General features: G+C 55.3%; 8 protein-coding genes across 12 annotated transcripts; 6 read left to right on the forward strand and 2 right to left on the reverse strand.

Moving 5' to 3' along the window:
* Positions 1–7,519: 7,519 nt before the first annotated feature.
* Positions 7,520–15,444, forward strand: LOC128829000 (glucose-6-phosphatase catalytic subunit 1-like). Its single transcript, XM_054014083.1, has 5 exons — positions 7,520–7,764; positions 10,091–10,200; positions 11,437–11,542; positions 12,145–12,260; positions 13,490–15,444. The coding sequence occupies exons 1-5, from the start codon at positions 7,535–7,537 to the stop codon at positions 13,999–14,001; spliced, it is 1,074 nt and encodes a 357-aa protein (XP_053870058.1). The 5' UTR covers positions 7,520–7,534; the 3' UTR covers positions 14,002–15,444.
* Positions 15,445–16,788: 1,344 nt separating this feature from the next.
* Positions 16,789–24,516, forward strand: LOC128829001 (glucose-6-phosphatase catalytic subunit 1-like). 2 transcript variants are annotated; one of them, XM_054014084.1, is made up of 5 exons: positions 16,790–17,053; positions 17,476–17,585; positions 17,680–17,785; positions 19,424–19,539; positions 20,331–24,516. In XM_054014084.1, the coding sequence occupies exons 1-5, from the start codon at positions 16,836–16,838 to the stop codon at positions 20,840–20,842; spliced, it is 1,062 nt and encodes a 353-aa protein (XP_053870059.1). In that variant the 5' UTR covers positions 16,790–16,835; the 3' UTR covers positions 20,843–24,516. The 2 variants fall into 2 exon arrangements, with proteins under 2 accessions (XP_053870060.1, XP_053870059.1); XM_054014085.1 differs by lacking the exons at positions 19,424–19,539; positions 20,331–24,516 and adding an exon at positions 18,244–19,415 and having other exon boundaries at positions 16,789–17,053.
* Positions 24,517–24,919: 403 nt separating this feature from the next.
* Positions 24,920–38,760, reverse strand: PTGES3L (prostaglandin E synthase 3 like). Of its 3 annotated transcripts, XM_054014078.1 has the most exons (17): positions 38,660–38,754; positions 36,553–36,666; positions 36,323–36,389; positions 35,563–35,661; positions 34,746–34,835; positions 33,213–33,266; positions 30,359–30,484; positions 30,105–30,264; positions 29,330–29,387; positions 28,755–28,911; positions 28,506–28,622; positions 27,731–27,861; positions 27,480–27,546; positions 27,145–27,236; positions 26,366–26,420; positions 25,730–25,824; positions 24,920–25,160 (listed from the first exon to the last, which is right to left on the reverse strand). In XM_054014078.1, exons 1-17 carry the CDS (start codon positions 38,665–38,667, stop codon positions 25,025–25,027), a joined length of 1,626 nt encoding a protein of 541 aa, XP_053870053.1. In that variant the 5' UTR covers positions 38,668–38,754; the 3' UTR covers positions 24,920–25,024. The 3 variants fall into 3 exon arrangements, with proteins under 3 accessions (XP_053870053.1, XP_053870051.1, XP_053870052.1); XM_054014076.1 differs by lacking the exons at positions 33,213–33,266; positions 34,746–34,835; positions 35,563–35,661; ... (1 more) ...; positions 36,553–36,666; positions 38,660–38,754 and adding an exon at positions 30,600–30,796; XM_054014077.1 differs by lacking the exons at positions 24,920–25,160; positions 25,730–25,824; positions 26,366–26,420; ... (6 more) ...; positions 30,105–30,264; positions 30,359–30,484 and adding exons at positions 31,436–31,993; positions 32,404–32,432 and having other exon boundaries at positions 38,660–38,760.
* Positions 38,761–42,739: 3,979 nt separating this feature from the next.
* RUNDC1 (RUN domain containing 1) lies at positions 42,740–51,453 on the forward strand. Its single transcript, XM_054014068.1, has 5 exons — positions 42,740–43,124; positions 46,069–46,227; positions 46,519–46,717; positions 47,060–47,173; positions 48,134–51,453. The coding sequence occupies exons 1-5, from the start codon at positions 42,795–42,797 to the stop codon at positions 48,997–48,999; spliced, it is 1,668 nt and encodes a 555-aa protein (XP_053870043.1). The 5' UTR covers positions 42,740–42,794; the 3' UTR covers positions 49,000–51,453.
* A 1,094-nt stretch (positions 51,454–52,547) lies between these two features.
* On the forward strand, positions 52,548–56,820 carry RPL27 (ribosomal protein L27). Its single transcript, XM_054014089.1, has 5 exons — positions 52,548–52,652; positions 52,807–52,889; positions 54,051–54,220; positions 55,037–55,147; positions 56,730–56,820. The coding sequence occupies exons 2-5, from the start codon at positions 52,809–52,811 to the stop codon at positions 56,776–56,778; spliced, it is 411 nt and encodes a 136-aa protein (XP_053870064.1). The 5' UTR covers positions 52,548–52,652; positions 52,807–52,808; the 3' UTR covers positions 56,779–56,820.
* Positions 56,821–58,261: 1,441 nt separating this feature from the next.
* Positions 58,262–66,147, forward strand: IFI35 (interferon induced protein 35). Of its 2 annotated transcripts, none has more exons than XM_054014081.1 (10): positions 58,262–58,302; positions 59,115–59,146; positions 59,729–59,824; positions 60,035–60,193; positions 62,534–62,647; positions 63,283–63,427; positions 63,818–63,939; positions 64,573–64,762; positions 65,083–65,189; positions 65,822–66,147. In XM_054014081.1, exons 2-10 carry the CDS (start codon positions 59,129–59,131, stop codon positions 66,011–66,013), a joined length of 1,143 nt encoding a protein of 380 aa, XP_053870056.1. In that variant the 5' UTR covers positions 58,262–58,302; positions 59,115–59,128; the 3' UTR covers positions 66,014–66,147. The 2 variants fall into 2 exon arrangements, with proteins under 2 accessions (XP_053870056.1, XP_053870054.1); XM_054014079.1 differs by having other exon boundaries at positions 58,269–58,302; positions 59,115–59,161.
* Positions 66,148–70,597: 4,450 nt separating this feature from the next.
* On the forward strand, positions 70,598–79,382 carry LOC128829355 (uncharacterized). Its single transcript, XM_054014739.1, has 5 exons — positions 70,598–70,775; positions 71,093–71,196; positions 72,439–75,357; positions 77,682–77,890; positions 78,547–79,382. The coding sequence occupies exons 1-5, from the start codon at positions 70,598–70,600 to the stop codon at positions 78,614–78,616; spliced, it is 3,480 nt and encodes a 1,159-aa protein (XP_053870714.1). The 3' UTR covers positions 78,617–79,382.
* A 1,430-nt stretch (positions 79,383–80,812) lies between these two features.
* Positions 80,813–106,616, reverse strand: VAT1 (vesicle amine transport 1). The gene is made up of 6 exons (XM_054014087.1): positions 106,036–106,616; positions 94,142–94,349; positions 93,466–93,636; positions 93,257–93,346; positions 91,895–92,136; positions 80,813–85,613 (listed from the first exon to the last, which is right to left on the reverse strand). The coding sequence occupies exons 1-6, from the start codon at positions 106,387–106,389 to the stop codon at positions 85,512–85,514; spliced, it is 1,167 nt and encodes a 388-aa protein (XP_053870062.1). The 5' UTR covers positions 106,390–106,616; the 3' UTR covers positions 80,813–85,511.
* Between the last annotated feature and the right edge of the window lie 16,296 nt (positions 106,617–122,912).

The raw sequence follows: 122,912 nt of genomic DNA on the forward strand, positions 1-122,912 counted from the left end.
GCTTGCTTCGGGCTGTGACTCCCCTTTGTGAAATGGAATCATATTAACCCTCTTTCTCCCTGCCTGTCTCTTTAGAGTGTAACTTCTTTGGGGCAGCGACTGTCTCTCACAGTGTGTCTGCACAGTACTTTGCAGCAGCGAGCTCGGTGCCTCTCAGTGCGCCTGTAATACAGATAACAGTAATTACTGACAGCCTTGCTCTTCAGCAGGGTCTTTGTGAGCCTGGGATAAAGGTGACCTTTGGAAAGGATTGTTAAGTAATGTCCCCTGTCTCTGTTAGAACACTGGACTTGGATCGATTGCTTAGTTCCTTATGAACTTTCCTGATCAGAAACAAGCAGCACGACTCTAGCTATCGCTTGAAGGTGACGTGCCAGCATCTGAAAATACCAGGCAGTTTGGATTAGCTCTCTGTTTTGCTTTATCCTTTCAGCTGTATTTTGTTTATTCTCGGGGCAGGGGTTCTGAAACATTCCCATCTTAACAGCATGTGTGTCCTGTGGAAAACCTCCCCTTCCACCCACAACCACATTGGCCACCTCCCCTTGCGTGCATGACATCTCTCTGACAGCCAGTGCGATTGTTTTCATGGGAAAGGGGTAGTAGGAAAGGCATGTATTTTCAACTTTTAATGGAATTTTGCAGCTGGAAACCTGTGCTGACCACAAACAGCTACTTGGATGTCTCTGCCTTGGGGTGCTTAAAGGGCTTTAGAGAGACAAGGTGAGGGAGGTAATCTCTTTTATTGGGCCAACTTCTGCTGGTGAGAGGCAAGCTTCAAGCTACCCCGAGCCCTTCTTCAGGTTTTGTTGGACAAATCAGGACTGGTTCATACAGGCCCTGATTCAGGCAAGCTCCCCAGTCCAGGACAACACTTAAGTACCTGTCTATCTTTAACCTGAATAGGTGTGGCACGAAGCACATGGTTATGGGCTTTGTGAACCGGAGCCATGGAACCTTTCTCATTTGTTTTCTCGTCTCTCCTCTTGTTGGTGTAAAAATAGCAAATTAAAACATCAACTATATTTAAAAACTTCAAAGCAGCAGCCAGGTCTCCCCGCCCGACCCCTGGTGCCGGGTGCCAAGGCAGAGGGCACCCATGTTATTGTTTATTGGTAGTGCAATAACAGCTAGGGACCCCACTCGTGGACCAGAACGCTGTTGTGCTAGGTACTGAACATGGGCAGAACGCGAAGCTGGTGCTCACAAGCTGATTAACAAATAACCTGTTACTGTAACGTAGCCAGGCCGATCCCTCACCAAACGGCAGGGCCAGGGACAGCGCACGGCGGTGTGGCTCTGCTCGGGCAGTGGCGCTACGCCAGTTTACACCAACCAGGATCTGGCTGTTTATTTTTAATCAGTCTGACGACCATTAGCCTCTGATTTTGTTTCCCAGTGTACAGCAACGTAGCCAGCACCGAGCGACGCTGTCTCTGCTCCTGGCCCAGCTCACAGCCTGAGCCCCAGCTCCTCCACTTGCCAAGAAAACGCTTCTTGTCAGCAGTAATCTGTCCTGGCAGCCGGCCGCTGCTTCCAGGAAACTCCGTCGACTCAGGGGTAGAGTGCCAGGTCAGCGCTGTGTGTGTGGGACTCCAGGCGTGAACCCTGCCCCGTGTACACTCTGGCTACGGGGGGGGGGGGCACTGGGTGCCAGAGCAGGGGCTTTGTATCTTGGGCATACCCTAGGTGGGGGCAGGTTCCCCCCCTCCGCTCTCAGCCCCATTCCTGCAGAGGCACCCGCGGCAAGGGAGCTGCAGGGCCGGCCCAGCCTCCGGCCGGCGGGAGAGTTCTCCCCACACTCAGCCCCCTGTTCCCCGTGCAGTCACAAACCACCCCATGGAATCGGAGGGGCGGGTTGCCATGGAGACGTCAGCGGGTTTGAATTAAAAATCCTGAGGTAAAATTCCCAGGAGCCGGTGCCCGGCCCCCCAGACCCATGGACCAGGCAGAGGCTCCTGCCCTCCAGGCTGGCCAGGCTCCGGCTCGGGCTGTGGGGGCTCGGCCCGTCAACCTCGCAAGGCTGCAGCGCTGGCACCCGGGAAGGTTGGAGATCCTGGGCCAATAAGGCCTGGCAGCTGTGAGAGGAGGGGTGGCCCAGGGGTCAGGGCACCGGCCTAGGGCTTGGGTTCATTTCCCCGCCCTGCCACGGACTCCTTCTGTGAGCTTGGCCAGTCACTCAGCTGTTCTGTACCTCGGGCTGTTCCCAGCAATGCAATGGGGACAAGAGCCCAGCCTGCCCCGTGGGCCTTGGGCAGTCAGGGATTTGCCAACCCTTGGGTGCAGCCAGGCGTTACGTGAGGGCAGCTGGCAACAGGCTACCCCAGGCCCGTGTAACCTGCAGCGAGGGTGAAGCAGCAGCAGCGCGGCCTGGCAACCCCCGAGTTAGCTCCTGTGCATCTTGGGTGATAAACCGGAGCCAGGTCAGCGAAGAGCCCCGAGAATGATGAAAGGATCAGAAAACTGGCCTTCGAGCGAGAGATTCCAGGAGCTCAATCTCGTCAGCCTGACAACGAGAAGGTTGGAGGTGACGTGATCAGAGTCTGTCAGTACCTAGGTGAGAAATGAATATTTGACAATGGGCCCTTCAGTCTGGCAGACAAAAGTCTAACTCGATCCTGTGGCTTGAAGTTGAAATTCAGACGGGAAAGAAGGCGTGTGTTTTTGCACGCAAGAGTAATTAACCATTGGAACAATTTACCGAGGGTCGTGGTGGATTCTCCAGCACTGGCCATTTTTAAATCAAGATTGGATTTTTGTGTGTGTGTGCAAGATCTGCTCTAGTTCAAAAGGAATTATTTGGGAGAAATTCTGTGGCCGGGTTACACAAGTGGCCAGACTAGATGATCACAATGGTCCCTTCCGGCCTTGGAATCTAGGAATCCCCCAGCCACTGGTGGCTGGTGAAAGCTTAACAAATGCAGGTTCCCGCTTGGCTTGGGTATTGCCCGGCAGAAGGGCGGACAGAGCCCCTGGAGCCGGAGCTCGACTGCCCTTTCTGGGCTGCCTGGGTCAGTTAACAGTTAACGCCGAAGGCTTGGCGAGGCATTCAGCTGCCAGAGCTTGTCCCCAGAGCAGAACAGCTGCAAAGCAAACTCACTAGAGAAGCCCAGTGTGGAAAATTGAGCCATCCTTGGGGCATTGATCTGCTCAGTGCCAGGGTCCCCTCCTGACTGCTCAGATCTCAGCCTGTGAGGAGCTGGGAGAGGCTGGCCCAGCTCTACAGAAGGATTTAGGAGTATTGGCTATTTTCACGGGCTTCGCCATAATGCTGGTTCACATGCGACACGGTTATTTTGGATATAGCTATTGGGTGTGTGTGTGGGGAGGGGGGGATGGCAGTTTTGGGGTCAGAATAAAAGACACAGCACCACGGTGCCTTAGGCCATGTGCAAAACACAGGCCCAGTAATGACAAGTGTATTAAGCAATTCCAAAGTGCAGTGGGGTTGCACAGGTGTGCCGGTGATAGGCAGGCTTGGGACCTTGGGGTGTGAATGCCCTTCTCTTGTACAGGTTTCAGAGTAGCAGCCGTGTTAGTCTGTATCCGCATCTGAAGAAGTGGGCTGTAGTCCACGAAAGCTTATGCTCTAATAAATTTGTTAGTCTCTAAGGTGCCACAAGTACTTCTCTTGTACGTTTGCTCCAGTGCAAATGTCCCACTTGGAACAAGGAAAAGGGCTAAGTTAAATATTCCTTTAAGGCCGGGCAGATTCAATAACCATAGGGCCATGGGGCTAAAGAGGTGAGCTGAAGAACGCTTTCCATGGGACAGATCGTCCTGGGCTCTGCATCCCATTCTAAGACAGCCTTGGAGTCCTCCCACTATACTGCATTGCAGGAAATCCTCCATCCAACCCCCGGACAGTGGGAGAGGTTCTCTCCTCCCTCCTTGCAGGGGAAAGAGTTCCAGAGTTCAGCTCCCCATAGGCAGCTGCTCTACCATAAAGAACAACTCAGTGCAGCTCCTAGCTCAGGGGTGGGCAAACTTTTTGGCCCGAGGGCCACACTGGGGTTGCACAACTGTATGGAGGGCCAGGTAGGGAAGGCTGTGCCCCCCAGACAGCCTGGCCACCACCCCCTATCCACCCTCTCCCACTTCCCACCCCCTGACTGCCCCCCTCAGAGCCCCCAACCATCCAACCCCCCCTGCTCCTTGTCCCCTGACCGCCCCCTCCCAGGACCCCTGCCCCCTATCCAACCCCTCTGCTCCCTGTCCCCTGACTGCCCCAACCCCTATCCACACCACCCAGCCCCCCGGGACTCCCACTCCCAACCCTCCCTGTTCCCCATCCCCTGACTGCCCCCCCAGAACCTCCGCCCCATCCAACCGCCCCCTCTTCCCTGACTGCCACCCAGGACCTCCTGCTCCCCTCCCCAACCCCTCCCCGCTCCCCACCCTCTTACCAGCAGCAGGAGCCCAGTGGGAGCAGTGGGCCAGAGCACGGCCTGCGTGGCAGCGTGGCTGTGAGGAAGGGGGGACAGCGGGGGAGGGGCCGGGGACTAGGCTCCCCAGCCGGGAGCTTAGGGGCCGGGCAGGACGGTCCCGTGGGCCAGATGTGGCCTGTGGGCCGTAGTTTGCCCACGTCTGCCCTAGCTGCTCAATCAGCTGGAGGCTCACTTGGCAGATATGCTGCCCCTGGAGTCCTGGACATGATTGGCTTGTGGCTGCATTTTATTATTATTAATAATCAAGTGGAAGAGACATACAGTGAGTCCAGTGATGGTATGGGAGGGCTCCTCGGGGCAGCCCAGTCCCCTGCGTGGGAGGGAGAGACACAGCTGCTGTCCCCTCTCTGGTCACTGGCATCTCCTGAATGAGCCCAGTGTTGAAATCAAGGACCAACACGGGGGAGATGCGTTTGCGCCTTGTGCTCTGCCCACTTGCTTTGAAGTTTCACTGTTATTTGTGAAGTGTCAGGGTTAGGGTTAAAGTCACAACAAGATTGGCTCAGACACACGTTTTCCTCACAGCAATTAGTATGGGTTTAGCAAACCTGGCTCGCATGTGGCTTCACTGTTTGTGATGGCTGGAGGTTTCCTGACTCTTTAGGGTCTGGAAAGCCCCCGTGGGCTCAGGGAGCACTCAGCGCTGACACACATAAATGCCAGCGTGGAACAATCAACATCATTCATATGCCAATGTCAGCCCTGTTGGTAGCTGCATTTGCAGAGGACGTGCGTGATTGCTTTGTGCTGTTCTTTGAGCTGACTTCCTGGAGCAGAGGAAGGGAGATAGCGCACACGGAAACACATGGTCCTACAGGATGTAGGCAGGAAGCTCAATGGGAAGCCCTATGGGGTTTGCTCTCCGCCTGGAGCTGATATGGGGATGGCCGAAGAATGATTCTGTAGCTGTTGTTTGAACAGAGTTCATCCCCTTGTACTATTTAAGAACCTCACACTGTCTACCTCCTTGGTCACTGTCACGGACTCACAGATCGTGCCCGCTCTCGTCACAGTCACCCTTTCTAGTGCCTCCGCTGTGCAGCGATCCTTCCCACCCCCATACGCTCCACTGCGCACACCCAGCCTCCACCTGCCCCACACTCCACCTCCACACACGCTGTCGTGCCATAAAAGGTTCTTTGTCTCTTTTCTTGATTCAAGCCTCATAAAACTGTCCCATCACTCCTTTTGGGGGGGTTCAGGAAGCACAAGGGTGTGTGGGGTGTGTGCAGGGGTGGCTCCAGGCACCAGCGCAGCAAGCATGTGCCTGGGGCGGCAAGCCGCAGGGGGTGGCCTGCCGGTTGCTGTGAGGGCGGCAGTCAGGCTGCCTTCGGCGGCATGCCTGCGGGAGGTCTGCCGGTCCCGCGGATTCGGTGGCAATTCGGCGGCGGGGACACCGAAGGCGTGGCACTGGCGGATCTCCCGCAGGCATGCTGCCGAAAGCCGCCTGACTGCCGTGCTTGGGGCGGCAAAAACCATAGAGCCGCCCCTGGGTGTGTGCACGCACGGGGCCAGCGGTGTAGCCAGAAGAGAATGGGTTCAGTGGTACAGTCAAAGCAGTTTTGGAGACCTGGGTTTAAATCCTGTTTCAGGTCCCAGAAAAGCGAGTGAGTTGAATGAGTCTCACTCTAAGCCCTGGTGGACACATGTCCACATCATAACACCACCTGCTAGTCTGGCATGGTGGCCAGTCTCTGCTCAGGAGAGGTTAAGGCTGCAATAGGGGGAGGGGGTCATGTCAGGTTTGCGGTGCACTGGCAGAGCAGAATTGGGCAGCCAAGGACTGGCCTAGCAAGGGGCTACAGGGCTGGACACACTGACAGTGGACAGACAGAGCTATCTGTGGGTGAAGTATGGAACACAGACACGCTCCCTTTTCTTATCCTCCTGTCCTTCAAATCTTCCTTTAAAATCCACCTCTTCCCAGAATGCCTCCTGCCTTCTGCCCACCAGAAATTCCTGTAACCTGCCTTTCAGAAACTATTGTTCCGGGGCTTGCCTTTGTTTGCCTTGTTTATCTTCAATTGTAAACTCTCCAGCGCAGGGAATGGCTCCAACATTTATCGGGTACTGTGGCCATTGGTCACATAAGTCCATTTTAAAATAATAACACCGTCACTAATCCTAAGGAAGCCTGCACAGTCCGAGCCCACTCCTCCTGGCTCAACCCAAAGATAACAGCTCCTCATTTTACCAAACAATGAAATTCCTGATACCATGTGACAAAGTACAAAACCATGATGTAGGAATATTCTGAATACTGCAACGTGCCAGAGGGCGTGAGGTATCTGCCCCTTCTCACCCACCCCACCCTCCTGCCCAGGTCGCCATAGTCATTTTGAGTAACTGGCTGGGTTTCTGTGAGGGGTCCAACAACTGACGATAAATACTGACTTGTCCCTGCTGCTTCTCGGCAAGGCAGCTGACTCGTATTCTACAATAAAAGGTATAAATTGTAACCTCCTGGGGCAGGGACCGTCTCTGTGGTCTGTGTTCATACAGAGCCTAGCATAATGGAGCCAGATGCACAAATAGGGTTCCCGAGTGCTCTGATAATACAAATAATTAATAAAGCCTATAATCATTTTTCTGAGAAAACGAAGAGCGTAGTCATCGTCTTTCAGAGCGACCCATTCCGCACAGACTCAGGGGACTTTGCGTCCCACAGGAGAGATGGGTCCACGTCATAGCACACCGCCCAATTTAGTACTGGATTAAACACAAGTAAGATCCCTTTCCTGACCCTCAGTCCCCTTCCTGGGAGCCTTTCAGCGGCTGGAAAAACAGCAAAAGCTGCAAAAAAGAAAGTCTCGTTTTTCCCACCAGTGCTAGTGGGTTAATGATTGATTTGCGCAGATCACTGTGAATTGCTGAGACAGACGCCTGGAGAAGGTAATTGTGTCAAACTCCTGTGAAGTAATGTTTGCTGAGGAGCTTTGGTGCTAACATGTCTTGATTGGGGGGACATCTTTGAAAAGCAAATGTAATCTGCGTCCCAAGCAGTATATAACCAGCCAGCCCAAAAAGTGAGGCGTCGCATTCCCTCCCAAAGCCCCAGCAATCTCCCCGTAGCCTGAGCTACGGCCATGGGGACAGGAATGGATTTTGTACACAGCTCTGGAGTCCAAATGACTCGCTACCTGCAGGAGCATTACCAGGGCTCCCAGGACTGGTTCCTCTTCATCTCCTTCGCTGCTGACCTCAGAAACACCTTCTTCATCCTCTTCCCCATCTGGTTCCACCTCTGCGAGGCCGTGGGCGTCAAGCTGATCTGGGTGGCCGTGATCGGGGACTGGCTCAACCTGGTCTTTAAGTGGTGAGTGTGTGGGCCTCACTGCCAAGGCAAGGCCCAGGGTTATGTGTCTATAAGAGAGCCAGGGAGGGGCACACTCACGTTAATACACACATGTGCACTCATACACACTCACCCTCATGCACAAGTTCGCATGAGATACGTTACTATCGTATACTAAACGGCTCCTGTGTTACGAATGAAGTGCATTAAAGGGGCTGTCTGTGTATTTTTAAAATTAAGCCATGTAAAAATGCATTTTCTTGAGCGCTTGAGTTAAACTGATGTAATTTAATACTAGAAAGAGAAACTGCCCAGATGGGCCAGCAGGGTGCTGTTGCCTGATTTCCTCTCCATACCATGTTTGATTTATTGTAGCTCTGGGCACATCAATATTACTGTAATTTATTAAATGAGTGATAGAGGCACTGGCAGTCAGCGAGACAAGGTGCGGGAGGTAATAACTTTTATTGGTCCAGCTTCTGTCAGTGAGAGAGGCAAGCTCACGTGCTCCACAGACTCTCAGAATCATAGAATAATATCAGGGTTGGAAGGGACCTCAGGAGGTATTTAGTCCAACCCCCTGCTCAAAGCAGGACCAATTCCCAACTAAATCATCCCAGCCAGGGCTTTGTCAAGCCTGACCTTAAAAACCTCTAAGGAAGGAGATTCCACCACCTCCCTAGGGAACCCATTCCAGTGCTTCACCATCCTCCGTGAGTGAAAAAGTTTTTCCTAATATCCAACCTAAACCTCCCCCACTGCAACTTGAGACCATTACTCCTTGTTCTGTCATCTGGTACCACTGAGAACAGTCTAGATCCATCCTCTTTGGAACCCCCTTTCAGGTAGTTGAAAGCTGCTACCAATCCCCCTCATTCTTCTCTTCTGCAGACTAAACAATCCCAGTTCCCTCAGCCTCTCCTCATAACTCGTGTGCTCCAGCCCCCTAATCATTTTTGTTGCCCTCCGCTGGACTCTTTCCAGTTTTTCCACATCCTTCTTGTAGTGTGGGGCCCCAAACTGGACACAGTACTCCAGATGAGGCCTCACCAATGCTGAATACAGGGGAATGATCACATCCCTCAATCTGCTGGCAATGCTCCTATTTATACAGCCCAAAATGCCGTTAGTCTTCTTGGCAACAAGGGCACACTGTTGACTCTTCCTCAGGCAGGGGGTCGGGCTGCAGGGTGTGGTGATTCTGCAATGTTTGTCTTGTGGTATCAGTTAACCCCAGCTCTTGAAAGACACCACGACCATTGGCACTGTAAAGAGGTCGAGGCTTGAGGCCATAGCAGGGGCCTTAGCGATGCCTGCATGACCCCATAGTGTAGACACAGGCTGCACTGACGGAAGGGGTGTTTCTGTTGCTGTAGAAACGCCATCTCCCCAAGCAGTGGTAGCTAGGACAATGGGCGCAGCCTTCCTTTGACCTAGTTGTGCCTACACAGGAGTTTAAGTTGGTGTCACTATGTCACCCGGGGCTGTGGATTTTTCACTCCCCTGAGCGACGTAGCTATGTCAACCTAAATGTTAAGTAGGCCTCAGTAGGCCCTGGCGACTGTTCTCACCTCTCAGCCCCTAACGCAGGTCTCTCCAGGTCAGGGTGGAGGCACAGTTGCAGGGCACTGTGGGGGAGACTTGCACTATCAGCAAATAGCAGCCTGTCAGCGATCAGAGCTGTCAATCGAGCACCTTTTAGCGGCAGGAAATTCACTTTAAACCTGTTAAAAACACCTGGTTCAAGCTCCTGTTCCTTTCCTGTCATGGTCATGGCAAGGGCCAGGCTGTGCAGGGCTTGGGTGGGCAGTACATGCCATCATACAGCAGCCCAATAGTGTATTTCTGGGCAACTAGCGCTCATCTCAGGGGGCTTACACCAGACACTGCCCATCTGGCCTCATGTCCTCCAGTATAGCCAAGATGTGCTATATTTGTCCCCCAAAATGCCATCGTCTTGCTTAAAGAAACCCCTGCCTGACCTTGACCCAGCGTCAGAGATTGCTGACTAAAATAAACACGCTGTTCAGGGGGGATAAAAGGCTGGTTAGAGGTCTCGGGACTTCTAGAGCATTTCTTGTTGACCACAGTGAGATAATGGTCAGAAGGCAAAGGGTGGTTCCAGGAAAAGACAAGAACCGTGAGCAGAGTTCACTTCCCCTGGGAACAGACACTTTCTGATTAACCTGAAAACATCTGCTTGGTCTTACGCTCTTCCCTGGCTAATGAGCCCAGGCCTGACTTTGGCACCACCTGGCGTCCTCTATGAATGAACCGGTTGTGCTGGCCAAGGGGGGGGGTGGATGATGCCTGATTTGACCATGTGACCCATTGCATTTCACTACAGGATTCTCTTTGGGCAGCGACCCTACTGGTGGGTCCGTGAGACCGGCTACTACGGCAACGCCTCCACCCCTGTGATCCAGCAGTTCCCCCTCACCTGTGAGACCGGCCCAGGTGAGCCACCCCCCTCCACAGTGCACATGCGGCACGCAGGAGAAGCCTGACAAATGCGCACCAGTCACTGCACTCACAGCAACCGTTAGTCTTTGGTTGTTAATGAGTGTAACACCCCAAAGGGGCTAGGGACTCTGCCCCCACGAGAGGAGGCAGGTTTCTGCCCCAAAGAACAGAGAATCAAAGGTCCGTCTGAGGACACCTGCACGTCCTGAGTAGCACTTTACCCCCAGGAGTCATCCTACTGCGTGACCACTGATTTCTCCTGGGACTAAGGTGCTCAGAACTCAGACCCTGAATTCATGCCCATTTGGAGGCCTGAGTCGGTTCCCGCACCGCACAGGCTCCAGGCAGTGCTGGGAGACAGGGCAGCTGGTGCGCCTCATTGACCTAGGCGTCTGAGTCTCAGTTCGAAGGGTGAGACCTCCCCGAGGGCAGAGCATGCTCCCAAGGGAGGTGGCGGGAGCTGCCCAGTAACAACGCTGCACTGGCCCCCGGGTGGGAAATGGGCCGGACGAGCGCTACGCCAGCTAACCTCCTGGCAGAGAAGTCTGGGTCGTCTGCACACGAGCAACCTCCACAGCCTCCTTTGCTTAAAACTCCTCTCTCAAGCTGTACCTGGCAGCTTCGGGGCGGACTCTGGACTGTCCTGGGCTGCAGCCGCCTCTCTCTGCATTGAGCCTCCAGGCCTTTCCTGCATCCTTAGAGGCCAGACTGGATTCCAATCCCCAGCTTGGGATTTTGGGGGCCAGCGTGACATGCAGATCAAAACCAAGCTGGGTTTTTTTGTGAGAAGAGCCCCCTTCTGGCTGCCTTCCCCCCACGTGGTCTGGTTCCCACCTAACCTTTCACCAGGGGTGGGCTGGAACAGGGGTTCTCGCTCCCGGCAGCTGTCTGTCTGTCCTACCTGTGATCCGATTTATAAGACAGTCAAGCGCTCTGGCTCTCTGGCCTGTCCTGGAATGGACAAAAGACAGTTAAAGGAGCAGCAGCCAACACCCAAGGTATCAGGGGGCTGAGACTGTGAAAGGGAACGATGTCTAAATAGTTAAAGTCCTCGGGAAAGGCCCCATCAAACATCAGCCCAGGAAGCCTGTAGCAGGTGGCCTGGGCTAGAACAGACTGTGAGATGATTCCCTTCTGTGCGTTCAAACTCTCCAGCAGCCAGAAGCCAAAGTGGGAGGGGTTTTCTCTTCACTGAGCTCACTGCAGGCTTCTCCCAATTCTCCTCCACAGGCAGCCCCTCTGGCCATGCCATGGGCTCAGCTGGAGTGTACTACGTGATGGTGACGGCTCTGCTTAGCACCCTGCGTCGGCGCCGGAGATCCCCCTTCCAGCAGCTGTAAGGATCCCGCTCTGCCCTCGCGCTGGGTGCAGGGCCCAGGGGTGTAATTAGCTCTGGGCAGAATGAGCTCCAGCTAATCCCAGACGCGTGCGGCTCCTCTTGGCTTGGCCGTGGCAGCCGACCGTACTCTGATGCTAGGCCAGCTCGGCTCCCCGGTTGGGCTCGTGCCTGTCAGCCCCTGGCTGTGTCAATGTGCACATGGCATGTGCAGTCTGGAGCTGCATGGGGAGCGCCGCTGGTGGGTTCAGACCCCAGTTTGGGATTGAGTTTTCCCCCCGCAGCAAGGCACTGGGACGGCCTGGTTCAGAGCTGGCAGCCGGGGTCTGGGGTCTCCGTCCCAGACGCTGCTGCTGTGTCTGTCCTCCTGAAATGTCCCACAAATCTTACTTATTGAGTAAACGGTTCATCACGTTCCCCCCACCTAGGGTGACCTGACAGCAAATGTGAAAAATCAGGACAGGGGGTGGGGGGTAATAGGAGCCTATATAAGAAAAAGACCCCAAAATCGGGACTGTCCCTATAAAATCGGGACATCTGGTCACCCTACCCCCACCAATCCCACAGCCCACTGACTGCTGTGTTCTCGCTGCTCGTTGCAGGTGCCTGCGGGGGGCGCTGTGGATGGCCTTCTGGGGGGTTCAGGTGTCTGTCAGTCTGTCCAGGATCTTCCTAGCAGCTCACTTCCCGCACCAAGTCATCACGGGCGTCGTTGCAGGTGAGGTGCTGCTGCCCGGGCGGTTCCCTGGCTTGCTCCCCACACCGCGGGGTGCGGGGACAGGGTGGGTGGGCTGGATGCAGCTCTGGGAAGTTTCCATGTTATTCCCTTGTAAGAAACCAAGCGCTTCTGTTGTCAGAGGTGGGAAAACAGGCTTGCGGTCTGGCTCAGCAGGCGCGGGGTTAAAGCCCACAGAGTGCCTGCTGGTGGTTCTTTGCCATGGAAGGGCAGCGCTCTCTGGCGTCGCTGGGCAGCCCTGTCCCCGCCTGCGTTCACTCACTGCCAGGCTGGGCGGGAGAGGGGCAGGGAGCGACAGAGAGAGGAGCCGGGTGGGGAGAGTCTGATTGGAACTGGGCAAGCGCAGCAGAGCCACGAGGGGGCTGATGCAGGGAAAGGGAGCAGGGGACCCTCTGAACCCCCCTTCTCCCTTGCCCAGTGCTGGGGCTGGGGGGAAGGGGTGTTGGCTTCTAATTAACTGGCTTCAGATAAACAGCTGAAAATGTGCCCGGCCCCAGGCCTCTGCCAGGCTTTTTGGTGGAATTTGGCCGAGCAGCTAACGACCCCAAAGCCTAACAGAGACGGGGCAGCCAGGAGTCCTTGGTCCATCTCCCTCTGCTTCGTGCTGTTGTTATTATCGATGTGCATTGCGGTGGTACCCCCCAGCTGAGACACAGCCCTGCTGCGCTGCGCAAACAGCAGAGCCAGTCCCCGCCCCATAGAGCTCACGGCCTGTGGGCCCCACTGGGAGCCCTGTGGTGACCCCTGGGCCGCCACTTGGGTTGAGGGGCTCGGAGTCCGGCCCTGCAGAAATAGGCCAAAGGGAAGGAGAAGGGCAGGATGGTTATGGCTCGGGGCATTGTCATGGGAACAGGAGCTTCCTTCCTTATGGCCTTCTGCTGCTCCCGCCTCGACGCCAGACCTGTCACCACCGCAATGACATCGCCCCCATCGTGCCCAGCGGCTCCGCAGCCGGTCTGGGGGAAATGGGAACCTGGGCATTGCTGAGTCAGCTGAATTCTTCCTCCAGCGATTGTGTCCCAGGTGCCTTGGAAGGCCTTTAACCGCCGCTTCTCCCCACACGTTGCAAACAGGCCGGAGCCTTGCTGTCAGCGGGTAACGGCAGCCCAGGCAGGGAAAGCGGGAAGAGTGTCTGTTGTGTGAAGGACAGGGTTGGGCTTTGGTACCTTGACTCCTTCCTGCATCGCGGACATGTCTGTCTCCCTTATCAGGCATGGCAGTTGCTGAAGCTTTCCGGCACATCCCCTCCATCTACAGCGCCAGTCTCCGGCGGTACCTGGGCACCACCCTCGTCCTGTTCAGCTTCGCCCTGGGGTTCTACCTGCTGCTGAAGGCTCTCGGCGTTGACCTGCTGTGGACCCTGGAGAAAGCCAAGAGGTGGTGTGACCGGCCAGAGTGGGTCCACATTGACACCACCCCCTTTGCCGGCCTCCTCAGGAACCTGGGCATCCTGTTTGGGCTGGGGCTGGCCCTCAACTCCCAGATGTACCTGGAGAGCTGCAAAGGGAAGAGGGGCCAGCAGCTGCCCTTCCGCCTCAGCTGTATCGCGGCCTCGCTCCTCGTCCTGCACCTCTTCGACTCCTTCAAGCCTCCCACCAAGGTGGAGTTGCTGTTTTACGTCCTGTCCTTCTGCAAGAGCGCGGCCGTGCCCGTGGCTGCTGCCGGCCTCATCCCCTACTGCGTCGCCCGGCTCATCAGGAGGCAGGAGGAAAAGCTTTTATGAGAGCGAGCAGAGCTGCATGGGACTGGCTGTCTCTAGTTCCCAGCCCTGACCGCCAGGCCTGTGACTGCTCTGTGGTGCTGTGTCACAGAGCCAATGCAACCTGAACGTGGCACGGGCTGGCTCTTCTGTGCCAGTTGCACAAACTACATGGCCTTGAAAGACACAGAGAATTGTCTGAGAGACGCGGGTGGGTGAGGCGAGAGTCCTGTGAACCTGGCGCGGAGGGGGTTTTGGAGGTGAGGGTTTGCTTTACACTGGGCGTTTGAGAAAAGAAGCGTGGTTTGGTTTTTACCCTTGGTCCCGTTCATGCAGTAGAAGGTGGTCCTGACCCCGGCATGGTCCTTGCACCCCCATGCACACAGCTGTGCACACATGCCTCTCTGCCATATGCTAAGCAGAAAGAAAAGGGAATTGTAGGAACTGTACAACCTGGGGCTCTCACTGAGGTGCTGAGACATGTGACACAGACCTATGCAAAGCCTTAACTCCGTGTGCAGTGAGTGAAGGGCGATTGGCTTTCGCAGTCACCATGGTGTCCCAGTATTGTGGCTTTGTTCTCAAGGCTTTTACACCAGCATAAATCTGGAGTAGCACCATGATGAAGCTGACCCTTACAACCTGTGCAAATAACGTGTGTGTCACCTTTCTGAAACTAGTACCCCCTCTCTGTATCCCAGCATGCACTGGGCTTGTGCTGTAACCCTGGAGTGAGATATTTACATTTGGATTTTGCCTGAGATACAAGCTGTAGCTTGCTTCCTAGGAGCGCTCAGCGGGTGTTGGCAGTTGTTTCATGCAGCCCTTGATACCAGGTTTTATGAGTGTCTCCCTGTCCTCACCAGCAGACACACGAGATCCCAGACCTGCTGGGAAATAACCAACCCTGAGGGTCATATCACAAAACTCCTGCCCACTTGGGCACAGGTCTGCCCTGATCACTTGTGGGATGAAAGTTCCTACCAGAGCAGGGAACTTACCAATGTATGGTTTCTTTTCAATCTGTTACTGGCTTGAGGTTTCTTTGCCTGAGTTACTCAGACCTAAGAGTTTGAAAAGAGACACTAAGTGGTAAGATCCCTGCACAACTGGAACAGTGAGATGTGAATGGGAGGGGAGGGAACATGTTTATTTTCTCTGTTATCTCCTGTTACTTCTCCAGCAAAGTGTCACGAGTCGATGGCATGCACAGCCCTGACCCCCACTCTGATCCTGCTGCGTCACAAACTGCCCCTCACCGCCACCTATTGAGTTGTTTTCCTGTTTGCTGGTAACCACTGCAGGGACCGGTGTGGAAATCCTGAGTGTGCCATGGGCCGTTGCTGTCTTGCTTGTTTACATCGGCTCCTTCTTTTCCCCTGGATGGGTTGGGGGTTCTCTTCCCGGGTTGTTAGTTTCTGTATTTCCCACATGGTTTGGGGGATTAAATATATCTCAAGAATCACATTGTTTGGGAGATTCCTTTTTCCTCGGCTTTTTTACCATCAAACATGTACTCTTTTGCCTCGTGCCTTTACACAGATCCTTCCACAAATCACCTACTGAGGCCTAATGTTTCCGCAGCTGGGATCACAAGCATCTGGCCTGCCCTAGTAGAAAAAGTGCAGCTGGAGAAGACATTTCTGTGTTTTTGGTGCATGTTGTGTTCCCTCATCTCAATGGAGCACACATCTGTACAACCAGGAATACTCTGGGTGCTCAACAAAGATCAGTATCAGCTGCCTCCCAACTAGGGACAAGCAAAGAAGGGAGACAGGGACGGAGTTACACTTGGATCATTCACTTCTTTCTCAGTGGACACTGGGCTGCACACGTGTGCACACATGTCCTGCACTGGGAATCCTAGCACTACATGACACACTTCCCAGAGCAACCCTGGATGTAAACTTTCAGCCAGCTGGTGATCTCAGTTACACTCCAGGCAAATCCAGAGCAAACACATAGCTTCAGTGGAGTCATAACTGAGATCAGAAGTTGGCCCAGTATGCATCTTCTGCCTCATGTAGACACCTTCTGTGGGAGGCACATTTTCTGTGCAAACTGGGACTGTAAGAGACCAGGGTTTGGTCTCACCTTTGCAGCAACAATAAACTGGACTTGAACTCAGCCACCTCCCTCAGCCCAGAGGTGCGAGTGCTACCAGCTGACGCATCTTGACCTGGAGAAGGTCTAAGGGGTAAAGCAGGGTACAGCTGCATTTCTAACCATGGGAAATCTGCATTTGACCTGTCAAACAAATGAATAAATACAAGTAAAACAACCTGCTTTACCCAAAGCCCAACCTACAGCTTTAGGGTGGTCAGCATAACTCCATTGCAGTTGACGGAGCTATGCCCAGTTATTCCAGTTGAGGATTTGACCCTTAAAATGCATTTAGTCTGAACAATCAGTAACAGATTTCAGAGAAATGGGACAGATTCATGCCCTACTGGTGTCTGTTTTCTAGCCCATCATTCTCCTGGAGAGGCAGGTTAACATCCAACCAAACCTGTCTTTGTTTTTAAAACAGTGACACCAAATTAGCTCGTTGTAGCCTTTGTGCAATTCTCTGCCTTAATTCCCAACTTTCAGCCCTTTCCCCTAGTGACACCCACACGCCCAGGAGTAACCAGAGGGAAACTCTGAAATGAGGGATATTGATTCCTGGGGATGAGGGTACAGGCAGTTTGCTCCAGATTTCTGGCTCTGTGAATAGTTTTTGGCTGGGGTGGCTCAGGATCAAAGGTCATTGCATATGTCATAAAAGAGTTCAGGCTGGCAGGGTATAAGAAGCAGCAGACTTCACAAAGCTGTCAGTGCAAACAACGGGGTCCAAAGAGACACAACCAGGAGCCATAATGGACCTGCTGCACAGTGCTGGGGTGCAGGTGGTGCAGTACCTGCAGGAGAACTACCAGGGCTTCCAGGACTGGTTCCTCTTCATCTCCTTCGCTGCCGACCTTAAAACCACATTCTTCATCTTCTTCCCCATCTGGTTCCACCTCTGCGAGGCCGTGGGCGTCAAGCTGATCTGGGTGGCCGTGATCGGGGACTGGCTCAACCTGGTCTTTAAGTGGTGAGTGCGGATTCTGAGAAGCAGCTGTGGAGTGCTGCAGTTTGGGGTTGTTTCCAACCCCTCCCAGGGTCTGAAGTAGCCTTTCTGAGAAGAAGGCTGGGTTTGGGATTGAGGAACAGGGTTGGGAGTCAAGAAACTTAGGCTCTGTCCCTGAGTCTGCCACTGACTAGCTCTGTGACTTTGAGCAAGTCACTTTACCGCTGGTAAAGCAGAGGCCGGTGCTGAATTAATAAGTGAGCTGAAAAGGCAAGAAGAGTAAATCATGATAGTTATGGAGCCAGCACTTTGCCCCCACAGAGTCCTCCCGACAGCCCTCAGCATAGGGCAGCCAGGGCTCCGCCGCCCCCGGGAATCCGCGCTGCAGGGTACGTGACATGCCCCAGGCCTCGCACTGCCATTGTCACTTTCTCCTTTCACTACAGGATCCTCTTTGGGCAGAGACCCTACTGGTGGGTCCATGAGACCGGTTACTATGGCAACGCCTCCACCCCTGTGATCCAGCAGTTCCCCCTCACCTGTGAGACCGGCCCAGGTGAGGTTCCCGCTATTGCACCCCTCAGATTCACTGCAACTTCCTCCCTGGCTTCTCTCCCTTCTAACTGATCGGGACTGGGTCTTCTCCACAGGAAGCCCCTCAGGCCATGCCATGGGTTCTGCTGGAGTCTACTACGTCATGGTGACGGCCCTGCTGCCCTGCGTCCAGGGCACCCAGCACAGATCCCGTGCAGCCAGGTGAGCAGGGCCTTGTGGCCTGAGGGCCTGCGCGTGGCCCGTGGCTTGGGCCTGGCTCTGTGTTAGTCAGAACGGGACAGGTTTTTACTGCCCATGACTTGATACCTATAACAGGGTGACTGTCCCCTTAAGGGGAATAGGGGTCAGTCTGCTCCATAGTGTGTCCCTTTGGGGTTCCTGGGACTTTGGGAGCAGAGGAGGACAAAGGGAAGGGCATCAGCAGGTGTTGGGACTTGGGAGAAAGGGAGATGGTTCGTCCTGGAGGAACAGTCAGTGCTTGGGGGAAACCCAGGCTACTGTTTCTTTATGAGCCCAGGACCAGAGCCTGGTAGTGAGGATGGGACGGGTCCCTTCTCCCAGCCAGCTGGGAGGAGCCCTGGGAAGGAGGGTGCTGCCTCCTCCCTCATCACAGGGGAGACACCAGCAAGGTGAGGAGCCTGCCTGCTGCTGTCTCCCAGCCCAGGGGTGAAAGGACTAAGTGCAGAGGGGCCAGCTGGGGGAAGCAGCTTGAAGGCGGTAACTAGCCCGGATCAGCCCAGCTCTGAAGAGGAGGCGGTGGGAGGCCTGAGGGGGCAGGAGGGCTGGACTCGCAGGCCTAAAGAAAAGCTTAGCACTTTCGGAGAGAGGTAAGAAATCAGGCTGCACAACGGGGGCTCTTGCTCTCACTCCTGGGGTCTGGGTGTCAGTACGGAGAACCCAGAGGGAGCCGAGCTGGCGGGGCCATCCCAGGCCACACGGGGGGTGCTCTGCAGGGGCCCCCACCCACAATCCGTTTGGGTGAGTGGGCTGAGTGAACCGGTTCCACCTGCTGCTGCCGCCCTGGGGAGGGGATCGTTTCACCCTGTGAGGAGGGTCCCACGGGTGATCAGGCAAAATGGAGGATGACTAATGGAATTGTGGGTAAATGTCCCCCCTTCCCGGTCAGCATGAATTCCTGCCCCGTGTTATGTCTGAGCCCGGGAGATACATGAGAAGTGGGACGTGCGAAGCCCCCAAGAGCTGGAGCGAAAGGAAATATCCTGGGGCTTTTTGCACCCGGATCAGCGGCGCCCATTGCTGCATCACACCTAGTTACTGCCCAGCAACTGGCATCAGCATCTGTGGGATGTGAGTCAAGCCCAGCACAGGGGAGGGGACTCTCAGCTGGCAGCAGATCTGCGTGGGTCCAATCAGCCAGCCCCGGGGAAAGCCCCTTTCGCTTGAGCGCTGCAGCAGGCAGGAGGCACCAGGCATGGGAAAGGCCTTCGCTCGCTGGTTCGGTTGCCCTAACATCTGGCCCAGGGGTGCTGGAACAGTTTGTATAGTAGGGGGGCTGAGAGCCATTTTCCCAAACTACTTACCCTGGATATAATGGAAGGAAACCCTTTCAAGCCAGGGGGTGCTGCCACACCCCAGTACCCCTAGTCCCAGCTCCTATGTCTGGGCCTCGTGGCAGGCACATGTAGGCCATAGACTTGGTCTCATTGTCTAGCTAGTGAGACGGGCACTTGTGCTGGCACGGTTGCTCCTGCGTGCTAGCTAGAGAGGAGCCAGTCAGCCAGCGCGCAGGCTCCCGTCATTCACAGGCCGCTTGTGGCTTTATTAAAGTGCTTTTGCCCTGTGCGCCCACGACCTTCCTGGCTGGCTGTCTCTTTGCAGGTGCCTCCGCGGCCTCCTGTGGCTTGCGTTCTGGGCCGTGCAAGTCTGCGTCTGCTTGTCCCGAGTCTTCCTAGCTGCTCACTTCCCCCATCAGGTGATCGCAGGGGTCATCTCAGGTGAGTGTCAAGGCTGCCTCCCCCGTCACAGCACCCGCCAGCTCTCCAGGGCCCAGTGACCAGAGAGACGATCTGAGCCCTAGATAGCCTTGCTCCTGCTTGGAGGAGATGTACCTCCTCAGCTCTGGGAGCACCATGTACTCAAAATACGATGGCAAAGTGATCGTCTTTCCCCAGGTACCCACGTCGGCAGCGTGGAGAAGCAAACCCATGGCCTAGTGGTCTCGGTCTCCCCTTGCACGGCTAATGCCATCAGTCAGTGCTGACATGATGTCACTGCTTTGCATGGTGCTTTAGAGAGTGAGCGAGCGCACGCCAGGGTCACATGCTAACCAGCAGGCGCCTGCTGCCCAGTGCACTGGGGGGGAGCGTCCCAGTTCTCTGCACACCCCATTGTTAGTAGTCACTTTGGGTGACCTGAGGCTGTCACTACATGTGCCTAGCACCTGGTACCGGGAGCTGGTTCCTGCTCCTTCCCCAAGGCCTCTCTACACCGAGCCCACCCAGTACATTTTGCAGCTAGGCCTGTTTGCTGCTCAGTGAGGGTACGTCCACACTACAGTGAGACACCTGTGGCTGGCCCGGGACAGCTGACTCTGGTTCGTGGGGCTCGGGCTAAGGGGCTGTTTAATTGCAGTGTAGACGTTTGGGCTCCAGCTGCAGTCTGAGCTCTGGGACCCTCGCACCACGCAGGACCCTAGAACGTGGGCACCAGCCCCGGCCCAAACGTCTATACACTACACTGCACTAACTGCAGTGTAGACGTACCTACAGAGACTGTTCTGCCCTAGGGATGGTAGTAGCAGAGGCGTTTGACCACATCCACTCCATCTACAACGCCAGTCTCCGGCGGTACCTGGGCACCACCCTCTTCCTGTTCAGCTTCGCCCTGGGGTTCTACCTGCTGCTGAAGGCTCTCGGTGTTGACCTGCTGTGGACCATGGAGAAAGCCAAGAGGTGGTGTGACCGGCCGGAGTGGGTCCACATTGAAACCACCCCCTTCGCCGGCCTCCTCAGAAACCTGGGCATCCTGTTTGGGCTGGGGCTGGCCCTCAACTCCCAGATGTACCTGGAGAGCTGCAAAGGGAAGATGGGCCAGCAGCTGCCCTTCCGCCTGAGCTGTATCGCGGCCTCGCTTCTCGTCCTGCACCTCTTCGACTCCTTCGACCTCCCCACAGACAGAGAGCTACTGTTCTATGTCCTGTCCTTCTGCAAGAGCGCCGCTGCCCACCTATGTGCGGTGGCACTCATCCCCTACTGCATTGCCCAGGTGCTCAGGAGGGGTGACAAGAAGATCCTTTAGCTGACCTGCAAACTTGCGTCATAGCTGCCAAGCCAGGCTGCTCTTCGGGGCAGGGGAATGTGCTCTGCAGGGCTCCCCCTTCCCTTTCCCACTGCAGTAACAGGTCTCCACGGACCTCACAGCTCTGGGTTACGTGATCGGCTCAGTGCCGTGAAGTGGAAGGGGAAGTTCACTGTCTCCTGTGTGGGAAAGGAAGTGAGTGACTATCACACACCTCAGTGCTGCACAGGGTGAAATGTAATGGGGTCCTCGTTCGGCCACAGCCCCTGGCCCAGCCCACGGTAACCTCTGCTCTAGGCAGTGTGAGTAGATAACGGGGCGGTCAGGAACGCTGTCCCAGCCGAGGGCATAGCCACAGCTGAGGGGGAGGTGTCCCACACAGAATTCGGCTCTCGGCCACCTTGTCAGCCTCTTACACTACAACGTACCAAACGCTCTCCAGAGCGGGGAACAGTCGGCACCTACCCATCTTATGGCTCAGTCCCCTCTGGGCTAATGCGTTTGGCTATGGACACACTGAACAGCGGTGCTGTCAATCAACTCGGCCCCAGCAGAGCAGGGATGGCGTGTCCATGGGCTCCCAGCCCGGGAAAGCTGTGCTGAGGTTGCAAGGAGTGCCATAGGCGTGGGTGTGTCTGTGCGTTACCAGGCTGTTACAGCTGGGCGGCACCCATGGGCCCCAGGCCGAGGGACAGGCGCTAGCTGTGAAATGCCTTTGGCAATAAAATTAGTAAATTCCACTCAGCCTTTCCCACCCTCAGGCCATCTTACTGATGGGGCAACCTCTGCTCATTGCCCCCGTGGGCCCTCCAGAGATACAGGGACCCAGAGCTCTCCAAGAGAGCGTCACACAAAGGGCCAGACCGATGGTCCATCTAGCCCCGTGTCCTGTCTCTGACTGGGCCGGGGCCGGATGCTGCGGTGGAATGAACAGACCAGGGCAGTTATCCAGTCCCTGGCTGGCTGAGGGGAGCATTCTAGAACAGTGGTTCTCAACCAGGGGCACACATATCCTGGGGGTACACAGAGCTCTTCCGGGGGAACATCAACTCATCTAGAGATCTGCCTAATTTTACAACAGGCTATATAACAAGCACTAGCAAATTCAGTACACACTAAAATTTCCTACAATGACTTATTTATACTGCTCTATAGACTATACACTGACATGTACGTACACTCTTCATATTCCACTTGATTTATTATATAATTATATGGTAAACATGAGGAAGTCAGCCATTGTTCAGTACTCGTGTGCTGGGACACTTTTGTATTTTGATGTCTGATTTTGTAAGCAAGTCGTTTTTAAATGAGGTGGAACTTTGGGGTACACCAGACAAATCAGACTCCTGGAAGGGGTACAGGGCTCTGGAAAGGTTGAGAACCACTGGTCTAGAAGGCAGGAAGTGAGGGGCAGCAGCAGGGCCATGGCTGTGGGAGGAGCAGCCTCAGGCCCCTACTCTGCACTCGGGAGTTCTGTCTGTTGGCGTAGCTGCACCAACACAGAGCCCTGCTGTAGGGGGTTGTCGCAGTGTGTGCCCCGGCCCGGCTTTCCCCGTTCCAGGCATCCTCCTAGTGACTGACACCAAGCATGAACAAGGCCAAAGTTCAGCTTCTCCGCTTGCAGAGCTCAGGTTTCCATTTCAGGCCCAGAGCAATGGTGATCTGTCTCCCGCTTCCTACCATGGGCCCAATACAGCGCACCTGGTGTCCTACCGATCGCTCTGTGCAGGGGCAGGGCCTTGACCGGGGAGAGCGAGAAACCACTCCATTCTGGCCACGCTCCCTGGCACGGGGAAGATCTCTGCGCCCGTGGCTCAGATCAGGAGTCAGGGCCGATGCCTGGAATTAGCTATGTGTTCAGTGGCAGGGGAAGTTCCAGCAGCAAGATATGTATGGGGTGGGGAGGCTGACTTAAGGGCATTTGGGTTTGAAAGCTGAATGTCCATTCCAGGAGTTGCTCGCCTGCATGCAGTGTGGCCAAATAGCCTGGGTATTTGACCACGCTGACAGATCCCATAGATCTTGGTTCTCATTAGCTTTATGCTCACACAAGGCTTCAGGCTTCCATCACCTCCCTCTCTCCAGCCCCATCACCACAGACCAAGCATAGGACAAAAACCCCATACTGGGGGGGACAGGGACACAAATCCGTGCAGGAAATCGGAATTGGCGCAGGATTCAGCCTCATGCATGAACAGCCTCAGAGTGGCTCCTGACCTGTTATCAGTAACTTTCACTAATCAGAGCGAGGTGCGTAGAGCGTGCACAGAACAGCAAGAACAGGAGGGAGCACCGCTCATTTCCTGCCCACAAGCGAGGGATGCTGGAGAGCTGTGAGCCCCCACCACTCCCCTAGGAGGAGTTGGGTATCTCAGACATGAGATTCCAGCTGCAATTTTCCTAAGTGTGTTAGAAACCCAGATCCCACTCACTGCCAGGCCCAGCCCTAATTCTTGCTACCTCTGCTGTGCAATGCAGTGAGTAATCCCAGCCTTCAGAATTGTAACAAACCCACCTGGCTGGTTTGCTAGCAGCGCCGATGTCACACAACAGGCTGAAATTTGGTCTCTGCTGAGACGTTACCTGCATTGCTGTGACCAGGAATTAGAAATGTAGGCTGCTGTTGGAGAGACAGCGTCACTGCAGGCGCATAAATAAAGATGAAACTCACGGCCAGCAGGAGGGATGCAGACTCCTTCTGTGCAGAGATGTCCCCAAGACCTAGCTGCCAGATTAACACTCCAAATGCCGGTATTCTCCAATCTGCCTGCCAGCTGAACAGATCCTTAGACTACATGTATCTGAAGTGAGCAAAGGGTTACATGTCCTTTGTGAATCCAAGGGATCACCGAGCGGCTAGTGACCACCCTGGCAGAAGCACGAGCGCCTGCAATCCCTGTTTGTCTGTATGGTGCAAGATGTTGCTTCATCGTTTCAAGGTAATGCCAGGCCACATTTTGACAAACACTTGCGTCAGGTTTGTAACTGGGTCAGCGCCAGATTGGCAGAGGTGGCTGCTGAGTTCAGAGGTCAGTGATAGCATGTGCAGCCAGGCCGGACCCCACGCTGTGCGTTAACCAGCACAGTCCAGCAGCACCAGCATAAAAGGTTAAACCCTCCAGCACCTGCAGTGGCTTCAGAGCATCAGCAAAGAATGGAGGCCGGTATGAATGTCCTGCACGAGGCAGGGATCCAGGCGATCGCTTCCTCCAGAACTCCCAGGACTGGTTCCTCTTGACTGCCAATATCAGCCTTCTTCACCCACTTCCCCATCTGGTCCCAGCTCTGCGAGGCAGGGTGACAGAGACCAGCGTGAGCCAGTCTCACCTTTGATTCCTGCCATAACATTGCATCCCCCTCACCCTCAGAGGTTTCCTGTTGCCCTGGTTAAAGTGAAAACTGCTTGGCCAACATGAATGATGATGCAACATCCTACATCTATCACTCGGGCTCCTGCAGGCGTGTCCCTCCTCTGGAGGGCAGCGCACACAGGATCCTGACTAGGGACTCCTGTGAGCTACCTCGGCGTTTTTCTCTGTAATGGTTAGCAATTGTCAGAGCCCAGGCCCCTACTGGGATTAACCTCCCTCTTCCCATATTCTGCCCCAAGTACAGGTAAAGGGGTGTTTGTACTGGTCACAGTAACCCGGAATAAACCCGCTCACGCTGCAGTCACCGCCTGTTGCTTTTCAAGGGTGGTACTGGCCACCAATGGCAAAGGAGGCAAAAGCCAAAGATCATGGCTTACAGCACAATGTTCCCTGGGTTTGCTGGAGGCTGGACCATGAGGGATGGCAAAGGAGCTCTGCCTGGCAGTGTGGTCCCCAGCCCTGGCCCAAGAATGTCAGCGCCAGGAAGCGTCCAGTTAACGAAGCTAGTTGTACCGTTTATCTGGGGAAAGTTTGCAACATCATGGCCAGGCCAGTGAGAAACAGAGGGCGTCAGCCCCCTGCCCAAATACACCTGACACTCCCTGCTCCTCTCCCCACCCAACCTCCCTGGCATATCCCGGAGCCACAGGACCTGGTTTGAGGTCAGAGCTTGGTCGTCAGGGCTCTGCGCGTGCACACATCATTCTCGTAACACAACTTTTATTCGTCTAGAGGGAGTCAGCAAGTGACCCTGTCGTCCCAGGTCACTGAGCAGCAGATGGGGGAATCCTCTGGCGAGGGCTGGTCCTTACTCCTCCAGGGTCTGGTGGCCAATGAAGTCCTGGAGCAGGGCCTGCACCTCTGCTCGCCTGCTCATCCTGGTCGCCTTGCCTTGGAAGCGGTCCCGTTTCCCGGCTCCTTTGCCTTCCAGCAGTTCCGCCACTCTAAAGGGACAGATCCACATGCTGAAACCAGGAGGGCTGGGTGTGCTCTCTCTCACAGCCCCAAACTGGGTGTGCCTGGGGGGCAGAGGAGGGAAATGGCCCATCTGCCCTGCCTCAGATATTGAGCCAGATGCCAGTGAAATCAATTATCTGATTAAAGCAGCCAGAACTTCATTTCCCTTCATTAATAATAATTGTAGCATAGCAGGTGTGTATCAGGGCAGCCTGCTCCTTTAAGGACCAAAGGCCTGGTGCCAGGCAGCCCAGCTGGCTAATCAGACCCAGCAGAGAAAGGGAGGACAGGTGTTGGCTATAAAGAGCTGCAAGAGGCGGGCCGGGGGGGGGAGAGCTGACAGACTGCAGAAGCAGCAGGATGTCACTGGAGAAGGAATGCTCCAGGTGTGACGCCCCAGCTGGGTAGAAATCTCCAGCTAGAAGTTTTATTTTCCTTTTGTGAGTTTGCTGGGTGTTTGGACAATAACTAGGCTGGAGGCTGACTTGACAGCGCTGATAGTCCCCACGCTGGTCAGGAAGGTTGCTGGACTACAGGGGGTCACAGAACAGTTTACCTGGGGCCTAATTTTTCAACCACTTCACTGGGCCCAGCCAGGAGGAAGAGCCCAGCTGCCTTCTCGTCTCCCACGGTCAGGAAGAGCAGGGTGTCCTGTGAAGAGAGATGGATCCTACTGCAGAACATCTCTGCATCCCCCCCTTCGATCAGTGAGACTTGGGAGTCCCAGATGTGAGTAAGAACACCCCTCCTCTTTGCTGTGAACAGGTTGCTGGAGGGGAGACTGTTTGGAGCACTACCTACCTTGGCGGGGGGTCGGAAATGGGCTACTGTCCAGGTCACAAGCCCCACACGGTCCTGGGAGGCAGTGACTGGTGTCTGGTGACCCCTGTGTTAAATGAGCTGGGGGGAGACCCGTGTCTGGAGCACAAGGACCTTCCCCACGTTTGGCTCTAACTGGCCCATTGATCAACAGGAAGGGCACACCTCCCTGGGACAGGCGGGGCCCCTCCAGATCACAGCTGGGGGGCACCGATGTGGTAACAGTTTGGGCTGCAACATTCTGGGGAGAACGAGGCCTTTGTTTTCTGGCCAGTGTATTGTGAGGGCTGGTCAAGGGTGGGGAGAGGCTACATAGGCCTTAGAGGAGGCCAAAGGGCCAACAAGGGGCGAGGACAAGCCAGAGAGCGCTCACCTCTGTCCCGATCTCATTGGCGATGATATTCATGAACTCAGAGTCACCGTCTTTCCTGTAAAGGGTAAAAGGTATTTCAGAGATGCCCCGGCCTAGAGAATCCAGACATACCTCTGGTGGTGAAGGCCTTCTGGCCTAAACTCTATGACGGAGCCGGAAACCAAACACCCCCACAGACCAGACATTGTCCTGGCTTGGCTTTTGGTTGATTTTTAGAGTCAAATTTCCCACCAGCTTCTTATCAATCACTGTCAGGGAACTGGAAGCCAGACCCGAGGTGAGCGTGCTTTGTGCCGAGGGTCAGGGCTGTGGCCTCTCATCATTAGGACAGCGATTAGCAATTTATACAGAAAAATCCTTTCTATGTTTCCCACCCACAAATGATGAATTATTAGTGTTTACTCTGTAACCAATGGAGTGCTTCCATTTTTTTGACAATACCACCAGCAGGGAGGGATAAGCAAACAAATGTACTGCTCGGCTCTAAAACCAGCAGAGTTCAACAGCCAAAATACAAACATGTTAGACTTTAATTACGAGCCTTTCCAGCAGGCCCAGGCAGTTGGTTTAATATTCCGTTTCCTTAGTTTATGTTCCCCCTTAAAGAATGGACGTCTGTTATAAACAGCCCTGAATGCACGGCAGAGGGATGCAGCTGCCATGGGACATTGTCAGCTTGTGTTATACAGGAATTCAGACTACAGTGCTCCCTTCTGGTCTTAGAATCTGCCAGTAAGACGCTGCAGCACCCGAGCCCCTTCCCCGGATCTGGGCCTTACCTGTGTAACACAAACACTCGGCCTCGGACCGGATTGCTTTTGAAGTTCTGTGCTGTCAAAACGGCAAGGTCTCTAAGCAAGTTCAAGTTGTTCTGCAAGGAAAGCAAACCCCATGTTGCAGACCCTGGAGTCAGCGCGAGAACACAGGGATGGGGTGGAGTGGAGTCGGGGATGGAGTTTCCTGAGACAGGTGGAGTCACAATTTTCACCGCTTCCAGGGTCAACACAAGGGAGATTCTAAAATTTAATTCTCATGAAATAAGATTATTCAGAACACTGTTGCTGTTACCAAAGCTCAGACCCTCGATGGAGTGACCTCTGGGCCACAGCCGTACCTTCTGAAGCAGCTTCACAGAATTCTGCAGCCTCTTCACAGCCTCCACGTGCTCCTCTGCTCCATTTCTGGAAAAAAACAAGGCAGAGTTTGGGCTGTCAAGGCGCTGGACAGAGAGGGCTCCACCAATGAAGCTGCAGCAGACAACATAACACCAGAGCCAGGGGCTAGAAATGCCCTCTTTAGGGTCACATGCTGTTCCTCTCTGGACGAGGAGAAGCAAGGAAAGGGGAAACTGGGAAAGGACATTACTTAAGCAGCAAGGTTAGTGCCTTCTCGGTGCCGTGACTTCGCTCGACAGACTTCAGTACTCGATTTCCTGCCAGGAAGACCAAGTTGGTTTTGTTTTTTTTTCCCTTTTCTGTGCCAAGGAGCTTAATAACCTTAAACAAGAAACAAACACCCTGATCAGAGAGGTACAATGGTGTGTTACACACAGCTAAAGGTCCATTAGACCATGTGTCATTGTGAATGTCGACTTTCTATCATCAGAATTAAACCCACTGAAATCAGCCTTCAAATATAGCCAAAAAATAGATGAGACACTTTCATTAGCCATGTGCCATTATGCATTAGCCATGTGCCATGCTGTCTAACGGGCCTGGACCTGGTGTGTCAACAAGCCTTCTATACCCTAATATCCCACCCCACAGCGCACCAGGCATGCCAACAGGCAGGGAAGGGTCATTTGTCTTATCAAGCTGACTGTAAGGACATTGAAACCCAGAGGCAGCTCTGGAATTAAATTTTCATCTAATTCTGCATGAAGAACACCGGGGATTGTTCACTGGTGGCAAACCCTCACTAATGCAGTGGTGTGGGGGGGATGTGAGTGGACAACGGTAACCACAGGGTGCAGGGCTGTGTCCCACCACTCTCACTCTGGCTTGTGATTGGGGTTCTCTGTCCAACAGGGACAATCTGCAGAGGGACTGCAAGTCCTGCGGATCCAGGGACTCCTACTGTACCAGCTGATCTACAGGACGGTGCCTGAGTACTGAAGGCGCTGAAGCAGTGCGGTCTTTACCTGCAGGTCACTTAAGTTGGAGACATGAGTCCCGCAGCACATGTTGTCGTCTATGCCCTCGATGCTTATGATGCGCACTGGCCCTGTGTGGTTATCTGGCAAACCACGGCTTCTCACCTAGCAAGAGATCCAGAAAGATGAGCATTGCAACTCACGTCCCTGGGACTAAAAGGAGACTGGGTGGCATATTCCCCTCTACCCCACATGGCTCTGGAATGAATTTTGCCAGCGTCCTCCATTGCTACTCACCGTCTCGATCTCTGGGTCGTCCTCAGAGTGCTCCCTCACCACCACAGGAATACGGGCCCGGATTTTCTCATTCACGTTCTCCTCTAGGGCCACCACCTGTTCTGCTGTCACAGAGGGCGTGTCCAGCTCGATGACAGTGCGCTGATGGCCTAGCTCCCTGCAAGGACCACAAACATCAGACACACCTGCCAATACAACAGAGGACACAGGCTCAAAAGACGCTCTGTGCAACACTGGGCATAGTGCAGGAGGAAGCACCTTGGAATTCTGTTACTGGAGCAAAGCACGTGTGTGCACGCTCGCGCTCTCTCTCTCTCTCTCCCTGTGTATATTGTTTACATCGCACCAGATGTGTGCTTGTGTTTCGGAGAGAAGGGAACAGAGAGGCACAGCAATGCTCCACACAGCTTCTCTCCAGTGCAGTCACTTCTCCCATGCCTTCTGCAGCTGAGTGGAATGTCTCTGCATGCCACGCTCCATGCATTTATCTACATTCATCCCTCAGGACCCAGCATTGTGGCACAAGCCAAACAAGGTTTAAGGACAGAGTTAAAAGGAACACTTTTCCTGCTCACCAGGAAGTTGTTTTGAATCCAAACATCAGATCTGCAAGGGCCGTGATGAGATGCTGCCCTGGAAGAGAAGTGCAAGCAACGGCTGTGAGGTTTTAGTTTATTTTTACGAGTGCTAGGCACGCACACATGCACACACACAGAACGACTCCCCCAGCCATCCCTGGGAACTAAAGTATGTGACTGCCGGTTGAGAGGAGTTCAAATCAGACAGCATCTCTCTGCTCCAAGTCTTCTAAAATTATTTGTTTATAACCCACGACAGCACCTGCAAGGATAGCACCTACCTTCTCAAGAGTTCCAGAAACGCCCCAGAGAACCCAGCAACTCAGCCCCTCCTAATAGAAAAAACTAAGTGGTCCCTAGCCACATCACCTACGGAAGGAGTCACTGATATCCCTGATCCCCCTCCAAACTCCTCAATCCAGGTGTGGAGCCCCCTCCTGCACCCCAAACCCTTCAGCCCCACCTGAGAGCCCACACCCCCAGCCAGAGCGCTCACCTTCCCTCCCCGTGTGCCCTGAGCCCTCTCCCGCCCTCTGAACCCTTCGGTCCCACCCTGAGCCCTCTCCTGCACCCCAAACCCCTCATCTCCAGCCCCACCCCAGAGCTCTCACCCCCTCCCGCACCCCAACCCCCTGGGCCAGCCAAGTGAGTGAGGAGGGGGACAGAAGTAGGGGGGATGGAGGCGTGGGGGCGGGGCAGGGGTGTTTGGCTTGGGGGGAGTACAAAGTTGGCACCCCAGGAGCCATATTCTCTGGGGGCCAAAGCGGGTCACCTGAGTGCTGCTGCATGTGGTCAAACCGCCTGTCCCAGTCCACCGTCAGCAGCACCTCGCGGCCCGGCTCCAGCGGCGTCGGCACGAAGTGGACAGCGGCCGGGCCCTGCCGGGTCACGCGGAGCACGGGGATGTCCTCGATCAGTCCCCGGTCGTCGGGCTGCAGGAGGAGCGTCCGGTCAGCGTCCGGTCAGCAGCTGCCCCCCCCCGGGACCGGACCGGACCGGACCGGCCCCGCCCCCACGAGCCCGTACCTGGCCCCCGCCCTCGGGGAAGAGAATCGTGTCCTCCAGCACCACGTGGAAGCCCCGCAGCGGCTCCTTCGCGCCGCCCTCGGCCGGCAGCTCCGCGGGGCGGCACGACGCGACCCTGGTGGTGAACTGCAAAACGGGGGGCGTCACGCGGGGCCCGGCACGCGCCTGTCACGCGTGGGAGCCCCGCGCGCCCCCGTCCCGCCCCGCCCCCGCCCCCGCCCCCGCCCCGCGGCTCCCGCACCTGCCGGGCCCAGCTGTCCCGCTGGCACTGGAACACCATCACGGCAGCCGGCGCCGCGAGGGGACAGACAGCTGGCGGAAGGGGACGGCGAGAGGGAGAGGACACACGACCGGCGAACGCGGACGGAGACGGCGAGCGGGAGGGGACACACGACCGGCGAACGCGAGCTGCGGGCGGAGACGGTGAGCGGGAGGGGACACACGACCGGCGAACGCGAGCTGCGGGCGGAGACGGTGAGCGGGAGGGGACACACGACCGGCGAACGCGGACGGAGACGGCGAGCGGGAGGGGACACACGACCGGCGAACGCGGACCTAGACGGCGAGCGGGAGGGGACACACGACCGGCGAACGCGGACCGAGACGGCGAGCGGGAGAGGACACACGACCGGCGAACGCGGACGGGGACAGAGGGGGCGGGGGGATGACGCCATGGGCCTGTCTACACCCCTCCCCCCCCCCCCCCCCCAGGGTCCATGGGGCTTTCCCCTGGAGCTCACCCCCCCGGGACCCACGTGTCCCCCTGTGACCCACGTGTCCCCCGGGACCCACGGCCCGTCCTATGGGTCTGGTTGGTAGGGGTCGGCGAGCCCCCCCACACCTGGGCGGGATGAACCTGCCCCACCCCGGGCAGCAGCCTGGCCTGGGGAGCTGCCCTGTGGGTGGGGGTGTCTCAGCGTCTCCCCTGGACCCTGCAAGCGCCAGGCCCGTAGCCGCCCCCAGAGGCGAGTGCCCCGGCTGCCCTGTGTCCTGGGCGCGGTAACATCTCGGGCACCAGTGGCCCTTGGAAAACCGGGCCCCGGTGTGGCAGGAAAACCCAAGCACAGGAACAGCGGCCAGCGTGGCAGGTTTATCCTTTATTAACAGGCTTTCTCCCCACTTTGCTCCCCCCAGGGCCTGGGAGAGACGGACGAGTGGAGAAGGGTGTCGGCAGCAAGAGGAGCAAGCGGCAGGTGCCGAGCAGGGAAGACGGCTAAATCTGGGCGGCGTGGCTGAGTACCATCCGCACAGACCCAGAGGCGGTGCCCGGGGAGGAGAGAAGTGACTCGGGCTGGTTCGTGGCAGTATAAATGGCAATAACTGGATGAAATGAGACACAGGAACCCGGTGTCTGGCTGTGGAATAGTCTCCTAATGGAAGTGGCGGCAGTTCCAGGGCTTGGCATGTTTGAAACTAGACTGCCCGATGCAACAGGAAACAGACCCACGCTGGGTCTGACTTCAAGGGCGGGCAAAACGGGCCCAGCAGGGCTTTTCCAGCTCCCGGGTCCGTGATTGTGGAATTCGGAGCCAAAGTCTGAAGCAGGCGAATCCCTGGCACATTTGAACCACAGTGGCACTTACACTGCTACCTCCCTCCCCAACTCGCTTCATCTCAGCAGCTGCTGTCATGTCTCTGTGGGGAAAAACAGGGCAGTCAGAAAATGCGCCCCTGGGTGGGGGCAGAGCAGGGAGTCCGGCCTCGAGGGGAGAGAAGGGGACAGGATGAGAGCAGGGGGAGGGTCAGGCCCCCAGGAGAGAATAGGTACCCCAGGGAATAGTGGGAAGGCGGGCAGCTATGTCACTCTCAGGTGATCCAGTGAATGCCAGAGCTGCACCCAGCTCTCCTGGGCCAGGAAGACAATTGGAAGGGCAGAGAATAAGGGCTGCATGCAGCGCTCTCATCCCCGCCAGCCTCCCCTTAAGTCCTTTCAGATCCCAGAGGGTGCTAATCCTGGTCACTGTCAGCAGGTCGGGATGCACATCTCCCATCAGGTAACAGGGAGGCTCAGTTGCAGCCAGATAGTGCTTCAGGGGAGTTCTTACCACCAGGGTCTGTGCTTTCAAATGTCATCCTGGAAAAGAGACGGAAAGTCGGACAGTGAGGCTAGAAAGGACACGGAGTGTTTCCCTTAATGCTACATGTGACCATAGAATGGAGTGAAACAAGGACAGTCCATGGTACCAGACACCCTGGGACCCAGGCAGGTTAGAAATGCTCAAGACTTCCAGTTTTTCCAGGACCCTGAAATGTGTGTTGGGCCTAGAGTGTGGAAGGAAACCCTGAAAAACCAGCCTCGACCACATGCTGCTGGGCATAAGCTAATGGCCAAAGGGTCTGGAAGGAACCCTGCCTTGGTGAGCATAATGAGGGTTTTCAGCTTCAGGGATTGGCTACTGGCACAGGCCGGAGACCACATTAGACAGGCCAGTCATCTGTTCTAGTTGTGCAGGAGGTTTGATACTGAATTAGATGCACTCTTTGTTCCTCTGCACCCCAGGGTAGCAGCAGGCAGGATTCCTTGCTGGTTCCCTTCCTGCCCCTCCTGTGTTCTTAGATGTATTTTTCAGTGAACAGGGCAATGACCGTTATGCTGGGAGGTGTTCCCACAATTGCACAGTGAGTCTCCACACTCAGAACACAGGCCGCTTAGCACAGTGGAAGTTCAGAGAACCGTTGGCCTGGAAGAAGTTTGGCTTTAGTCCATGCTGAGACGAGGTTCCCCATTGGCTGGCAGAGATGGAGCAGCTGGGAGCCAGGCTTGGGAACTGGGAGGGCCAGAGGCAAAGAGCCTGGCTATGTAAAAAACCCCAGAACTTACTGTCTCAGCAAGGCAGTGACCAACTGTACTTACATCAAGGTCGTCCATTGCAGGGGGTGTGCCTTTAACAGTGATCTTCTGCAGGAGCTGGACGGGAAACAGACAGTCATGGGAATAAAGAAAGGAACCCACAACAAAAGTGGCGGGGCTGGAGTGTCCTCTCCTCCCAGGCAGCGCCTTCCACCCCCCGAGATCCCAGCTCCCCTTGTGACACAGACCCACAGTGGGGAGAGGGAGAAGCACGTGTGCTGTGCATGCTTGGCTCAGCTGGTTCATCCAAACCTTGCTCAGGTGGAAGTGACTTTGGCTGCAGGTTGTACCCCAAGGTTTCCACTGGATTTTAGCCCAGTGCCAGTGGCCATCTTGGGACCTCCTCACTCCTGTTGAAGGCAGCTCCCACAATGGGGCTCTATGTAAGACAGACCCCCTGATATCATGGGGTAGGATCATTGATCAGGTGGATGGGGCATTAGAGTGGGATGCAAAAGACCAAGGCTCAGACCCTGGCTCAGTCAGACTCCCTGTGTGACCTTGGACAAGGCCCTTCCCTCAGGGCCTGTTCCCCCTCTGTACCATGGGGTTGATGCTTCCCTGTCTCTGAGGTACTGTGAAGCTAAATGCATTGACTAGGAGGTGCTCAGATACTCATGGGGGCCAGATAAGTACCTAATGAGACCAAAATAGCAGGGTTTCTTCTCAATAGTTCTCCCAATATGGCTCTTACTCCTCCCTGGCTGTCCTTTAAGATCCATGTCCTGCTATTATCCGTATCTCACCTCTCCAGTTTGGCCGAAGCCATGGTGCATTTCTGCTCCTAGCCAGTTGGTGGCGATACTGAGCCACACGCCAACAGCCACAGCTGGAATTTCTCTTCCCCAGCGGGTCTCAACCTATTTATCATTTTGGGCTGCATATGTGGCCCACAGTGTGTTACCTGGGCCGCAGGTTGAGAACCACAGTGTGCCCCCACAGACCATTATGCCCAATTCCTCCCACCCAGAGACCCCTCCACAGAGTGGGGCCAGGGGTGGAGCCCTGGGCAGAGGGCCAGCCAGCAGCCCTGGACCCCCACCATGATGTGCAGCCCGGCCCCCACAGGGTGGGCCGGCGGCCTTTAGCACACAGCTGGGCCACAGCAGTGTGCTAATTGGGACGTGGGTTGAGAACCGCTGCTCTAGCCATCCAGTCTGGAGTCAACAGTGAGTTTTTAAGGCAAGCTGGGACATCACCAGGCAGTGCCTGGTGGAGATCAGTTGGTTTTGGGGACAGTCATTTCATCATAGTAAGTAGGTCTCACAATAGGGTTTACAAAGTGCAGCAGCACTTGCCTGTACTGGATAATTGACACTTTACTGAGCTAATGCTCGGACTTTCCTCCTGACCCAAGAACTTTGCACTGAGTAACACGAAACAGGGATAACTGAGAAAGGCCCCTACAGCACCTTCGCCCCGAAGGTCTCGGCCCCAGTGGGCTCTGCATGGGGCCTCAAGTCACTGCTTGGGATCTTGTGATGCAGCTATCTCACTGCTCAGACCCAAATAGCCATGCAGTAACCTAAGACTTACCTCTGCATACTGCTCAGTCATGGCCATTTCTGCCTCCTCATCCCCTTCCCAGTCTCGCCAGTTATCGAAGTCCACAAACAGCCAGACGGGCTATGAGCAAGCAGGAGAAACAGCATCGCAACAGATGGCAGCGCAGCGCTGCATGCAGCAAGTCTGATGCCTTTGGGGGACGGGGGGACTGGCTGGGGGTGGGAGATGGACAACACCAGCAGGGGCGGGGGTTATGAGGCCTTCCACCTTTAGAGTACTGGTGCCACCCCAGCCTGAGTTCGAGGCTCTGTGGCCTTTCACTGCAAGGCACTTATGGAGATTTGGCCCAGATCAGTAATGCCCAGCGGTCATTACCAGCGATACCAGCATTATTCAGAAGCCCCTTGTTAGCCGTCCAGCACGGGGCTCTGTTGTCATGACCTGGATTGTGGTGGTGCTCATGGTTCAGAGCTCCACTGTGCAGGGCGCTGCACACAGAACAGAGAGAAGGTCCCTGTCCTGAGGCACTTAGGAGTCCAAGCTGCACCCCCCGCAGGGGTCTCGCCCATCGGAGCTGAGCCAGGAGCAGTGAGTGGTGCTGGGCTGGTGTCCGTGGTACCTGCTCTATAGCCAGAGGATTTCGGTCTCTGGGAGCTGCTTACCTGGCACCTGGCACCAGCACTAACCAGGGCAATGCCAGAGTGAGCAGCAGACAGCGGTGTGCCAGCCCCTGGCAGTGCCCACACTGCATAGCATGGCACCCACAGGTGGGAGAAACTCTGAGCTTTTCACTGGGGAAAGACAACTCCAAAGAAAGGGGCCTTGGCTGCTCAGGCCCTGTGTTTACCTTGATGTTCTCCTTGGTGAGGCGCGGCCATGCCACCTTCTCCTTCCACTTCCTTATGAAGCAGGTGATGGAGCGGTCAGAGCGCTTCTGCTGCGAGTCCTGCCAAGGGACAGAACAAAGACACCTTGCCTGACATGGCTTCTGGGCACCTCTCTCCCTCTCAATAAGCCAAGATGCCCAGAATTAAAATGAACCCCTTCCCAAGCTCTGAGACACATGGGAAAGTCCCTGGAAACCAAGACTCAGCCTGCAGGAATCAAGGTGCAAATCTGGGCATGGGAGAGCTGGCTGTAAGAGAAGAATGCAGGAGAAGAGGGGGCTTTCCTGGGGATACCTGTGATGGCCTTGAACCATCTTCTCCATGCAGCCAGGCCTGCTGGGCGTCTCTGATTCATTTAGCTGGGCAAAGTCCCCTGGGTGCAGGCAGTGATGGTCACAACCCAAAACAAAGCACCGTTGGGGGCTGATGGGAAGGGCTGAGTAGGGCTGATGGCATAGCAGCACCAAGAGATGCCACCTAATTGCATCCCTTGAGTGCCCAGCCAGGTCTCCCAACCTCTGGGGACGGTGGGTGTCTCCTGGTGAGCAATGAGATCACATGACGTGACAAGACAGGATGGCCTTGGCCAGTGTGGAGGCAAATCACTCCCCCTCCCCACAAGCCCTTCCACAGGCTGTCATAAGCTCACGGTCCCTTTGGAGACATCGAGGCCTGTAGGAGTTGGGCTCTCATGCCTCACCGCACGGGGCGGCTGCTCACTTTGGCGTTCACCCTGGCGTACAGATTGATCTCGTTGTACATCTCCACGCCGTCTGCATTTTTACAGCTGCCAAAACACAAACTCAGTTAGCTCAGAACTGGGCTTGGATCTCCTCCGTGACAATCTCTAAGAGGATCCTTCCTGCTGGCCCTGCCCTGTACAGCTCCCGGTTCAGGGCCATGCCACTGAGTGCCGGTTACCAGGGCCTGTAGTGGGGCTGGAAGCTCACCTGAACACCACCAGGTGGTCTTCAATGTCGACTTTAACGTCTGTGCTGTCCTCCACGCAGAACTCCAGGAAGACATACCAGGGGCGGTCGTACCACAGCGTTTTTGCAGGTTGCCTTGGCAAACAAGAGACCGTTCAGAAGGGATGAATTCCAGGGAGCAGAGTGAGAGTGGCGTTCCTGTGCCACCTTTCGTCTCCTGGCTCCCCACAGCAGCAGGTTGTGTGTAAGGCATTGTGTGGAGTTATCAGAGCAGCGTTAAGCTACCCTTGTTACACCTGTCTGGGCCAGACGATTGGCATGTAGGAACAGGGAGAGGGCGAGACCCAGGGAAAGGGGGCAGGCGCCAGGCAGACAAGAAGCTGGCTGCAGATTGAGCAGACTTGTTGCTACACTTCCAAAAAGCATCATTTTATCTGGGCAGCGTCCCTGGAACTGGCCTCTCTCAGCACCTCAGTGACAGAGAATCCTGCAGCAGCATGTGCTCAGAGCGGGACCTCCCAGAGACACAAGGCTTTTGGGAGTGAAGCCTGCATGTGCAAGGCAAGGGACGGCCCTCACTAAGCACAATCGCTCACTGGAGCGCAGTCACAACCCCCAAGACTGCTGCCCTCGCCTCGGAAAGTGCCCAGGCAGGCCTAGATCTGAAAAGTCATCGCTGCCTGCCAGACAGATCCCCAGAGAGCCCCTTCCACTGCACCATGGGATCTGGGCAGTGGGGAAAGCGGAGCTGCGGGATCTGGGGAGCAGGATTTGTTTAATACTTAGTGAGCGGCGCCTGAAATAAATCAGAGCACGCTGACTGCACCACTGAGCATCCCTCCACGTTTCACTGGGCCCGGCTGGCTGGCACCAGGTAACAGAGATTCGCACCGACTCAGAACACATTCCTCCAGCGTCTCTAACTGCCAGGGAAGTCCAGCCCCTAGGGAGACTTTGCTATTCTGGGGACAGATTCCGGGGGTTGCCCCACTGCCACGTGGTCTCATTCACCTGAGCAGACCCCTGCTTCATAGCCACCTCTCTTCTTTGCCCCACAGGCAGTTGCCGTCTGCAAGAGCCAAAGGCTGCAGGGCCTGTAAACAGCCTGGGCTGAGGCTTGGGTGAGCAAATTCCCATTTTCCCATGGCATTTGCCTCAGCCTCTCAGCAGGGCAAGGGCAGGAGGCAAGACAGGCCGAGCAGGGCCCAGAATTCACCGTGGAGCCAGGTTACAGGAGCCCGGTACATCCCGCTGGCCCGGGGCCACCCAGGGTCTGACCGCACGGCAGACGTGGGTGAGCAGGTTGGCTAGTGCTCTCAAAATGGCTGAATAGACAGGCTTTGGGGTTGCACTTGGGTTCTGACGCTCACCCCCCTCCGGAGGCTTCAGAGCCTGAGCACAGCTATTTGGAGCGCGCTAGCCCAAGCCTGTCCCCCAGGGCAGAGTGACAGAGAGCCGCCTTTCCCCCTGTGTGGTGAGGCATGGAGGGGCCCCGGACCAGCTGGGGTGTCTCCTAGCGAGTTCCTAGGGCTGGAATAGGTGGGTCTGTTTCCAGGTTCCAGTCACACAGGAAAAGTCCCAGCTGAGGGTGCAAGTGTCCCAGTGACCCGAGTGGGGGCTGGTGGGTGCGGGGGGTGACCCAAGTGGGTAGTCCAGGGGTTGTGTCCCAGTGGGGGGGGGGGGAAGAGGGGAGGCAATGACCCAAATGGGAGATTGTGTGTGTGTGTGTGTGTGTGTGTCCCGAGTGGGGGCTGCTGGCCGGGGGGGCAGTGACCCGAGTGGGGTCCCGGGGGTTGCGTCCCAGCCGGGGGGCAGTGACCCAAGTGGGGGCGGGTGGTGACCAAGTGGGAGCTCCAGGGGTCGTATCCCAGCCGGGGTGTGTGTGACCCGAGTGGGGGTTGCCGGCCGGGGGGGAGCAGTGACCCGAGTGGGGTCCCGGGGGTCGCGTCCCAGCCGGGGTGTGTGTGATCCGAGTGGGGGCTGCCGGCCGTGGGGGGCAGTGACCCGAGTGGGGTCCCGGGGGCCGTGTCCCAGCCGGGGTGTGTGTGACCCGAGGGGGGGCTGCCGGCCGTGGGGGGCAGTGACCCGAGTGGGGTCCCGGGGGCCGCGTTCCGCCCGCCCCACTCACCTCGCCATGGCCGGGCTCGCTCTGGAGGCGGCGCCGCCCGCCGCTATTTCGGGCTGCGGGCGGAGCTCGGGCGGCTTCAGCTGTCAGCGCCCGTCAGGGACACGCTGCGCCCGGCCCGAGCCCCGCGGGGACCCGGCTCCTTCCCAGCCCGGCGCCACCGAGCCCCCCAGCGACACCCTGCGCCGTGACAGGCTGAGATGGGGCTCAGGACTCCTGGGTTCTAGTCCCGCTGGGGGAGGGGGTATCTGGGGACTAGGGGCTAGGACTCCTGGGTTCATTTCATGACGGTGCCACGGGCTTGCTCTGACCTTGGCCAAATCACTTTCCCCATGCCGTGCCTCAGTTTCCCCCTTCTGTCGTGGGGATAACGGCCTCTATCCCGAAGGGTTGTGGATGACAGGGGCTGTAGAAGGGCAAGTTCCAGAAGTGACTCCCGTGGGGCAGCTTGGGGGTGTGTAGGAACCATTGGTGCTGGAGCTGCCACCACAGCCGGTCCACAGCCCCTCCTGCCTCCTCCCCACCAAGCCAAGGGAGCATGGTACCTCCACCCTGATTCATACAGCATTGGGGATGATTACGCCCAGTCTGCATGTGCCAAGGGGGCTCTGAGCCCAGCACCACCCGGTCAGGGGTGCAAGAACCTCTCTTGGGCAGAGGTGAGAGCAGCCGTGTGGCCACAGGCAAGGTGGAATGCTCCTCTCTCTTGACTATAGCTAACCCCTGCCCTGTGTACAGGGTACTGGGACAGGAGGAGCCCCGAAGGGCCTGGGAGCCCCCGCTTTGCTCTCTGTTGCCCACTGCTGCAGCTGGATTAAGCACAGTTGGCAGTGGGAAAACAAACAGCAGAGATGCAGATCACTGGTATGGCCCCAGCACTTTATGCCAGCCCCTCTCCCCCTTGGCTGAGACTGGAATATGTGGGTCCTGGCTCGCTTACTGAGGGCGTAAGGGACTGACTAGTTGTGATACACGAGCCTGCACCTGAACAGGCATGATCCAGATAAACAAGAGTGCAAGTAACAGGAGGAAAGAATCCAGCTCCAGACCAGTCTCCTCCTGGAGAGCAGGGGAATGACAGTTCTGGGGCTTTGTGAGTAGTGGCTTCCTCTGAAAGCTCAGACGCAGGATGCTCTCGGGCAGTAGTGACTTTGTTCCCCCAATCCTGAGCCCTAATGCCAAGGATGGGGGCCAGAGGTGGCACTAGGGCTTGTGCTGCCCTTGATGGACTAGCCAGCGTCCATCCCCTACCAGCCCAGTGGCGTCACCCAGATAAACGGTCACTGATGGTTTGCTGCCCCCAATATTATGTTGTCCCAAACCACCTTACCTGTTGCATCCTATACGGGGAATCTGGGCCCTGATAGGACCCACAGGATTGGTAATGCTCTTTAGGTAAATAAGATGTGTGGTGTCAGTACCAAGAGCCACGGAGAAAACACCCACTCCCCTCCCATGCCTTGCATACGGTCCCTCTGCTAACTTGGCTTTGTCCATGTCGATATTCAGAGCAGCAGCCAGGCCTGGGCTGTCAGTCTGTGTGCTCCTTAGCGGAGTGGCTCTGACCCAGCCCTCCTAAAGCGGGAGTCAAGGGGAGCTAGGGTGTTCAGCACCTCTGAAAATCAGACCTCTTATTCGGGTCCCTCCATACGGATTTAGGCCCTACATTTTAGGCAGCTAAATTTGAGAAAATTGCCCAGAGGTTCAATTTCTGGCTGTTCCACTGTCTCGCTATGTAACCTTCACCTCTCTGTGCCTGTCTGAGCGACTGTGAGGGGGAATAGGGTTGTGTCGGTAAGTTGTGGTGGAGATTAAAAGCCCCGTAGAAATGCCTGATACAATCTAATGTGTCTATTGTTCATAAGCAGAACATGCACCACTCAGCTTCCTTCTGGCTAGAACATTTATCCTCTCATTGTGTTTCTACAATCACAAGTCTGAGAACAATATGCAAAGGGGCAAACTTGCAGACCTAAATGATGGTTTTCTCCTTCATCATCTGGGACATGGACTCCCACTGGGACAGCCCCATCCATTACCATATAAATTAAAATTACCAGGGGGAGCAGGATTGCTGCTTCCATAAAGTTTTACTCAAGAAAAACTCTTGCAGCAAAATCTCCCATTGCCATTTCCAAAAAGACAGCTGGCTGCGATCTGTGTCTTAATGAGGCTGAACTTTAAAGTGAAAATTCTCTGCTTGAGTCCTTTAATGTGGAGTTCTCATTAATTCCACCTGTAATGAAGGCACAGTGTCACATGGGCAGCAGGAATTGTATTTGTCTCACACAGTCCTGTCACCCTCCTGCTTTCAACTGCAGAAGTAAATAAAAGATGATTTACCACTGATACATGCGAGCCTATTACAGAAAACAAAATGATTATCTGGAAGTTTCCTTTAATGAATCTCCAATGACTGAAAGGCTCTGTGCTCCACTCTCCAGCTGGGGTATTTTTCATTGCGGATGGCTTGATTCTGTAGGTTCCATTTTTTACCCGTTAGTTACTGATTGTTAAGTGTGATGTGAGCGCTAAGGATTATTTTGATTGTTCTCCATAACAACACCGGTTACAATAGCAAATTTATTCCCTGCAAACCGGACAATTGTCATTTCATGGTGTCCCCAACCTAACCTCTGTGGAGTGACTCCATTTGTGGGGGAAAGTATGTGGCTCCCTGTTCCTTATAGGAACCCCCTGTTTCCCTAAACTTGAACTCCACCAGCTTGGAAACCAGTTACCTTTGTTACCCTCTGCAATGTGATTAGATGTGCACATAGTGGAGTGTGTTATGTGTCCTCTAGAGGCAGCTACAATTATATTTCTTAGCACAGGAAATCCCAACAGGACTACAGCAGCCACAATCCATGCAAGAAGTTAGGTGAGTCTGTGGTTTGAAGAGTGAAAATTAGAGCATGGGGCACTGTTAGTTACAAGTCTCAAATGTTCTGTCTTTCCTTATTAGTCGTGAACTCCACATGTCTACATTATGTCACGTCAACCGTCCACACTAGTCAGCCAGCCACACTGTGATCAGTCTCTGGCCTCCTTAATGAGTCTGAAAGGATGCTACAGAGTGACCTAAATGTCTCACGCTTAGAAGCTAAGCACGCTGCTTTTGCAGTGCTCCCCAGGCCCTTCTAAGGGAGGACAGGGGAGCAGGAGGGGGCCAACAAAGCCCCTGGCCTGAGGGGAGGGGTACAAGGGAGAGAACACAACCCCCCTGGTAGGGGTAGAATGGGGAAACTAGGTGAGGGGTGAAGAGGGGCAGAGGGCAGAATCAAGGGCACAAAGAGCCCCTGGCATGGGGGGGCAGAATGGGGGATGGTGGTGTAGGGTAGGGGGTCATGGGGGACACACAGCGCTCCTGGCATATGACAGAGGGGGGAACGGAGGGACACAGAGACCCCGGCAAGGGGAGATAATATGGTGGGGGTTGCAAGGAGTCCCTGCAATGGGGGGGCTGGGACCAAGACACACATGGAGCTCTGGAGCGGAATGAATGGTGCCCCTGATACGTGCATTGGGCTCAGCCCGTGTGTGATAATAATAAACATCTTTCATCTCAAACCAAAGCACAAAAACCCACTTCCGTGGCACAGAACTGCAGCTCCCTCTGGGGTGAAACTCATCGGGCCGCAGGATCGGAATAGCACCCACCCTCCCCGCCCCATTGTTACCCATCAGTCCAGTCGCAGGCCCCAGATGCTGTCTGACCTTCCCCCCAGAAACCCGAGGTCAGGCCCCAGCGGCCACCCGGGCTGGATGGGGGAGGGGCAGGGCCAACCGGGCCAGGGGGGGTGGGGGTGGGCTCTGGGGGGAGGGGAAAGGGGGGCTCGGAGGGGGGGAGGGCGCACAGGGGATTGGCCCAGGGGTAGGGGGCGGGGCCAGGGGCACATTTGCCCTATAGGGTTTTCCCAGCAGTAACTTGAGGGAAGCCCCGCCCACACCACGAGCCCCGCCCACACCACGAGCCCCGCCCAGATACGCATAAACCCCGCCCACATTCAAATGTGCCACGCCCCGCCCCGTTTCCCGGAAGCGGCGCCGCTTAGCCCCGCCCCCTGGAGGGACCGGCGGCGCTCCCGGGAAGATGGCGGCGGGCGAGGCGCGGCCCCGCTAGCGGCGGCGCCGGGCCATGGAGGCGGAGGGCGGGGCGCTGGGCCCCGGGGAGCGCTGGGCCCCGGTGGGGGCGGTGGCGGAGGCGGAGGCGGAGGCCGGGGGGCCGGGCTCGGGGCCGGGCTCGCCGGGGGGCTCGCCCCGCTCGCTGCCGCGGCTCCGCGCCGAGCGCCGCCGCCTGCACGGGGCCCTGCTGGCGCTGGTCTCGCACTTCGCCCAGGTGCAGTTCCGGCTCCGCCAGGTGGCGCGGGCCGGGCCCGCCGAGCAGCAGCGGCTCCTGCGCGACCTGGAGGACTTCGCCTTCCGCGGCTGCCCGGCCGCGCTGGGGGACGGGCTCGGGGAGGCCCCGGTGAGTGCGGCCGGGCGGGCCCAGGGGCTCGCTGCGCCCTGGGGTGGCAGCTGGGCAGGGACCGAGCAGGGGTTCAGCCCCGTCCCCCCCCCGGTCAGTGTACAGCCAGGCTTTGGTGTCTCCCTCCCCAGCTGGTGTGTGACACCCCCACAGACTGCGGGGGGGGGTGTGTGTGTGTGTGTCTGACTGGCTACACACACACACACACACACACACACACACACACACACACACACACACACACACACACACACACACACACACACACACACACACACCCCCCCCCCCCCACAGGCGTAAAGTCACCCGAAATGGCTCTTCCCTCTAACCTCCCTCAGTTAGGCCTTGGCGATTTCGCTCTGAACAGCTGTTCAGACAGACGTGTCCCTCCAGGTGACTGGAGTTCTTTAGATCAGAACAGGGGGTGGGTTTACTCCAGTGACACACACTTCTTCCGTCCGCTACAGGGGCATAGCCGTAACTGTGCCGTTGTAGCACAGATCCCCGCGGAAGGAGTGATCCCCATGGCCCTTCTCAGAGGAGAAAGATACAGGGGAGAATTCAGTGACATTCAGAATCACTGTTTTCTGTCACGCTGCCTAGTGCTTCTAGCTTTCACGCTCTGCTTTATTGAGCGTGTTGTTCTCGTGAGTCATGGCTGCTAGGTACACCATTGTCACACCCCACAGAAGTGGAATGACACTGCTTGCAGTACATGACTTTCTGAACAGGGAACGGATTCAAGGTCAAAAGACCCAACATCCAGAACTGACTTTATAAAATGGTTTAATCCAACCTATGTGCATGGGGCTAGACTGTTAATGCCCATGCTCTGGACTAGTCTGTCCTTGGTCTATAAAGTATTGTTTAACTTAGGTGCAACCATAGTTAGACTCAGCTGCAGAGTTTTCTTAAACTTGGTTGTTTCACAGTGTGCACAGCTGCTTAATATGAAAGTTCACTTTTGAACCTCAGCCATGAAATGCCCAGTTAAAATGAGAAGGTACAAGTGTGTCCAGCAATAGCCATGGGAAGGAAGCTGAAGTGATACTGCACTTCTTTGTAGGATATATGATTCTGCCTGGCCTGCTAGCATTTCCCAGGAGCAGTACAAGACAGTCAGGGTACAGCATCCTTGTGAATTTCTCCAGTGTGATTCATTAGCTTAGATCACTGATAATGTTTGGTTTCTACACCGTATTAATACCTTACTGTAACCTGCATGTTAGCCTCCTGCATTACAGTTCCCTTTCCACTAACATCAGAACAGGGGAAGTTGACCTTCCTCATTTGATCTTGCATCTGTACAGATAAATTGTACTTACAGTTCCACACCCCTCTCCACCTTTTCCTCAAGCACAAAGAACAAGGAGTGTCATAGCAAATTATGCCTGGGGCTGCGTCAGGGTGCTGGGCCTAGCCAGTGCCCTTACGACCAGCTCATGGGGAAGCCCTGTGCAAGGGGCCAGCTCATGCTGGAGAAGAGGGTGAGAGGGACAGGGAGGTTAATTGGGAATGTTGCTGCCTTTTTGCACATGGGAAATCTGGATGATTGCCATTTCCTTTTTTTTAATGTTACGAAAACCTGCTTAGCAGCTATTACATCACCAAAACCAGCAGGGCAGGGACTTCGAGCTACTCACAGAAACAAGGAAGCTTCAGCTGTACTCTCATTGGACATTCTGCGACTTTGCAATTAATCCGTTTTAAATAAGATACTGTTACAAGGCTTTCAGTCCCACTCCAGTCTCATACACCAAACCTATGTCCAGTGGCAATTTCCTTCCCATCTGCAGTTTTCAAATGCTCCAGTTTAACCTTGCTTGTTTACTGCCCTGTGCCAGCAGTGGTGAGGACAATGAGCAGAATGAATTCTGGCTCTTGGCTGAACTCTCTTGCTCTCTCTCATTCTGCCTGTAGGCATTAGTACTGCTTGCAAAGTCTAGATTGAAGTCAGGGCAGTTCTAACACTTGCTTGGGACATTTATTACCCTTGATTTTCATGCAGGAGCAGGGATGGGGTTTGTGGTCTTGGTACTTAATTGGCTTTGTGTGTAATTCAGAAGGATCCCAAATGTCTGAGATAATGAGGTTTTATTTAAATAAATAAAATTTCAGCTACTTTATTTGGGGGGAAAAAACCCAAACCCAAATCTAACTTAGAATGTAATTGAATATTTCTGCTTTTTATTCCCATGCTTAATACCTGGAGGCCTTGGTAAGTGCCACTTTCAATATAAATCTACCTTTTGATTGAGGAAATAATGGGTTGCATTTGTTTCACTTATGTACAGTTTGAGTGCATTATCCCGAAAACCTATTCTTGAAATCCCCTTCAGGTTATACCAAGATAAAGTGCCATGCAGTTTGTGATTGTAATATGTTCTAGGAAAGATCTGGGGGCTGAAACTGGGGTAGCCTTCTGTGGTTGGCAAAGCACATGCACACCTAATGCAGCTGTATCCAAAAGCAATGCCCAGACCTCTTGTCTTTTTGGAGCCCAGCACTTACCATGAGAGAGCTAAATAAGGATTTTGTACAATGTTAATGTATACATTAGCCGTGACTCTTCTCTGTTATTTAGGGCATGGTGTCAGGTTGCCGCTTCACTCTGAGATGTGTAAGAACTCCAGAAGTTGCTATGAGACATGATCATCATCTGGCTGCTTACAACAAAATTCTCTACTTGCTGAGGTTTCTAACTAGTGAGACTAGAGTAGGGGGTGCAAGATGCCTGCAGAAATGCTTCTTTTGTATAGTGGTGACTGGGCTGCAATTTCTTCTCATTGAAAGCCTGCAGCCTTTGTCAGTGAGGGTGCCCAGAACTCGCTAGTGGCATAGGCTGTAAGGTTAACTTCCAGACATCCCTGGCGTAACAATCCTATCTCCAGGGCCTTGGCTACAAGTGGGGTGTTCAATTTCTTTTCCAATAAACTCATTTCAGGGTGAGCGGGAGAATCAGGAGCGACTCGAGGCCCGGAAGGAGAAGCAGCGAGAGCTAATCATGCAGCTCAAAACGCAGCTAGACGACTTGGAGACCTTCGCTTACCAAGAGGGCAGCTATGATTCCTTGCCCCAGTCCATGGTCATGGAAAGACAGCGGGTAAGGCCTACGGCTCCTCTGCCAGTGCCCTTTCTTAACACCAGCTAGTGCCTCTCTCAGAACACTAGCGTGTGGCCAGTGCTGATTCAGGCAGCCGTAATCCAACATCATAAGTCTGCATCCATGAATATAATCCATAGGGACTGCTTCAATTTACTGTTAGTGGATATAATAAAGTCCGGACTGGCTTCACCCCAAAATAATTAGTGGGTAAGTGAAAGCAGCATTCTGGCTCCGCAGGTGGGAGGGCCACGTGAGGTCATGCCACTCATTATGGGTAACGTTCTGCAGGTGATTATAGAGGAGTTAATAAAGAAGCTGGATATGAACCTGAATGAGGACATTGCATCGCTGTCCCCAGAGGAGCTGCGGCAGCAGGTGGATGTGGCTGTTGCCCAGATTGTCAATCCTGCAAGGGTGAAGGAGCAGCTGGTGGAACAGCTGAAGACGCAAATACGGGACCTGGAGATGTTCATCAACTTCATTCAGGGTCAGTGCTGGGTTTTGCTTAGACAATCAGGAGAGCGGCTCATTGGTGCAGCAGGGGCATCTAGGGTATAGCATGGCTTGAATTAGTGAGAGGAAGGATGCAGACCTCAATGGGGCGGAATCTGGGCACAGAGTAGCACAGACCTCTCCGTGGCGAGGTGATAGTGTGTGGAGAACCTGGGACACACTGATGGGTGTGATGCTGAGAGGCAGGATGGTCACCCATGTGTAGAGGAATATGAGGCAATACTGACCTACAGTCTGCAATGTGTAGCCTCAATCTTCCAGCTGATGTAGGGATGCAAAATAACAAACTGTTGTCATTGTGGATTTCTCATTCTAGATGAAGTTGGAAGTCCCGGCCAGGTGGAGGATGGACATTGTGAATGTTCAGGCAGAAAGCATGGAAGTGGCCCCTACAAACCAAATGCCAGGCTGCCTCCTGGGAATAACAGAGGTGGGCAATTTACATGTGTTTGGCTCTTGCTGCTTCTCCTTTTGTTGGCCAGCTGGCTTCCCGCCTGCAGGAACTAGTGTCCCATCACTTCCTAAATTCAGTGTTGCTTTTCCCCTGCTAGTGGTGGTTTCCCTTACCCTTTCATTGATCCAGACAATAAGCCAGAAACCTCGTGTTTGAACTCTTACCTTTCCCTGTTGGCCCAGTGTGATTGTACAGTGAATGTGCACCAACACATCACTGAGGGATAGGATCGCACTTTAACTTGGAGCTCACAGAAATGAGGGGCTTCTGATAATTCTCTAGCAGCAGACAAGGTCCTGTGCAGTCTTTCCTGACATGGTGTAGCTTTACCAAACCAGTTCAGTCTTGGCCTGCACCACTCCAGCTGTTCTTGTCCTGGACTCTTCCTCAGCAGAAATCGTGGCTGGGGGATCTATTGTTCCTTATAGATGACAATGAGACCACCCACTTCAGAGCTTGATTTGGTCCCAGGTTCTGGAGTGAGCAGGTCAGTTTATTCCCTGAGACAACTAGTTCCTTGCACATCAGCAACTTCCTTCCACAAAAGCTTCTGGCACCCTGTAATTATCCTTCTGATACTGGGAGATCCACAAATCTGTGTCTGAAACACCCTCTCCCCTCACTAGAAATCTTGAAATTCTGCTTTGGTCACTTGTGCCTGCTCAAATAGCATCCGTCGTAGGCTTCATTCTCTGCCACGTGATTTAAGGTGGATAAGGCAGTTTGAGAATGGGACACATGAATATCTGATGTCCCATTTTCCAGTTTGCATCAGCCACTCTCTCTTGAGCAAAGCAGCATGAATCACCCAGCCAGCAGCACCAGAGCAAAAGCATCCCCTAGTAGAGTGGCTGATGAGCTCCCTGTATCTAGGAACAAGCAGAGATAAATCTGATTCTCTAATGACAGCATTTCTCCTTTTCCCTAACCAACCAGTGAACCCAGAGGATGCCAGAAAGATGCGAGAAACAGGCCTGCACCTTATGCGCCGCATGCTTGCTGTGCTGCAGATATTCGCTGTCAGTCAGTTTGGCTGTGCGACTGGTCAGATCCCCCGCACCCTCTGGCAGAAGGACCAGGCCAATAAGGACTATTCTCCCTTAATTAAGAAACTGGAACTGTCTGTAGACCAAGTGAGGCAGCTGGCCCTGAAGCACCAGCACCAGGATCACGTGCTCAGCTACTCCAGCATGCAGGATGTCTCCTTAGGAGCGAGAGATGAGCTGACTTTGGCGGTGCGGAAGGAGCTGACCGTTGCTATACGAGACCTGATGGCTCATGGGCTCTATGCCTCGTCTCAAGGGATGAGCTTGGTGCTGGCACCCATTGCATGCCTGATTCCTGCATTTACCTCGTCGCCACAGACCATGCACCCCTGGGAACTCTTTGTGAAGTATTACAACACCAAGAACGGCCGTGCCTTCGTGGAGTCCCCAGCGCGTAAGCTCTCCCAGTCTTTTGCCCTTCCCGTGACGGGGGGCATCACTGTTACCCCCAAGCAGAGCCTGTTGACGGCTATTCACACTGTCCTCACAGAGCATGATCCATTCAAGCGCAGTGCAGACTCTGAACTGAAAGCCCTGGTGTGCATGGCATTAAATGAACAGCGTCTGGTCTCCTGGGTGAATCTGATCTGCAAATCTGGGGCTCTGATACAGTCTCACTATCAGCCCTGGAGCTACATGGCCAACACAGGCTTTGAGAGTGCCCTCAACATTCTCAGCCACCTGAGCAACTTAAAGTTCAACCTGCCTGTTGACCTGGCTGTCCGGCAGCTGAAAAACATCCGAGATGCTTTTTGATGTGTCCTTTCCAGATCCGCCCCCTTTCCCCAGAAGGAAGGTATTAACGTCCTAGCTTAGAGCAGGAGCATTGTTTATGACCAAACTTGTCCCCTTTGAAGCTGATTGTGGCTATTAGGGTAGCAGGTTAGTGTCTTGACACTGGAAGCCTCCCTTCCAAGACTGCCTGTGAGGAAATGCTGCCGATGTTTGGGCTGTGCGCTACCTCACCCAGGCCTATGCTAATGCAGCTATCAACAGAGCTGCAGCACCCCATCGGTTGGTGCCTTGCCTCTGTCACATGCATTAGGAGTGAACCACTGTCTGAAATGCAATAAAAAGGGCCTGGTTTTACAGCCAGTGCATCGGAGCAGCTCCTGTGGAGTTCAGTGGAAGCGGTTCCTATGCTGTGGCTGCATGGTCAGCCCCCAGAATTTTTAGTCTAAAAGATGTCACTTGTGGCATTTTGCTGTTTCACACAGAGCTGTGTGAGGCTTTTTGACAGATATATCTTCTGCTGCTTAGGCTTGATGTAACATGCCCAGTGGCGGAGTCCGACATCCCCTCTCCCACGTTTATGTAGATTTTGAATGTACAGGAGGCTGGGAACAGTTTCTGCTCTGAGCTATAGGTGCCTATTGGTTTGCATCTTGAAGGATTAGTGGCTGCAGAGATCCAGACCGATTCTTTGGACTGTGTGGTGACAGGTGACTGGATTGAGCATTCAGGTGCATTGTGTAAGACTCTCAGCTCCCTCGTGGAGTTTTGGTCAAAGCCCTGAACACTGTCAGGCCAGGGTTTTATTGCATTGGTTTAACATCTGTAAACAAATATCCCTTTTCCAGTTACTGTGTTTAACTTGAGTTAATTATTAGCCCCTGTGCTGCAAGAACAGTTGGTCATATGGCTCCTTGTAGAAAATACAGATGTCTAATATTCTCATGTAATTCCTAAAAGCACTTCTGTGGTCAGTATCTCTTGGCCAGCAACTTTCTACATCGAGTGTATTTGATTATTGTGTAACTGAGCATTTTCTGCTGGTCTGAGGGCAAAGCTTCCTGCACTGGTTACAGGTAGGTCTGCAGTCAAATCAGTCAGCGCTGTTGAAGTAGTAATCAATCCACATGGCATTTAGGCTGCATGAGAAAAATCACTTCTGGCATCAAAAGAGAACTTAGGGTTTGACTGGAATAGAGCTGAGGAGAGTGGTCTCCTTTGTACGTGCATCAGTGATGCCCTGAGTGGCAGGTAATGGATTTATATTGGAAACAGTAGTGCCTCAGTCCGGCATCCTGTTCCCTTCAGCTTCCTGGCAAAACAGCAACATCCTAGTCTCAGGCACATGGGGGATGGGTTGGGAGTGTCCACTCTAATTGTACATTTAGTAGCTAGAAATGGGGCTGTCATGGTAGTTTTTTTTTGTTCCCAGTTTCCCCACTGTTCATAGTAGCTCCCTTTTGAAGCTTGAAAAGGAATGTTCCCTTACTGCCAGTTCCTCTCAGTTGCACGCACAGTTTGGTGCAGTAGGGTTGTTGGTTTCATCTTATTTCTGTCTAAAAGGCATTGAAGCTATTCTTTGGGAAAACATCTAGAATTTCATAGACTGACACCACAGATTTTGGACATTGAGCACTGGGGCCCATCTGCTCTCACTGAAGTCAGTGACAAAGCTGCCACTAATTTCAGAGAGACCAGAATCTGTGTCGCCCCCACCGACCCCCCCATCCCTTAACTGTATTCCTAAAATTATTTGTGTGTTTGGAGCAGAGTGAAATTTATAGAACACTGTAAGGAGGGTTAGTTTTTTGATGAAGAATTAGTGGTTAGTAACACATTCCTCCACATGTTTTTAATGCAGAAATAGTTTACTGAAATATAATGAAAACCAGCAGCAGTGACTCTTACATATGTGGAAACTGTTTTCATGTTGTACCCTTCAGATAGGAAACTGTTTATGTATTTTCAGAGGCTTGTCTAAGGGTGAAAAATTCCAAGCTGATTTATCCAGATAAACTTCTTGTCTTCCTGGACAGCAAATTATAGAATTACCAATGACCAACCACATTAAGATTAGCTGGAGAGGCAAGATTTAATTCAAGAATCATTTCCATGGAACATTCCCCATTCTGGTTTGGCTATTTTTTGTCTGAAATCTGCATGTTTTTGTCAAATCTGTGGCAGTTACAAATAAGTTGACGTGTCTGATTGCTGGAAAGGCTTTTCTGGGGCCCCAAATGGTTCCATAAAGCATCTTGTCTTCAGGTTTTTCTAATTCTCAACTCCCTTTTGTGTTTACAGTGCTATGCTGGAGCAGTTTATGTTGTACCCTAGTTGTTCAGATATCTGCTTTATTTTATTTCTGATGTTGATTTTGTTCTGTTTCTAGGTCTGTGCATATGTGCAATAGGATGAATGTATTTGTGTTGTGGAGAGTACAATATCTACTGCTGATAATAAAAGTCATGGTGGTTTGTCTATGTTGTATTACCTACTTGTACATTAATAGATAAACTGTTAACGCACCCTCTCCTTCTTCTAGACTTCGAATCTTCATCCCTACAGCCGTTACCTTTATAGCTTGTATACTGCACCATTAGTTAGCAACAGAACAGAATAGTTAGATCAGGGGTCGGCAATGTTTGGCACGTGGCTCGCCGGGGTAAGCACCCTGGTGGGCTGGGCCAGTTTATTTACTTGCTGATGCGGCAGGTTCGGCTGATGGCGGCCCCCACTGGCCAATGGGGGCAGTGGGCGAGCGATGTGCTGGCTACTCCCCCATTGGCCCGGGACGGCAAACCGCGGCCAGTGGGGGCTGCGTCCAGCCGAACCTGCCGTGTCAGCAGGTAAATAAACTGGCCCGGCCCGCCAGGGTGCTTACCCTGGGTTAGATCATTACGCATGCCAAAACGTTGCCGACCCCTGGGTTAGATCGTTGGTAACTAAAAACTGGAGTCAGCAAGGACACAAATGGGCACCAACAGGGTCAGATGATGTCTTAATAGGAAAAACCAAAACTTCTGGAAGCTCAAGTGCACCCATTTCATATATGGGCTGTGGGTGGCGAGGAAGAGGCTACCTTGGCCTTGAGGGCTGGATGTGAGAGGATTGTCAATTTTAAAAAACGTGCTGACAAACGGAAAAAACGTGGCGTGGGGAAAATACTCCTTTTCCATTTTGTGTAGGTGAGGGGCAGGGAGCTGCATGTGAAATGTTGGTCTGTCAGGCTCCCTGGTTTGGTTCCCGGTGGTGGTGGTGGTGGGGGTTACACGACTGCAGGGGGGAGATAAACGCCTTCAAAAAGGAGATTTTGAGTGGCAGGCTCCGCCCAGTGGCCAAGGGGCTGGGGGCAGCTGTAGCGCCGCGCCCCGCTTTCAGCGCCCCGCAATGTGCACGGGGGGGTTGCGGTGCTGCCCCCTCCAGCCAGGCCGCGCCGTGCTCGGCGCTGTACCCTCTGCACCGCGCACGCTCCCCGCCGCTCTGGGGAGGAGCGCTGAGCTCGCGCGGCCCGGCCAAGGGAGGGGGCGTTGGGCCGCTTCCGCCCCCATCCCGCGCGTGCGCCGTCGCCCTGTGCGGGAGGAAGCGGAAGTCAGGTGACCGGCATGGCGGGGTGAAAGGTCGGCGAAGCGGTCGCTCCTTCCTTTTCCGGTTTGGGCGCCATCGCAGCCGGAGCCTCGGTGAGTCCCGGGGGGGGGGGATTGTATCGGCCGCCATCCGCGGGGCGGCGGGGCCGGGCGGGGGGCGCTGGGCGCGGGGGGGGGCGCGGGGCCGGGGGCTGTTCCTGCCGGGACCCGCGGGGCCGGGCTGGTAACGCGTCTTGTCTCCTGGCAGCGATGGGGAAGTTCATGAAGCCCGGGAAGGTGGTGCTGGTCCTGGCGGGGCGCTACTCGGGGCGCAAGGCGGTCATCGTGAAGGTGAGTCCCGTCTCCGAGCTCCGCGTACGGCCTGCAAGAGCCGGGCAGTTGCCGTGGGCAGTGGCGGCCCTGCCCCAGCCCGCCCGCGTGGTGGGCTCCCTCTGGGGTAGGCGAGGGAAGGCGCCGCCTACGGATCGGGGGGTTCGCGACTGATTCGCTCCCCTCCCTTGGGTGCCATGTAAACATGGGTCACGCTTGGAGCCGTAGGAGTCTCCCCTGTCTGTGCTATCGCGGTCTAGCCAGAGGCCTGCTCTGAGCGTGAGGTTGGGGATTTATGGTGTGGGGTGCTTAATTCTCGTGTGGGTTAAATCCACCGTAGTTCCTGTGTGTGTTCAGTGAGGGTCGGTTCAGGTTTGCTGAGTGGGTCACAGAGAGGCCAGTGCACAGACATTCTTGTCTAGTGGTTAGGCACTAATCTAGGATTTGGGAGACCCAGGCCCGATTTGCTGCTGTGGTGCAGATTTGCTTTTGGACCTTGGACGAGTCACTGAATCCCTCTGGGTGCAGCTGGCGGTGTGATTCCCGGCAGGGATAAACCTGTGCTGGGAATCCAACCCACCTGGAGCCGTGCAGGGATAACCTCCGTGCCTCAGTTTCTCACCTGTAAATGGGTATAATAGCACTGCTACCTCACAGGGGGATTGTGAGGATAAATACATAAAAGACTGTGAGGCGCTCAGATCTTACAGTGACAAGGGCTGGATAAGCACGTAAGGTACTTAGACATCTGCTTTCTCTGTGTTACCTAGGAGCATCTGGAAACCTGTCATCCATATGCCGCTTGTCGGGCTGAGAACGGAGGTGTCTAGAAACGTTAGCTCGTAGAGCTAGATAGTTTGAGGTTGTTGTGTATATCCTGTGGTTATTCATGGGAGTTGCACCCCTGCAGAAGAGACACCTCTAAAAATTCCATGGAATACAGCCTGAGCATTCTGGGGGCTTCCCTTAGTGCTGCTTTTTGTGGCATGCGGGCTTTAGATCTGCTCACGTAGCAGAGGATTTTCTTTTGGGTTCTGTGCACCCTGCCATTTGGCTATCTCTCCAATGCCTTAAATTCATTAGGCTTTAGCAGTTTTTCTGTTCAAAAGGTAGAAGAATCTGTGGTGACCTCCCAGAATCCAGGTTTCTGTGCATTGCTAATAGGTCTCCTGTGTGTTTCAGAACATTGATGATGGCACCTCGGACCGACCGTATAGCCACGCCCTGGTGGCTGGTATCGATCGGTACCCACGGAAGGTAACTGCTGCAATGGGCAAAAAGAAGATAGCGAAGAGGTCCAAGATCAAATCTTTTGTGAAGGTTTATAACTACAACCATTTAATGCCCACCAGGTGAGCAGGCTCGGGGCTCACTGTGAAGTGCTGCTAGTAGAACTAGTAAACTACTTTAGTTTCCTTCAACATGGCAAAAGCAGATTTTCTCTTTGGTAAAGCCTAGAAACCTGCTTCTCTGAGATTTCCTCAGTTATGTCCTTATGCAGCTCAATGAATAGATTTGCAGGATGCTGACTTGGGTGGCCAGTGATAATTATCTTGGAGGAGTCAAAAGTTGAGGTGGGACATTCATGATCTTCCCCATCCCTTTATCATGGGGATTCAGGCTGACACTCTCGCTGTGGGAGAGGTCGGTGGACAAATTCAATTGTCCACAAATGCATCTCTTGTGGCATTGGCCATTATTTAGGCCTTTCATTTTTTTTTTTTCCTTTGGCTGGAGAGACAGCCTTCCTCCTGTGAGCTCTGAAGAGGATTTGTAATAATGATCTGGATCTCCTTGGTAAGGGGCTTGGAGATCTACTGATGGACAGTGCAAGAGAAGGAGCTGAGTATTGGGAATTGTAGCCGAACCAGCATTTCATGATACTGTCACTGGCCTTCCCTTCCCCACTTCTAGTGTTGTGTGCTGCTGAGTGCACGCTGAGGGCAAAGCAAGGCTGCTTGGCACCTCTCATGCCATCTGCTGGCTCAGAGTGCTTGAGGACTCCCGGGTCACTAGGGATGCTGGCCTGAGTCTGTCTTTTAGGTATGTTTTAACGGTCACCATTCTGTGGGTTGGCAGGAGACGTGCACTGTCTAGCCAGACTTAGGCTAGCTATCTAGCATCCTGGCGTGTGGGTGTTTCAAAGCCTGCTGTTTCCCCTCTCTCAGGTATTCCGTTGATATTCCTCTGGACAAAACCGTTGTCAATAAAGATGTGTTCAGGGACCCTGCACTGAAACGCAAGGCAAGGCGCGAAGCCAAGGTGAAATTTGAGGAAAGGTGAGTTGGAAACTTTTCTCCCTCCTCCAGCTGCTTGTTACATTTTTCACTCCTTTATTGAACTGTAGGAATCTGTTTATACTTTAGTTTCTGAGTCATTGAAACCTGCAACCCAGCCCCCAGCTTGTTCTCGCCCTCCAGTGAAGTGTGTCCAGCCTGACAGCTGTTGGCTGGGAGACCCCAAGAAACAGCGGGTTCCTATAGCACTGATGTCCTAGCATGCTCCTGAATGGGGTTGTGCTGGCCCTGCAGTGACAGTAACTGGGGGTCTGGCTGCCGGAGGCTGTTAAGATCCTTTGCATTAACTGTAAATTAACACCAGGCCTCATCCTAAATTAATATTTACATACTTCCCTCCTTCATGTAAAGTGCTCCTACCTTTTCAGCTGGATACGTATAGTTTTTCACTTCCTGTCCTTCAGTGTGCACTCTTCCACCCCCAAGGAGGTTGCATGCTAGTGGTGGGGGCAGGATTCTTGCAAAGCAATGTGTTATGGTAACAAGATTTAATCCTGCACTTGCACAAGCAGCTGTGAACATACTGCAGGGAGCAACCTTGGGGGGGGAGGGGGGCAGAAGAAAGGGGAGGAGTAGGAGCAGCTAGGACCTTAAAGGGGCTGTTTCCTAATTTTGGTCTCCTGACATCCTGTTCCTTAGTTACCTGTTAGGTGCATGTCACTGGATTCCCTTCCCTATGTGCATGACTCCAGCTTAGCAATCAGTGCTTGAGGCTGATTGATTTGCCTTCTCAGTGGCCTGTTTCAGAGCCTCCCCTTCAAAGGAAGGAATTCCGACTAGCATCCCCCTCAGCAAGAGGCAAACATCTTTTCTTGGGCCTGCCTGCAGAGGGACTATTGGCTTCTACAGCCATCCTCACCACCTTGGCTCCTGTGTTAGCAGCAGGCTTATGCGGCTGTATCTGTTCTGGCTTGGGGCTGTGCAGATGGCATTGTTGACTTTGAAGTTGTGAAATACTTAGTGGGAACTGTCAGTCCTGCAACTGCCAAGAGTTGCTGCCCCTGTTGTCTTGCTGACTATAAAGGTTAAAGAGGAAATTGTAGGCCTCATTTAACTTGGTGTGGGGCACAAATCTCCATGCTGCACTTAACCAAACAGCCAGAGAAGCTAGTTCTGTCCAGGCAGATGCTGTTTTACGTTCTGGGTTATTCCCCTCCAAGTGAGGCACTGGCCCAGGATTTGGTGCAGGGGGTGGCATTTTTCCTTTGCTTTCCCCTCTCTCCAAAGGCCTGTCATGCCTACTAGCAGGCTCGCTCCAGCTTCCTGTAGCACTTCTGATGTGGCCAAAGGAGTCACTGCATAGCAATGAGGTCGCTCCCTCTTCACAAGGAGCTGAACTCACTGCTTCCATGGTGCTCTCCGGCCAAGAGTCCCACGCAAGTTCTCCCCCCCCCCCCCCTCCCCCCCCCCCCCCAAGGATTGGGGAAGGGAGGTAGTGGCTGCTCCAGAGCCCAACTCCGGCCGGGCAGATGTGAGCGTCAGTGGGCCTGAAGCTTGGGCTGAGGCTCGTTCGGGACACTGGTGCCAAGCGTTCCCTAACGTGTGGATTGTGCCTTTCTTTCAGATACAAGACTGGCAAGAATAAGTGGTTCTTCCAGAAGCTGCGATTCTAAACTTGTAACATGGCTGCATCAATAAATGTGTATTCAAAACCATTTTGTTGCCCTGTAAAATGTTCCCTGGTGCGAAGCATCTGGCTTTGCAGTGTAAACATCACTTGCTCTGTGCTTCGATGAGATGACTTGCAGGGGTAATTACAGTCCAAGCCAGCCAGGAAGGGATTCATGGAGTGTTAAATGGAATTAAATACTAACCGAGCTGGCTTTGGAGAACTGCCCTACGAGTCGGCTCTGTATCTGATGCCTTCCCCACACAGTGTTGAGAGCAGATGACAAAGCTGCTCCACCTTTCCAGCAATGGAGGCAGGGTAGTCGAAAGTGCTCTGAATGTGAATTCAGGTCACTCATGGGGAGGGAAATGATTCGGGGTCCTGCTATTCCAGCTGGCTTTGGTTCTTTGGCTAAGAAATGGGAGTGATGTGTTCGTGGGGGGCGGGGAGGGTCATTGTTTTCCAGTTGCCTTTGCCAAGTATTGGTCTTTCTGGCAAGTGGCAACTTTGTCTGATTCAAAGAGTCTCCAACTGCATCACTGGCCTTTGGGAGCAGAAGCGAAATGAAGGTGGGCTGAGCTCAGCAGCCGGGAGAGGTAATTTAGAGGGTTTATTGTGCAAAAATTGTGACATTGCTTCATCAAAAAGGTTTCATGAGCACCTAGCTGATGACTTATTAGAGGGGCCTTCGGGGAAAGTCAAGATCAGGAACTGAAGAGTTGGAGACAAATAAGCTTCTGGTCTCCCCCACAGCGATTCAGGGTCCCTACGCACGGCATGAGGTTAGTTGGGGAGATTCGGCCCTTGCCAGGATCCCACTCCTGGGAAGGGAGGATCATTTCGCTGAGAGATTCTCTTCGCTCCCTGAATCACAAAGCTTTGCCTTGTCCTAGTTTCTTTAAATGCCCTCTTTCGTCTCTCTCTTTCTCTCCCCCCAACCCCCCAAAGTGTCAGTGTGACTGTACGGGCCTGCACACCGCTGCTGGCTAAATGACACCATCCATCAGAGTTCGCTGCTGCCGTTACCCTGTTCCTTGCCAAGGGCAGCATCTGGCCCCAAGACCGAAATGAACGTCCAGGGGTGTCTGTTACTCTTGGGCCTTGTTTGCACGGGGGGGGGGGCAGCACTGATTAAATCAGCTTTACCCCTGTGTGGACGCATTCGCAGCCGATAGGGTGACCAGAGAGCAAGTATGAAAAATTGGGACAGAGGGTGGGGGTAAGAGGCACCTATATAAGAAAAATCCCCAAATATGGGGACTGTCCCTATAAAATCGGGACAATGGTCTCCCTAGCTGCGGTGTCAGTGCCTTGGTCCCGTGCAGACCGGCACTGGGGCGGTCCCTGGTGGGGCCGCGGGTCTCCTCGCCCTGGGGCACCGGGCTCTGCCTCTGGCCGGGGCTGCGGGGCTGGGCTGCTCGCAGGCGGCTCGGCGGGGCGGGGCGGGGCATGGGCCGGCCGGGAAACGAAAGTGAAAGGGGCCGGAGTCGGGCAGGAAGCGCCGACACCGCTGCAGGAGGCTGGGGCGGTGAGAGGGGCTGCAAATTCCGCATGGGGGGGCGCCCTGCTCTGAGCCCCCGGGGTGCTGGGGGGGCGGTCCCTGCCCCGGGGTGCGTGGGGCCCATTGCATGCCCTGGGTCCGCTAGGGTGTTAGGGGCTTGTACAGTCCACCCCCTTTTTACAGGGTCTCCCAGTGTTCTCCCCACTGGGGGGGGAGGGCTCTGTGCCCCCTCCCTGGGGTCTGGCAGAGCCCCACCCTCATTGTTTCCAGCCCAGGTGCCCCAGGAGCGCTGCCTCCCCAAGTCCCTGTGTGGGGTGACCAGGGAAGCCCCTTTGTGCTCCGTTCCAGGGATTCCCTCCCACCCTGGGGTGTTGCAGTCCTGAGGACCGGGCACCAGCCCCATGGGAACAGGGCCCATTTGCCCCCCATCTGGGAACTGGTCCCAGCCTGACATTTGGGAGCCACCCCTCCCTTTAGACTGTGTCTCCTGTCGCTCCCTGGGGTTTCTGGGCACCTGCAGGTGAAGGGCAGGGCCAGTCCTGAAGGGGGGAGGGGGCGCAATCAGATCAGAGTGACCTGCGGTGAACATGGGGTGAGCGCTCACCTGTCACCCCAAGCCTCCTCACCCCCCTGAGTCTGGAGAAATGCTCCACGCTCCAGTGATGGGCGAGTCAGGAAGGCCCAGGTCCAGGAGACCGGGGTATGCTTGGGTCTCCCCTGCGTGGCGCGCCCCTATCACTGGAGAGCCATTGCTCAGCATGGTGCTGCTGGGGGAGATTCGGGGAGGGGGGGTTGATTTTGGTGCCAGATTCTGACACTTTGGTGCTTTCTCTCCCCAGGTGTGAGTGACACAATGACAGATTCAGAAGAGGTAACTGGGCACCAGGCGAGTCAGTCCCTGTCCTGGGCTTTTGAAAGGCAAAGTGGAAATTAACGTTTCCTGGGAGGGCACCAGGAGGTTATTTGTTTGAGGCCTGGTCTTCACTAGGAAATTAGGGTTGTATAACTCCGTCGCTCAGGGGTGTGAAAAATCCAACCCCCCCGAGAGACGCAGCTCACCCGACCTAACCCTGGTGTAGACAGCGCTCTCCCATCGACTGGCCGCCTCTCCGAGGTGCATTACCGCTCCCGTCCACGTGGGCAGCGTCTTCACTGAAGTGCTAGAGCAGCCCAGCTGCAGCGCTTTGAGTCTAGATGAGCCCTGAGCGCGGGAGCTGGAGATCACACCGGGCAAAGGAACAGCCTGAGTCCAGCAGGAAAGTTTCTTCCCCACCCCCATGTGGATTCTGGCTCCACCCCCACCCCTCTGGCTCCACCCACATTGAATGCTGACCCCTGTGCTGGTGGAGCTAGAGAGCTCATGTGCAGATGGTGACTGGCATAGCCCATGGCACGGGCTGCCCCGTGATACAGCGTGTGGGCTCTGGGGTCACTCACCTCTCTTGGCTTTTAGGAGTCTTTTGTCCGTCTGCCTGATGAGCTCACACTGGAGAACAGCTCCCCCGAGATGACACCCGAACGCCTGCAGCAGGAGATTGAGAAATACAAGGTGGGTCCCTGCCCAGGTACTGCAGTTTGGGCACGTGAGCCGATGGCGGGATGGGGCAGGGGCTGCGAATGCGCCTACCAGCTGCAGTTCCCTCCGCAGTGTGCGGTTAATAGAGGCCCAGCCCGAGACGATTCTGGGCTGATAGTGCCTGGGTGTAGCCTTGCAGAGCAGCCCCGGGGAGCCTGACGTTCCCTTCGGTGTCTCTCCCAGGAACGCTGTCAGGCGCTGGAACAAGACTGGCTAGAGCTGGGGATGGCGAAGGAAGCCGCTGAGCAGAGGACACAAGGATTCCAGAGAGAAGCCGAACTCCTCCGTGGGAAACTGGAGAGAGAGAAGTGTCTGAGCAGGGAGCTGGAGCCCTCCTACCAGGCTGGTTTCTAGGAATAGGCCCCTTGCACCCCACCCTCCCCTGATGCATTTAGTCTGAGTCTAGTGAACATATCACAGAACCACAGCACAGTCTGGCACAACTGGCCACCTCTGCTCAGCGAAGTCCTAGGGCTGGAGTAGCAGGGGCTGCGGGTGGGTGTGAGGGACGCGCAGGGCTGGGGTGGCAGGGGCTGCGGGTGGGTGTGAGGGACGCGCAGGGCTGGAGTAGCAGGGGCTGCGGGTGGGTGTGAGGGACGCGCAGGGCTGGGTGGCAGGGGCTGCAGGAGGGTGTGAGGGATGCGCAGGGCTGGAGTAGCAGGGGCTGCGGGTGGGTGTGAGGGAATAGCAGGGCTGGAGTAGCAGGGGCTGCGGGTGGGTGTGAGGGACGCGCAGGGCTGGGGTAACGGGGCTGTGGGTGGGTGTGAGGGATGCGCAGGGCTGGGGTAACGGGGCTGCGGGTGGGTGTGAGGGACGCGCAGGGCTGGGGTAACGGGGCTGCGGGTGGGTGTGAGGGACGCGCAGGGCTGGGTGGCAGGGGCTGCAGGAGGGTGTGAGGGACGCGCAGGGCTGGGGTGGCAAGGGCTGCGGGTGGGTGTGAGGGACGCGCAGGGCTGGGGTAACGGGGCTGCGGGTGGGTGTGAGGGACGCGCAGGGCTGGGGTGGCAAGGGCTGCGGGTGGGTGTGAGGGACGCGCAGGGCTGGGGTAACGGGGCTGCGGGTGGGTGTGAGGGACGCGCAGGGCTGGGGTAGCAGGGGCTGCGGGTGGGTGTGAGGGACGCGCAGGGCTGGGGTAACGGGGCTGCGGGTGGGTGTGAGGGACGCGCAGGGCTGGGTGGCAGGGGCTGCAGGAGGGTGTGAGGGACGCGCAGGGCTGGGGTGGCAAGGGCTGCGGGTGGGTGTGAGGGACGCGCAGGGCTGGGGTAACGGGGCTGCGGGTGGGTGTGAGGGACGCGCAGGGCTGGGGTGGCAAGGGCTGCGGGTGGGTGTGAGGGACGCGCAGGGCTGGGGTAACGGGGCTGCGGGTGGGTGTGAGGGACGCGCAGGGCTGGGGTAGCAGGGGCTGCGGGTGGGTGTGAGGGACGCGCAGGGCTGGGGTAACGGGGCTGCGGGTGGGTGTGAGGGACGCGCAGGGCTGGGGTAGCAGGGGCTGCGGGTGGGTGTGAGGGACGCGCAGGGCTGGGGTAACGGGGCTGCGGGTGGGTGTGAGGGACGCGCAGGGCTGGGGTAACGGGGCTGCGGGTGGGTGTGAGGGACGCGCAGGGCTGGGGTAGCAGGGGCTGCGGGTGGGTGTGAGGGACGCGCAGGGCTGGGGTAACGGGGCTGCGGGTGGGTGTGAGGGACGCGCAGGGCTGGGGTAGCAGGGGCTGCGGGTGGGTGTGAGGGACGCGCAGGGCTGGGGTAACGGGGCTGCGGGTGGGTGTGAGGGACGCGCAGGGCTGGGGTGGCAGGGGCTGCGGGTGGGTGTGAGGGACGCGCTGGGCGGGGGTAGCAGGGGCTGCGGGTGGGTGTGAGGGACGCGCAGGGCTGGGGTAACGGGGCTGCGGGTGGGTGTGAGGGACGCGCAGGGCTGGGGTAGCAGGGGCTGCGGGTGGGTGTGAGGGACGCGCAGGGCTGGGGTAGCAGGGGCTGCGGGTGGGTGTGAGGGACGCGCAGGGCTGGGGTAACGGGGCTGCGGGTGGGTGTGAGGGACGCGCAGGGCTGGGGTAACGGGGCTGCGGGTGGGTGTGAGGGACGCGCAGGGCTGGGGTAACGGGGCTGCGGGTGGGTGTGAGGGACGCGCAGGGCTGGGGTGGCAGGGGCTGCGGGTGGGTGTGAGGGACGCGCTGGGCGGGGGTAGCAGGGGCTGCGGGTGGGTGTGAGGGACGCGCAGGGCTGGGGTGGCAGGGGCTGCGGGTGGGTGTGAGGGACGCGCAGGGCTGGGGTAACGGGGCTGCGGGTGGGTGTGAGGGACGCGCAGGGCTGGGGTAACGGGGCTGCGGGTGGGTGTGAGGGACGCGCAGGGCTGGGGTAACGGGGCTGCGGGTGGGTGTGAGGGACGCGCTGGGCTGGGGTAGCAGGGGCTGCGGGTGGGTGTGAGGGACGCGCAGGGCTGGGGTAGCAGGGGCTGCGGGTGGGTGTGAGGGACGCGCAGGGCTGGGGTGGCAGGGGCTGCGGGTGGGTGTGAGGGACGCGCAGGGCTGGGGTAGCAGGGGCTGCGGGTGGGTGTGAGGGACGCGCTGGGCGGGGGTGGCAGGGGCTGCGGGTGGGTGTGAGGGACGCACAGGGCTGGAATCATGGGGGGTCCAGTGGCAGAGCTTCCCTGCCCCCCCACTCTGATTAGCTTTTCCTTCCTTCCTGAAGGAGCTTTGTCTGGCCAAGGAGGAAAGGGGCAAGTTGCTTCAGGAAAAGCAGGAGCTGGAAAAGGAGCTGGAGGAGCTGGAGGAGAGGAGAGTGGCCTGGGAGGCGCAAGCGAAGGTAAGGAAGTTCTCAGCAGGGCCTCCAGCCCGCCCCACACATCTGGGGATTGTCACTGAGGGGCCCGTGGGTCCACCTGGGGCTGATCAGTTCAGATGGCAGGTTGCAGTGAGTGAGCTCGACTCCCGTTCTGCTGCTCGGAGGTAGGGTGACCAGAGGCCCTGATTTTATAGGGACAATCCCGATATTTGGGGCTTTTTCTTATATAGGTGCTTATTACCCCCGTCCCGATTTTTCACACTTGCTATCTGGTCACCCTACTCGGAGGGGAGGGGAGGGTACAACAGCCTGCTAGGGGCTCTGCTGAGCCCGGAGTCTGGCTCTTGTGAGAAGAGACGAACACATGGGCTCAGGGCCTTGCTTTTACATCTCAGCCCAGAAGATGCCTCCAGCAGCACAGCGCCCCCCGGCACTGGGGTCGGCGCTGCCTTGGTGGGAGAGCACCCAATACTGACCCTGCTTAGCCTGGGAGATCTGACGGGGCCCTGGCCCGGGGTGCCCTGGTGGCAGGAGTGATACTGTGTGGGGAGCTGCAGGCTCTCGGGTGGGGGCTGGCGGGGATGGGCCCCAGCCATCTCCTCCCTCCCCTCCCTGGGCACAGCACTCCCTCACGCTGCCCGGCGGGCTTTCCCCAGGCGCCGCCCTCCCTGCCGGACAGAAAGATGTTGTTTAAGGGACATGTGACGGAGGCCGAGGACGTGAACGCACTGGTGGTCGCCCCTCGGATCCAGCGTGCACTACCTGGGGGCTCTGCCCTCCTCACCTTCGAGGAGCCGGAGGGTAGGTCTGTTGCTGCAGGCCAGCCTGCCTCTGGTCAGTGCCTAGCCTGGGGAGCATGTCCAGCTCCACACGCACTGGCTAAGACGTGCAGCCTGGCACCCGCCTGGGGTCCCTCCCTCAGAGGTGACTGGCCGGGGCGTGAGGCCCCAGCATTGCCCTTGCCAAGCGCCCTTTAGGCTGCTGTGGCTTGGACCCCTGCTGCCCTTTGCTTTGCCAGACTCCGTCTCCCACCGCCACGCTGCAGAGCCATCCTGTGCGGAGGCCGTGCCCCACGGCCCAGCCCTCCGGTGGGGGGATTCCCTGCCTGGCTTGGCCCTGGCCCTGGCCCATCCCGCCCCAGAGCCCCTGCTTGGCGCTCCCCAGGCCTGAGTGGTTTCTCCCTGTTTGCAGTTGCCCAGAGGATCCTAGAGATGAAGTGGCACGAGGTGAAGCTGGATGAGAGTGCCGCGTGCGAGGGCCGGGTGCGAGTGCAGGCGGAGCCGGTGGAGCTGCTGCTGCCCTCAGCCCTGGAGGTGAGGCCCAGCTGCCAGGGAGTCTGTGCCACATTCCTTGCAGGGGCCTCTCAGCATCCTTGGCCCACTGTCAGCGCCAGGGGATTTTGCTTTCCCCGAGGAACTTCAGCAGCCTCTCGCACGCTGGGGGGCTGGGCTGTGCCCGGCAGGGGCAGGGAGCCTCTCGCACACTGGGGGGCTGGGCTGTGCCCACAGGCAGCCTCTCGCACGCTGGGGGGCTGGGCTGTGCCCAGCAGGAGCAGGGAGCCTCTTGCACGTTGGGGGGCTGGGCTGTGCCCGGCAGGGGCGGGGAGCTTCTCGCACGCTGGGGGGCTGGGCTGTGGCCGGCAGGGGCGGGGGGCCTCTCGCACGCTGGGGGGCGGGGCTGTGGCCGGCAGGGGCGGGGGGCCTCTCGCACGCTGGGGGGCGGGGCTGTGCCCGGCAGGGGCGGGCAGCCTCCCCACATCCTGCAGGGCCGTGTGCCGCTACCTGTTCTCAAGGTCGCCGGGGCTGTGCTCGGTTCCAGCACAAAGCTCCCCCCATTGGAGGCCGGGGGCATGAAGCTCCCGGGTTCCTGCCTCCTGCCATGTCCCAGGCAGCCCTGGCCCCCCCCGCCCCAGGCTGGAGCCGTGACGCCTGGTACCTGCCCCGCAGATCGAGCTGAAGCTGAGTGACAGGTGCATCCTGCTGTCCAGCCTCCCGCGCCTGGATCTCTCTGAGGAGCAGCTGCTGGACAAGCTGGAGCTGTTCTTCAGCAAGGAGAAGAATGGGGGCGGCGAGGTGGAGCAGCGGGAGCTCCTGAGTGATTCTGGGCACGTGGTGCTGACCTTTGTGCACGATGGAGGTACGTGGGGGAGACGCCGAGAGCCGAGGGGGGGCCTGGAGCTCTCATTCCGGGGGGGCACAGCTCCCTGCAGCAGACTGAGCGGTGAGGGGGGCTGGAGTGGGAGGAGACGGATGGCTCCCGTCTCCCAGAGGCTGCACTGGGCTGGGTGCGCTTGGCACAGGATTCCTGGTGTGTGCTTGGGCAGATGCTGCAGGCGCCAATGCTGGTGCCTGAGCGGCCACTTTCGCCCCCCCTGGCGCTGGTGGAAAGGCTCAGCCTGCGGGGTCCAAGCTCCCACCAAGGGAGCAGGAGGTCAGGGCCTCTCTCTTACTCGGCAGTGGCGGAGCAGCTCATGAAGAAAGGACACATCCAAGTCCCCATTGGGAAGCAGACGTACGAGCTCAAAGTGACGCCCTACATGAGTGGACAGATCACAGACCTTCAGGTAGGGGTTGCAAGCCCCAACGCGCTCCCAGTGTGCGCTGGTGCCACCCCCGGCCAGGTGCACCCTACGTGCACTTTGCACAAGCCTATGTGCCCCACCCTCTGCATGCTCCAGCGCTCTCTCGCCCTGGAGGCTGAAGGCACAAGGCCAGCTCAAAGGGTTGATGGTGAAGAGCGTGGGAGGGACAGAGGCAGACAGCTCTGTGGGGCAGGGGCTGTCTCTTGTTCTGTGTCTGCACAGTGCAGAGCACAGTGCGGCCTGGCCCATGACTGGGCTCCGAGGCCCTGTGGAAATACAGATAAGAACAACACTGGGGAGCGGGAATCCCTGCTCTGCATTCCCAGCACTCCCTGCTGCGGGGTCAGACTAGCCGCTCTGCAGGGACCCTGCGCCTAGGGAAGCAGGCAGGTGCTGCAGGAGGCTCTGTGCAGAGCTAAGCAAGGCGCTGGAGCTTGCCCGGCGTGGTCAGGACGTGTGTCACACCCTGCCCTGACTCCTGGGGGGGAGAGGGGGGTCTCTGTGGTGTTTAATTCCATCCGTTGAGATCCCCTGACTGCTCTCCCCGTAGCTCAGCCAACACCTGGCTGTGCCAGCGCGCTCTGCAGGGTCACACCTCTGCTTTCTCCCCCTAGGTCCGTCCATCCGTCTGTGCCAAGACCGTGCTCCTGTCGGGGATCCCGGACATTTTGGACGAGGAGTCCATGAGGGACGCCCTGGAGATTCACTTCCAGAAGCCCAGCCGAGGCGGCGGCGAGGTGGATGCCCTGGGATACGTGCCAGTGGGGAGGCAGGCACTTGCTGTTTTTGAGGAGGACGCGGACTGAAGCTCCTCCATGGACATTAACCCGAACACGAGACAGTCGGCGCCCAGGGACTGGGCCTGAGCCCATGGGTGCTCCGTGTAGTACTGTATAGTTTAATCAGACTCTGATTGGAATTAAAGTATTGTCAAGGCTGAGTGTGGACCTACGGTGTTGTGGAGCTGGGCACGAGCAGGGAGAGAAGGATCGTGTGAGAGCCATGGGGCAAGAGAACCCCGTTTCGGAGCGTCCTGTTTTCGCTCAGCGCAGCGAGCAGGCCCTGGGTGCTCTCCACGAAGCCCTGGCTGGCGACAACACCCAGAATGGGCGACGCGGGCATGGAATGGAGTGAAACGAGCCGTGGGTCTCTGCCCACCACACCCAATAGTGTTTAGGCTCCGCTCGGACCCCTCTTTCCAGCAGGGTGCAGGGTTAACAAATGAGTTTGGAGCCTGGGGGGGTCGGCGTTTAGCCGAACTCTGATGTTTACATGGTGATGTGGTCTCAAAGGAGCGTTATTCAGGGATTCCCCACCCCGAATTTCTGCCCCCGCTGGTGTGGCAGGGGCGTGTGATGTCCAGCCGTGCTGTCACTGTGCGTCAGCCCCACGGCACTGCTGGGAGCAGGGCTGCATTAGCTGGCTGGGCAGGGGGCCCTGGCGGGTGTGGGGTCAGGTCCTTGTCCGTGGGGTGGGCCATGGAGGCAGAGGTTCCTGGGGGTTGCGGGGGGAGGGGGTTGCACACCCAGCAGGACAGACAGACCCCAGCATGACTAGTGTCATGGGGCTGAGCAAACCCTTCTCGAGTGTGTGGGGGAGGGGGGGAGGGGTCCCCTGCTGGGCTCCTCATGCCCACATGCTAGGGAGCAGGCTGCAGACTGAGCCCGAAGTGCTGCCCCGTGCTGGGTTGTGTTGGGGTGGGGGGGCTCCCTAGGGTGCTGTGCTCAGAGCGGGGCAGGGACAGGGTTTGCTGTGGGGCACTAGCTCAGAGGTTTGGGGGGGGGGGCAGAGATGTTGCACTGCCAGCGTAAGCTATGCGGCCGTCCCGCGGGGGAGGGGGGAGTTGTAGGGGCGGGGCGGGTCCCGCGGGGGGGGGGCTGTAGGGGCGGCGGGGCTGTAGGGGCGGGGCGGGTCCCGCGGAGGGGGGGGGCTGTAGGGGCGGGTACCGCGGGGGGGGGGCTGTAGGGGCGGGGCGGGTCCCGCGGAGGGGGGGGCTGTAGGGGCGGGTCCCGCGGGGGGGGGCTGTAGGGGCGGGTCCCGCGGGGGGGGGGGCTGTAGGGGCGGGGCGGGTCCCGGGGGGGGGCTGTAGGGGCGGGGCGGCTCCCGCGGAGTGGGGGGCTGTAGGGGCGGGTCCCGCGGGGGGGGGGCTGTAGGGGCGGGGCGGGTCCCGGGGGGGGGGGGGCTGTAGGGGCGGGGCGGGTCCCGCGGGGGGGGGGGGCTGTAGGGGCGGGGCGGGTCCCGGGGGGGGGGCTGTAGGGGCGGCTCCCGCGGGGGGGGGGGGCTGTAGGGGCGGGGCGGCTCCCGCGGGGCGGAGGGGGGGGCGGCTCCTCGCGGACTTTCACTTTCGTTTCCCGCCGCGGCTGGGCCGGGGCCGGAGCCGGGAGCGGAGCCCGCAGGTACCGGGCGCGGGGGGGGCGGGAAGGAGCCGCGCGCCCCCCCCCATGGGCAGCCCCCCCCCCAGGGGCACACACAGCCCCGCCCCCCCCGGGCCCTCGTGCGCAATGGGGGGCGGGAGTTACTGCCCCGGCCCTGCCCCCCACGCTGGGGGCACCGTCCCGGGGGGGGGGGGGGGCTGGAACTTGGGGTGCGGCCCCCGCCCCCGGCATCACCCGGGGCGGGGCTGGGCGCTTGGGGGGGCGCGGATCTGGCCTGGGGGGTCCGGGGGCCTCAGCCCTCGCTGGCCCCAGTCCCACGTGCTCACTCGGTGCCCTCCGCCAGCCCCCCTCGCTGCCAGGGCCGGGGGGGTCAGCCAAGGGGGCCTGCCCTGGAGCAGAGCCTGGCACCCCCCTGCACCCACCTTGTGCCCACCCTGCACCCGCCCGGCTCCCACCCTGCACCCTGCCCAGCTCCTGCCCGGCACCCGCCCGGCTCCCACCCTGCTCCTGCCCAGCTCCTGCCCGGCACCCGCCCGGCTCCCACCCTGCACCCTGCCCAGCTCCTGCCCGGCACCCGCCCGGCTCCCACCCTGCACCCTGCCCAGCTCCTGCCCGGCACCCGCCCGGCTCCCACCCTGCACCCTGCCCAGCTCCTGCCCGGCACCCGCCCGGCTTCCACCCTGCTCCTGCCCAGCTCCTGCCCGGCACCCGCCCGGCTTCCACCCTGCTCCTGCCCGGCTCCCGCCGTGCACCCCACTGGCTCCCAGGCAGCACCAGGGGACCAAGTTACTGGGGCTGGGATCTGGTCCTCGCCGCCCTGTGGCTGGGCCCTGGTGCCTGTGTGGAGTCCCTGGGGTCCCTGGCTCCAATTGCACAACCAGGGGCCAGAGTCGGCCACTCGCTGGACACTGCCCGGGGGCGGGGGCAGCTGATGCCCAAGCTGGTGCCATTTCTATACACTCCTCTTTCAGGGCAGCACTTTCAGTCCATGCCGCTCCCAGAACGCGAGAGCCAAACGAGGCCCCCCTGCTCGCCCAGGGCTGCATTGTTAACACAGTGTCCGGCCCCCCGCACCCTTTGGGGCGTCCCTGCAGGGACAGGGGCCGTGGAGGCCAAGGCCAGAGTTGCAGTTTGCTGCTGCCATCGCCTCCTGCAGCGCCATCGCTTCTCTCTTATTTCGGGAGCTGCTGTTCTGTGGAGAGCCTCAGCAGCCCCGAGAGCCAGCCGTTAGCAACACCGCGCAGCTCCCGGGGGGCCTGCTGCTGCTACCTTCCGTGCTGGAAAATTCAACAGCTTGTTTAAATATTAAACCTTCCCGGTCTTGTGATTGATCGACTGACGCGCCCCGTGGAGCCGCGTGCTCACGCTGAGCCCGTGACACAGGACCCAGGTGGGGATGTGGACACCTGAACGGCTGGGGGCAGGTGGGGGCCCCTACGCCCATTTCCCACTGGGGACTGCAGGGACAGCTGCTGTATAAGAACCATATAGAGATCCTGGGTCTAACGCAGCTGGTATGGTAACAGCTCAGTCACCCACAGCTCCGCGGCAAACCACTGAGCGGGGCGCCGTCCGTCGGGGCCTGGCCCAGCCTACAGGGGCAGGGGCGAACGGGGCTTTTCCTCAGGCCTCAGATCGCTCCTGGCTTCAGCAGTAGAGGGGGAGGGCAGCAGAAACGCGGGCTGATCCCTTTACCAGCTGGTGCATGGGCTGTTGGGCTAGGGGAGGCGTGTGGGTGTGGGCCTGCCCTGCACCCTGAAGAGTGTTGTGGGTGCTATCTTTCCCCCCAGCAGAGACTGTCTGAGCCTCTTGGCTCTGGCTCCCACTAGGACACCTCTCCGTCTGCTCCTCCCGGCTTAATGAGAATTTGCAACAGAGGGGCCCCGTCTTGGAGGCCTAATAAATATTTATGGAGTGTTCAGCTGCATCTTTGCATGTTAAGTGGAAGCTCATGAATAATGCAAGAGTTCAGCCCCTCTGCTTGCCGATGAGCAGAGAAGAGATACCTGGCCACAGCCCCTGGAGCCCTTAGCAGAGACTGAGCATTGTGTCCCGTCCCCCCCGTCCCCCCGTCGCCTTTCCAAAGAGTGACACTGATGTGTATCCATGGGGGCAGGGCACCGAGGCTCCCTTATTCATTTGGCCGCAGAAAGCTGGGCCCTGATGCCAGATGCCAACCTCATGCAGCTGGGGAATTAGAGGGCACCGTTTGGGGCCCGCAGCGGTTGGCCATTCTGTTGGTCGCTGCAAGAGAGTGTCAGTGACACCCCGTTGCAAGGGGGTGGTGGAGGTTTGGCCACCTTGGCAGGAGCTTCGAAGCCAGAAAAAATAGGCTGGAACATGCGGGCTCCCTGGAGAAAAGAGCTGCTGAGATACAAATCCAACGGAGACCTCAGTTTCCCTTGGGGCAAATGGGGCCTTGGGTGAGGACAGGGGCTGGGGAGGAACATCTTTCTCCGGGCATGAGAGCTCCCCTCTCTGACCCCCTGCCTGCAGCAAGTGCCTGGGGCAGAGGCTGTTGTCTGGCACAGGCTAGGGGGAGATACAAGGCCACGCGCAGCTGTGCTCCAGTGACGGGGGATGGTGGTTTCCTCCTGATTCTCAGTGGGGTCTGCTCCCAGTAAGTGCCATGCGGTGAAGGGACGGGCTTCGCTCTAGCTGTGCTAGGGCTGCCCAGGTTTCCCCTGGATAACAACAGGCTTTAGCTGTAGATCCAAACGTGCTTTGCAAATGCTCCTGAATTCAGCTGCACAAGCCCTCGTGCGGCAATTCCTTGTACAGGTGAAGAAACTGAGTCACAGCGAGGGAAGGTGACCTACCCACAGTGAGGAGTGTGGCTTTAAATATTTGCTAGGCAGGGCCCATGCACCAGAACAGAACCCATGTGTCCTGCCCGCGAGCCCAGAGCCCAGGCTCCAGCGCGGAGGGGGCAGCCCGCGAGCCCTGGCCGGTGGTCTGGGACCTTTGCTCGTTGGCTCACGTCTGCGCTCCTTCCCTGCAGGAGGGTCCGGCAGCATGGCTGGGCGTACGGTGCGCGTAGGGGGGATCCCAACCGACATCCCCCCAGAGAGAGTCGCCGACAAGCTCACCATCCACTTCCTGCGCGCCCGCAACGGCGGCGGAGAGATCGCAGACATCACGCTCGTCGCTGGCTCCCCTGCCTGTGCCCTCGTCACCTTTGAGGAAGTGGGAGGTAATGCAGGGGGCTTGTGCCAGGCAGCACTTGGCGGGCTAAGTTGTGACCTGGGGCCAGGGGGGAAGCCCAAGAAGCTCCGCACAGGGCCAGGGCACCTCCTGCGGCATTGGGCCCCCCATGCTGGAGGGTAACTGGTGGAATTCCCGGTGTCCTGTCCTTCCGCAGCCTCCAACAAAGGGCTGCCCCAAGAAAGTGGTGGGAGAGAGGGAGGAATAAGGATCCCGCTCTGGGCATGTCTGGCTGGGGAGCCCAGCGGCACAGCCCAGGGCAGGGTGCCGCCGGCTGACTGGTGTCTATTGCTTTGCTCGGTTTAGTGGCTCGGAGGGTCCTGGAGGTGGAGAACCACGTTTTGTTGGTCGGTGGAAAGACGTACCCGCTGACAGTGACAGCGCACGCGGCCGAGCTGAGCGCTGACGAGGTAACGAGCGGGATCAGGTGGGCAGGGCCCCCACCAGCTGTGTATGCTCCTCCCAGAGCCCCCGCCGGCGCCTGGAACAGGCTTTGCACCTGCTGTAGATACGGAGGAAGGGGACTCCGCTAATCCTATTAATCTTAATTAGAGTTAAAGCAAACTCGTTTTATTTGTATTCAAATGAGGATTTAAAAGGGTCTTTGCTGATAACGCGCTGGAGGCAGGGCTCAATTTTACACTTGGTCAGTCTGCATTTGTACCTGGCCAAGTGCAGAGGGAATAGCACTGGGGGGAGGGGATTCGTGTGTGTGTTTGTGTGTGTGAGAGAGAGATTAAAGCCCAGCTCTCTGCTCACACATGGCCAAGCAGGGACATCTGTTCATTTCTCTGCCACTGCATGAGCCAGGAAAGCAGGCGAGTTTCCTCGGGGGCATTTAGGGGAAGCGCTGGTGGCAGAGACCGTGAGGTAGTTCCGCCCTTCCTCGGCTTTCAGTGGCCAGCTGCAGGCTCTGGGCTTTGGTGTTGTATTCTGTGAAAACAACAGTCAGAGCCTGCTGTCTGTGACATCACAATAATCTCCATGGCAACTCCGTATGATGTCAGAGACAGGCAGCCTACGGCCTGCTAGGGACACTGCAGCCCGAGCAGAGGAGAGCCTGGCTCCATGCGCAGGGCCCTTAGAGTAATAGAAACGGGATGTGGGGATCCCTGGGCCGGGGCTGGTTGCAGAGTGCTCTGCGCACATGGGAGATGCTGTAGCCGTATTAAAGTTGCACTCGGCTCCACTCCCTGCTCCCAGCAGGCAACACTCCGTGCACCAAGCCCTTTGGGCCACGTGTGGAGGGGAAAGTTCTGCTCCAGGCTGCTGGCTCTGTCAGGCCTGGCCGCCCGGCCCTCCCACATTAATCGCTGCCCGACCCTAGAGCCTGCATCTGCCTGTGTCCATGCCCTCCCGCCTGGGCACGCCCTCTCCGTCTCCATGGGCAGCGATTGCAGCACGAAGCTCCAGCGGGTTTGTTTGCCTGCCCTTGGGGAGAGCAAACACAGGGTGGAAGGGAAGGTGGGGGCGCTTGGCACTTGGCCTTGAAGTGACCCTGGGAGCCGCGGTGAGATAGTGTGTGCAGCTGCCGTTGTCCTGATGATGCCGGGGTGGTGGAGCGGGGCCTGCCGGGGGGTCATCTCCCTCCTGCAGCGGGGCTGTTTGCCGTCAGTCGCTGCCCTCTGACTCCTCTGGTCCTGTCCCTCCAGATCTTCGTGCGCGTTTGTATGATCATCGACTACGGAAGGCTCTTGGATGGCAAAACCCTCCTGAGAAGCCTGCACAAACGTTACGGCGCCGTGCAGTTCAGCTTCGACCCGAAGGAGACGCTGTGCACGGTCAAGGGGCCGTTCACGGAGCTGCAGGCCTTCAGCAAGGACCTGCTGCGGAGTCAGCAAGCTGGAGAGGCCCCCCCGGAGGGAGTCAGCCACCCAGCCACAGTCACAGGGATGTTGGCTTCCCAGCAGAGGCCCCACTCCCCCTTGCCAGAGCAGAAGCAGCCGAGTCCAGGCCAGGTGCACGAGGAGGCGTCTGAGCCCCCGTTGCACAGGGACCCTGTGGACGGAGAAGCTGTGGAGCAGCTGGAGGACTTCTCCCTGGTGATGGACGCGGATATCTACCTGTACATGCAGAAGTTCTGCAGCGACAAGTACCAGCGGGTGCTACAGCAGCACCAGGTCGACGTGGTGGACGTCAGCAGCGACGGCATCGCCATTCTCTACCTCCAGGCCTCCTCCAAGAACACGGGAAACATCAGCTCCGTGGTGCAAGCCCGCCTGGCGCTGCTGGGCCTCTATCAGCGGCTGGAAGCCAGTCTGCGCAAGGAGAAGATCAGCAAGGGGGAGCTGAGCAGTGACATGAGGTCTCAGAGGGCCTTGCTAGGGGACCTGCAGAAGCTGTGCCCCCTCCTCCTTTGTCACGAAGATGAGCGGCATCTCTATCTCATCGGGAATCTGGTCGATGTCTCCCAGGCCAAACAATACATCCAAGATCGAAGCACCGGGAGAACAGTCACAGCCGGCCTCAGGATGTCCGACGCCTCCCTGGCCACCTACACAGGCGCCCTTCATGGAGGGGATGCCAGACTGGGCAAGCCTGAACCCACGGTGGATCCTTCACCCCCAAGACCGAGTCCTGGCAAGTTTGAGTTTAAAGGTGAACACAAGCTAGCCGCCAACTTCAGCTTCCTAAAGCAGGACGCGTCTCTTTCCAGTGCATGGCCCTCGCTGCATCGCAACTCCCTGTTCATGGAGCAGATGCAGCTTTCTGACAGCTGGTTAAAGGAAGCTGGCGCCCCGGGCCAGAGGGATCCAGCACCACCGAGCGGTCAGCACCACCTGCCCGTCTCTGCGGCCATCACTGGGCCAGCGGCAGAGGTTCAGCAGAGGGAGCTGAAGGATTGGGACCGAAGGAAGGGGGCCTCCCTGCTCTTGAGACCCAAGACGTTGTCTCTGTTTGCTGGAGGCAAAGAAAGCAGCACTTTGCAGAGTCTCGGGGGCTGGAAAAGCCCCGGTCCCGTAAAGTCTCAGCCCATGAGCAGCGTGTCTAGTACCTTCAAATCCTTGAGCCTTTTCGATACCACGGGGACCTGTTCAGCACTAGACTCCAAACCGCCCGAGTCTAGCGCCCCGCTGAGACGCTCCAATAGTTTCTCCATTCCAAAGTCTAAGGCAAGCGACACGCCCAGAGACCCCAGCAGGGCAGCCAGCGAGGCCTACGGGGTCAGCGAGGAGATCAGCATGGATCCTGTGCAGTGGGCGTATCTGAAAGAGATTCATGGCTCTACTATTGACGGGCTGTGCAGGGAGGGAGGCGTCCTGCTCGCAGAGCGCAGCGACAAAGGCGGCACCGTGCTGACGCTCGCAGCTGAGGACAGGACAAAGCTCCTCCAAGCCAGGTGGAAGATGGAGTCTCTGTGCCAGACGGTGTGTCCTGCTCTCGTATGCCAGAGCCTGAGCTACTCCGAACTCGACGTGGAGGGGCCCAACGACGAGGCCTTGAATGAGCTATGCAGCCTCTTGAAAGGATGCTCTGCCCAGGTCAGAGTCAGCAAAGACAGGTACAAACTGCATCTCACGTGCCCCAAGGAAGCACTGCTGAGAGTCAATGAGGCCTTCCAGAGATTCTCTGCCAGGAGGCGAAGTGCTCTGATGCTTTCTTCCCCGTCTCCGGGGCTGGAGGGATCTCCGGCCGAGGAATATCCAAGCCCCACGCAGCAGGTGAAAACCCAGGACCCAGTGCTGGCTGCAGAATATCCCCATAGCCGGGAGGGTCTGCAGCAGCTGGAGGTTAGCAGCACTGCCGGCCTGTTGGACCTTTCGGAGAGCGCCCCCCAGCTGAATGGTGCCGACACCACGAGACTGTATGGGCCCGGGTGGAATGCCACGAAAACCAGCAGCTACCAGCAGGCGGTGGGGCAGGAGGACCCAAGTTACCACAGCGACTCACAGGACGTGAGTGGCAGTGGCCTCCTTGATGCCAGCATGGCGGGCAGGCAGAGCTTCAGCCCAAGGGACCCCCAGGAGCCGCAGAAGGGGGAGAGGTCAGCTGGAGAGCCCGAGACGGCCAGGATAAAGCGGGTCCTGCCCGACAGATTCCAGTTCGCAAGAGACAAGAGCCGAGGAGGCCCCAGTGAGGCAGGGGGAAGCCCGAGGCCCCCCTCAGCAGATGGCGCCCCACAGTCCTTGCCCATCTGGCTCTCTAGCTCTGGGACTGCACTACCCGCTAGGGCTGCAGCAGGACGAGGCCCCAAGCCAGGCCAGGGGGACCCAGTGAGCCAGGAAGGCCACTTGCTCCCAGCAGGAGATGGGGACTCACAGGAGACTGGGATTTCAGAGCTGGAGCTAAGAGGTCCCAGCCCTGGGCAGGAAGCCCATGAGCACAAGCTTGGGAAGTGTGATGCGTGCCAGAGCTCGTGCACAACGACCTGCCGCGCCCAGTGTGGCCACGCTCTGTGCCGGACTTGTTTTGCAGCAGAAGACACGCACCCAGCCTGCTGCCGCTCCCCCAAGGGCACCAGGGCTATTAAAGGGACATTCAAGGTCGTGACCTTGTCCCAGAGCCTGCCCGGCTACTTTCGAGACCCAACGCTCAAGATCGTCTATGAGATCCCTGACGGTGTGCAGGAGGTAGGTAGCCAGGCCACACAAAGAGTCTGCCACCAGGGCCTTCCCAGCCCCCTAGCTGTGGGACTTGGGCTAATGCCTAGGCATCCCGGTCAGAAGCCAGGGCCCCGTTGTGCTGGGCAGAGCCCACACAGAACAGAGTCCCCAAAGAGCTCACAAGAGAAGAGGTGGGTGGGTAACACGGGCAGAAGGGGAGCACGGATGCCAGCTGGGAATGAGCAGTAGTCAAAGCACCCCCATAAAGAACAGAATTATGACACAGATGAACACGATTTGTTGAGGAAGCATCAACATGGCATTTGAAAACACGGCAGGCCTCACCGATCCGGTAGAATTCTCTGAGGGGTGGACAAGGGGGATCCAGGGGCTAGAGTATACATGGACTTTCAGAAAGCTTTTCACAAGGGCCCTCAGCAAAGGCTCTTACGCAATGTAAGAAGTCCTGGGAGAAGAGGGAAGGTCCTTTCATGGGTTGGTAACGGATTAAAAGACAGGAAACAAAGGGGAGGAACAAACGGCCAGTTTTCACAGTGGACAGTGGTAAATAGCGGGGCCCCCCAGGGATCTGTTCTGGGAGCAGTGCTATTCAACATACTCATAAAGGAGCTGGAAAAGGGGGTAAACAGGAAGGTGCCAAAGTTTGCAGAGGATATAAAATTACTCGGGATAGTTAAGTTCAAAGCTGCCTGCCAAGAGTTACAAAGGGATCTCACAAAACTGGCTGACTGGGCAACGAACTGGCAGATGAAATTCAGTGTTGATAAGTGCAAAGTAATGCACATTGGAAAACATAATCCCAGCTATACTTACAAAATGATGCGGTCTAAATTTGCTGTTACCACTAAGAAAGAGATCTTAGAGTCATCATAGATAATGCGTCTCTGAGAACATCTGCTCAATGACTGCAGCGGCAGTCGAAAAAGCTAATAGCGTGTTGGGAACCATTAGGAAAGGGATAGATAATAAGACAGTAAATATAATGCAACTATATAAATCCATGGTACGCCCACACCTTGAACACTGCTTGCAGATCTGGCTGCCAAATCTCTGAACAGATCTATTAGAATTGGAAAAGGCACAGAGAAGGGCAACAAAAATGATGAAGTCTGTGGAACAGCTTCTATATGAGGAGAGATTAAAAAGATTAATACTGTTCAGCTTGGAAAAGAGACAACTCTGGGGGGATAAGATAGCGAGCCATAAAATCATGACCAGTGTGGAGGAAGTGAATAAGGAAGTGTTATTTTCCCCTTCACATAACACAAGAACCAGGGGTCACCCAATAAACTTACTAGGCAATGGGTTTAAAAGAAACATAAGGAAGTACTTTCTTTACACAGCACACAGTCAACCTGTGGAACTCATTGCCAGAGGATGTTGTGAAGGTCAAAACTATAACCGGGTTCAAAAAAGAATGAGAAGTTCACTGAGGACAGGTCCATCAATGGCTATTAGCCAAGATGGGCAGGGACGCAACCCCATGCTCTAGGTGTCCCGAACCCTCTCACTGCCAGAAACTGGGACTGGGCGATGGGATGGATCCCTCAATGATGTCGTCGTTCCCTCTGGGGAACCTGGCACCGGTCACTGTCAGGGACAGGGATCCTGGGCTAGATGGACCATTGGTCTGAGCCGTTCTGAGGTTGTCGCACTTGTTGCAGGCCCAGCAGCAGAGGGGAGTTGAATGAGATGGATAGACCATTCATCTCTGGCTGAAGGGGGCTCTGGCTTCCAGCAGGTGCCAGGTCTGCAGCCTGCTCCCTGGCAATGGCTTTTCCCCAGTCACTCCCCTTTATTATTTATTATTTTAAGCCCAGGCCCAGGCCAGTGGTGAGAGTTACCAGCAGTAGATGGAACAGCCGTTTCCCACGTTCCCTTCCAACCCAGCAATAGCCCAGAGCAGTCTCCTCCCCCAATGCACCCCAGGGCTGAGGCATTGCAGAGAGAAGTGACCAAGGGAGCCGCAGCAGAGTCGGGTTTTTGTGTAGAAGTGCTGAGCAGGGAGGTTGTGAGCGTGACCCAAGGTAGGAAACGCCACAAACGGCTCCCACCAGCAGCCTCCGCTCATTGCCATCTTCCTGCTAACTAGCCAGCACTCTGGCTGCAGCAGCACTCCCGGCTCGCTCCTTGGGCAGGGCAAGGGCTGGGTCCCACAAACTGACCCTGTCTTCACAGCCAGGGGAGCGTTACCATGGCAGGGGACGAAACCCGCCCCGCCTCCCAACAGGCAAACCTGAGAGCAGCCCCGTCCCAGCAGCACAAACTCCTGCTCAGGGCTGATCTTACGACTTTCTTCCTTCTCCCCTCCTCCACACCACCATTTAAAGGCTGGAGACCCCCGACCCGGGAGACCGTACAGGGGTGGCCGCTTCCAGGCCTTCCTGCCTGACAACAGAGAGGGGAAGAAGACGTCTCAGCTGCTGCAGAAAGCGTTTGAGCAGGGCCTGACCTTCCAGATCCAATCCTGTGACGGGGAGGAGAGAGTGACGTGGCACCTCATCCCCCACAAAACCTCTTTCGACAAGGGCAAGGCCAGGTATGGAGCGGTGCTGGTGTTTGAACGGGGTCTGGGGCCCAGGCTGCCATTGGCCGGTTAGCTCTTGGCCTAGGAGGGAGAGGAACAGGGCCTGGCCCTAGATGCCTGGGTGCTGTGCTGAATCCACGCTTGGCGTGCAGGCACCTGCCAGAGCACAGCAACCCAATGCTGCAGACAGCCTTGGAGCGAGCCCACCAGTGGTGCAACACAGCACCATGCCCAGGAATCGTCGGAGCCCCCCAGCTGCTTCCGTGCCCTGGCTCGGGAGGGCAGAGCCCCTCTTACCCTGGCTGGCAGGGCTGCAGCAGCCGCTTTGTCGGATAAGAAATGAATGAGCAAGAGCAGCATCCAAACGCCATTTTAAATGTTTCTTGCTACTCCATCCCCACCGCCCGTTTTCCACCCAGTGAGACCCTAGCGAAGAGCGATTCCTGCGCCAGACCTAGGCTGCCTCGTGCTCTGGGGCTGGGAGCGTGGGGTGGCCAAGCTCTGAAAGGGTCCACTGGCTCCCTCCCCATCTGGGAAATGGGGGGTGTGGGGGAATAGGGAAAGATGCCCCCCACTTCCCGCGGTCGTTGGGAGGGGTAGTGTTTGGAACGTGCTCCGAGCATCACCAGCGGGGCCGCTGCCTCACGCCTCTTCCTCTCCCCTGGCAGGAATGGCTACCCGGATTCCCAGTACCTCCGCGAGGTCAGGGCTCTGCTGAGAAACTTGGGCATCGAGTGAAACTCCCAGAGCTGAGCTGCCAAAAGCCGCTCCCTCTCTGCCATCCTCCAGTCCCAGCCAGGCTCAGCCCAGCTGGCACAAGCCACGTTCACAGGACTGAGCCGGTTTTTCACTGCTTGGGCTTCACCTCCGCTGCGCCCTTCGCTAGCCAGGAATTCCTGTGCCAAGTGTAAAATGCACTGAGAACCGAGCTGTCCAGCGGCAGCGTCTCACCAGCACCCGCCCTCGCTCTTGCTGAGTGGAAGTAAAAGCTGCCGCCAGCTCCAGCTCCCACTTGGATTTAGCTTGTTCACCAGCCGCCAGCCGCAGCTCCTAGCACAGCTTGTTTCGGCATCAGTGAACGTCGAGCAACACAGGCTGAGCCATCACCAGCTTCCAGCCCGATGCTAGTCTCCAGTGGAGGCCCACGTCTGGTTGCAGGAAGGGTCAACCTGGGGCGTCCCAGTTCTGCCTTTGGGAGGCTGGGAGTGGCTCGTCTTTTTAGTGTTCAGTGCTTCTGGAATGGCACTTGTTAACCTGGGCATTTCATTCCTTGGACAGACAGTCCGGAGCTCCCGTCCCGTCCCCAGCACCTGTTCCAGGGCGGGCAGGGAGCTCTCTGGAGGAGCATCAATAATCTTTCTGCTTCTAGTGCCTCTCTAGCCCTGTGGGACCAAGCCCAAACCTGGTGTGCTCGAGGGAGCACGGCGTTACACAGTCACTGTTACTTTACATTCCATGGAGTTGGTGGAGAATTTCAAATAAACGAGTCTCATTCCCCACCCTGTTCAGTAGTGCTTGGCCGTGTCTCGCGCTGGAAGCCTCAAAATGCCCCCCATTGTGGGCACAGGCAGTGTAGCAACAACCGGCTCTAGGCCGCATAGCAGAAGGGCCACTGCAGATTGACGCGTCTGCAGCCCTCTGCCGGGGCTGGGCTTTCTCGAGTAGCATTTTATGAGAATGTGATGGTGCATTTAAGGCTCCAAATAAACACTTGGTGCTGATACCAAGGCGGGCAGGGCTGACCTGAACCCTTACAAAGCAGCTGAGATCCTTGTTACGTGTCACAGCAGGCGTCCAGTGCCGCCACTCAAAAGCCACATGCAAAATCTGCTCCCTGTCATTTCAGTGATAGGAGTGCGCCCGTGGCCAGAGCTTGGGGGGGGAAGGTCTCCTTTTAGCCACAGCACCAGCTCCCCACACCCCTGGCCAACAAGCCTCCCCTCTGAAGCGGAGAGGCTGCCATTGGGCAAGAGGGGACTTCACACGCCATTCAGTTCTTGAGCCCGCTGGGAAAGTGACAAGCACGATTGGGCCTGAGCACTATAGCCTATAACCTAGCCCTGGAACCGGTGTCAGAGAACAGCTCCCTGCCGCTGCTGTGGGGTGGCAGCCGGGAGGGGAGAGAGCCTGTCACATCAGAGACAAGCACCCTCGTTCTCGCTCGCTCGGTACCGCACTGTGACGAAGCTTGGACCAATAGTTAAGAGCTCTAAGGTGAAGAGTTGGGGGTGAAAAGTCCTTAAGAATATTTAGTCAGGCACCAAGATCCTCTTCAGTCGGCTCTAGCGCTCAGGGTCCTCTTTCAGACCCAGCACATTCTTCCAGAGGGGAGGCGCCTGCTTTATCCTCAGCCCCACAAAAGGGAAGTGGGAGGGTGGGTTTGAAAGTCTGGGGGGGGGGGGGAGGGGGAGAGAGGCTCAAGCCTGCCTAGAGCATGTTTCCGGGGCTGCTTAGCATTCATGCCAGCGGAGAAGCAGCCCAGTAGTTTTACGTGTTTCTCGAACATCGATTTATGCTCCCACGAGAAGTTTCTTTTAACAAGGGGTGACAATTGTACCCATCCAGGTTCTGCTGTGCGGGTCACTGCATGGCCTGACAAGAGCTTGCCCTGCTCATGGTGCGGGGTTATCCCATTCACCTTTCAGCTAGCCGCACTGCTGCTAAATCCACTAACCCCCATGCATGACCCAATGGCTATTTGAAACACGTAGGGTAGGTCTTGAATCTTCCCGCCTTGGCTCCCCTCCCAATGTTACTGATCTGAATTATGGACAGACTGGCGATCATTTATTGTTTCCCAGATTTCTTCGGTCACACGAACGAGCCCGGGTCTGACAAAGGGAAGCACAGATGGATTGCTGGGCCGCTGACAAACCCATGAACCTTTGTTTTATGCTTAACCCCAACGTCGTCACAAGCAGAGAAACGTGCCAGTGAGGGTTTTGTTATGCTTTTAATTAACATTTGAAACACATAAGGCATACGGTAACGTTAGGCAGAAGAGCATTACACGTTGTAGTCATGTAAACAGCATTGGCACAATCGCTTTCTGTTCAACTTGGTTACACGCACAAAGCGGAATATAATTATTTTTAAAAACGCCGTGCTGTAGGCCAACAGCCACTCGGATCACATCTCCGCAAATCAACTGGACGGCACAGACACTGCCATGTGTCGTAAGAGGCTCCAAGAGAAACACATTCCCACAGCGTGCTCATACGCTACATGCCCATCACCCTTTGCCATCACCAGTGCTTTGGGCATCAAAGACTTCATTTGGCAACAGGAGTGGTTTTACACCTCTGACAGCAGCTGCAGATGGGTCAGATTCCTGCATTGGTTAAAGTCTGATGCCCACAACACTTTTTGCCCATCACTGGTCACTCAACTCTACTTCACACAGCTGGTTTGTAACTAAACATGCAGCTAAACTCCATTCCCTGGTGTCTGTAGGACCTTTCCTCATCTCTCAAATACTGGCTTGGTGTAGGTACGGATCTCAACAGGGCTTATGTTTGTGCAAGCTGAGCTCCTTTCCACTCCCATCTCCCAGGTGCAAGAAACATTTGTAACTAAATACATTTCTTATTAAACTAAACAAGCTTTTTAGTTCTAAAGCCGCCTGGGGATGGCAAAGTATGTACAGTTGTGTTTAAGGGCCCCTTCCTGGACTGGCAGTTTTGGTTACAGATACAGCAATGATGCTCAGGTCACACTTAGACAGGTACCACTGGATTTCGCAGTCTACACGAACATACCGAAGGCAGAACACCCTGCAAACTGCAGCAGGAGAGTGTGCAGGGAACACAGAAACCTTTAGCTAGTGCTCATAGCATCACAACACAAACTTTTGCCCTTCAGCCATTTTGCCCCCATGGCACAAGATTTGAGTCAAAATGATCAATTATTTTGGAACGATACACAATTTAAGAGGCAACATGGCACTCTCTGTTCCCTGGATGACATTAGTTGTGCCCTCAACTGTTCAGCATGTTTCCCTCTAATCAGACACCTTCTGGAGTGGAATGACATTGTGCTTTGGTCCTTGCTAGAACAACCTGCTGTTTAACAAGTTGTTTGAGACACTGGTAATAAAGTTGTATTAAGACTGACAATCAGTAGATTTAATACTTACTGGCCCATAAAACGCCAGGGTAAATAAAGGCTACTATAAAATCTAGAACAGAGCATTAGTTTGAGGCAGTAAAGCCCAAGGTTACACTTAATCTTCCGTAGAAAACGTAGCTACCGCGGTGCAGAGTCAGTGCTAATCGCTATCACAACTACCTAACTGCTCGGAAGGATTCAGAAGTCAGACTGAAAAGGGCATCAGAAGTTTATAGGTAGAAAATTCACTATCCACTACACATCGCAAACGAAGAGAAAAGAAATTCCAGAGAGTCTCTGCAATGGTGACAAACCCTCAATGTCCTCAGCCCCAGGAGAGGCCACTACCAGCAAAGCTTTGCCAGAGGACAAGCCTAGAGATACGGACATACACGGGCAGGCTGACATCACCTTTGGCCACATCCACATGCAGCCAACTTGGGCGAGGCATTGCCTTGCGGTAGCCTCTGGAGCAGGAGTTTCCAGGGATCAGCCTGGAGAGTCCATAAAACACCCGTGTACGAGGAGTATATCGAGGTGGAGGGCAAGCAGGGCTAGGTCGCTTGTGTATCACAAGCCATATCTCTTTTGCAGCACACTAGATTTTTGGCAGTATTTTAAGAGGCCAGTATGGCAAAGGCTTCAGTGACTTGCTAGTCTTACAAGCGGTCTAGAAAAGGCACTGAGATACTGTTTTCTATGGTGCATTGCAATGCAGCATACGTCAGAGTTGTCCTACAGGAAGATACAAGATATTCCCATTTGCTTCCTTCACACTGTATCAAAAGGGGGACTAGACTACAGAAGCCGTGCGATGGTGCCCAGGATAAGGCCGCCCGGAGTAAGGCACCAGGTGCTCTCAGCTGGCGGAGTAGAGCCAAGGAAAGGGCGATCATTTTCCCCCTTTCAAAGACTCTAGAGAACCTGAAGCTTTGCGGTGCAGTTTGGCCAGACTCCTCCTGTCTCAAGGTGAAGACAAGATTTGGACAAAAGCAGGTCTTGGGCTTTTCCTTTTATAGCAAACAAGTGTCTGAACTGCTTTTTCGAACCTGCGGTGAAACGGCATGAAACAATGGAAAATCAAAGCTAATTCACTGGGCAGGAGAGGTTCGGAGAGGGGAAAAACCCAGCAGGGAGAGTTTATATTTAGAAAAAAGTTGTGCTTGTGCGTTCTGCTGCATCACATCTGGGGGGTCAACCCCCGTGTCGCGAATGGAAGGAACGAAGACAGAAGAGGGTCTGAACCCAATCGTGGTTCCCTTTCTGACAACCTAAACGGGGGGCACCATTTTATACCTGAAGTGAATCCTCCAGAGTCCAGGCCTAATGCAGCCCAGCAGGGTAAGAGAGCAGGAACTGAAACCCAGGTTGCACTGATGAGATAATGCAGCTGCACCACTGTAGCGCGTCAGTGAAGAAGCTGCCTATGCCAAGAGGAGGCTTCTCCTGTTGGGGCACGTACCGCGCCCCCCGAGAGGCGGTGGCCGTGTCGCTGGGACACGCCCTCCCATCGACACAGCGTTGTCTACACCGGGAGCTAGGTCGGTAAAGCTGCACAGCTGAGCGATGTAGTTACACCGACGTTAGTTGCTAGTGTAGCCCAAGCCTTAGAGAAGCACCACTTCCCCCTCCTGGGGCAGGGGCAGCCAATGGAGGCTGTCGCCTTCCTTTTTCCTTGCACAATAAAATTCTCGTGCTGCTGCTGGACCAGGTTTTTATGAATGCGGGGAGGGACCCAGCAGGGGGGGATGTTCACAGCCCAGGAGAGCCATGTTTGCTCTTATTTAAGAGCAGCATTTTGCTTCTGCTATGGCACTTTACAAAAGGGGGTGGGGTGGGGGCCTGGTCCCTTCAGTTACCAGATCCAAAATACAAACAAAGCCTGAGCTACTGCACCATCCACCCCCAGCAGGACCAAACCTGGACTGCTAGAGCAAGTGCAAATAGCAACGAAGCGCCAAGTCCTGGGACTGCAGCAGGAGACCGAGCACAGCTGGAAGGGGCAGCATCAGTCAGAACATTAGACAAGGACAAGTTTAGATGCTCACAGACTGAACCGTTCAGGTTCCCACCCGCAGCTTTACCGCACGCCTGGCATGGACAAGCCCAGTTTTCTGGGTAGTTCCCAGCATCTCAGCAGCACTGGGAAGTATCCTGAAAACACTGGCACTTCACGATTCGAGCAGACAAGCTGCAAGCCCCCCTTCGGCGCTAGCTAGCCATAGGGACAGCCTGGGACTAGTGGAGAATCTGAAAAGCCAATTAAAAGTGGAGTGGAAAGTGCCAAACAAAAGCCAGGATCTAACCAGGCGAAAGCCTCACACCAGCGGGTTCGATGGGTCTGAGCCCAGACGTTTGATCTCACTTAGAACCACACGCTGGCTCTCCGGGGGGTGGATGCCAGCACAGACTTTCCTGGGCCTGCTCACTTCTAGAGCGGCAGCGTCGCCTTCCTAGCACACACAACCACAGAAGCAAAGGCCGAGCACGAGGCTTGTTTTGTCCCAGTCTTGCAGACACGTTTTCACATTTGCAGCCCTTGGTAACAAACACGAGGGTGAAGTTTAGCCTGACGGACATTCAGAGCCCAACGTTAACAAAGCACATAGAGCCAACACAAACGGGTCAGTCATTTCGGAGACACGGCTGAGTCCTTTCGGTCTCCGGACCCAGCTTTGACCACAGAATTGGTTTAGACTTTCCCTAACGGTTTGGGAGCAGAAAATGGACGAGAGCAAATTGTTGAATTGAAATTTCTCTTTAGTATTCATATAGCACCGGCCTAACAGCTCCTCAGGTTACACGCAGCGTGCACAGAGACGGAACGGCAAAGTAAAAAGCTACAGTGTGACCAGCACCTAAGAAACTAAGCTGGGCTTAGAAAAACGGCGCTTTTGCCAGCTGATTGGCATTAAAGGCCTAGGACTGGGGGTGTGGGGAAGAGGAGAGGGAGGAGGAAGGGAAGTGTCGTGACAGCAGGAATAATGGCAAAGAAATAGCCAGCACTAGAATAAAGCAAGGTCTGATGTTATTTTCCTACAGCAATTTCATTGACAAGCATCTCTGGCTTGGCACATCCGTCTGTTGAACGTGCATCTTAAGGCTGCGAAAAGGGCTCCGTTTCTATGGAGACAGTCAATGGTTGCTATAACAATTTGCGTTTAGACTTTGCAGCAGCGTACTTCGCAGCCGTTCGTCACTGACTGCTCGGAGGCCAGAGAGGCGTTGCCAGAGAAAAAGAACTTGATTTGGAATTTGGGAAAGGAAATGTAACCACCAGGTGAGAAAAGCAGGGCTAAGGTTGGAGGCATCACGTTTAATGTTACACAGTCACACCTGGGAGAGGCTGGCTAGGGCAGGTGCATATGATTCACAACCCAAGGTGCTCACAGTCCTAGAACTGGCTTTAAAAATGTATCATTCCCTTAATGGGGAAGATGGCAGGGACCGAGCCGTCCATTCCCAGGTCCCAAAAGGGTTAGGGGTTAAACCACAAATTCACAACCTGCAGACAGGTCTCCTTGCTTTAGTTTTCCTCTTTTTTGGGTTCTTCCTTCGGCAGTTCAGGAACTAGGATGACTTTCCCAACATTCTTCTTCTCTTGCATCTGCCTCATGGCATCTGCCACCTAGAAAGAAAGAAAAGTCCCATGAGAAGAGATCCACACCACACCTGCCTCGCTGTACCGCTCGGGAGGAGACACCAGCTCAGTGGTGTCCGCACAGTAACGTTTTCATCTACCGCATAACCACGAGTCAGCAATCGCTGTGCAGTCACGACTCCCACACAACGGAGAAAGCTGGGTAATTCTGGGCAGCTATCCCACCCTGCCTCAGCAGGGGAGCGCGCGCTCAGAGCACACGGGCAGTGCACACCAGGGCGTCCCACTGAACAGAGAGCCGGGAGGAAGGAGGAATAGGTCTAATCGGTTACACTGGCACTGCTAGGGCTTCTTGCGACACAAACAAACTGCCGAAACAGCTACTGAGAGACAGGAAGGGAGAAAAGCATTTAGCTGCCACAGGCACTGGGCAAAGGCCATACAGCACCGTCAGTCTGAAATCAGCGGGGAGATCTGCTAAAAACACACAGCACATTCTAGCCCCCAGCGCCAGCCACGCTGCGTCAGGGAGGAGCCATGTCTGGAGAGGAGACAGACCTTGCAGGGACATCTCATGCTAGCCACAAGGATCCTGCTGCTTTGAGCCCCAGCTGGAGTAACCGGCAGTGCTGCCGAGTCCAGCTGCCCTTCGGTGAAGGCTCCCAGAGCATCAGGCTCGGACTGTTCCAGCTCTAGTCAGTTTGGAAAGCCCGGAAGAGGCAGTTGGCCTTCAGCTCCCTGGAAGGCTCTGTCCTCGTCACCATGCCGAGCAGACCTGCGGACGAGACGCTCGTGTTCGCCTGTGTCTGTCTGGAGCACAGTGCTCCCTCATGCACAACCCCACTGGGACGTGCCAGTTCATTACAAAGTGCATGCCCAGATCAACGCAGGCAGAGCAGAAGCTGTTGGCTGGTAATGCAATTAGAGTCCCATTAGGAGCTGCTCTTTCCGGCAGGAGGAGATCAGCACAATGATGCACAAGCAGCACACGCCTCCTGCCAGAGTTAATTTAAACAGACAGCAGGTGAATAGGGAGAAAGGGAGAGCAGGGTCTGAACCGCCAGATTGATCCCTGTGCTGGCTGGAAATGGCCAGCGCTCCTTATACTTACTCCAGTTTGTCTTTTGGAATTCTCTCCTTTCTCCATTAACAACCGAGGCCAGTTCCTCCAAAGAGACGCTCCAGGGTCTGGGTCAGAACCAAGGGCAGGGGAGGGCGATTAAGATGTTTTACCAGGTAACTAACTACCTGGTAAACACCTGAGTGTCTCTCCAGCTCTGGAAGGGTCTCCCAGCTGCGTCCCCACACCTCACAGAACTGCCCTCAAAGAAGGGCCCACTCCACAGCACTTCCCAACACAAAGCCGGCAGCACGGTCTTAACATCTAGCAGGCACTTCGGTTGGGCAAACGTCTCCCTCACCTGCTGTCGAGTCAGGGCAGGCTGGGGAAGTCCCAGGACTTGACAGGAAAATGCTACTCGTGCATGTTCAGGGCCACCATGCTGGGTTCTAAATTGGGTAAACAACCCAGCCCTGCCTCCGCTCTGTGGTGTCTATCTACGGAGCTCGACCTGAATGCTTCAGTGAGACCAGGCACAGGCCTGAAGCATGTACTGCTCCAATCAGTGCTTGGGGCCAGAAGCCAATCTGACACCAGCGGCTACGAGCTAATGCACATGCTTTGCTGGCAGCAAAAGGGCTACAAATTAGCTTAGCATCGGAAAGAGAAATCTGCTCCTTCCTCCAGCGAGGTCCCTAACAAATCCCAGTCACCACACCCCGGAGACTGTAGCAAGCACTACGCTGGCCCTTTGGTGAGACTCGGCTACGGGAGACAGAGTCCCATCTCTCTTCTTTAAGGCCTTTGCACCTCTGTAGCTTGGGCCTAGGTTACTTGAGACCCTTTACAGGAAACTCCCCCCCTCTCTTTTGGCTTCTGCTGTAGAGACCTCAGAAGCAGCTGTTCTTTCTGGGTGAAGGGGAGTAAGTCACCCAGCTCTGCTCCCCACTGGAGGAGTTCTGCCCCGAAGGGCTAACACACCTCCAGGCATTACTGTCCATTCACTGACAGCTGAGATGACTCGGTTGGCCTCTGCCCAACACCTCTGAGGCAGCCTGGACAGTTACGCTTGGAGAAGCACAGACTTCCCAGGCCCCTCGGAGCTCGGGCAGCCTGATGTGCTTCGGCTGAAAGCAGAGCTGTGTCGGCAGGCTCCAGAGGCTGCTTGGGAGAGTCCAGCAAACTCCCGAGACTTAACCCCTGGCTCCCACGATGCTTTTGGCCAGCAGCTTTCGGGTAGGAAAGCCACTCCCGACTGCCTGTCTCCCAGTGTAGATTTCTGGCCCATTCTGCTGGAGAGGCGCACAGCTCCCTCCTTTACTGCTCCACACCTCCTCAAGGTAGAGGAGGATTATGCAATTCTAGCGTACAGGTCTGTTGCATCTTAGGCGCATTGAACATGTGCGATTTCAGCTTTACGCGGTCGGCAAAAACAAACACAAAACCCCCCAAAAGAGAAAAATAACCATTTAAATACTGTTTCTGTAGTGCGGGCGATTCCGCCCGCCATTACACTCAATGGAATTTTGACCATCCGCGATTTTCGCTTTAGGTGCTGACTGCGGAACGTAGCCCCAGCGTAAGAGGAGACAGACCCGTATGCTAGAAACTGACAATCTCTGAAAAGCACAATGGCAATAGGATTAACAGAGCCCCCAGTATCTTCAGAGAAACCACCATGTGACCCCAGCTTAGCCGGACAATCCCCTGCTCTCCAAGAGAGAGTCAGCAGCCAAGTGGTCATTCGACTACATTCCAGCAACCTTATGCATCTCCTTTGAAGGCAGACTCGATGAAAGGACTTTTAACAGCACCAGAGCACTTGCCCCAGGCTTGGAAATGAGTCCATTTTTTTTTTTAATGTTGCTTCAGTTGCAGATAGATTTCTAGTTCAGTGTTAGAGTGACTCTAAAGTCTTTGCAGTTGTGTTGTGAAACCAAGACATGTTGTGGCAGGCACTGTGCCCCCATCCCAGCTCATTTTCAAACCCAGAGACTCATTCGTTATCAGTCCTGTGCACCCCATGCCCAGCTCTGCAGATGCCCCTCAATCCCGACCCACAGGACCCCTGCTCTCCTGGTCCTGGTCTCTCGCTGGGAAGCGGTAAAGATGTCAGCTCGTCTCAGAATTCATTGTTTAACTCTGGACTAGGTCACAAATGGGGACAGGAAACCAGTACAGTAATTCTCTGCCATCCTCCAGCCAGGCATTGTTTTCTGATCCTCAGGTCTTTTAGGGCCCTTTACAATACTTGGGTTTTGGAATTTTTCTATCATGCTATTAAAAGCCACTCTGTAGAGCCGTCCTAGCAAATTATCGCTGTGCTACATGACTGAGCAGGGCAGGGCAGGGTCTGCGTCAGGAGAATTCTCTCGCTAGCAATACTGGTTTGAATCCATCTATTACAACACGCGGGATTTAGCAGAATGATCTAGTTTCGGAAGAACTCCCCCCGCCTCAGAGACAGATCAGGGTGGAGAGCCCAGCGTCTACAGCAGAATTTGACTAGACATAAGGATGCACCAAATGCAGAAATGTTTAGCAGCCGTTTAGGAAGCCATAGTCTCACTTTGCAGCATCTCCACTTTGTTCTGCTGCCTCAGTTTCCAATCAGCAGAAAAATCGGAGGGTGAAGCAACAAAATGACCCACCCACCCACATACACTTTCCTCTGTAGTTACTGAGCAGAGATTCAGTGCAGTCTCTAGCGTAACAGGTACAGCACATGTCCCACACGCAGTGTGCAGCACTGCTGTCTGTAATTAATCAATGTAACTCAGCCCTTTGGCCCTTTCTCCGTTCACAGCTTGGGAACGCCTTGAAACTCTCAGTCTGAAAGGCATTTAAAAAAGAAGAAAGCGACTTAATTCTCTTGCTCCTTGTACGTTCAGCGTTCCCCTTTCCCGCTGAAATGAGCGTGTCAGGTACCAGCCCCCCTCTGGAGGGAGGACACGTTTGCTGGTGAAGTGGAGGGAACGTAAGCGAGGGAGGTGTCAGGAAGTTACGCAAGTAACAGCCCAAGGGAACTGCTGGCCGCGCATCTGGGACACAGGCTGGGCCTTCGAGTGCACAGGCTGAACCCACAATGCGCAGCCAGGGACTGGGGCAGGTCCAGAGCCGGCTCCAACGCTCCCCACACCAAGGATAAGAGCATCCGATACACCCACAACTCCCGACGGTAAAGACAAGCCTGGGCACACTCATCCCACGGCCACTCCCAACTCCCCCTTGGTTTTCTGCAGGGCAGCCTACGCTGCCGCGGCTGGGAACAAGGCTCCTCCTTTACGCGGGCTGGCTGCTTCCGCAGGGAGTTCCCAGGGCCAGGTCTGAAGAAAAGGAACACAGCAGCCCCAGGCACAGAGAGAGAGTTACTCTGCTAAGGGGAAGAGAACCAGCACGGGTGCTCCCACTCAGAGCGAGGAATCTGCATGACACATACTCAGCAGGATACGCCCCCTTCTCCCCACCCTCCCCCCAGAGAGAAATCACAGCCCGTGCCAGCCCAAACCCAGTGAGGAGCATGTAGGAGCCAACAGCTGTCCAGTGAAGTCAGTACATTGGCCTCTTCCCCAGGACTCTGCCGTCCACCGCTGCAGTGGGGTTCCCCTGCTCCCGCCCCAGGGATTCCGCGGCCCCAAGGGGACTTTGGCTTAAGTTATCTGATGTGTACGTTCACCCCCCAATTCTCCCTCTCTCACACATCTCCAGGCTCACCACGCATGGACCAACAGCAAATCAGTCATGCAGACACCGAGCACATTACCGAGCCCCTAGTATTCCCGCAGGATCTCTGCTGAGATATCACTTAGCGCTTGGCACTCTGTGCTCCTTGTGTCCCAAGGGCTCCATTATCACTCACAGCCACACCTGGCTCTGACACTAGCAATCCAAGCGGAGTTCTGCTGGCAGCTCTGCCTGGCAGAGGAGATTGATTCATCCTGTGAACAGCAGCCAGTTTGAGAATCTGCTTCACTTTACACCCCAGGTGCTGGAACAAGGGGTGCTGCTTGAAGTGGTTTCCATCATATGCAGGGTTTATAATTTGGTTCAATGGCTCTCAGCACTCTCACTATAAAGATTGCTCCAGCAGCCCTGGTTTACCCTGCTGAGTACAAGTTCCCTAAGCAAGTCAGCGTCTCCTGTAATCCTCAGTGCCCCAATTTAAACCCATCCGAGAGGCTCCAAGCTCCAGTCTCCATCCTTCCAGTGTGGACTGGGGAGGAGGCAAGTAGAGGCTAACGCACTAGGAGACTCCCTGCAAGAGAAAGGGACGATGCTCCTTAACCAGCCGGAGCTTTTGGGGAGCAAAAGGGCTGCACGCCTTCACCTCTGGCCTAGCTTCCAGGTGTCCCAGGGCAGAGCAATTATTATTTGCATTGTGCTAGTGCCCAGCCGAGGATCAGGGCCCCACTGCGCTAGGCACAGTACACACAGTTCCTGCCCCAGAGAGCCGGACGCTCCATATCCAGTGGAAACCAAAAGGACACTGGGCAGAGAGTGCTGAAGGCTTCAGCCACGTAGTTCATATGTCAGTACCCAGCCAGTTCTGGTATATGCTGTGTGATGCAGTGGGGAGAGTCACTCCAGTCTAGAGAACAGGGTGGCATCAACCCCTTTGGGGGCGGAGGCCCAGGGGGTCCAGAGCGAGTGGACTCCCTGAAGGGGCCCACGGCGAGAAACAGGTGTGCTAGGGCTCCGAGAGGTGCGGCTCCAGGAGGTGGAGGGGTCTGACCCCAGGAGAAAGTGGACCCCCGAGAAGGATTGTCTCACTAAAAGGGGCACCCCCCACAGACCGCACGGGGCCAAGAGTGGGCACAATCTGTGAGTCCGTGACATGCTGCACTGCTCTTCTCTGCATGAGCGCACTGCCAGGGGAGAGTGGTGGTCTTGTGGCCAAGAGACTGAACTGGGTTCATTTCCCAGCTCTGACGCTCCCAGTGTGACCCCAGGCCAGACACTTAATCTCTCTGGACCAGTTCCCCGCCTGTAAAATGGAAATAATAATATTCCCTTCTCCCGCCCTTTTTCTGGCTTGTCTATTTAGATTATAAGCTCCCTGGCTCAGGGACTCTCTCAATGTGTACACGGCACAACACAGCCCATCTTGGTTGGGACCTCGACTGCAAAACAAAACCAACCACAAATCCCAGAGAACACGACCAGGAACTCTGCAGAACCCAGCTAGGAACAGGAGCAGCAGTGTTCTCTCTTACGAAGGCTGCCAGCCTGCACCGCGACTCGGACTCACCTGCTCAAAGGGCCATACGGAGTCTATTTTGGGTTTGATTTTGCCCTGGTTGTACAGGCTAACCAGCTTGGCCACAACACCCCCAATGAGCTCAAACTCTTCATCCATGTAACCCAGGTGGTAGCCGCACACGGCTTTGTTGAGGTGCAGGAGCTGCAGAGCATTGATACTGAACTGGTTCCACCATGTCTTTGCCATGGCCATCAGGTTCTTCTTCTGCCCGGTGAGCAGGTTGGCCACCCCTAGGAGGAAGTCAAGGCCACAGTCATGCTCAGAGCTCACAAAAGGCTAATCATACCTGGTGAAGCGCACCCCGTGCACCAGACCTAAGACAGCTCAGAGAGCACGGAGTACTCACTCCACCTGCATACTCAGGGTCAGGTAAGGCCAGGATCTACCAAAGAAAGGCAGAGGCAAATCGGCTTTGAGTGATGGAACAGAGACCCCTTTTGGCCAGTAGACGTGCAGGGTCGTTGCTAGAGTAAGTATTCAAAACCTGACAGTTTCTTATCTTAGGACAGGCAGCGAACTAACACAGCTAGATTTAGGTGCCAAGCCAGTGAGACTGGTACAACGGCAGAGTACTGCTGATGCTAAAATGCAGCCAGCCGTGTTGGCCGAATCCACCCAAGCTCGGGTTTCGGAGCCTGGCCCACTGTAATGGTTAATCCTGCCAGAACACTCTGCAGTCCACAGAGTGAGGAGGCCAATGCAGGGACGGAATGCAGTCTGCCTGAGATTCCTGCATAGCCCGTCAGGGGCTGTGTGAGGGCTTTGTCTGTGGGGACAGAATCACAGTGTTTCGCAGCTGGAGAATGGAGAGAGAAGTATTCTGTAGCTTCAAACCGCGTCACCCACACACCCCACAGAAGAAAAGTGAGCTTCTAGGAGTGCTACGCATGAAGTCAGCCTGAACCAGGATCAACTCACTGCAACTGATCCCGTGTGCGGGACACAGATCCCACTGCTCCCTGCGTGTGTGTATTCAGACTGGGAAGCAACTCTCTTTGCAGGGGAGATGTGATAGGTCAGCGTATGGAGTGGGGTGAATTGCATCTCTCGGGCAGGGAGAGAGGACAGGAACCTAACTCTCAAACTGAGACGTGAGCAAACCAAACCCCCAGCAGGAATCCAGCTTTCTAATGCACGTGACACTCCAGACAGAGCAGATACTAGAGCTCAGGCTAATGTGGTAACCAGCCACTGTGGGCTGCTCTCCCTCAGAACCTGGCTGGGGGAAACCAGGACGAGTGCTCTCCTGCAGAGCCACCCTCCCCCGCCCCAATGCATGACTCCACCCTGCAGGGAATCTGGCCTGTTCACATCAGCTGTTCAGTAGATGTATCATTCCCTCATACTCACCATAGGTTATGAGTTTGCCCATTGGCTTCAGGAGGTTGAATGCTTTGGAAGTGTCCGATCCTCCCAGTGGATCCAAAACAACGTCGACTCCTAGAGAAAGTTTGCACAAAAAGTAACAGGCCGTTTCCTTCCATTTCCTGAGGGACAGGCCTGTAGCGGGGTAGGGGATCCCCATCCCACCCCGTCCTCCCCACACTCGCTCACGGTACCTTTTGGGGAGATTTTCCGGACTTCCTCCACATAATCCATGCTCCTGTAGTCAATTGGGTGAGTGACCCCGCTTTCCCTGAGGGAGTCGTGCTTGGAGGCAGAGGCAGTGCCAAAGATGGTGACGTTCTCCACCGTCTTGCAGAGCTGAATGGCGGCCGTTCCCACCCCCCCTGAAACAGGCGGCAATAGGGGAATTAGAGGAGCGGACAGGAAAGGGGCATAGGAGACGAACCAGTCCCTGGATGTGCTGCTGTGCCCCCCCTTCTTCCCCCCACACACCCCTGACTCCACGCCATGGCTCAATCTCAGAGTGAAGGATGTGTCTGTGGTTCAGAAAACTCATGCTTTGAGCCTAAGAGAGCTTGATGGCCTCAGGCTAACTAACATGGCCCTGGGATCTGCCACCTCACTACAGTGCTCAGGGCTTTAATACAATCAGACCCATCTGATTTTACAGTGTGGCATCCAACAGGCTGGGGTGTGGACAGAATCCGCCAATAGCACAGTGGGATATTTGGCCAACCCCAGCACCTGTGTAGCTGATCTGTCTAAGCCTTTATATCAGGTTTGTCACCCCTTTATCCAAACACCTAAGTCATCTCCCCTCCCAGCAGTTGGACTGGCTGTTCTGAAGCCAACTGCCCATGGGCTGAGCCCCGTCAGAGCGTACGTTACCGGCAGCCATGTGGATGAGGACGCTCTGGTTGGGTCTCAGGTTCCCAAAGTCAAAGAGGATCATGTACGCCGTGATGTAGTTGACCAGAAAGGCGGCCGCTTCCTCGAAGCTCATTCCGTCAGGCATCAGGTAAGTCTGATTGGCTGGGACAGTCACGACTTCCTGCCAGAGCCCCGCTCTGGCCAGCACCATCACCTTATCACCAACCTAAGGCCAGAGAGAGAGTGGAGTGGAAGGGCAGATGGTGGCATGCACTGGGTCGGCAGGGAGGTCGCACACAGCATCCTGGGCATCCCAGTCTGCACTTCGCCCACAGCACCAGTTTCTTTACAGACACAATGCACAGTGCCTGGACTGCTCCTGGTCTCTGGCTGGGAATGCCGAGACTCTTCGTCAGAGACTCAATACGCGTTTGCCGTCCCCTAGCCAGGTTCCCTGACACGAGGTCCGGCTTTGTGCGACACACGAGATGGGACAAGGGAGCAGCAAAGTTCTGGAATTTAGTTTCACTTAGAACATGAAGCTTGGGCTGAAACTTGAGGCAAGGCAGGGAGAGGGTGGGGGAGAATTCCCAAACAGGGACCAAGGAGCAGTCCAAGGCCTAGAGCCATTCTGTGACATCTGCTTCCCTTTGAGAGTTACCTCTCTAACAAGCGCCTTGTCCACTTGAAGGCAGCAACGTCTCGGGACTGTGCAATCTAGTGACGTAAGCATGAAACCAAAAGTAAGAGCGCTCCAATAGTTGTGGTTTCAGAGTAGCAGCCGTGTTAGTCTGTATCCGCAAAAAGAACAGGAGTACTTGTGGCACCTTAGAGACTAACACATTTATTTGAGCATAAGCTTTCGTGGGCTACAGCCCACTTCTTCGGATGCTCTTCTGTAACCACAACCAATAGTTGTGATTACAGAAGAGCACCACAGTGGAGATAATTTGTACTTTCTACTTTGCCAGACAACTCTGAAGACTGGCACGTGGACTCTGTTCAGGTTTTCTGTTGGCTCCTAGTGGCACGGTGGTCGGTGTCAAACTCCCTAGGGCAGGGACCAGACTGATTGCTAGCTCTCAAACAATAACAGGATATTCAGCATTTGAACAATGTTGAAATGGATACAGACCCTGTGCGGAAGAGCCCAGCAATGTAGCTGAAGTTATACCATGCATTTCTCTGCAGACAGTTGCAAATTCCACTCTGGTTCGACAACTTCTGCAGAGATTCCTGCACTGGTTTATACACCTGGCAGTTCTGACTTCTGCAGGCATTGCAGCAACATCACTGCTCCAAGCAGCACAGAATTTTCCCAGTAGGCAGGCCAAAAAAGAATGGGAAGAGCAATTAGCAAAAGACTCAAAAACGATCAGCAAAATGTTTTTTTAAGTACATCAGAAGCAGGAAGCCTGCAAGCAATCAGTGGGGCCACTGGAGGACTGAGGTGGTAGAGGAGCACTCAAGGAAGACAGAGCCAATGCAGAGCAGCTCAATGAATTCTTTGCATAGGTCGGGGGTGGCCAAACTGTGGCCCATGAGCCTCATGCGGCTCTTTTACCATTAAAGTGCAGCTCAAGGGGCCCTCTCACACTCCCCCCGTTCTCCACCTACCAGCTCGGGACCGCTGCCTTGCAGCAGGGTGGTGCGGTAGAGGCTTCTGCTCAGCAGGGGGCGGGTCTCGGGGCTTCAGCAGGAGCAGGGCTTCAGCCCCAATTCCCAACAGGCATCTAGGGTGACCAGATGTCCCGATTTTATAGGGACAGTCCTGGTTTTGGGGTCTTTTTCTTACATAGGCTCCTATTACCCCCCACCCACTGTCCCGATTTTTCACACTTGCTGTCTGGTCACCCTACAGGCATCTCCCATGGGGCTGAAACCCCAAGCCCCAGCAGGTGCACCCTGGCTCTCAAACTCCTGAAGACTGTCGTATGCGGCTCGAAGGGTCGGTAACTTTGGCCACCCCTGGCAGAGGATGTGAGGGCGATTCCCACACATGAACCATTCTTTTTAGGTGACCAATCTGAGGAACCGTCCCAGCCTGAGGTGTCAGTAGAGGTGGGTTTAGAACAAACTGATAAATTAACCAGTAATGCGTCACTAGGCCCAGATGATATTCTCCCAAGAGTTCTGAAGGACTCCAAGATGAAATTGCAGAACTACTGACTGGTATGTAACTTGTCATTTAAATCAGACTCTGTACCAGATACGAATGTGACTCCAATTTTTATAAAAGGCTCCAGAGGCGCCCCCGGCAATTACAGGCAGGTCAGCCTGACTTCAGTACCTGGCAAACTGGTTGACTGTAGTAAAGAACAGGATGATCAGACACTGATGAACACGATTCGTTGAGGGAAGAGGCATTGTGCACCAGGAAACCTGACTGTGGGCACCTAGGGGATGGAGCGGCCCCATGCTCACAGGGGCCAGGACCCAGGGCAGCGGAAGCTAAGCCCCCGCCCAGGGGGCTACTGGGAAGCCCGCAGGTTCGGCTGGAAATGGCTTCCCCTCCCTACTCCAGTGTTTATCTGAGGGGTGGAGAGGCTCCCCCGTGCCAGTGCGTAGGCAGACTCCGTGGGTGCTCCGGGGCTGGAGCACCCACGGGGAAAAATTAGTGGGTGCTTTGCACCCACTGGCAGCCAAGCTCCCCTCTCCACCTCCTCCCCTGAGCGCGCCGCGTCCCCGCTCCTCCGCCTACCTCCCAGCACTTGCCGCCGCCAAAGAGCTGAAGCAAGCTCCAGGAGGGAGGGACGGGGCGGGGATTCGGGGAAGGGGTTGGAATGGGGGCGGGAGGGAGTGGGGCTGGGGTGGAGTCAAGGCGGGGCCAGGGGCAGAGGGGAGTTGAGCACCCACCGGCGCATGCAAAAGTTGGCGCCTATGTGCCAGTGTAGCGTCCACCTGGCACCGGCAGGGGCTCCAGGCGGCTTTGGCACATGCAGGGCTTGGTTCCTCCTGGGCAGCACCCCATGTGGGAGAGTCTTGGGCTTTCCCGGGGGGCTGGCCCGGCCAGAGGCAGCTGGGGAGGAAGGAGCTCGCTGGGCCGGCTGCAGGTGAGTGGAGTGCTCCCGCCAGGGGCTCCGCACAGCGCTGGGAGCAGGACGTGCTCCACTGGGGGTTTATGGAGGAGCAGTGGGGATGGTGGTGGGTGAAGGGGCAAAGTGGGGAGAGGACAGCGAGGAGGGGAGCATGTAAAGGGTCAATGGATGGGCAGCAGAAGCAACGTGTGGGGCGGTCACATTGCCCCCCCCATCCTTTCAATTGTGCTCCCCCCATCGTCATTGATGAGTCACCTGTGGGTCAACATGTTCATAAATGATCTGGAAAAAGGGGTAAACAGTGAGGTGGCAAAATTTGCAGACGATACTAAATTACTCAGGGTAAAGTCCAAAGCAGACTGTGAAGAGTTACAAAGGGATCTCACTAGACTGGGCAACAAAACGGCAGATGAAATTCAAGGTGGATAAATGCAAAGTAATGCACACTGGAAAACATCATCCCAACTATACATATAAAATGATGGGGTCTAAATTAGTTGTTACCACTCAAGGAAGATCTTGGAGTCTTTGTGCTCCGTTCTTTGAAAACGGCCACTCAATGTGCAGCGGCAGTCAAAAAAGCGAACAGAATGTTAGGAACCATTAGGAAAGGGACAGATAAGACAGTAAATATCATGCCTCTATATAAATCCATGGTACGCCCACCCCTTGAATACTGCGTGGAGTTCTGGTTGCCCATCTCAAAACAGAGATATTAAAAATGGAAAAAGTACAGAGAAGGGCAACAAAAATAATTAAGAGTGTGGAACAGCTTCCATATAAGGAGAGATTAAAAAGAGTGGAACTGTTCAGCTTGGAAAAGAGACGAGTAAGTGGGGGATGCGCTAGAGGTCTACAAAATCATGAAGGTTGTGGAGAAAGTGAATAAGGAAGCGTTATTTACCCCTTCACATAACACAAGAACGAGGGGCCACCCAATGAAATTAATAGGCAACAGGTTTAAAGCAAACAAAAGGAAGTATTTCTTCATACAACGCACAGTCAACCTGTGGAACTCGTTGCCAAGGGACGTTGTGAAGGCCAAAACTATAACTGGTTTCAAAAAAGAATGAGATAAGTTCATGGAGCACCGGCCTATCAATATCTGTTTTATATCCACAGACCATGATTGGGATCGTGGATTGGATGTGGATACAAATTTCGTAATTGCGCAGGGCTCTAGCTATTAGCCAAGATGGTCAGGGATTCAACCCATGCTGGGTGTCCCTAAGCCTCTGATTGCCAGATGCTGGGACTGGATGACAGGGGATGGATAACTAATAGCAGCCCTATTCTATTCCCTTGGAAGCATCTGGCATTGGCCACTGTTGGAAGACGGGCACTGGGCTAGATGGACCATTGGTCTGACCCAGTCTGGCTGTTCTTATGTTCATGGCTGAATTTGTTCGTGCGTGGACAGAGACTCCTAGGCAGATGGTTGCACTGGGTTAGTAAGATCTGACTTTGGATACAGCATGCCCAACTTTAAAGCGCTGTTCAGTCCCGCACAGTCATCTGCTTCATGCGCTGATTGCATTACTGTTCATTCTGAATGACTGAGGGAAGGTTAAACGTGCCAGACAATTCATGCCTGGTGCCTTTCGACTACAGAACGAGGTGCAGAAAACTGGCCTGGTGTCAGTATTACCTGGCAAAGGCTTGGAGCTCCGAGATGTGCTTCAGAGCGTTATTTATGGAGTGCCAATACTAACTGCTCAAGCACCTGCTCCAGCTGTGACACAATAATACACTTTGGGAATGCGGAGTTACCAATCACCAGAACCCCAAAACCATCCCAAACGCTGGCTGCTATCTGAGTCCCAAATGAGGCTGTGAAGGGGATACTCTAGGACAGTGGTTCTTAACCTTTACTGAAGCCTGCACCCCCCTTTGGTTCTCAAAATATGTTCTCGCACCCCTTATCAAAAATTGTTGAAGTAGGTCAGTTCTTTAAACCTAGATATATTTTTGTTTGTATATTACAATAATCGTTAAAAAATGTATAATGTTAATAAATATATAGGTTTGATGAAACAAAGTAGTTGTACTTACGTGCCTGTGCTTAATTTGTGTTTTCAACGATTTACCTTCTAAAAAAATGTGGCATGTCTCGCACCCCCAGAAAGGGCATCTTGCACCCCAGGTTAAGAACCACTGCTCTAGGAGCATCAGTCCAGGGAGGGAGAGACTAAGAGAGCATTGCTTTTTTTACCAGACTTTTTATATTTGAACAGCATGTGCAATGAGCAGTTCTAGATTCTTGACGCCTCAGATGTTTTCTGAAGAAGGATTTTGGGGAAGTAACTGAGCCCCTCTGAACTCTGCCCTAAAAGAGGCATGTGACGTTTGTTATATGAGTCAGCTGATAAGTCACAAAGGCAATTCCCATATATTTCTCCTCTTTTGGAAGTGATTTCGCCACAGGGTCCAACAGTTGCACCAAAACCTCCCTGCTAGGATGTCAGCAGGGAAGCCCGTATAGAAGAGATTTCCTTCCACCGTACAGGCCTTTGCTTTAAGCTTCTGCTCTTAAAAGAAATCTCAGATAATGATAAGAAATATTTCAACACAAGAGCAGTTTCCAGGACAGTTTGTTAAATGGCCAGACCCTGCAAATCCCAAGGGAATCACAGCAGAAAACAGCGTGGCTGCAGGTGAACTCAACATCAAAATGGGAGTTTACATCAAGGCTGAAGGATATCAATAGAACCAGCTCTACTCTCTGATGACACTGGAAGGGGGGTGGGCAGACATGTGGAATAACCTCTGTATGAACCAGCCAAATCTCCACAAACTACGTACACTTCTATCCGATACACAGGGGCGGCTCTATGTATTTTGCTGCCCGAAGCACGGCAGTCAGGCAGCCTTCGGCGGCATGCCTGCGGGAGGTCCGCCGGTCCCGCGCCTTCGGCACCCCTGCTGCCGAATTGCCGCCGAAGCTGCGGGACCTGCGGACTTCCCGCAGGCATGCCGCCGAAGGCTGCCTGAATGCCACCCTCATGGCGACCGGCAGGCCACCCCCTGCGGCTTGCCGCCCCAGGCACGCGCTTGGTGCGCTGGTGCCTGGAGCCGCCCCTGCCGATACACGAATCTGACGTTCTTCAAAGGTGGCTTACGGGTATGCACATGTGGGGGGAGGGATAGCTCAGTGGTTTGAGCATTGGCCTGCTAAACCCAGGGTTGTGAGCTCAATCCTTGAGGGGGCCACTTAGGGATCTGGGGCAAAAATCAGTACTTGGTCCTGCTAGTGAAGGCAGGGGGCTGGACTCGATGACCTTGCGGGGTCCCTTCCAGCTCTAGGAGATAGGTATATCTCCATATATTACACATGGCAACTCGATGGACCGAATTCTCAAGATGTGCAGCCACTGCATTCAGCTGCCACTCAGTAAACCCAAGTGCCTGGGGTAAGCTAAGAGCTTAAGTCTGTCCTGCCAGACACCTAAGGAGACCCTCAGATTTCACTTTGCTCTATATTCAGGAAGTACAGAGGACAACACAGTCCTCTCACCTCATGCCGAACTGACTGGACCTCTGTGTAAGCTGGAAAGCGCGTCTCTCACCAACAGAAGTTGATCCAATAAAAGATGTTACCTCCCCCACCTTGGGCCTCTCTCGTCACTTTAAGGGCACTGCGGCACAAGACAAGATGTGTCTACACTGCAGTTAACCATCCATGGCTGGCCTGTGTCAGTTGATTCAGGCTCGCAGCTGATCTGTGGAGCTATAAAACTGCAGTGTAGGCCCAGGCTCTGGGACCCTCCTCCCTCGCAGTGTCAGCTAACATGGGCCAACCACAGGTGTTTACTTGCACCCATCGTTTCAGTGTGGGTGTTCATCTTTCACATTTAGTTTTGCTTCCAGATGCACGAAACCCAAATCCTCTCCAATGAGCTGCTCTGATCCCCCCCAGACAGGGAGCATCTGTTCATAGTGTGTGGGGAGGGGGGCCAGCATATTGGACAGCTGAGAGGCACAGCCGAGGCAGCGGAAAGGCTCATAGCTGTGTGGGTTTGGCATTTACACTTGAGCAAACTGAAATGTTTTCGCTGGGGGGAGGGGAGAGTGTAACGGAATCCTATTTAATAATCAAGGTTTGTTTGAGGCGTTGGGAATACATTCCCTAGATGCGGCTGAAACGGTCATGACTCTGTTAGCCCAATGATAACAGGTGAAGGGAAAAAACTTGGCACGCCTGTCAATGACCTACCAAAGCTTTAACGAGAGAAACAGAACAAAGAGGGCGTTTCAGTCCTACAAACTTCCAAAGATAACCGTGATCTATAGAGTAACGCCAGAATCATGCGGCATTAGCCTCAGCAAGACCTCACCGCAGCTAACCTGCTAATGCCCTTGAGGCCTCGTCAGCTCCAAGGCTGGCAAACAGCATTTGCCATGGTTGTAGCAATCTCCTTCCACGCTGAAACCGGTTACAAATTGTGTTTTAGCTGTGTTCAGAAACAGCGCGCAGGCTCCAGGCCTGGGGTGGTGGGGGAGAGCATCACGGGGGTTCTCGCTAACTCCAGTGAACACGCAATTTTGCTCATGCAAAACCTCATAAAAAAAACAGAAATAAGAACTCCATAATCTTCCATCTGATCTCACAGACTGTCTGCCCTGCAAAACTGCCCTCATCCAGCTCTTACAGAATTTCAGATCTTGGAAACTGGTTCGGGTAGCAGGGTTGCTCCAGACAGTGCACAGAGTTATTTTTTTCCTGTGATGTCCTGTCCATGCAGGCCAACAGCCATGTCACCCTTAGACAAAGGGCCTCAGCAGCTGATCTCATACTCGCCAGACTCCCAAGAAGATTCTCCTTTTAAATTAAGTTATAGCTCGACATTTCTTCCTGCCAATAGCCTCCCCCCAACATGCTGGTGGATGCGTGAAACTGGTTCTGGAGACAATGTAAAAATCAGCATCACTGGAACGGCTTATCCCTGAAGCCTCCACTACTCCTGAGCCATGCATCTTTCATGCTAAAAGAAAACACAATCTTCCTTTGCTGGCAGGAAATCCTGTATTTATTTGGCAGCAGTGTCAGGAAAAAAGTGTTATTGATGCTCTGCGTCCTTCACCTTTTACATGAACCCTTCTACAACATGCACCAGCATTTTCCACATACATCATGCACACACAGGAGGGTTCAGCACACTGCCTACAGCTCACTATGGGATCACCGCGTGTTCCCTCCATTCCTGGGGACAGCAAGAATGACCCCTGTTCAAAACAGTCACGCAGCCAGCCTCAAGTTTACTAAACCGGGACACTTTTGTTTATTTTAAATTTTACTCATTCCACAAACTGCTGATGTCAAACAGATGCATTCTGCTACTGCAATCTGCTCTGCTGAGAGCCTTTCATAGCAAGTGGGTATGATCAACATGTTTCACATGCCCTACACTAGTGGTTGCACAGCAGTACATGCTAGGAAGAAAGCCAGGAGGGTACTAACTACTTCTGGATGGGTGTCAGCCACAGGAATGGTGGTAATTCTAGGGTCCTATAACCAGTGGAGAATTTCTTGGAAATGTTCTCCGTTTAGTTAAAGTGAGACGAGACTCCCAGAACTCAGGACTAATACGTTTATAGCACACTCAGGTCATTTGCCAGACAGATTAACATCCATTTATACTCTTTGGGAGAAACTATGAGAACAGCAATTTATTAACTAAACCTGCTATTAGCTGGCGAGGGGTGGAAGTGTTTTAAAAAACACCAAACTGATCTTTAAATGAAAGATATACTGTCTATTGTTCCAGAGCGGATCTAGTACATTAATAGTAAGCTATTTTTATTGCAGTAGTGCTTAGAGGCTCCAGAAATCAGGGTCCCTTCATGCTAAGGACTGTACAAACACGCTGTACAACAGTCCCAACCTTGGTCTGTCTAGATTGTAAACTCTTGAGGGCAGGGAGGAAAGGAATACAATATAGCAGCTTAATTCCTCAAAATGAGAGCGGGACAACAAGCAGATGACTAATAGTAATCACCTGCACTAAAACTTAAAGACCCAGAAATGAGGAAAGAACCCATCGAATGTGGTCTGAGAGACATCTGCATTTTCCCAGCAAAAGACTCATTTAGGTAGCTTAAAAGCAGATGAAGATCTGTGGTGGAGATCGTTACAGTACTGCCAAGTATTCTAATATTCAACCAGTTTAGCTAAAGCTCTTCTCCTTTTCCCTGATTAAGCCATATCAGATGCATTGTCAAACTGCACAGCTGTTTATTATACATCTCATAATTATCAGAAAGAGGCAGATATATTGTCCCCTGCAGCACATCCAGTTCTGAAACATCATTCATTCAAGAGAACTTCCTCCTTATTGTGGAATGGTGCACCTGACGGCAGCTAGAGTGTTGAGACAAAGCATCCCAGCCAAAATAAAAAACAACCAATTTGTAATCAACAGTTCTGCCAACCCTAATTTGAAAGCTTCACGCCTGCACCTGAACAAGTCACCTCTATAGCACACCTGTGTTATTATACCAGCCAACCATCTCTAGTGACTCATCCTCAATGTGCTAGTTACAGTGGGAGTGGAGCAGGCAACCATTCAATACAAGGATCATAGATATTTAGAAAAAGCCAATTAATACAAAATCTTTGTTCTACTATTGAAGAGCTCTTAAGTAACATTCATCAGTGAGCTTTTCCCATAAAGACAATGACATAGAGAAACTAGCCTCCAAGATTGAGGTGTTAATATGATCATCTCCATAGACTGCCTTTGTTGCACGTATGCTGCATTTAATAGCACATAAATATGCTTTTAATGGAAGCCCCCAAATCAGAGTATACAGCTTTTATTTTGAAGACAATTTGGTCGCACGAAAGTGTGATGTCTCAGCAGATATGCCAAGTGCTGGATTTACAACTCCTAATGAGATTGAAATTCTTGGCAATTTAAATAGCAATTCACTAAACCGATTTCTACAAAATGAGACCTCAAAGCAGTTTAATTTAAATCCAGCTTCATGGGAACTGCCCCGCCCTGAGTGGGCGGATACACTTTATATTTGTAGAGAAGCAGTCACAGACATTCAGTCTAGCACAGGTCATAGAGGCTGGCTGGGAACAGTTTTTTCTTTTTGGAACAGTGACAATAAAGAGAAATCATCTTTGCCGAACACCTACTGAGAAAAGTAATACTGGGACAGTGTAATATAGAAGAACATGAGAATGGCCAGACCGGGTCAGACCAGTGGTCCACCTAGCCCAATATCCTGTCTTCTGACATTGGCCAGTGCCAGATGCTTCAGAAAGAATGAACAGAACAGGGCAATTTATTAAGAGACCCATTCCCTATCGTCCAGTCCCAGGTTCTAGCAGTCAGAGACTTAGGGACACCGGAGCACATGGATGTGTCTCTCACCATCTTTACTAACAGCCATTGTTGGATCTATCCTTTGTGAACTTATCTAGTTCTTTTTTGAACTCAGATATACTTTTGGCTTTCACAATATCCCTTAGCAATGAGTTCCACAGATTGACTGTGCGTTGCACGAAGAAATACTTTCTTATGTCTTAAAACTGCTGCCTATTAATTTCATTGGGTGCCCCCTGGTTCTTGTGATATGCGAAGAGGGGTAAATAACACTTTCCTAATCACTTTCTCCACCAGTCATGATTTTATAGACCTCACCCATATCCCTCCTCAGTCCTCTCTCTTCCAAGCTGAACAGTCCCGGTCTATTTACTCTCTTCTCATATGCAAGCTGTTCTGTTCCACAGTCATTTTTGTTGCCCTTCACAAGATTATCCTCCCACTATATGTTGTGCACAGACCAGAGACCTGTTTTCCTGCCTTGTGCTGAATGACAACCACGTTTCTTTATTCAGCTCAGGGAACAGATATTGTACAATCACAGACAGGTCTAGTTTCCGCTAGTTAATGTGACCACATGCACGAGGAGAGGCTGCGACAGGGCTGTTACACAGTGTTCAAGGGTTAAAGGGCATTACTTTTATGGCCAGTATCAAGGGCCTGAAAGGATGCAGTTTTACCTGGTGACAGAACTGCCAGGACTTGTTTTATCCCTATGTTGCATCACACAATCAAGGGACCTCACCTTCTGAAGGCACCTGGCTAGGAAGTGCCCCCCTCACCCAGGCTATGGGGTTATTGGCTGATTCATCACCATCTCCCTTGTCCCATTGTCAGCGGGGGCGGGCGCGGCTGAGAACCACAGAACCAAACTAAAGCCTGGATATGCTGGACACCACTTCAAGGGGGGGGGGGGCTGCCGCATCCCACCCTCCCCTAGATCCAGCACCTGAGCTGTCTGCAGACATTTAGATGGCCCCTGACATGCCACGAAGTGGGGGTGCCCCCAGTTCCCCATACAGAGCCCCAAAGCAAGGGGGCAATTGCCCCAAACACCCCCAGCCCCACATGGGCGGTGGCAGCTGCCCCTAACATCGCCCCGGCCCGAGACCAGCCGCCCCTCGCTGCAGACGCGGGCGGAACCCAGCGGCGGGCCCGGGACGAGCTGGGGCGGCCGCTCCCGAGCCCCCCGGCCGCATGCGCACCGCAGCCCCCATTGTTTCCCGGCCTCGGAGGGCACGGCCCGGCCGCCGCCCCCGCCTGGGAGCGGGAAGGGCGGAGCGCCCCGAGACCATCAGGCGGCCACCAGCCCTGGGCTCGCCTCCCCCGCCCCCGGCTCGCCTGCCCCCCTCACACCCCCAGTCCCGAGCTCGCCTCCCCCATTCCTGGCCCCAGGCTCGCCTGCCCCACCCCTCACACCCGCGGCCCCGGGATCGCCTGCCCCACCCCTGGCCCGCCTCCTCCGCCCCTCACACCCCCGGCTCGCCTGCCCCGTTCCTGGCCCCGGGCTCGCCTGCCCCGCCCCCGGCCCCCGTCTCACCTGGCGGCCGGTGACCCCCTCGCCCAGCGCCAGCACGGTGCCCGCGCACTCCATGCCGGGGGAGACGGGCGGCGGCGGCAGTCGCTCGTACAGCCCCTGCCGGGCCAGCAGGTCGGCGAAGTTGAGGCCGCAGGCTCGGACCCGCACGGCGAGCTCCCCGGGCCGCGGGCTGGGCTCGCCCCGCCGCACCTGCACCTTCACCTTCTCGTAGCCGCCGAAGCCCGAGAGCACCAGGGCCCGGTACTGGGACTCCGCCGGGGGCGCGTCCCCGCCGCCCGCCGCCTGCTGCTCCGCCGGGGGCGTCTGCTCCGCGGGGGCCGGGGCCGGGGCCGCCGCTGCCTCTTCCCCGGACATGGCCGGGCTCGGGTGGGGGCCGGGCCGGGGTATGTGCGGGCCGGGCTCGGAGCGGCGGGGCCCGGGGGCAGCGGACCGGACGGGCCGGGCTCGGAGCGGCGGGGGCCGGGGGCAGCGGACCGGGCTCGGAGCGGCGGGGGCAGCGGACCGGGCGGGCGGGCGCAGGACACCGGGCAGCGGCGGCTGGACAGCTGCGAACAGCTGGGCTGAGCTCGGGTCTGCGGGAAACCCGGAGCCGGAGTCCGGGGCGTGGCTGGAATGAGGGAAAACGTGGAAGGCGGAGCACGGAGCGGAGCCAGCAGCTTCCTCCGCCGGGCGCGGCGTCTCACGCAGAGAGGCAGGGGCTGGAGCCAGGACTCCTGGGTTCTCTTCCCCACACTGGGAGTGGGGTGGGGTCTAGCGGGTTAGAGGACGGGGAGTCAGAACGTAACCCACAAGTAAGGACCCTAGTGTCAAACCCAAGCTCCCAGAGACGGTAGCCAAAGGCCAGTAACAAGCTGGTCTCATCAAATGCAAAGTTGAACAGTGAAAGTCTTTAAGGATGAAACAGTCGCCAGGGTCCTGCTGCATTCCCCATCCCTGCAAATGTTACATCAACCCATTGGATGGTTTTCTAAAAGAGAGGCTCTAGTTCAAATAATCTGGATTCAGACCAAATCATGGGACAGAAACAACTTTAGCAACACTGGTGTTAATCAGCTTTCAAGGGATGGGGGGGAGACATCCATTCTGGTCCTCCTGGGCCTCTCCAGCAACATTCATCACTGTCCACCTTGAGATAATGCTGTCCCACGTCAGAGAGGTGGCAGGGGGCCCAGGGGAATGCATCTCTGCCATTACACCCCCTATTTATGGGGTACCACAAGGATAAATTGTCTCTCTAGTTCTGTTCAATGTCGGCCATAGACCCACTGGTCAGATGAACTTGCTGATGGAGGACACCTCTTCCCCACACGTGCGTGCCCATGGTGCCCAGTGCTCAGATGAGATCAGCTCATGGATGATGGAGGACAGCAGGTTGAAGCTAAACCCAAGCAAGACCGAGATGATGCTGGTTGGCAGAGGAAAGTATTTTGAGGAGTTTGCAGCCATGGTGCAGTCTCATTTGGTTGAAGGTTCACACCCACAAATGGTTGATTCAGACCATAGTTGAGGAGACTTGTAGATTCCTGATTAACATCAGAGCAGCCAGACTGGGTCAGACCAATGGTTCACAGAGACTTGTATCCTGTCTTTCAACAGAGGCCAGTGCCAGATGCTTCAGAGGGAATTAACCAAACAGGGAAATTATCACATGATCCACCCCTGTCATCCAGGCTTGCAGTCAGAGGTTTAGAGACGCCTGGATCATGGGGTTTCAATCATCCCTGACCATCTTGGCTAATCTTAGCTTTTCTGAATCCAGTTATACTTTTGGCCTTCACAACCTCCCTGGCAGCAAGTTCCACAGGTTGACGGTGTGTTGTGTGAAGAAGTGCTTCCTTATGTTAGTTTTAATCCTGTCCCGCTGTCCCATCCTGGCAAACAATGACCTGGCCTCAGTTAGTCATGCCTTTATCACCTCCCATGGGGACTACAGTAGTGTACAATACCTAGACACGATGTCTTCAGCGCCAAGGAAACGCCATCTAGTACAGAACACTGCACTGTGTCCCTTCAGCAATGCTGGCTCCTGTGAACACATCACACCTGTCCTCTGCTCCCTGTGCTGGCTTTTCATAGAGCAGCAAGTCAAGTGCAAGGTCTCGGTCCTTCCAGGAGCTCCAGGGCCTGGTCCCGGGATATCCAAAAGACCCTGCAGCTCTATGATGAAGATGGTAGTCAACAACTCCAATCCCCAGGCACAGTGGAACTTTCTACATCTGAATAAAAATTTCACTGCAGCTTGTTCCAATAAAGCTGTTGCATTCACAAACAAACAAATAAACAACAAAGGGTAAAGCTCATCTGTGTGCTCGTCTGGGCCTGTCTGAGACTGTGGAATGAACTCCCCCAGGAACTAAGAGCCATCACAAACCTCACGTCACCACCTTCCACACCTGCCGTCTCCAATATAAATGAAGAACAGCAGGTACATTTGGAAAAACAAACAAACTTCCAAACAAAGCAAAACACTCCACTGGGGAGAGAATGACCCACATGTGACAATGTTAGTCACAAAGCTTAATACACAACTGGAAGGTGCTCGGGCCTAGATCCACAAAGGTATTTAGGTTCCGAACTTCAAGAGTTAAGAGCCTAAACACCTTTGTGGATCTGGGCTTCAGATACTATGGTAATAAGGGTGGTATAAGAGTTTATATAGCGTAGAATAGACTCCTGGGTTCTATTCCCAGCTCTGGGAGGGGGGTGCTGTTGTGAGGAGTTAGGATTCCTGGGTTCTAGCTCCAGCTCTGGGAGGGAGTCGTGTCAGTGAGAGTGGAGTAGGGGCACTGAGAAGAAGATACAAACTCCAGCTCTCAGAAAGCATATTAGCTTGCACCAAATCTAAAACTATATCCAAGATACAAATAGTCCTTTGCAAAGCCCCTAGGTGCATATTGCCATCATCCCAATTCCTGTGGGGAAAGGAAACCACAATGGAAAAGAAAGAATAGGAAATGCAGAATATTTATTCCTGCGGGGCAGTTCAGAAGAAACATCCATAGTACACATTCTCTCAGCTCCAGACAAATGGGGCTGTGACATATGACCAGTGCATGTCCCTTGCTCCAGCGATGCTGTCTTCCTGTAAATGTTCCTTAGTAATTTCTCTGTGTTAGTTTTTAGCTTTGTCTTTCGAAACAGGAGAGAAAGAGACAACTCAGCAAATCCAGAGAATTCCCTGAGCTACAGCTGTGTGTGTTTCGAAAGCTCCAGACAGGGATGAAGCAGGGGATTTTAAGATCATTTACAAACCTTTTAAAGAGACAAGGGAGTGTGCAGCTCTCTCTCTTGCACCAGCAATAACTCAGCAGGACAAATTCATCTCTGGTGTAGCTACACAGACTTCATTTGAATTACAATGGGGTTGTGCGTGGAGAGAACGCGTCAGAGAGCCCAGGAGAGTGTGCAGGGCTGAGCCGTCCGCCAGAGTAAAGCAAGTGGTTTAATGAAAACCAGAACATAACACATCCCTCTTGTTCACAGGAGCACAGGAATGGCTGGACGGGATCAGACCCATGGTCCATCTAGCCCATGCTGTTTTCTCCAGCTGTGGCCGGCTTCAGAGGAAGATGCAAGAAACCCGTCAGTAGGCAGATGGGAGATAATCTGCCCCCATGAAGATCTCATTCTAATGCCCAATAGTTAGAGATTGGTTTCAACTTTGACCCATGAGGGGTTTTCTCCCTTCCCTTCCAATACTCATTTTGTTACCATTAGCTGCTCTATCTCCGGATACGCCAATCCCTCCTTGAACCTTGCGAACCCCTTTGTCTCAGCGACACTGTTTTCTGAATGATAAATGTTACATTCAAAGCGGTTACATTGATCTGTTTGTTGCTTTGAGCAAAGGGGAATGGCCAGTGGGGAGTAGGAAAATCCTGTCCTAGTTCTCGCTGCCTGTGGCTGGCGACTGCTCCGAGGAGGGACATGCTGGGATTGCATGCTGGGTTACATGGTGCAGGGAATGCATCCCCCCAGTTTGAAAGAGTTACTCTCAGAGCACTTGCAGAAGGTGGTCTGTATAAAACATTGACTGGGTCCTACCCTGCTTCAGCAGACAGCATGTGTGTGACCACGGCCCCAGATCCCAAGGCCTGGGAAGTTTGCAGCTTGGGTTCAGTGGGAGCTTTGCATGAACATGGCCTTGTTTTGCAAGGGGCTCAGTGCCCTCGACTCCCATTGACTTCAGTAGGGGCTGAGGGTACTCAGCCCCTCCCAGGAGTCACTTGGCACCGTGCAGGATTGATCAGAAAGCCTCAGGAGCTATGGTGGAGGGGGTGGGCAGTGGGATCGTGAAGGAAGTGGAAGACAAAGGCAGGAAAGCAGCCAGCACTGCAAAGGGTCTGTGCAGGAGACAGCTCAGAGGTTCTGCTGTGTGGCACATTTAAGGGGCGTTTACGTGCTGCACTAAGAACAGGAGAGGAGGGGTCCCAAGGCTGCTAGTACTACAGAACACAGAGCAGTTCCTGGGACGCTGCATCAGTCCCTACTGCCTCTGCTGGCCCCAGCACCGATGTTCTGGCCCAAGAAGTACAGGGGGGCTGGGCTGCTGCATATTGGATGTGTTGGTTTAGGAAGAGAGCGTTAAAGCAAAATCTCTCTCCTGTTTCCTGCTGTTCTTCCTAGGAACTCTCCTAGTCTGCTAGAGTTCAACGTGTGTTCCCCCAAGTGTCCCAAAGAATTACTCCTTGTCGGGAGGGAGGATCCATGCGGAATGGGAGCCAGGTGGGCAGCGGTGGGTCACACAGCTGGGGAAAAATGGGTCTATTCAGGGCACCTATTACCTAAGATTAGGGGGAGATTTTCAAAGGAAACAAGGGTGAAAGTCTCTGGGGCTTGGGTGTAAAACTCCTATCACTGCTTTGGAAAATCCCCTTAGCTAGAGAGGAGACGTGTAGGGTGATTGGGGTCCTATGGTGTGGCAGAGAGATTAGATCAGACAGACTTCTTTTGCTGCTTGAATCTCCCCACTGGCCTTTACGGTTGCTACATCGACCCTCCTTCATCCAGTTATGTTCAATAACATTTGCTTGATACGTCTTGCCTTCCAGGTTCTTTGGATTTGTGTTTTTTCCTTGCTGGATTCTTAACTCCATCAATTTAATGGGGACATTTCTGGGGATTCGAACTCTCTGCAGAAGTGTGTGTGTGTGTGTGTGTGTGAGAGAGAGAGAGAGAGAGAGAGAGAGAGAGAGGAACCCCTGCCTTTGCAATTGTGGAGAGTCGAGCTTGGGAGGTATCGGCTCTGTAAGTCCTGGCCTGACTCTCTCCTTCTGGAATGCTCTGAGTTAGCAAGATCTCTGATTTCTCAGCAGAGGATTGGTTGGCCGCTTATCACTGGAGATGTGATAGTGTAGCTGGTGAGTCACTGGACGCATTCTCCAGAGAAAACAGTTTTCTTGCTGGAGACAGTTTTCTCTACTCCACCCTGTTTTACACGTTGGAGGAGGATGCAGTTCAGGCGCTGGACCAGCCCTAGCTTTTCATTTCCTTTGCAGTTACTGTGATTTACAAGCAGAGTTGCACAGACCCGTGTGACGTCGCTGTGAAGCTGTCTCAGTAGAACTGGGCCTGACCCCCCTGGTTTTGAATATCCCCCAGCTGCTGGCTCCAGGAGGGAGAGGGACGTGCCTGCACCACAGGCAGAGCCAACGCCTGGCTCATTGGTTCAGCTCCGTTTATTTTCACGCAGAGCTTTAACAATCCCTCTTCCTTGCTCTCAAGGACACCGGAACAAAGAGCATTGAGCAAGCGAGAGGATAAGGAAAAGCGTGGGGGCAGCCTCTGCTTCACCAGTGCCCCTGCCAGAGCACCCCCGCCTTGCAGAGGGGCAAGGAGCTGGTGCCATCGGGTTCCCCGGGGTTCCCGGCCTTCTGAGAAACAGGAGGGGTCCTGAGGAAACTCAGCCGGCGGCAGGTCTCCGCTCCCCACCCAGGCACGAGGAATTCTCGAGGTGGGCCCCAGCCGAGGGGTTTCATTCAACCAACAGGGCTGGGAGCTGGGAGGGTGCAGAGGAGTCGAGCTGCTGGGTGTTCAACACGGTGCCCCTGGGCCCATCTCTGCGCTTCTCCCACAGCCTTGTGCAGCCTCAGCCCAGGGGCAGACTCCCCCCCCCCCCCCCAATGTGCTTTGCCAGTCTCCACAGCCCATTCAGGTCACGAGTCTGTGAGGTAACAGCTCCCCCCACCTTCCCCCCCCAAACACCCCCCACTGCACTGTGCTCCCGCTGCCGCAGAGCCGGCTGCTGGAACATCAGGGAGAGCTTTGTAGATCCCAGGAGGAGAAACTGAGGCATTGGCAAAGGGGAGAGCTGAGGGCAGCGGGAGGGAGGCCAGACTCCGGCCCAGGTCAGACCCAAGAGGGCTCCTAGGGGAGCAAAGAGCTTCCAGGGAGGGGCCCTTTCTTAGCTCCATATCCCTGGATTACAGTTCAGTCGCTGCTTGGCCACGTGCTGCACCCACGTCCTTTCCGGCCTCATGGCGGTTTTGAGGCCACGTTACCCTGCAGGGATTCCTGACACAGCTCCCAGGTATCAGAGCTGCCGCAGTGCCCCTTCCCCAGCAGCTGGTGAGCCCTGGGGGGTCGTTGTATCCTCCAGCCCCCGCCCCCTCCATCATCCTGTTCCCACTTCTCACTTCGCTGCGATCCGGAGCAGCCAGTGAGCGATTCCCAGGTGCAGACGTCTTATGCTGGGGCCTGATTGGAGCCCTCGTGTCCGGTGCAGGGCTGTCTTCTCTCCAGGCTCCCTCCAACCCTGGCTCTGCTCCACCAGTGCGGTGAGGAGCAGCCACGTCCCTACAGAGGACGTTTTGTTTGATTATAAGAAAAACGCACAGTGGGTCAGCGGCTGCGGCCGGACTGACTGTGGCCTGTGGGGACCCCTCCAGTGCAGGCCTCTGGGAGAGCGTGCCGCCTGCAGCACCTGCCGAGCTTAAAGATGCCACATGCACAGACCATCAGCACCTCAGCGCCACAGTGATGGGTGTTACGTAAAGAGAGAGACAGACAGTCCCATCCTCCTGTCCCTCTCTAGCTCTCTCACACCCCTCCTGTCACACCACAAACCCATCTCAGTCATTCTCATTCACGCAGACAGGGTGGCAGAACTGGACACTCCTCAGGCCTGAGCGCAGGGCCTGGCCCTGGGTGTTTGTGGGAGGGAAGGAGGGTGGCTGTTCTGATGGGGGCACGGAGGGCAGGCCAGGGATTTGGTGAGCTCTGGAGCAGCCTGTCACAGCGGCAGGTGCCCGAGTTTCCCATTCCCTTCACCTGGAGGGGCAGAGGCCAGCAGGCAGTAGTTCTCATCACGGCCCCAGCACTGGGTCTGACTCTGAAGGACTCTCCTTACGCATATAGAGGCAGGATCTGGGTGGGGGGACCACGGCACAACCCTGCTGCACCTTCCCCAAGTCCGGGGCCGGAGGAGTCCTGACCAGCGTCTTTGTCCTGACGTTTTTTTGGGGGGATTCCGCCATTCCCCTCACACCGCATTTCTCATGCCCAATACTCATTCCTGTCTCTGAACCTTCTGGCATGGCCTGGTCTGAGGCCTGGACAATCTCTGTGCTGACTGGGGGAGAGGCAGAGCTTCCCTCTGGGCCTGAGTGGAATTAAAACCAGTTCTGGAAGAATTCCCGGTTTCCTGGAGTAGCAAAACACCTGCCACCCCTGGCCAGGATCAGCCACTGGGGAGCCTGTAAAGGGCCAGAGATGGGGGGAGCTAATTCAGGAGCTGCAGGTCATGGCCGGGTGATCGCTCACACGGGGCTGCAGATGGGCCAGAGTCACATGAGAGGAGGTGTCCTGCCAAGAAAGACTTGGATCCTCCCCTCTGCTTCGTGCATGACAGAAACCCCAGTTATCCCATGTGCAGGAGGTGGGGTTGGGCTCCTCCGAGGCCTGGTGTTGCCTGGCCTGGCAGAGCCAAGTTGGCCAGGCTGGGTGGGGCAGATGGTCACCAAAGGGGGCAGCTTGTTCGCGGCCCATTTAGTGTGCGAGTTAACGATGGCGGGAGGGAACACTAGGGCTAGGATCTCAACATACAGCCCACAGGCCAAACGCAGCCTTGGCAACCTGAGATATCAACCCAAAGCCACTTTCTGCTGGAGCTGAGGGAGAGCAACCGTCGCTTTTCATTGCTGGGGAACGCGGATGTCACTGGGGCCTTCACTAGCGTGCAGACCTCCACCACTTGAACCAAAGGAGTAACACCTTTAGCTGGCAGCCACGTAGGGGGGGAAGGGAGCCTGCAGCACCCCCGGGCTTGAAGTGGTTTCCATCACATACAGGCTTTACAGTTTGGTTCAACGGCTCTCAGCCCCCCCCCCCCCTGTACACATTGTTCCAGCCCCCCCGGCAACCCGGCGTAGGCTGTTACCCCTCTGCAGCTGCCACTAGAGGGGGCTGCCAGGCCCCCTCCCTCTCTGTCCCCTGTTCATGGGAGAGACAATAAAAGTCAGGGTTGGGAGCAGTGTTACAGCAAATTCCAGGCTGGCAGACCTGGGCACCTGGTGTGCCGTGCGTCCATACGGTTCCCTCAGGGCTGCAGACTTTTGGCATTGCTGGTCTGGAGCCAGTGCAGCCCCCATTTACTTATCGGAAGTTGTAGGGAATGAGCGAGAATGAATCCTGCCTAATGCGGCACTCCCTTTCTCCGGCGCGGGGCTGGGAGGAGCGGAGAAGCAGACATTCAGTGACGTCTGCTGTATTGGACACGATGGGAACACCAAAGCTACTGGATTACGTCTGTACGTGTATCACAGTCAATGACATTTATTTCTGACATGTACAACAGCACACGGAGCACATCTGACACAACCATTCAGAGAGAGCTGCCATTCAGCGCTGTAGTTTTCCTGCCAGCTGTTTTGATCACACAGACAATAGAGGCAATTGTCTGACGCTAACTGATGTTTAGTGAATGGCAATTCACTCTTTATAGTGACAAGACACTGAAAAAAATCTGCAACTCCACTATATAATTCCCATACAAACCCCTTTGTTAAGCTAAAATCGAGGCTCCTCCAGTGAATTTCCATGCAAAGGCCCAAGCACCAGATAGCCGGGAAATCATAATAAGCCAGCGCAACTTTCATACTCAACCTAATACCAGTCTCCAAGCATCAGCCGCTGTTCTGGACCTCAGCAGTGCGAATATCCCGCTTAACACACTTTCCCCAGTATTATCATGCACACAGCCAGATCTGAAAATCACACTCCAGCATACAGCCTTAACGCCAAGCGTCCAGCGCTGCATTCACCACGTAACGACAATGGTGATCTTAAAATGACAGTCCTAGCATCTTCACATGCCGTCTGCCAGAGGACAATTGCAGGGTCTGCATTTCCTACCTTATCAAAACCACAAAACTAACTCCTAGAGATTCACACGATGGCGTTCGTAAAACCAGCTCATCTGAGATGCACCACTCAGCAAAGCCCTAGACAGAGCATCAATGGGAGATGCTTGTACTTAGCACTTGGGGAAATCAGGCCACTTTCTGGGGTGCAGAAATCTGAGCTTAGGTGACTAGTTCTAGGCACCCACTTGTGACGCTCTTGCTCAGTGTTGACTGGGATGCCCACGCCCGGACACAGTCTGAGACTTGTTGTGTGTACTGCAGCAGCACCCAGAGTGACCGGTTGGGCTGGGGCCCTGCGGCGCGTGGCACTGCCCAGCCATGCGGGGATGGACGACAGGGGCACATGCCAGGCAGCGAAGTCAGTTAGCAGGTCGGAGTTGAGGCTATGTGTTGCAGCAGGCATAGCAGGCTTGGGGGTATGTGAAATCCACTCCCGCAACCTGGCTGGAGCTTGGGGCCCAGGGCAGATCCCCAACTCCCCACAGCTGCCAGTCCCCTGGCTCTCCCCCATTACAGCTCCAACTCTGACCCACGTGAGACCGGTGTGGCAAGGCCCTTGCTATGCCGGGGCGCCTTTGCAGCCCCTCCTTGTGCCCCCACCCTAGAGCTTGTGGTGCAGTGGGCCCTGTGTCCCGCTCCTGGGTGAATGCCAACCTAGGGCTGCACAGGCCTTTAGCAAACATTGCAGTCTCTTTACAAAGCAGTTCACTCCCCAGACAGCTGAATCCAGTCCGCCTTTTGAGACAGCCTTCGGGGGAGCTCTCAGGAGGGCCTGTGGGACTCCTGCAGCTCTGCATCCTCTCAGCATCCTCCGTCCCCATGGCACGGTCCTTGCACGCACAGCACCGGGGCTGGCAGGGGCAGTCTGGGCCTGCGGGTCACAAGCCCTCTGCGCTTAACCCAACAGGGACAGGCCTTTCCCCTGGCTCTGTGCCACAAGAGGCCTCCAGCTGCAGATTCCCCTCACCCCTCTGTCCCCAGCAATGGGTCGCGCGGGGCGGGCGGGGCACCTCTTCTATGGGAGTTCTGCATGGAGGTGCCAAGGCCTCTCTCTGCCTTGCCCCAACCTCCCAGCCCTACAGGGAGCCCTCCCCACCCCCGCCTGGCTGGAGCAGAAGGGCTGAACCGTGCTCTCCTCGGCCCCCAGCAGAGCCAGGGGAAGGAGACACTGAGGAGGTGGGTCCTTCAGGCTCAGACGATGTATAGCTCTGGGCAGACTTATCTTTCGGACCCTCTCTCTCGCTGTCTCTTTCAACCAGGCCTGAGAGGTCTTCAGGTGCTTTCGAATATCCTGTTAGGCGCCTCTCTGTCGCTTCAGGCACCTAAATACCTTTAAACACCTGGTCTTGTCTAACAAGTCTCTGTCCACCCACAACATGGTGGGTGTCACTAGGCTGGGTCCTTTGGATTGTTACAGGTGGGGAGGGGGCTGACGGCAGGAGAGAAGGCAAAGGGAGAGAGACTGTTTGCTAATGAGGAGAGCGGGCTCTGAGCTATGGCGTGGCTTCAATGCCAGAAACTCCTTGGGTCAGGCTCAGCTTCCCCTGCGTACAAGGGGAACTGATCCTTCCTCCTCTTCCCATGGAGCAGGGGCTGTTTCTCCCTAGGACTTCATACAGCGCCTAGCACCACAGGGTCCCAGCCTCAGGTGGGGCTTCTAGGCACCACCACAATACAGACAATGACCATCATCATTAATTTCTTATGTGTACCACAGCCAACGGACACCCCCAAAACAAATACTGTACAGCACAGAAGGGCACCCGCCCTGCAAGGGAAAACCAGCCGAGGGAGCTGTGACAGGTCCTGTTCACCCTCTTGTGGCCACAGGCTGTAAGTGGCTGTAACTTCCTCCTTTACTAGCCTCCCTCCCTGGGAACTGGCCCCTCTTCCCCCCGGGAAGTAGCTTCGGCAGAATTCGAAGTGTGTAATTTTGACGGATACCAGCAATGTCTGAGTTCAAGCGTTTTTTCCTGATTATTTTTTATTTAAATGTTCACAGTTGTGCAAATGATGAGTTTTAAGCAAGTTTATTTTCGCGATTGAAATGTTCACGGGTGTGAGAAATTGGGGGTGTGTGTGTCAGGTGATCATGATTTCATGACTGTAGATGTTGAGATTCATAATGTTTTAGAAGTGTTCAAACATAAATGGTCAGTAACGCATGCCAAAGTATAAAGTAAATAGCCTTAAATCAGACACCAACAAGTTTGTAAGCAGCGTTATCCCTTCTGTGCTTGTCTGTACAGTCTGATTATTATTGAGGGAAATCTTTTCTCATCGGTTTGTGTGTGGACCGTGAAATGAACATTTCCCAATGAAAATCGAATCCTTCCAAACCTAGTGATGCGCTGAAGAGACATCTAGGCCTGAGCCAGCCGGAGTACTGGCACCCTGCCTCCTCTCCCACCCGCACGCTCTTCACTCCAGCATGGCCGTGGGGCTCTGGTATTGCCGAACGCACATGCCTTCTCGATGATTTCAAGAGGGAAAGCGGTTTGATCCAGTTTCTTTGCAAAGTGGCTCATTCTTCTAATGGTGGGAGCCGCATGAAGCCAAGGGGCTTGACCCCATTTAATTTGTGTCTTACAGAAGAAGAAATTAGCTGTCTAAGCCAACTAGTTATAAATAGCTTTGTGCAGCACGAATGCATGTGAGGCCAGCACTGCAGTGGGTTCTAGTCCCGGGCGTCCTGTGGGCACGTAACTGCCCCGCTCTGTTCCCCTCCTGTCCAAGCCTAACCCGAACCCTGGAAGTGCTAAGGCTGAAGAGGGCCATGCAAGAGTGAAGGGTTCTGTGTGTGGGAGGGCGAGGTGGCTGGGCGGTGGGAATACAGCAGCAAGGAAGCTACGGCTATCCGAGGGCTCTCTCCCATACAGTGCAGCTGGTTCAAGAGCGGTGTGATTGGTTTTGCACTTCAGAGCTACTATGTCACAGTGGTTGCTGTGTCTCTCTGGTTGCATCACAGCCACGTCACGGGATTTTCTCACGAACTGGCAGCCGGGGGGTTCCCAGACCTATTACAAACGTAGACGACCGATATTTATAAACCCAGCGTAGTGGCATGGCAGGTGGGAAGCGAAGCTGCAGGCACATCTGGTCTGTTCAGGAGTGCGTCCCTGTTACTCCCTCCCCACGCTCGCAGCTGCGTCGTCAGCCTGGTGCACCCTGTTGTTAGCCTAGAGCGGGAGCTCTTTGCAGCAAGCACTGTCTTTCTGCCACATGGGTGGGTGGCCCAGTGGGACCCCTCCCTGCACCCTGCAGGTGCTACTCGGACACCAGAAGTAAATGATGAGCAGGTCTAAAAATGAAACATATTTTGGCCAGAGATTTTTTTAAAAGAAATGTCTAAATGGTGGTGGTGGGTCTTCAAAATGTCCTGTAAATTTTCAGTTTTTCATTCATACTAAACAAAAATTCATTTTGGTTGAAACTGAAATTGAAACGGTCCGGTTTTGGTTGTCAGTACTCTCCCCACCCCCATGCTGGAAAAGAGGGAGAACAGAAAAATCCCAGCACCAAAATGTTCATTTCATTGTGACAAAAGATGCCAAACGATAAGAACACCCAGCGGAAAACGGTCGCCTCGTTCCGAAAGCTGGGTCTTGTTGAAAGATCTCTGACTACAAGATTTCAACCGCTCAGCTCCATAATCCTGATAACCGGTGATCCAGGAGTCAGCAGAGAGCTGTACTGCTGTGAAAACAACGGACAGCCTTGATACAAAGGGCCCTACCAGAAAATAGAGCGTGTCTGTTCAGTACTGCTTCCACCTCCAAGCTACAGCCTGGGAAAGGCCCAAACAAGCAGGGAGCACTGAATTTCAAACAGCTGGCTGTACTCCAAGGCGGTGAGGGCACATTTTCACATCCAAGCAGAACAGGGAGATCACGCTTCCTTCCCTATCTCAGCCCCATCCTGTTTGTATGTGTACCGGATGCTCCAAGTGCTGATGCTCCAAGTGACAGCCCCTTCCATAAGCCTGTCTTTGTATCCTGGTTGGAAGGAAAGCTCTTAGTCGGACTCCGCAGCGCCTGGAGAATCCTTCAGACCCTTGCATGGCTCAAATGAAGTTTCGGCCTGTCTGGTCTTGAAGGCATCCCAGGGTTTGTCTCTTCAGCAGAGCCAGAGAAAAGAGGGGCTGTTGTAACTCTGGTGTGTTTCGGGGGGCCACCGCTCACCTTTCTGATACAATACCTCTGTTAGAGCTGTGAATTCTCAGGATCTCATTAGGCCATAACATATGTGATAAGATTACTGTCCTTGTCCGTCGAATACCTCCTTGCTCTAATCCCTGAGACTGCTGAAGGATGCTGCTTTCATCGGCTAGCATTTATGGACTGTTATAATGAGCTTTGGTTTGCTGAGATAAATTAAATTGCTCACCCCAAGGTGCAAACTTCATTAATGCCAGTGGCGAGTCAGATCAGCATTATTCTAGTGCAGAATGAAAACAGGCAGAACACATGAAAGGGGATTTGGTTGGGATGTTCTCTCTCTCTGAACCTCCCTAATTGCTGTTGATTTGTATCTTTTGCTGTGTGTGTTCAAACTCCACTACTACTCCACCTCCTAATCTTCTAGGTGAATCCATCAAATAACACGCTACTCAGGGCTGAATGATTTAACTGCTGAAAGTGCATTTTCTGCTAGAGCCCATCAAGACTCTGCATGTTTGCCTTGCAAGTTTCTAGCTCTCTGGCACAATATTTAATCAGACACCAAGGAGATATTTAAAAATAGATCTGTCAGGAAATAAAAATGTGTGTCTCTCCCTATTTCTGTCCTCCTGGTGGAGAAATATATTGGGGCGATTCCAAAGTGATCTGGGATGTAATACCTAGGCTGCGGAGCTACAGATGGAGGAGTTAAATGGTGCAGCAAAATCTCTGTACCAAGTAATGCAAGACCCAGAAAAACAGAAGGAGTGAAGAATACCCAGTCCTGCACAGCCCGCAGGCACATGCGTAACTCGAAGCGTGTAAGTAGTGCCATTAGTGTCAACAGGACAGGTCATGTGCTTCAAGCGACGTGCGTGCTTAAGTGCTTTGCTGGATCAGGGCCCTACTGCACAGAACAACATGGGGGATTCCTTTGGCTTCCCCTCTGCAAATACATTACAAATCCAGCGCCTACGGATTCAGAAGTCTCAGTTTGTGCATGTTGGTGGCCTGTTCCTGCGCCCCTCCCCACCCCCTCCTCTTGTCTGTTATACTCACTTTTTGCATTTTCTCTTACATTAGGCCCAGATCCTGCAACTTACTGTATGTGGGCAGGTCCTCGAGACATTGCAGGACGGAGCTTTCGGAGAGTGAGCTCTTTGAGGCAGGGTGTCAGGAGCCCCACAAAGGGAGTTGGGACCAAGGGTCAGAAAAGGGTCAAACCTGGGACTGAGAGCAGCCAGGGTGATGCGCAGGAATTAAAATTTGACCCCTTTTTTTGTGGGGGGGGGCACAGAAGCTCACTGCCCCCTTCCCCACAAGGAGCTTGCTGCCACCCCCAGGAGGAGCTCGATCTTCCCTCCCTCCAGAGCCCTGGGCTGGAGAAGTTCTGTGCCCCCAATTATTATTGGAGAGGGGGCTGTCCTTGATTGCCCCCCCTTGCACACGCCCCTGAGAGCCACAGAGGCGTTCATAGCCAAGTTCCAGGCCAGGGTCGATACCAAGAATCAGAGTTGAGTTTCAGGGTCCTGGTCAAGAGTGAAATCCAAAATCAAGCCGAGGTCAAAGCCAGGAGCGGGGATGTTTGGGGCAGCTACAGGAGATCCACCCTGTTACCTGGATGCTTCCCAGAATGCCCCTTGGGTTTATATAGGGCCGGGAGCCAATCAGGAGCCATGAGGCTGCTGGCTGTCAGATCCCTGGAGGCGGGACTTCCCATGGTCTGTCCCCTCACTGGGTCATGGGCAGTGGAGCACAAGCTCCTTACAGCTGCCACTGGATGGCAGCATGGAGCTGGCTGCTACCCAGTGGGTCTGCGGGGTTTGAGCCCTGCCGGGCTTGGCCTGGGCACTGCCTCGTGCAACGTGTTTGTACCGTGCTCGGCACAACGGGGCCCGATCCTGACTGGGAGCTTTGGGTGCTACCATAAATAAAATAGTACTAGCAGGACGAAGTTGTGTGAGTTATAATAATGATTCAAAGCTCCCTTGAGAAAGGGACTCTCCAACCACTGGAGAAACCATGGTCAGCACTGTGTGTGGAAACCATCTGTCACTCACAGCATGTGGGGTTCAGAGTGGAGGGATTTCACTGGGTAGCTCTCTGCTCCCTGCGCTGAACATTTGCATTGCAAGTGTGGGTTGGCTAATAGACAGTATGAAGTGTTGCCCTGCCAAATGGTAGATTGCACCAAATGGGCCACGTGCTGCAGCTGTGACCCTCCTGTCTCTGCAGAAGAGGAGGTGCTGAATTCCCCACTCGGCTCTGGGAAAGCTGCGGGGGAGGGGATTGGGAAATCAACCCGTTTCTCCCGTAGGTGCTTGAGTCAGCAGTGGCTGAGGCTGCTGCAAAGGCCCCAGGGACTGAGCGTGGGGGAAACTTGTCTACTCCCTCTGGAGCAAAGGTCGAACGCGATCCAATGGCTGGGAGTGGATTCAGGATAGAAACAAGGCCCCAAAGTTTACAGTGAGGGTAATTTGCCGCTGGGCCAATTCACCAAGGGCTGGGCTGGATTCTCCATCACTGGCTATTTTCCAGCCAAGGTTGGATGGCTTCTAACTAGCAGTGCTCTGGCTCCAGTAGGGATTCCTTCATCCTGTGGCCTGCCTCAGAGTCGGTGAGCAGCTGTGGGGCAGGGCTGCAAGGAGAGCCCCCCCCACCCCTCTCTGGCTTGCCTAGAGTGCACGGGTGCTAGAATGAGGGGTGCTGGGCATGTGGCAGCACCCCCTGGCTTAAAGGAATAATAGCACCAACTGCCTGGCTTCCCGCTTATACAGGCCTGGTTCTATGAGTTCCCGCGCCCCGGCCAGCATGTGAAGGTGTCGGGGTGGGGGGGACCTAGGCTTTAACACGTCTAAGGCGCACAGCCTTGTCTAGACTGGACTTTTACAGTGCGCTAGTTAACCCATGCTAACGTCACCCCTTACATCCTAATCTAGATAAGGCCTTTGCCTCGGGGGGACATGACAGAGCCTGGAGGGACATGAATCCTGGCAGGGAACTCTGGGGCGGGGGGAGGGGGGCACTGAGCTGTCAATGTGCAATGGAGATGTAGCCCGCTCTGCAAGGTCAAGCCAGTCTCGGAAACGTGTCCCAGTCAGCGCTCAGGCGGACAGACTCCTCGGCTGATGGCAGAGCAATTGAGAGCTTTGGGCACTGACAGAAAAGCAGTGGGCGCCTTTACTGGCTTTGTCGCCGTCCTTTGCCTCCCACTCCCTGCCCTATGCACAACATTTATTCATGAAAAATGGACATGCTTTGAGCAATAACAAATGAGCCCCACCAGCCCATTAATAACCCCCCCGCCATCACTGCCAAAACATTTCTATTTCCACTTCTTCAGAGTCGCTGTGTC

This window comes from Malaclemys terrapin, chromosome 25 (assembly GCF_027887155.1).
Source record: "Malaclemys terrapin pileata isolate rMalTer1 chromosome 25, rMalTer1.hap1, whole genome shotgun sequence".
Lineage (NCBI taxonomy): Eukaryota > Metazoa > Chordata > Testudines > Emydidae > Malaclemys > Malaclemys terrapin.

What these genes read in the sequence shown, in the direction of transcription:
- LOC128829000 (XM_054014083.1), top strand. Translation starts at nt 7,535, where the DNA reads ATGGGGACAGGAATGGATTTTGTACACAGCTCTGGAGTCCAAATGACT. An exon ending in CTCAACCTGGTCTTTAAGTG is followed by an intron (nt 7,765 to 10,090) that starts GTGAGTGTGTGG and finishes ATTTCACTACAG; the next exon opens with GATTCTCTTTGGGCAGCGAC. An exon ending in CATCACGGGCGTCGTTGCAG is followed by an intron (nt 12,261 to 13,489) that starts GTGAGGTGCTGC and finishes CTCCCTTATCAG; the next exon opens with GCATGGCAGTTGCTGAAGCT.
- RUNDC1 (XM_054014068.1), top strand. Translation starts at nt 42,795, where the DNA reads ATGGAGGCGGAGGGCGGGGCGCTGGGCCCCGGGGAGCGCTGGGCCCCG. An exon ending in GTTCATCAACTTCATTCAGG is followed by an intron (nt 46,718 to 47,059) that starts GTCAGTGCTGGG and finishes TTCTCATTCTAG; the next exon opens with ATGAAGTTGGAAGTCCCGGC. An exon ending in GCCTCCTGGGAATAACAGAG is followed by an intron (nt 47,174 to 48,133) that starts GTGGGCAATTTA and finishes CTAACCAACCAG; the next exon opens with TGAACCCAGAGGATGCCAGA.
- RPL27 (XM_054014089.1), top strand. Translation starts at nt 52,809, where the DNA reads ATGGGGAAGTTCATGAAGCCCGGGAAGGTGGTGCTGGTCCTGGCGGGG. An exon ending in GCAAGGCGGTCATCGTGAAG is followed by an intron (nt 52,890 to 54,050) that starts GTGAGTCCCGTC and finishes TGTGTGTTTCAG; the next exon opens with AACATTGATGATGGCACCTC. An exon ending in AAGGTGAAATTTGAGGAAAG is followed by an intron (nt 55,148 to 56,729) that starts GTGAGTTGGAAA and finishes CCTTTCTTTCAG; the next exon opens with ATACAAGACTGGCAAGAATA.
- IFI35 (XM_054014079.1), top strand. Translation starts at nt 59,129, where the DNA reads ATGACAGATTCAGAAGAGGTAACTGGGCACCAG. An exon ending in TGCTGCCCTCAGCCCTGGAG is followed by an intron (nt 63,940 to 64,572) that starts GTGAGGCCCAGC and finishes CCTGCCCCGCAG; the next exon opens with ATCGAGCTGAAGCTGAGTGA. An exon ending in GACCTTTGTGCACGATGGAG is followed by an intron (nt 64,763 to 65,082) that starts GTACGTGGGGGA and finishes CTTACTCGGCAG; the next exon opens with TGGCGGAGCAGCTCATGAAG.
- LOC128829355 (XM_054014739.1), top strand. Translation starts at nt 70,598, where the DNA reads ATGGCTGGGCGTACGGTGCGCGTAGGGGGGATCCCAACCGACATCCCC. An exon ending in CCGAGCTGAGCGCTGACGAG is followed by an intron (nt 71,197 to 72,438) that starts GTAACGAGCGGG and finishes CTGTCCCTCCAG; the next exon opens with ATCTTCGTGCGCGTTTGTAT. An exon ending in TTCGACAAGGGCAAGGCCAG is followed by an intron (nt 77,891 to 78,546) that starts GTATGGAGCGGT and finishes CTCCCCTGGCAG; the next exon opens with GAATGGCTACCCGGATTCCC.
- VAT1 (XM_054014087.1), bottom strand. Translation starts at nt 106,389, where the DNA reads ATGTCCGGGGAAGAGGCAGCGGCGGCCCCGGCCCCGGCCCCCGCGGAG. An exon ending in AGGGGGTCACCGGCCGCCAG is followed by an intron (nt 94,350 to 106,035) that starts GTGAGACGGGGG and finishes CTCTGGCCTTAG; the next exon opens with GTTGGTGATAAGGTGATGGT. An exon ending in CCGGAAAATCTCCCCAAAAG is followed by an intron (nt 93,347 to 93,465) that starts GTACCGTGAGCG and finishes AACTTTCTCTAG; the next exon opens with GAGTCGACGTTGTTTTGGAT.
- LOC128829001 (XM_054014084.1), top strand. Translation starts at nt 16,836, where the DNA reads ATGGACCTGCTGCACAGTGCTGGGGTGCAGGTGGTGCAGTACCTGCAG. An exon ending in CTCAACCTGGTCTTTAAGTG is followed by an intron (nt 17,054 to 17,475) that starts GTGAGTGCGGAT and finishes CTTTCACTACAG; the next exon opens with GATCCTCTTTGGGCAGAGAC. An exon ending in CACCTGTGAGACCGGCCCAG is followed by an intron (nt 17,586 to 17,679) that starts GTGAGGTTCCCG and finishes TCTTCTCCACAG; the next exon opens with GAAGCCCCTCAGGCCATGCC.
- PTGES3L (XM_054014078.1), bottom strand. An exon ending in GACCACCTGGTGGTGTTCAG is followed by an intron (nt 36,390 to 36,552) that starts GTGAGCTTCCAG and finishes GTGTTTTGGCAG; the next exon opens with CTGTAAAAATGCAGACGGCG. An exon ending in CTGCAATGGACGACCTTGAT is followed by an intron (nt 30,485 to 33,212) that starts GTAAGTACAGTT and finishes CCCGTTTTGCAG; the next exon opens with TTCACCACCAGGGTCGCGTC.